Source organism: Alnus glutinosa, chromosome 7 (assembly GCF_958979055.1).
Source record: "Alnus glutinosa chromosome 7, dhAlnGlut1.1, whole genome shotgun sequence".
In the NCBI taxonomy this organism is placed as follows: domain Eukaryota; kingdom Viridiplantae; phylum Streptophyta; class Magnoliopsida; order Fagales; family Betulaceae; genus Alnus; species Alnus glutinosa.
The window spans coordinates 5,020,469-5,163,776 of NC_084892.1; the positions used below are offsets into that span (position 1 = coordinate 5,020,469).

General features: G+C 35.7%; 11 protein-coding genes and 1 long non-coding RNA gene across 17 annotated transcripts in view; 7 read left to right on the top strand and 5 right to left on the bottom strand.

Moving 5' to 3' along the window:
• The first annotated feature begins 5,371 nt into the window (after positions 1-5,371).
• On the top strand, positions 5,372-10,691 carry LOC133872235 (protein FATTY ACID EXPORT 1, chloroplastic). The gene is made up of 6 exons (XM_062309685.1): positions 5,372-5,567; positions 6,098-6,341; positions 9,739-9,906; positions 10,043-10,089; positions 10,174-10,214; positions 10,385-10,691. The coding sequence occupies exons 1-6, from the start codon at positions 5,463-5,465 to the stop codon at positions 10,479-10,481; spliced, it is 702 nt and encodes a 233-aa protein (XP_062165669.1). The 5' UTR covers positions 5,372-5,462; the 3' UTR covers positions 10,482-10,691.
• Positions 10,692-35,090: 24,399 nt separating this feature from the next.
• On the top strand, positions 35,091-37,448 carry LOC133873951 (cytokinin dehydrogenase 1). Its single transcript, XM_062311759.1, has 5 exons — positions 35,091-35,841; positions 36,142-36,269; positions 36,346-36,606; positions 36,695-36,957; positions 37,051-37,448. Exons 1-5 carry the CDS (start codon positions 35,175-35,177, stop codon positions 37,370-37,372), a joined length of 1,641 nt encoding a protein of 546 aa, XP_062167743.1. The 5' UTR covers positions 35,091-35,174; the 3' UTR covers positions 37,373-37,448.
• Positions 37,449-37,626: 178 nt separating this feature from the next.
• On the bottom strand, positions 37,627-45,699 carry LOC133873952 (uncharacterized). 4 transcript variants are annotated; one of them, XM_062311762.1, is made up of 3 exons: positions 45,508-45,699; positions 40,190-40,307; positions 37,627-38,286 (listed from the first exon to the last, which is right to left on the bottom strand). In XM_062311762.1, the coding sequence occupies exons 2-3, from the start codon at positions 40,218-40,220 to the stop codon at positions 37,892-37,894; spliced, it is 426 nt and encodes a 141-aa protein (XP_062167746.1). In that variant the 5' UTR covers positions 40,221-40,307; positions 45,508-45,699; the 3' UTR covers positions 37,627-37,891. The 4 variants fall into 4 exon arrangements, with proteins under 4 accessions (XP_062167746.1, XP_062167744.1, XP_062167745.1 ...); XM_062311760.1 differs by having other exon boundaries at positions 40,190-40,310; positions 45,508-45,698; XM_062311761.1 differs by lacking the exon at positions 45,508-45,699 and adding an exon at positions 44,837-44,978 and having other exon boundaries at positions 40,190-40,310.
• Positions 45,700-47,519: 1,820 nt separating this feature from the next.
• LOC133873861 (uncharacterized) lies at positions 47,520-50,466 on the top strand. The gene is made up of 3 exons (XR_009901174.1): positions 47,520-47,631; positions 49,474-49,532; positions 50,280-50,466. It is a non-coding gene; the product is annotated as an uncharacterized LOC133873861 (long non-coding RNA).
• Positions 50,467-55,186: 4,720 nt separating this feature from the next.
• LOC133872551 (uncharacterized) lies at positions 55,187-70,681 on the top strand. Of its 2 annotated transcripts, XR_009901056.1 has the most exons (12): positions 55,187-58,343; positions 58,552-58,791; positions 59,237-59,366; positions 61,613-61,765; positions 61,938-62,170; positions 62,289-62,358; positions 66,706-66,912; positions 68,336-68,562; positions 69,023-69,101; positions 69,201-69,341; positions 70,019-70,303; positions 70,388-70,681. XR_009901056.1 is itself a non-coding variant. In XM_062310109.1 (11 exons), exons 1-11 carry the CDS (start codon positions 55,321-55,323, stop codon positions 70,190-70,192), a joined length of 4,677 nt encoding a protein of 1,558 aa, XP_062166093.1. In that variant the 5' UTR covers positions 55,187-55,320; the 3' UTR covers positions 70,193-70,681. The 2 variants fall into 2 exon arrangements, 1 of the variants encoding a protein (XP_062166093.1); XM_062310109.1 differs by having other exon boundaries at positions 70,019-70,681.
• A 3,139-nt stretch (positions 70,682-73,820) lies between these two features.
• LOC133874104 (eukaryotic translation initiation factor 3 subunit E) lies at positions 73,821-78,115 on the bottom strand. The gene is made up of 8 exons (XM_062311935.1): positions 77,844-78,115; positions 77,579-77,733; positions 76,797-77,024; positions 76,579-76,700; positions 75,562-75,781; positions 74,932-75,074; positions 74,258-74,395; positions 73,821-74,125 (listed from the first exon to the last, which is right to left on the bottom strand). The coding sequence occupies exons 1-8, from the start codon at positions 78,049-78,051 to the stop codon at positions 74,026-74,028; spliced, it is 1,314 nt and encodes a 437-aa protein (XP_062167919.1). The 5' UTR covers positions 78,052-78,115; the 3' UTR covers positions 73,821-74,025.
• A 3,561-nt stretch (positions 78,116-81,676) lies between these two features.
• Positions 81,677-85,522, top strand: LOC133874045 (alpha carbonic anhydrase 4-like). Its single transcript, XM_062311879.1, has 7 exons — positions 81,677-81,821; positions 83,302-83,519; positions 83,831-83,937; positions 84,096-84,198; positions 84,441-84,602; positions 84,703-84,756; positions 85,317-85,522. The coding sequence occupies exons 1-7, from the start codon at positions 81,719-81,721 to the stop codon at positions 85,407-85,409; spliced, it is 840 nt and encodes a 279-aa protein (XP_062167863.1). The 5' UTR covers positions 81,677-81,718; the 3' UTR covers positions 85,410-85,522.
• A 1,608-nt stretch (positions 85,523-87,130) lies between these two features.
• On the bottom strand, positions 87,131-90,250 carry LOC133873566 (calcium-binding protein CBP-like). Its single transcript, XM_062311288.1, has 5 exons — positions 89,693-90,250; positions 88,347-88,393; positions 88,070-88,245; positions 87,899-87,917; positions 87,131-87,406 (listed from the first exon to the last, which is right to left on the bottom strand). The coding sequence occupies exons 1-5, from the start codon at positions 90,189-90,191 to the stop codon at positions 87,302-87,304; spliced, it is 846 nt and encodes a 281-aa protein (XP_062167272.1). The 5' UTR covers positions 90,192-90,250; the 3' UTR covers positions 87,131-87,301.
• A 12,826-nt stretch (positions 90,251-103,076) lies between these two features.
• Positions 103,077-116,266, top strand: LOC133872479 (chromatin-remodeling ATPase INO80). The gene is made up of 23 exons (XM_062309988.1): positions 103,077-103,453; positions 103,716-103,803; positions 104,087-104,480; positions 104,583-105,015; positions 105,256-105,456; positions 105,552-105,662; positions 106,424-106,848; positions 106,954-107,062; positions 107,224-107,304; positions 107,377-107,549; positions 108,216-108,341; positions 109,017-109,178; positions 109,279-109,336; positions 109,571-109,801; positions 109,975-110,121; positions 111,783-112,343; positions 112,451-112,711; positions 112,810-112,917; positions 113,446-113,540; positions 113,687-113,843; positions 114,159-114,356; positions 114,706-114,861; positions 115,639-116,266. The coding sequence occupies exons 1-23, from the start codon at positions 103,394-103,396 to the stop codon at positions 115,909-115,911; spliced, it is 4,608 nt and encodes a 1,535-aa protein (XP_062165972.1). The 5' UTR covers positions 103,077-103,393; the 3' UTR covers positions 115,912-116,266.
• Positions 116,267-118,161: 1,895 nt separating this feature from the next.
• LOC133872216 (S-formylglutathione hydrolase) lies at positions 118,162-123,224 on the bottom strand. Its single transcript, XM_062309664.1, has 7 exons — positions 123,021-123,224; positions 121,816-121,933; positions 120,858-120,905; positions 120,034-120,230; positions 119,673-119,771; positions 119,527-119,592; positions 118,162-118,566 (listed from the first exon to the last, which is right to left on the bottom strand). Exons 1-7 carry the CDS (start codon positions 123,165-123,167, stop codon positions 118,384-118,386), a joined length of 858 nt encoding a protein of 285 aa, XP_062165648.1. The 5' UTR covers positions 123,168-123,224; the 3' UTR covers positions 118,162-118,383.
• A 2,882-nt stretch (positions 123,225-126,106) lies between these two features.
• On the bottom strand, positions 126,107-126,727 carry LOC133872693 (uncharacterized). The gene has a single exon (XM_062310265.1). It carries the CDS (start codon positions 126,725-126,727, stop codon positions 126,107-126,109), a length of 621 nt encoding a protein of 206 aa, XP_062166249.1.
• Positions 126,728-139,766: 13,039 nt separating this feature from the next.
• Positions 139,767-143,308, top strand: part of LOC133874349 (glycerol-3-phosphate dehydrogenase [NAD(+)] GPDHC1, cytosolic) — a 5,861-nt gene continuing 2,319 nt past the window's right edge. The window contains exons 1-3 of one of the 2 annotated variants that reach the window (XM_062312246.1): positions 139,767-140,046; positions 140,197-141,277; positions 142,111-142,332. In XM_062312246.1, coding sequence (XP_062168230.1) covers positions 140,620-141,277; positions 142,111-142,332 — 880 coding nt within the window. In that variant the 5' untranslated portion in view covers positions 139,767-140,046; positions 140,197-140,619. The remainder of the gene's footprint in view (positions 140,047-140,196; positions 141,278-142,110; positions 142,333-143,308) is intronic. The other variant, XM_062312247.1, reaches the window with a different exon arrangement.

The window sequence follows — 143,308 nt, forward strand, 5'->3', positions numbered from 1 at the left end:
TCTAAAAATAAATTCCCACAACCAAAAGATGCAGTCACCTGAGAAGTCAAAAGAGCAGCAGAAGCTTCTCCAATAAGTGGATCAGAATAAGTCAACTTTTGCGTAACAGCTAGAATAATATTACCATTTTCATCACTAATAACTGATGCAGGAACAACAAAATCATCATGGACAACAACATCAAAATTTCCTTTAATACATCCAGCAAAAGGTGGAATCCAGAGAGAAGGTAAAATAGAGTCAGACCAAGCCTGACAATGCAAGCCCAAAGTATAAGAAATCTGCTTGATTGCTTTTGCAGGAGAAGGTTGAATTCCATCATGAATAAGTTTATTCCGAGCTATCCAAATGAAGTCTAAAGTGAGATAAGCAAACAATTATAATTTCCTAACTTCATATTTAGGAATAGCAAGCATCATCACGGCCTCACAAGAAAAATAATAGCAAGAATCCAATCTGATATATGTCTATAGGCGAAAGCTGAGGGAAAAAGAGGCCAACTAGAGCTCCTCCATAAAATTATAGCTAAATCACATTCAAATAAAATGTGAAATAAGGTTTCAAGAGAATTCTTACAGAAGGGACAAACCCAAGCATCCATATCCTCGGAGATAATAAAACGACCTATATTTGCACGTGAATGCAACATATCCAAAGCAATCTTCCATAAGAGATGTTTAAACCTAGCCTGGATTTTGAGACCCCAAAGGGATTTCCAGGTATCCATAGAGAAAGGAGAAACACAAACCCTTTGAACAATAGAAATCTCATGCGCATATTTCACTGAAAATTGCCCTGAAGGAGACGGAGCCCAAAACCCATTTATCAAATGAAGAGATGCGAAATATGAATACTCATGATATTCTTAACAGTAGTAGGATCAAAAAGATCCATCAACGACTGAATGTTCCACACACGATCTTCTGTAAGTAGCAGATCATTAACAGAAAAGAAGGCAACACAACCAAATTTGCATTTGGTCTAGGTCTGAAATTTGGCATTAAAGGAATCCATGGAAAGTCCCAAACATCCACATTCAAACCATTAGAAATAGAAATACATGCTCTCAATTCAACAACTTTACGATTTTTCAATAATCCTTTCCAAAGCCAAGAATAACAAGGATTATAAGAAGCCTTGAAAAAAGAGATACCATTAGTAAGATACTTATTTCTAAGACATTCTACCCACAACAGAGGTTGATTGATTGTCATCTTCCAACCAAGTTGAGCCAATAAAGAATGATTTAGAAATTCCATAGAGCGAATACCCAATCCCCCCAAGGATTTAGGCTTGCAAATACTATCACATGAAATAAAGGACATACATCTTTTCTTATCATGTGGAAAACCTGCCTAAAACTTCCGCAAACCTGCATTAAGCTCCAAACAAAAGGACTTTGGTAGAATAAAAAGAGACAGCATAAGTCGAAATTGCATTTGCTACAGACTTAATAAGAGTAGTTCTAGTCGCTTGAGACAACAATCTAGCTTTCCAACCATAAATCTTAGCAAATTTACGATCTTTAAGTTCAATATAAGAATCATTCTTTCTCCTTTTCAAGAAGAGAGGAATACCAAGATACTTAACTCTGGTAAGAATATGAGCAAGGTTCAAAATGCCATTGATAGAAACCCTTGTAGCTGGTCGGCAGTTCTTGCTAAAAAACACAACAGATTTGGCCATATTAATATGCTGACCAGACCAAGAAGAATAAGTATCAAGACAATTAATAATAACGTCAGCCTCTCTAACACTAGCTCGAGAAAAAATCATCACATCATCAACAAAAAGAAGATGAGAAATAGCAGGGCATAAACGAGACATCTTGATACCATGGAGAAGACCCCTATTTTATGCTCTCAAAATAAGTCTTGATAAAATCTCCGATCCTAAAATAAATAGGAAAGGAGAAAGAGGATCTCCTTGCCGAAGACCACGAGAAGGTAAGAATTTTCCAAAAAGAGCTCCATCAATCATAATGGAGAAAGAAGTAGTAGTAATACATTGCCTAATCCATTGAATCCAAGTAGAATTAAAACCAAGTAAAGCTAAAATCCGTAATAGAAATTCCCATTCAATTGAATCAAAAGCTTTATCCATGTCTAATTTCTTGAAGCTCTTTATTTACTGTCCAGCATAACAAATTTTTTAAGTTGATCCAATAACTAATTTTTAAAAAATTTGTATAGGGGAAAGACATAAATATGCTAAATATTCTCATCGAGCAAAAGACCTCAGCTAACTTAGCTAACAAGCCAAATACTATTGTCATTTGATATTTAGAGTATTAATGTTCTGAAAGTGCTTGGAAATAGCACACGGCCATCTCATGTGTTGAGATAACTCATCTTTACCAAACACACTAACACTCGATATCTTTGCTCCAACTCATTTTTTCTACCCACTTCCAAAGAAGCCGTGGATTTTGCACTCGCTCAACAACCCTCTCTCTCTCTTTACTTTTATAGCTTCCAACGGAAATTAATTATGGTGGATCATACGGCAATCATCTGTTGTGGGCATGCCAATACATGATTATGCTTGATTAGGAAAAAAACCTATGAATGCTGATAGTCGGATGCTCATTCACACCCCTTTATCAGTCACTTCAAATAAGAGTTACTCTTCTTTTGATTCATAATCACTCATATCTATTTTTTAATAAAATGAGATACGCATGCATTTTTAATAGTAATGACAAGATTAGAAAAAAAATAAAAATAAATAAATAAATAAAAATGCATGTGCATATCACTTGCAATGTGTCTATCTAATTTCTTCTAAAAATCATACTAAAATAAAAATAAAATGAAAAAGCTAACGTGCTTCGCCTTCTTAATGCAAAAACAGAGAATGAGAGAACAGACTTGGAAGCTTAAAATTCCAAGCTGCAAGGACTCTACTATATATAGTGTTTTGAGAGCTTTACAGAATCTACTCTAATAGGGAAGTTACAAAGTAATCGTTCCTATACATCGAATATGTGGTGCAAGGAAAGAAATACAACAGAAAAATAGGAAAAGAAGAACAGAATTAGGCAACATATAGCCGTTAGTCATATAAGGCAGTATATGACCGTTTGGGGAACACTGTCGCAGTGAATCACAAGCACGTGATTGTAGGATCGTGATACTCGGGATCAATGTAATCGTGTATATTCTGAGTAATCAAAGGGATGCTAATTCCTGGACGTGTAAGGCATGTATGGTTTGCGGATGCGTGGGCTGCAAGAGCTTGATTTGCCGAACCATCTGCGGATCCTTGGACAGCAAGGTCTCCTGTCTTAACAGCCCCCCGCAAGCTGATGGGAGGTGCAACAATCATCAGCTTGTCACGCAGGAAGAGAAACCAGGCAGAGGTGAGCCCTTTGGTGAATATGTTTGCACGTTGATCGTGAGTGAAAATGTAGCTAGTGGTAAGGTCTTTATGCAACATTTTCTCTCGGATGAAGTAGTAGTCCACTTCAACATGTTTGGTTCGAGCATGATAGATGGGGTTTGAGGCCAAGGCAATGGCACCCATGTTGTCACACCAGATGCGTGGAGGAGCTGGAAGAGGAACTTGGAATTCTCGAAATAGCATTCGGAGCCAGTAGAGTTCGGTAGTGGTCACGGCTAAGGAACGGTAATTCTGCTTTTGTGCTGGAACGTGAGACCACGGGCTGCTTCTTGGCATGCCGGGAAATCAAGCGAGAGCCAAGAAAAACGCCATAGCCACCGGTAGACCTGCGATCAGAGGGGTCCCCCGCCTAGTCCGAGTCGCGGTAGGCGTGTAGACTGAGGGATCCTTTGGTGAAGAGCAATCCAAAATCGGGGGTACCCTTCAAGTAGCATAGCACCCGTTTGGTTGCACTAAGGTGAGCAGTCATGGGGCAATGGAGAAACTGGCAAAGCTGGTTGACTGTGAAAGAAATGTCAGGCCGGGTGAGCGTGCAGTATTGAAGGGCACCAATGACATGTCGATATAGGGTGGGGTCTGGAAGTGGATCGCCATCAGAGGCTGTGAGCCGCTTTCCGGAAGTGCATGGGGCTGAGTAGGGCTTAGCTACATCCATGTTGACACGATGAAGTAGGTCCACAATATACTTGGATTGACTGAGATGCAAATGTTGAGGATCTCGGTGTACATGAATGCCGAGAAAGTATGATAGATTACCAAGGTCCATGAGATTGAATTCGGCCTGCAAACTTGAGATCAAATTGTTAATAACAGGCAAATTATTGCTTGTGACAATAATGTCGTCAACATACACAAGTAGGAAAATATGAATGGAGGAGGTATGAAGGAAAAATAAGGACGTGTCCACCTTAGAGCCAACAAACCCTCGGTCGAGAAGAGCTTCAGATAGGTGATGAAACCAGGCCCTTGGTGTTTGCTTGAGGCCATAGAGAGACTTACCTAGCTTGCACACATGGCTGGGATAGCGAGGGTGAACGAAACCTTGTGGTTGTTCCATAAACACCTGCTAAGTGAGTACTCCATGGAGGAAAGCATTGGAGACATCGAGCTGTTTAGAGGCCAGTTGAAATTGAGGGCAAGAGCTAGGAGTAGCCAAACTGTGGTAGGTTTGATTATCGAGCTGAAAGTCTCATTATAGTCGATGCCATCATGCTGTTGGAAGCCTTTTGCAATGAGCCGGGCCTTGTATCGATCAATAGTTCCATCGGCCTTGGAAGCTTAAAATTCCAAGCTGCAAGGACTCTACTATATATAGTGTTTTGAGAGCTTTATAGAATATGCTATAATAGGGAAGTTACAAAGTAATCGTTCCTATATAGCGAATATGTGGAACACAAGCAAAGAAATACAACAGAAAAATAGGAAAAGAAGAACAGAATTAGGCAACATATAGCCGTTAGTCATATAAGGCAGTATATGACCGTTTGGGGAATACTGTAGCAGTGAATCACAAGTACGTGATTGTAGGATCGTGATACTCGGGATCAACATAATTGTGTATATTCTAAGTAATCAAAGGGATGCTAATTCTTGGACGTGTAAGGCATGTATGGTTTGCGGATGCGTGGGCTGCAAGAGCTTGATTTGCGGAACCATATGCGGATCCTTGGACAGCAAGGTCTCCTGTCTTAACACTTAAGCCTAGCCCAAGCTTTGACAGGCCTTGTGTTAGGATATCCAAGTTAACCATAATTGTAACTGCAATTAATTAAGTAAGGTTATGTGAGTGTAGGAAATGGTTACTGGACAGGTGTTTGGACTGTCCGAACAAAGAGGGTTCAAGCTATTTGCACACGTGTCCGAACAGGTGAGGTCCTTCCCCTTCACTCAACACCTGCCGTTTTGCACGGATCTTAATCTATTTTGACCAAATATAGAGTAGAACAAGTGTGATATATTGAACGAAGCTTTAGACAATTTAATTACATACAACAAAACTTCATATTCAGAAGTCAGACCCCTTCTCTCTCTTTCCCTCTCTCTCTCGCGCGCGCAAAGCAATGGCCGCGACGATCTCTCAGCTCTCGTGCTTCGCTGCAGTGAACGGCGGTGTGACGCTACGTAGGAGGCTATCATTTGCAAGCCCATCGCTGCGCTGCTCCAAGGTACTCCCCTAAGCCCCCAGCACCCACAAAATCGAGCCAAATAAAATAAATAAATAAATAAAATGGAAGAAATGGGAAATATGGAAAGAGTGAAAACATGAATTTTGATTTTTGCGTGTTGCCGTGGTAATTGAGAGACCCTCGTAATTCACCATTCAATGAGCCAAATTGGGATCAATACGGCGTCGTTTGAAGGATTTTCCAAGTACTTTTCTCGTTTTCTGATACCAAACACTCGTCATTTGCTTGACTGAATTGTAAACTCAATTCAGTCAAAAAAAAAGTTGTATGTATGTATAACTGTTACTGGATTCTGATCCGCGAAGATTTTTGAAGAAATTTTATTTTGTTGATTTCTTTTTTTGGGTTGGCTTGGACTAGAATGTTAGTCTGCCTCAGAATGATATCTGCATCCGGGTCCAGAGTTTTGTATTTGGGAAAGATTGTCTGCTCAAACATGTTTGTAATTGTCAATATTTTTGCCGGTAGTGTTTGATATGGTGCTCTTTGGTTTCATTTTTGTTATCTAGTTTACAGTTTTTATGAGCCTTGAAGGGCGCCGGACAGATGCTTCCAGTTCTGACGTTAAGAGTACTCTAAGGTATACAGCGGATGCATCGGAATTGAATGTCGGAGGAACATCAAAGTCATACCCGGATTTAGAAGAAGATGCTGCTGGAAAGTTGGGAATGGATGAGCCAGTGCTAGAAAACGATATCATTCAGCCAAAAAGAGGAGCAAAAATCCATGATTTTTGTTTTGGCATTCCCTTTGGTGAGTGTGTATCGATTTGGTAAACACCTATATTGTTCACTTTGCTGCATCAGAGAGACTTGGTAGATAACACTCACTTTTATTCTTTTGAAGAATAATAATTTTCATTGAAAGAAAAACGCAAAGCCTCATACACAAAGTATACAAGAACACTCACTTTTATTATTGCCACTTAATGGGTCAAACTATTTCCAATTTAATGAATAAAACATGAAACCTATTTAAGGGTTTGTTGGGCAATGATTTTGCAGGACATGTTAAGTTGATCTACTTTTTTTTTTTTAAAAAAAAAAAAAAAGAATGGATGGATGGATTAATTTGATCCTCTCTTCCTATGCTTTAGACAAAATATGTGTTATATATTCATATGAGATCCACCCATAGTTAGTTAATCCCAATCAATAAACATATTTATGTCAATAATAAAATTCTAGATATTGGCATTCAGTTCTCTCTCTCATTTATGGTATTTGTTGACTTGATTTGTTAAGGTGCTTCAAAATTTAAGTTCAATTACTTATAAAAAAAAAAAAAAAAAATTAAGTTCTTATGCAGCCCAACTTAAGACCTTAACATGCACTTAAACACGCTAAGCACGTAAACTTGAATTGACCTTAGCTACCATGTCCTTGTAAAGTTGTAGAGATGTCAACAAAAGCATGTTAAGAGAGATATAGACTCAAAGCAAATAGGGGGTTTGGCTTCAGTATCTTTCTTGGAGTTTTTGGATCTTTGTAATTTTAAATCATATGCATAATCTTTTGTTTAGTTTTCTCTTGCGTATCTTTTGTATACTTCCCATCTGCTAGCGCTAAACCCATTTTTGTACTGAGTGAATATTGTTAGTTATAAAAAAAAAGGTGAATTAAACATCATATTTAAGTCGTAGGATAGTGGAGGGAGAAGTACTTATGCTGTGATTTATAATTTGTTTCCATCTTCCATTTTATTCCGATTTGCATATTGAGGGAATTGATTGAATTATAACACAAGGGAAATAGAAATTGCTGCTTATTTCAATTAAAAGAAAGTATTACAAATTTACAACTAAAAAGGAAACTTGGAGCGGTATAGTGAACTGCTTGTCAAGAAAACTTGGATGACCTCTTGGGAAGTCTTCGTGTTGCCCCCTCCCTTTTATTAAAAAAAAGAAGAAGCGGTGAACTGCTTAACATCTTTAATCCAGTGAAAGGACCAGAAGACAAAGCAGTGATTGTTGGGCAAAAACCTTTCAATGTATAGCTTAGTGATTTCGATTAGAATATTTCCTAAAAGTGATAGATCTTTGTAGGTAACCCTGTGGGTGTGGCATGGGGGATACAAAAGCTGTGAAATATTATGTCCTTGTTTAATTTAATTTATTTTCAACTCTGTTTAGGAAATGGTTAGCAAAATATACTTGGTCAACGTTCTCACACCCTTGTTCAAGTCATCCCAGATGTTACTATCACATATGAATGACTGAATATACTTGTGTGGAATCAAATCACTGAAAGGCAAGCCCTCAAGGTACAAGTTTTGCTAAATGTTAGGAAAAGGAACCTTGAGGTAATTGAGTTGCTATCTCGATAAATAATGCTCTGTAGGCTTTAACTTTGATTACGGAGGATGTTCGCCAAATCATGGAAATCCGTGGGATAATCGATAAAGGATGTTATTCTAGGCTTTAGATTATCAAGAAGGATTTAAGAATGTTGGAGGTTCTGTCGCGGACTAAGAAACATTTCCAGGAGTTGTTTTGGGTTCTAGATGATTTAGAAATAAGAGTTGGGTTATAGGTGTTTGATTTTGGGTTAATAAAATGGGACGGTTGACTGAATATCATGTTATTAGCGAACTTCGATCGATTGAAGTTGGAGTTTGATTGATTGGACCTGTGGCGCTAAAAGAAAGAATGATGTGGCAGATGAGCACTTATTGAGTCTGAGCAAGTCAACTCGATCGATTGAAGTAGGGTTTCGAACAATCGAAATGGAATCTACACGTGGCAGAATCACGCATGCGGGTAGGTGAGAAATGACACGCATTAAATGGGCATGACATGTTGCGATAGATCGAACCAGGTTTTAATCGTGCAAGGGAAGCTTCATAAGAAATCAAAAGACAGGAGGTTCCCCCCGGCCCCTTCAAAGATGCAGTGACAAGAGAGAGTGAGGGAGAAGGCATAGAGAGAGGGTGCGTAAGAAAGGAGGAGGGGAGTGCCAAACCTAAAAAGCTCAAATCTCTATGCGCTTTGAGTTTCATTTTGGTTATGTGGGTATGTTGTTAGTTTTGATTGTTGAGATTGAATGATTTCGTTGTTGTGATTTCGATTGTTGGAGTTTTGATTAAGGGAGAGGTTTTTGTTGCATGAGAATTTGTTGAGTTTTTGTTGTTGTGTTGGAGAAAAGTTAGCGTTATTGAGGTTTGAGTAGGAAAAGGGAGGATTTTGAGGTGGGAGGATGTTGTTTTATGTTGTTGGTTGATTGATGAAGCTTGGCGAGGTATGGAAAAGGAGAAATGTGGAGAGAGAAATTAGGTTTTGGGTGTTTTTTGAACGTAAAAAATGCCTAACAGCGTGATTCGATCAAACGAAGTTGGGTTTCGTTCGATATTGAACTTAGAACAGAATGGTTTGATCACATTTTGATTGATCGACCCAATAACAGTGTTGAAGTATGTCACGCATGTAAGTAAAACTGTGCATTATGGGTTCGATCGATTGAATGAGGGACAAAATGATTTGATTGCAATCTGATTGATCGAACCAGAAACAGAAAGGTTCGATCGATACTTCGATTGCAGTCCTATCGATCGAAGTGAAACAGAAAAGTTTAGATGGGCTTTAAATCAGTTTTAATTATGAGGACTTAATATTAGGGAGTTTAATGCAATTAATTGCAATGTAGGAAGAGGATTAAGATATTGAGGAATTAGGTTTAAACCAAATAGAGCACTTGGGGGTGTTACAGATATACTTTAATTGGTTCAGATTTCTGTTTTTTCATACGATATAATGAATGATTTTTTTTATTTTTTTTTTATTTTTTTTAAAAAAAAGAGAGAAGAAGAAGAAGAAGAAAAGAAAAGAAAAGAAAAGAAAGATTCTTAATTTACGGGTCTCCAAAACATAGTTTCTTTTGTACAATGCATTTTTAGGTCACAAACTGTTCGAGGTTGGTCCCTTGGTCAAAGCAGTCCTATAATTGCAGTTATGATTGTTATTACAGTCAAATCTGTAGGACCACTGGTCTTTGTGCAAGTTGGTTTGCACACGCTTTGCTTCTGTCCAAATTGCTAGTGATAAGTATGTTAACTGTACAAGTACATGCCCATATGTGTTTTTTTTTTCTCCAATTGATGTTGTTTTTTTCTTAAATGAAGACTGACTAGTGCAAACTTTTTTGTCTTGTTACAGGTGGACTTGTTTTAAGTGGTGGACTTCTTGGTTTTGTTTTCTCAAGAAATCCTGCAACTCTGACTACTGGTGTGCTCTACGGAGGTGCTTTGCTAGCTCTCAGCACCTTTAGCTTAAAGATCTGGAGGCAAGGAAAATCCAGTTTACCGTTCATTCTAGGACAAGCAGGTTCTGATTTAATCTCACTTGAGACATTTTGGGTCCTGCAATATCTTTTGTTATTCTTAGATTTTAGTTACGGATTTACTTCTCTTTTTGGGAGACTATCGTATACTAAGTATGTGTATACTTTCAAAATTTGCAGCACTGTCGGCGGTCCTCCTTTGGAAGAACTTTCAGGCGTATTCATTGGTAATACATCAAGCAGAAAACCCTTTTTACTCATTGGCCGATTGATTCGATCTTTCTAACTTTATAATGGTACTGTTGGTGCAGACGAAGAAAGTATTTCCAACAGGTTTTTACGCTGCTATTAGGTATTGCGTTATCTGACTGCCAATGTTTTTTTTTTCCTTTTAATTTACTTGACAAGAGAGTTAACTTTCTTTCTTTTCTTTTATTTATTTTTTATTTTTTTATTTGACAAAAGAGAGTTAACTTTCTTGAATCTGGTTTGACTCCTTTGTATTCTGTTTTTTGTCATTAGTGCTGCAATGCTTTGCTTCTATTCATATGTGCTGATTTCGGGAGGAAACCCACCACCAAAGAAGTTGAAGTCATCTCCAAGTGTTGCATCATGGTGAGAACCCACAAGGTTCTGAAATGAAAAGATATTAAAGGTTAGGACATTTTGAGATTAGATGCTGCATTGTGATTTCAAGGGTTATAGGTAAATAAGCCCTAAGTTGCTTAAATAAACAGAAAATAGGTAAACTATGAGCTGAGCAAGTGTGTATTTTTTCTTTGTATGGTGAGATACTCTATTGACAATAAGTACTATTTCTTAATGGAAACGACCGGCAAGATTTTTTTTTATTTTTTTATTTTTTTTTAAATTTATTTATTTTTATTGATAAGTAATAAAAATCAACAAGATTATGTTTCTCAGGGTATAATGCCACTAGTGAAAAATCAACTGGTTTGCTGGGTCAATATGTGACCTTGTGAATTGTGTGTGTGAGTTTTGAACCCAAAGAAGGATAAAAGGAAAAATAAGTAAATAAATTCAGTCTTTCTTAAAGAATTTGGTCAAAGGAAATTCGCAAAAGGGGAATTTCAGTGCTCATTGTAAATAACCTTTTGTTTACTTCGTGTACAGCGATTTTGTTGTAATATGGAATCCAACCTTAGAAGGTAAAGTGTCCTGTCATTGATGGATTCGGATCTTAGCAATTTATAATTTGGACTGAAAATATGAGAAAGCTTTTATATGGCTTACTTGTCCAACAAGTAAGCAAACAGTCTAACACTTGCTCGAGCAGGTAAGCCAAATTATTTTCACATTTATTGTTTGAATTATTAGCAATCTGGTCAGCAAAATCTCAATCCGCAATGTGTATTTTTAACCTGAAAATCGTCTCCTTGTAGCAGTGTTCTCTGTGAACCAGGATTTATAAGTCGTTGATATTTGCTGCATGCAACACGTGGTATTATCCGCTTGGCAAAACGTTGTTTTTCTATGCATGATTTTTGTCCCTCAATTGCAACAAGTTAACAACTTTCAAGAATGGAATTTCTATAACGTTTGTGGGTAAATATTTGGGAATTTAGAATGTGTGCGCTTATGCAAATTATGTGGGGATAATCACGGGCATTATGGTTATGTTTGTACGTGGAATGATTATTCCAATAGAAAAATGAATAATTTTTATTGAAAATTGAAGAAATTTGGCTCATGAAGGAATAATCATTCACTCGTGTGCAATGAAAGTAGCTATTCCAAGTGTTAGATCATTATTATATACTCTAACACTAAGGTTATTTTATTCTCCACCTTCATCCATTCTTAATAAAAGATATTTAATTTTTTAAATAGAATAATCATTCCACGTACCAAACAAAACTTAAAGCAATAGTTTTGAAGTGACTATTTCTTCGTATTGAAATTCCTAATACTAGGGCAACTTAAGAGAGTGGCTATAGGACTTACTTGTCTTAGGTAATTAGTAGATCCCGCATCCAACACTATCTAGGGTAAGTGGCTCATGCAACCCCCTTCTTTTAGGTAGCTCAAATTTCTATAAAATTCAAACAACCTAATAAGAGGGGATCCTCATCCCTATTTCAAGGATTAAGTCTCCCATGTGAGTATTAGGAACCCCACTTCCTGATCTATGGCTCTTATTGCAACACGATCATAGGAAAGATGCTAAGGCATGCAGCTCTTTCTTTCCTTTTTGGGTTATGTAACATAAGGAGATGAATAAAATGAAGTCTAGAAACCCAAGGTTCAAGTTCACTCAATAAGAGTGCATTAATGCAGCATGTTACGTGTAGTCATTGTTAAGTAGTAGCCGGCTCTGTTAGGAAGTATTATATGTTAGGCTATTCGATCAGTTCTTTAGTGTTTTATTGTTCTACTAGGTGGTCAGTTCATTAGTTATTTTATTAATTAGTTTACGATTTTTGTGTGGGTAGAAGTATGTCTCCTGTTTATCTTTTTATGTTGTTATTTGGGTAGAATTAGGTTTATCTCTTTTATCTTTTTTAGAATTCCTGTTAATAGCAGGTTAGGTTGTTGAGTTATAAGTGAAGTTTTATTTTATGTGGGACTCTATTTTATATTGTATTCCATTCTTTTAAATACTATTTCATCATTGAATAAAATTTAGCAATCAGGTAAATTATCAAATATTGTGTTTACGAGTTGAGAGTACCTCTAATTGCTCAACCAAAGACATCCAAAATTCCTCAAAAATCTTACCAAATCTATCTTTCTTGTTAATTTCTCATTCTACGTGACGTATGCGAGTAACACGTACATAAGTTATTTGATAAAAAAACAATGGTAATGGTAAAGTTCTCCCCCTGGTCCTATATTTTTCTTCTTAAAACTGCATTTAATTTGCAGATAGGTTCACGTTGGTGCACATATCTTTACTCACTGCTTAAGGAACATGAAACAGTTATCAGATTATTATATACACAATTTTTTTTTTTGTGTGTGAGGGGGGGTTGGAGATTAAGTGAAATAGAGAGCATTCATTTTATGGTCTAGATTAAGTTTCGTAGATCTAACGGTATATATGTTATCACATCGTGAATATGTTGCAACGTAATTTAAATTTTGAAATAGTGTAGGCTTATGTACGCAGACCGTTAGATATAACAAAATAAAATCTTGATCATAAAATAGATATTTCTATTTCATTTAAAATGAAGAGGATCGGTATGACGTATATATTAACTCGGATTCCGATCCATAAGAATTAGCTACTCAAATTATTAGAAAGTTTATGTGGGACCCAACTTTCCAAATAGGCGGCCAAGACAAGACAACACAACTAAAAATTCAAATAAAACAACCTCGTAAATTTATTAAAGAAAATCAAGCCATTTTGAATTGAGGCTTCGTTGAGATCTGTCCCAAAGAAGTTTTACTAAAAATCTCAATTGCTGTCTTTTGGCAAATCTTAAGACATTCATCTCATGGCAAAACCATAAACACAAGCAACTAATTAAATACAAAAAGAAAAACCCACCATATATTATTGCAACAAAAGAAGATTGAACTGTAGCGCACGTACGACGACGTTTGAGCCTTTTATAGTTTTCTTTGGCAAGATATTTTCTTTGGCAACGTGAGTATTCTTTTCTTTTATTTTCTTTAGGTATGACCGTACGTATGACACTTCACGGTTTTAAAATATTTTATTGAATACTATTTTAAGCAAACTTTTTATCTTCATAAATATTTAGTCAAAAAAAAAAAAAACTATATAGCCCAATTTGTGTATTAGTAAAATAAATTAACTTAATTTAATATATATTAATGTTTATAAAACTTTTAATAAAAAACATTCTTCATAAATACTTGAACCAAAAAATAAATACTAAACTCACATTTTTATTCAAAAGGGGCACTTGTTGCAATTTTAGCAAATTCTCTTGAGGCCAGGATTTCTTTTTTTTTTTTTTTTTTTTGATATATATCAGAAATTTTATTAATCAAAGGGGGAGGATGTTCTCCTCAAGAATGACGTCACTATGGATTGGAGGAGGACTCTCCTCCAAGGCTCCAACCATACACAATTAACCCTATGAGATAAAGCAAATTTTGCTAAAGTATGAGCTGCATTATAATTTGCAGTCCTACAGCGGTGCCTCACGGTGACTAAATCAAAAGCTATTATATATATATATATATATATATATATATATTGCTCTTATTGCGAGAAGAGCCGCTTGTAATTGCTTCGAAATTCCAGTCCCGATAATAATATCTTATTAATATAGTAAATGGTAAAGAGACTTGTGTGTAAGTGTTGGGGTTAGAGATATTTTTCAACGTACGGTTTAAATTTATTTATTCTGATCATATAAAACTTTAAATTATATCTAAACTAATAAAAAAAACTACAGAACGTAAGTATATATATGTTGTAGTCTCGTTACATCACCCAAGTAAAATCCCTTATTTTGCACTTGTATATATAGCTAGCCACATTGATTGTTTCTTTTTAGTTTTAGAAGATCACTTTGCTTTGCCTGGCCTCTTCTGATCATACGCATGCACACCCTTTTAAGTTTTAACAAGGGCCAACATTTCCAAGAGAGAAAAGTGGTGGGGGAGGGGGAGGGGGATAGGGGGGAATATTGCGGCTGCCACATGCAAGCTAAGAGAGAGGAGAGGCATGGGTCGTTGGATTGATCACTTTTTAACACATGGCTTTCATTGATTTAAAAGATGGGAGATAATGGGAGCTTGGAACTTCAATTGGAGGTGACTCACCTCTCCCTGAAGTGGATGACCAAATTTAACAAACTGACGCCATCACACCACCTTATTGGAGAGAGAGAGAGAGAGAGAGAGAGAGAGAGAGAGAGAGAGAGAGAGAGAGAGCTTTCAAAAACTTCGACATATTACATCGATCTCAGCATTTTTTTCTTTTCAAAATCTTTGGGAGGTCAAGGGGAAATATTTTGGACCCCCACCCCTCCCCTAGCCCTCTTGGATTCATCCCTGAATACACTAATAAATCATTATTAATTCTAAACACTTACAAAGTTGAAGCATAATGGGGATGGAACCAGCCACTTTACAATATGATTGTAGAAAGCATTAATTACAGCAGAGAATCGACCCTTCCATATATATATGTCTATTTCAAACGAAGCTTATTTGTGGAGCTAGACACATAAACTAATGATGTTTTATGTCATAAAAATCCTTGTATAGTTGTAGACAAAATGAAGACTAGCTTTTAGCTAGGGTTTCGTTTTTTGACGTTCAAAAAGGAAATATTGTTGGGGATCGAGCCAATCTATACGTTATCCCCCCCACTATATCATGTATGTGGGTGGAGTATATTGTGAGCCACCATTTTCACTTACGTGTAGCTGGCAAATATTCAAAGACAGGAGAGGGGGGTCCAAATTCTTGCTTGCCCATATATCCGGGCTGATGAACATGTGCTTCGCTAGGGTTTTGTTTTAGTGCATGATCACCAACAAACAACCCTTTGGATATTGCATGCGCTAGCTAGCTATGAAGCGACTGAATTCTACCTCATTTTTCACATGTCATCTCACCTTTAAGAAGTCCCTTCATGTTTTCTGAAAGACAATAATCGATGATCGATCAATACAGTTTGGTTTACTTCTTCTCAGTGCAATTTGGTTGGAACCTTATCAGACTCCCACACATCAATTCCTTTTCTTTTTCTACAGACATTTGGGAAGTCTTGTCAAGTTTTCAACTGATCGATGATCATGAGAGTAGTACTGTTGAACTGGCTACTTATCATGTTAATTGATGGCTGCCTTAATTCGCCTATGTGTATCTAAATTAATCTGTCATGAACAAGTTACTACTGTATATATGCCTTGTTAAGATCAATATATAGGAAAAAGAAAAAGGGCATAGAATAAGTAAGTACATGAAGTTGTGGAAAAGAGAACTTTTAGGCTAGGGTTAAACTTTGTGAGACTCTCTCATGGTGTAATCCAAAATTGTTCCAGTTTTGTTATTGTTTGATTTTGGGGTTCTTTGTCAACATTAATTCTTCGACAAAGATATCCGTCCTTAGAGCATATATGCGAGAATTATATGCTCTAAAGACAATGTTGGTTCAATATATTGAAATAATTTTTTTTTATTCAAACTCAATTACGAGAAAAACTATTTTTCTTGAACATGCTTTATTTACATTGACTTTAGATGAATAATTTTTCTGTGGTTTCCTTCACGAGAAGCTTTTTAGATTCTTAACTAATTAAATGCAGATAAAACTTTGTCTTTGTCAATAATAAAAACCTTATGCTTCCCATTAATTTAGGGTTTTGATCGCCGAAATAAGCCTTTCGCCGTTTCCTTTGTTAAATAAGCTTAGGCTGATAGGAAATAATAAATTTAATTACTTTAATTAATATTCTAATACTCCCCCTCTCACTTATGGGCTCAAATTTCACCTCTTAAGTAAGGTTTAACATGCATATATGTGAAAGATTTAATTAAAATGAGAGGTGAATAACAGAGGCAAAGTTCGAACTCATTACCTTTACTCTGATAGGATGTTAGATATCAAAAATATAAAATCAAGAAGTAAAAACAAAGAAAAGTTTCCTGAATTTATTACCTTTGCTTTTAAAAGAATTTATTCACTAAAAGAACTGTATATTTTCTTGATGTTACAATGCAATCTATTTTTTTTTTTTTTTGAAGCAGACAATGCTATCTATTTATACACAAAGGATGAGAGACAAATTACAAATCCCGTATCAACACTAATTAACACGACGAAATTGGGTATGGAAAGATTGCATTGAATATGGAATATATATATATATGTTGCCTTATCTAGCACGCGTGGTAGGCGTTTGAATATTGATTGCCGCTGTGAATTCTTTGGTTTCCTTGTTTGGCCGATTGGTGGCATATGTTTGAGTTGCCTTTTGCTTCTTTGGTTGATAGATCGATTTCCTTGTTGGTGTTGATTGCCTTCCTTAACACCCTTAATTACAAGGAAACTTTCCTTTCAATTTTTTTTTTTTCTTCTTGTCAGAACAATTAAATAATTGTTCTTTCCTTCTTTTCAATTCCCTTCATGCTTCCTTTTCTTCTAGGTTCCATCATAAAGGGTCCTATGAAGCCGATTGATCGACAAAGAAAATTCATATCAGAGACATCTCGTGCTAAATGTGACTCCCCAGAGAAAAAAGATCAGAACCCAAAAAAGATATGGCTAAGATATGCCTCCAGAAAGAATATCAAGCATTAGTGCATGCTTGTGTTTTACAACACTAAAGGCATCACTTCTTATGTGTCAAGCATGCTAGACGCTATCAGCTCTTACACCATATATGCTTTATTTCATAGTCAGGATATATAGCAATTGGCATGCATCCCAGGGCCCATTCAAAGTTTCTAGATTTATTGAAACTTCCAAGCCCTTGTAAGTTGAAAACGTTGGGCATTGGGTCTACACCTAATTAACCTCTAGGTAGCACATGGATCGATCTCCTAATGCCGAATGATGTGGCAAGAAAGTGACAAATCAATGTATACCAAACACACACATATAATGATGTCAGAGAGAGACAGCTTTTGGTGAAGATGACTGGAACAAAGTCATGATATATCATCCCAACAGCAAAGAGTTGTTGTATAGATGGAGCATGCTCTCAGAAAGACTTTCTGCTTGTACTTCAAACACTTGTGAACATCCTCCTTTCTATTCCCGGCCCATATATGTAGTTCTAATAATAATGACCTCCCTCTCTCTCACACGCACACCAAATCCATCCTCCACTAGAGAAAACCCCCTTGATGTGAAAGTAGTCCATGTTGGTTGCAGCATTTTCTTGCTTGCTTGTTTCTGTTTTGAAGTTGCCAAGAAAATGATACAAGGAAGTAGCATTTCTGTTAGAGGTAATTAATCTTTTACTAAGTGATAATGTGTACTAAGATGATGTGGAGTTTATTCATTGGTAGCCGCAGCATTTTTTTTTTTTATTAATTACTTTGATCATCTCCAATGAATAAGCTCTACATTATCTTAATTAATACCCATCTCTTAGTAAAAGATTTAGTACTCATCTCTGGCCGTAGACTAGGCTATAACATGGATATATAACCCCTATTGATGAGTCATACAAGGCATATTCTCCCTTCTTTTTTATTGGTTTATATTTTCACTAAGGCATATATATTCTCCCTTATATGGTATTAAATCACAAGTTATCTTAAGCGGATAAAAAAGAACATCTCCTCTCACGCGTGAATTCAAATTCTACTTAATAATTGATCCCAACATGTATATATTTAATTAAAATATGAGGTAAATTATGAAAATCAATGTTCGAACTCAAGACTTTTAATCCTGATATCATGTTAACTAATTAATTATAACTTATCTTAAAAGTTTAAGCTACCTAACTTCGTCATAAACTCCTGTGGGTTGCTGTTTGAATTGCTTATTGACATTCAACAGAACTAGCCAAAGAGTGAAAACCTAGCTAAAGGTACCATCCTAGCTATCATCTTTTTGACGTTCTAGCAATTTAATTATAGTACAAAAGAGATGGTTGCAAGCCACATGGGTAAATGTCAGTTCACACTTGTACTCACATAGTGTGCAAAATGTGAGAAAATAGTGGAAGCCTAGAGGAAAGGATCGAACACAAAGAGAATTTTGAGGCCATTGAGTGTACACTACCTTAGACACCTACGTCTACAAATAGAAATTGTCCTAAGACCTACATTATGCTTTTGTTACTTTATTATATTTTACAATTCAAATGACCCATATATATTTATAGGGGAAAGATGATTGGTAAAAACAATACAAATAAGGTATGATTTGATTACAATCACACCTATGGAAAACAAGCTTCTAAATGCTTAAGCTAGTAGAAAACGTAAAATTTTATCATTTAATTAATATTTTAACACACTTCCTTACATGTGGGCTCAGATTCATTCTTAATAAGCGAGGTATAACACATGAAATGTTTAATTAAAATGAAAAGTGAATAACAGAGTCAAGGTTTGAACTCAAAATTATATTAAATTATCAATTATCACAAAAGCTTAAGTTGATATAAAAAGATGAATTTAATTATTTAATTTATATTCTAACACACAGGTCACAGTACCACTGCTTGATGCTTAAGCTAGGTTACTTCAACTTTGTTTTTTGTCTTTTATTTTCTGTACGTTGTCAAGTCAAAGACGTCATTAACAAACAACTATAAACACAAATTACTTATCGAAACACAAAAACCTATTTCACCATTAAGGATCACTTCAAAACACATTTTTAAACTAAAAACAAAGAATACTCTTCAAAACATGTTAACAAAGATCTGTGTTCTTCGACTAGGTCCTTCATGACACGCGCCTCTCTATGGTGGAGATCGTTGGAGATTAGTGGTTTTGGCGGTTGTCTACTGCAGAGGGAGGTCTCTGATCGATGAAGGCTCGTGTTTACAGTTTACACGCGCTAGTGCCGATGACAGCTTTTTCCCGACGCCAGTTTCGTTTGATTTCTGTTTGGGTTTTTTGTTTGTTTTTTTGTTTACAATCTGCATTTGTAATGCTCAATTGTTACTGGACTATTTGTTGGCATAGTAGCTAGATTAGCCATCTTTTTCTTTGTTTAGATTGTGCTTAAACGTAAAGAGCGGCTCGAACGTTGTTCATGTAATGTTTGTGTGTTGTTTAGATAGCTGTTTTAAGTCAGATTATTCTGGCTTAGGGTGTATGGGGTCCTGTACCTCTATTCTCTGTAATTGCTTTCGAACGTTCTTCAGTAATATATGGTGACTCAGGTTATCTGTTCAAAAAAAAAAAACACAAATTCTATACTCCATCTTGTTTCTTTCTAACAAGCTAGAGAACTTAATTATCATATTAAGTTGGCTTTTCAGAATAGTTAGAAGAAGTTGTTTGGGATGTGAGAAACAGAATTAGGGGGTGATCGGAACAGAAAATTAAAAAGAATGATATGAATGTAGATAAGATTTGTAGCAATTAGCCATGGGGTATAGTTCAACATGTCTAGCTTGTATTGATAGAAAGACAGGTTTGTTTTGGTGTTAGATGCTTTAATTTGTTTTAGCATATGTTGCTGGAATGGGTTGTATATATATATATATAACTCATATATTCATCCAAAAAAAAAAAAAAAAAATTAAAATGGAGGATCTATAATCGCATATATGAAGATTTACAAAGGGTTTATCAAGGGCCATGGTTAATTCTCATAATAAAGATTTGTCCAAAAACTTATGATTAATTAGTGACAATTGATAATGGCATTAATTAGTACTGCGTTTTGCTTTCTTTTCAGCAGTGATGATATATACATACAATCATCATTTGCGGGAAAAAAACGTTTAGCAAATGTTGATGAATAGCATATATTATACAATGAACCACTAACCAATGACATTGACAGTTCGGGTGAGTTGGTCCAGCATATATACCAGGCCAATTGCTTAATTATTGTTTTGAAATGACTCTACAAAAGACCAAATAATTAATGGAATATATTTATATATCAACGGATTCAACTGTCTCTGTGATCTTGAATGAAACCGTTGCTCATTTTGTCAAGTGACCTAGACAGCATCATGACTCCCTTCGATCAATTCAGTGCCTCACTGCGACGGATCCGGATTCTCAGCAATTAATTGTTGTTCGAATCGTTAGCAAGTTAAACAGTAAAATTTTTAAAAATCTCTATTTCACTATAACACCGAAAATTAAGAATTGAAATTATTTATAATTGGTTGTGCATGAGAGGCTAGGGGTTCTTCTGCCGAGAGGGGGCTTACTTAATTGAGAAACCCTTCTATTCGGGCAGAGCCTCCTTTCACAGATCTCGTACAATTTTTTTTGGCCCCTCAATCCTTTCTAGGCAAGGGGATTCTAGCTAGGGGACCTGTATCCAAAAATTAGAGCCTCATCTTTTCATGCATTTCCTTTTTTGTTGGCATGATCACCCCAACCATATATGTTATTGAAGATCTTCAATGGACCCCGGCCATATATCCTATGTCTTACTTATCATGTTATTCTTTGACTTACTACACCATAGCAGAATTCTTTTTCTTGCAGGATCAAATGTCATGCTTATATATAGAACCTTAATTTGTGCTACGTTTGCTTTGGCATCTAATTTACACAATTCTAATATATAAAAGTTTTTCAGTTTACATTTATCTGAGGCATGAGCTAGCAGGCATCTCCTACCCACCATCTAGTTTATGTTATTATAAATTCTCTTTCTTTCTTTTTTCCTAGGGTATAATATTTTTTAGATGATTTAATTAAGTACCATCTACATTTCCCCCAAAATAATCAAAGTTTGAGGAGGCTACCAGCCTATGGTTAAACCTGCTTCCAATATGATGGTTATTTTTATTTTTTATTAATATACATGTGGTACAGTGGCCACGTGTATTTAGATACACGTGGCGAATTGTACAATTCGCCACAACCAGATCTACCACCCCCTGAACATGTGGTCAATTACACGTGGCAAACTGTTCGCCACGTGTACATGCTCCGTAAACGTGGCGAATTGCAAGTGGCGATTTGCTGAATTTTTTGTAGTGACATGATGGTATTTACTTGAGAATGTTTTCTAAATACTAAAAAAGAAATAAGTTTTCCTTCAAACTGGGTCAGAACAAATTTCTCAAATACAATGTATTAAATCAATATTGATTGGTTTAAAATGCATATGACTCGATCTATTAATGTTCTCTATTAGGATCACATGCCTTTTGGACATACATCATTTTAATAGGCTAAGTTGGATGAATTTCTTTCAAATCGGTTCTTCCAATTCAATTTGGAGGAAAAATTTATTCCTAATTAGAAAGAGGCATTGCAAAGTACATTATAATTTGAAGCTTTTGTGGTCTTGCTATTTGAGAATTAAGATCTAGTTAATCCAGCCAAAGGAGAGGGCATTGGGGAGTGCTAGGAGGAGAGGGAATTAAGGAGGTTCTAAGTAGCTCAATATAGAAATTATTGGATCTGTGAGTTTCAACTTTTTTCTATAATTTAGAATCGAAATATAAAATACGTACAAAATAATTTCTCATAGAAAGAATGACTTGGAGGAAAAATATTGGGAAAGAAAGGATAGCCTCTCCTTTTTTTTTTTTTTTTTGTTAATTTCTTTGCCTTTTTCCTTTTTTTTTTTTGGGGGGGGGTTTTGGTTTTGGTAATAGCCAAAATCATGTTTTTAGGATTTAATTATTTTCGTGAATGTAATTAAAAAAATCAACCCAACAGAAGTACATGGATTGAAGTAACTAGCTAGTATAAAAATATCATTAATTTTATGAGTATCAACTAGCTTAGGTGGAAGAAATTAATCTTATGGATATGATTACTTTAATCATTGCAATTTGATTAAGGACATTCTTGTTCGTTTAAAAAAGAAAATTGTTATTTTGTATTCTTCTAGCATACTTAGCTGACACGGCATGCTCAATTAACCATTAATTTTTTAATTTTTTTTAACTTAAAATTAATCTAATGATGAATTAATCATGTCACGTCAATTACGCATGCTTAAGAAAAAAAAAATTAAAAATTAAAAAAAAAAATAACTTTTTCAATATTTTATAGAGTTTGAAACCAGCCGAGTGGAAGGAGACTGACAGGGTGCCATGATAGAAATTGTAAAAAGGAACCTTGCCCTCGAATTCCATTAAGAGGCCAATAGAAACCATTTGATTATGATTTATGCAAATCATTTTAATAATTAATTCGATGATTCGCTTGTCTAGTCATTTTGATTGTTTGTAATCTTTTGAAAGCTTCAAAGATGTCCCATCTCTTCCAAGTCCAATGCATCTATTTCCCAAACATGTTTGGTACATGAATTAGGTGAATGACTTTGTTTATATGTATCTGAAAATGCATGACATTAGAATGACATTAATGGTGCGTTTAGTCTCGTAATTTTGCAGGTCAAATGTACGTTTTTAAATAAAATTATAAAAAGTATTTCATTTGGGAAGGAAATTTGAAAAGGTAGTAGTAATAGGCAATGGAATATGTTTTGAAAAACGCACGATTTTCAAAACACAATTTTAAATGCCAAATTGGAATCTACGTTTTCATTAATTGCATTTAAAAACTGTTATTTTTTTTTAAGCCATATGTTTTGAAATCGCTAAAACAAATAGACACTAATACATTAATTAGTTTACATTTTAAGAAAAACCTCTATCATGAGATTTTTTATTTATTTATTTTTAAACAAAATATCTGAGTATTTAATTGATCAAAGATCACGAACATAAAGTTCTTACACTACAAAACATAAAGCTCTGCAAAATCATAGTCACATGCTATGAGGTTACAAAGTCATAGATACAAACAAAATTCTTACAATAAAGTGTTATTTATGACTTTCATATTCTGTTATCCATGTACAAAAATAGTTAAAAAGAATATATGCTTCTAGTAGACTAGATCTAATACAATGGTAGTTAAATATCCTATAAAAATTTATTTAAACTGGTCGTGAAAGATACCCTCTCACACCTGACTAACCTGCATCCCATAGATCGTCCATGAGGGCAGACCTATGGAGAAGAAAACTCTTATTCAAAGCAAAAATTCAATCAGCAAACAGCAGCAATGGCCATGTAGGATATGAATGACACAACACGGAAGTAGATGAAATGATGCATAACGGGGATATCAAAATTGTTAATCTGGTCGGATAATACATACAAACAAAAAAACTAGAATAAGAAGGGGATGATAAGAACGGAGAGTAGAAAGGGCCAGCTGATCAGAGAGATATATGGTTCAAATTAAAACACTTATCTTCAAATCTTGGTCTATCATGGGATGTTTTAGTATGTTCTTTAATTATACTCTCATTTTCTCGTTAACAAGAATCCAGAAACAGTATTAAATTAAAACAAAGAGTGTAAGATGATGTGTTGACTATTTATTTATGAGTACCATGAATCAAGACTCAATTGCCTTACAAGACTCTATTTTATCATCAAACTGATAATCATTCATCATTTTTTATTCTCCTTCTTATCAATGAAAAGGTAGTTTTATTCTGACAAAAAATAATAAAATTAATTTTTTAACAAAATTAAATAATACGTATAAACATTAAACTGCAAACAAGAGGTCTTTAAATAGAGCCCATTGAAGCTCCGATCCTCCTTCTAGTTCTGCAAACACAGAAGGCATTAATTATTAAAGAGTGGGAAGAATTAATCATATTTACTCCTTAATATATTATTATAATTAAGTTTCTCTTTTTGTTTTTTAACAAGTAAAAAGGTATATATATATATATATATATATATATATATATATATATATATATATATATAGGCATGCATGTATATATTATCGACATGAAGAAGAAAGGGTGAAAGCAGAAGCGACAAGAAGACAAGAAAAGAATGGAATGTAATTGAAACGGGGAACACGATAAGAACACAGTAGGGGTTCATTTCTAATCTATAAAGGGCTTTGGGACATGTAGATCACCTAACCACCTGTGTATCCTAGGCATATCTCTCTCTTTTCTCCTTATTTTGCAGCATGATGTTGACCAGGAATGCAACCAAAATGACATCGTACGTGATTCATTGCCCTTTCAAGATTACTAGTCATTTCTTTGATTGTAGCCCATGGAATTTTTTAATTGAAAATGAGGATAAACGTCCTAAAAAGTCCAAGTGTATAAAAAATGATGTCTAATTAATTATCTCCATAAGAATTTATGGTTCCGTCCTTAATTTTTATCGATAGATAGAAGCCAAAGCATGAAGACTACTGAAGAGCAACTCTGCCGCATGCAGCTTAGGGCCTCGCGGCAGTACTAAAGCTTCTCTTCTTTTGTGTACTGCATGTCTGGGTTTTCTTTTTAATTTCTTTCTTTGTTGTCAAATAACAAAATATAGAAAACATTGTAGTATATATGCAATTAATTTACTTAAGACACGTCGTTAGATTGTTTGATTGTTTGGACGTACCTTAACTTACGTGTGTTGATTCACATGATAATGTGTTCCACGTACGTTGTGAAATAATTAAGACCCCATTTTGTTTTCACAAAAACTAATTATACAAATTATAAAAACATTTGGGTGTAAAGAGGCTAAGATTGGGTTTTTTTTTTTTTTTTTTTTGTCAAACTTAATATTTCGGCCTTAATTTTAAGATATATGTAACTACGAGTAATGTTACATACTACACTCCTATCTTTTCAATTTTTACTTTGTAGATGTGGCGGTACCCATTAACCATTGGTTTATTTATTTTTTAAATAATAATTTATGGACACTACCACATCAACCCAGTGAAATGTGAGTATAATATACTATATAGAAGAGGGGGAGAGAGAGGTCATGGCCCTACGAGGCTACGACCCGGCCTCCCTTGGTTTGTCTCTGTCGATGAGGTAAAATATTTTAATTGAAAATATGGAATAAACTGAAGAGTCGGGGTTCGAATTTAAGATTTTTGTTTAGATATCATATTAAATATATATATGTTTTTTTTTAAAAAAAAATTAATAAATTTAATCATTTAATTAGCACTAATAACTAATTAAAAAAAAAAAAATCTAGATATGTTGTCTCCTATGGTTGTCAGAATACCAATAATTTATACTTGGTGATAGTCTTTTTTTTCAAATAAATGAGGCTTAGGGTTACATATAATATATTATAGGCTATAGGTGTAAGATTTATAGGAATAAAAGATTCTGCTGTCGGGTGCTGAATAGAAAAAAGAAAAAGACTATGAATGTTAGACTACACTTGACCTAACTTGGTCTTTTTTCGACAAAATCGGTCTCCTTCTAGACAGCACATTTATTTTATTATCTAAGACCTCATTTTCTTGCTTCAAATTAGTTTTTTTCTTTTCTTTTTTAACTCTTAGACGAAGACTTTTTAGTGGAATTTGAAGACCAAATCATATGTCTTGGAAAATTTTACCACGTCCCCCACCCCCCCTTACACGGTAAGCAAAGCCAGAATAGGTGCTCATGAGTCATGACCACTAAATTGATGATAATTAATCAAGCTCCCCTTTATGAGAGCAAAGGGACTCCCATGATAACCGATTTGAAATATAGAAATGGAAAATGTCTAAAAGGTGTTATACTAATTTTTTATTACAATCTTTTACAAACTGACACGGTAGTTTACGTAGCATTTATCACGTCAGTTACAATCAAATTTAACTGTTTAGTGACTAACATGGTAAGTGTTCTTTGAACTGGCCATGGCACGCCAGTTTATAAGGGGGTTGTAGATAAAGTTGTAGTACCCCTAACAACGCTTTATAAAAATGAAGATTCAGAAAGTGATCGAGATAATTAAGAGTCAATTTTTGGCATCAAATGTCTATGCGCGCTATTGTGCTTTAAGAAGCACCTAATTACACGTTTTGTTTGATAACATTCTTTCTTTCTACATTTTTTTTTTTAAAATAAAAAATAAAAAAATATTAACAAACAACACAAAACATTTATAAAACGCTCAAAATTACTTTCAAATTTATGTCACATTATAACATTTTTTCACACACTCTCTAAAAAGCATTAACAAACAGAGTATAATTTCTAACTTTTACATCTGGGGGGCCGGGATGCCCTCAATGAAGCGTTGTTCTTTGTCCATATAGTTTGTGCGCAGTCTTACACATACATTTGTAATTATTTTTATGGATGGAATCAAATGCACAATAGTTACGTATTTTGGATTTTTAATCATTGTATTATGTTGCTTATCAAAATAAGTAATGTTATATTATCATATTTTTATTTCACAATATTGATGTGGCAATTACAATCAATAATTAAATTTTGTTTTTAACAAAGACTTATTCAAAAGTTGATTAAGATTGACACTATCAAAATTAGTTGAAGACAAAATTCAAGGCCTAGGTGCCCCTTGGTATCGATCAAGATAATATTGAGTCATTGACATATGCAATCAAAACTCACCCTCATTTGGATTTTCCCAACATTGGAGGGAACTATTTGATATCTTAGAAAGCAAGATTTTTCTTTTGGCTTTTAGGGGAACAAACCATTTCAGCAGTTTTTAACTTTATGTACGATTGAGAAGTAGTGTTAAAATATTAATTACATATTTAAATTTATTTATTTATTAATTTGAGCTTTTAACATCAATGATGATTTAAGATCATGATTTATCATAGCACAAAATCATGAAAGATAAACCAATAGTTTATTCCACACGTAAAATAAAGTAATAAAATATTAACTAAATCATTAAATTTACACTTTTTGATCCTTATAAGTAGACAGATTGATAACTTAAAAGAATAAGTTGTTTTTCTCGTAAGACTTTGTAATTTTAATATATAAAAAAGGAATCATTTTGCCTTGTTCGTGCTTGGATCTTGGACCCCATGGCCATTCTAGTTTTAAGATTAGCCTTTTGCCTTTAATTAATTAATTAAAGCTTTGTTTACATTTTGGTTAGCAGGGTAAAATAGTTCATGATTACCAAATTGAAAGCAAAGGTTGTCTACGTGAATGTGCTCTTCTTTTTTATTTCCACTATTTTTATTCTGTCATTTTATCCGTACGAAAAAAAAAGTAGGAATATTTGAAAGGTGGTAACCTTATGCAAGAGGGATTTCCTCTTCGGTTCAAACGAATGGGAAAGGGAGTCGGTCCTTTATATATAGAGGGTATAATACTCAAGTTGAAACCAATGGGAAAGGAGCCGGTCCTTTATATGTGAAGGGCAAAATAATTATTTTGTCCTCCACATATAAAGGACCGGCTCCTCTCCCGTTGGTTTCAACTAGAGAGAATCTGTCTCCATGTGAGAGTAATTCTTGTGTGTACCAACATTAAGAGCATTTTTATATGGGAGCAAAATGAGTCTCTCACCGATATGTTAAATACTAATAATAATAATCTTTAACATTTTATCTCTCTTCAATAAAGAATAAATAAAAAATAATATTTAAATGAAATAGTTAAAATGGCAGTACTAGTGGAGCCATGGCCCCCACAAAAGTTGATATGCGATGATATAGAAGGTAAGGGCATGTTTAGATAGCATTTTATTTTATATTATTGCATGTTTGGGTAGGTTTTTAAATTCAATTTCTACCAAATTTTATCCAACTTTTTTCAATTCTGTCACAAGTTCTCTAAACCATCCAAACATAATTTTAAAAAATAAATTTTTTCGTTATTCGTAATTTTGAATATAGTAAAATATAAAAAAAATAAAAAAATCCCACATCCAAACAAACCCTAAACGTCGTAAGATGAGTTCCTAACTTCTCCCATTCATATTTTTTATGAATTTAATTCTTTCTAGACAAACTATTTTGACACATTGCAAAGACAGACCATTGGCTTACGTTTTGTAGTTTTTCTTTGTCATTTGTTGAATTGCCTTTCATGATTTGGAAATTCACAAACTTGCATATCCTATTTCATGTTTTTTTTATTTTATCTTTTTCTTTTTTTACAAGTTTAATATATTTATCCTCTCGTTCAAATTTGAAAGAAAAATTGTTGAGAGCTTCAATTTATATATTTGATAAGTAATGATTTTAGTACTCTAAAATAGTGTAGGTTGCAATTTCAAACACTTTATTTTTGTATTTTTATTTCTTTTTATACTTATGCATACATGTTACCTTACTAATATATTATTCTTGACACATTTCTGAAGTTCAATAGATGTATTCTTTGTGATGCACATATTAGGTTATAAAAAGTTAAGTATTCATTACATTTTAATTCTACCCCTTCAAAAATGAATTCTTAACTCCGATACTAGAAAATAGATAGCTAAAATAGAGATTGAAATATATGTGCTTTTGAAAAAGTTGATGGTTAAAATATTAAAATAATAATAATAATAATAATAAATTGTTGAACCGAATGTGAATGCTCTAATCAAAATAACGACCCAAGAAATACCTAATGAAAACCAAACAGCGCCCTAACAATAATTAAAAGAATATCATATTAGCCACCAAATTCTATGGGATTGGCCTAAAACCACTAAAACTCAAAAGTTTGGATTAAAAATATTCAATTTGGACTTTACAGTTCACACATGGCCTCTTTAAGCCCCTAATTTATTATATATATAAAAATAAAAATAAAAAGTGAAAGAAAGGCCTTAAATAATAATAAAATGAGAGGAGACCATTTGACATTTTATGAGTTTAGAAAAGAAAAAAAAATTAAATAATAAAAGTGATGTAGCAGGTTTAAAATCTTATAAGATTTCAAACTAAAGCATGACCCTCTTCCCACTGTTTTTTTTTCTTATTTTCTTTCACCACTCCTAATCTTCTGTTTTTTTTCTTCAAAAAAAAAAAAAACAAAAAAACTTTTGTTTCTTGGTTATATCATTCTTTACTTTTTTTGATATTTGATATTTTATACTTACTATTAAATGTCGTTGATTTTAATCGGTCATTGTTATGAGTTCGGATCGCTTATCATAATTGTGCCACTGATTTTAATACACAATTAACTAAATCTTAATTACAATCGACTATCTTACAAGAAAGATAAAATAGATTAACTATATTATCTATTGAGAATAATATATTAACAAAACTTGAACATAAAAATTTAATTAATAATTTTACATCTTTCGATGATAATTTTAGAATTAAATTTTAATATTCAATATAAAAATTTATTTATAATAATATTTTAAATTAAAAATGCATCATTTTAACTTTTTGCCTTTTTTTTTATTTGTTCCTTAATACACACCACTCGGTTTTGTAACAAGATTCCCGCCATTTAAGTGAAATGAAAATGAGTTATTTTAGGATCAAGATTTAATGTTGTTATATGCTAACGATGTAGATAATGCCATATAATTATATTTATAACATGTCATTGTCTACTTCGTTAAAGACAACAACATTAAATCTTGATCCTTGTCCACCAATGTCACTATCCATTTTCATCTTCCATCATGCTCATTAATTGCATTTTCGCTTACTTTAGTTTTGAAAAATTATTTTATTATTTTATTTTTTTTATAGTGTGCGTTGGAAAAGATTTGTAAAAGGTTGTCTTCTCTGTGTACATGATTATAGAAGGGAGAAAGGAGAAAGGGGAGGGGGGGGAGGGGAATTGAGATGAGAATTTTGACAAAATTCTTACAAAATGAAAAGGAAACATTGTTTTACAATAGAATATAATTACTTAAACCCACTAAAATTAATGTTATATACCACTCTAATATCTCATTTTTATCTTGTAATGCTGATGTGGCAAAGTCTAGTGACCATTAGATATATATATAAATTCTGTTAATAAGGGTTGATTCAAAGGCTACTACACCCTAACACGTTAACATGATAGGGTAAAAGTGAGATATTGGTGTGATATATAACATTGTTTTTATATTACAAATATCTTATTCTACTAAGAGATGTATATTCATGAATTACATGTTAAGACACTTTTCCTTTTGCCTCGAGTAATTTCAAGAATTCAAATTTTGGAGTTATAAGGACAGGACTTGAAATGAAGAAAATACATTTTATGATTCATTTAAAATTGAGATGTGCTATATATCCTCCTAATGTCTTTTTTTTTTTTTTTTTTTTCTTACTTTTGAAAATCAACATTAGATCTGCGGGACCCCATGAAAAACCTACAGATCCAATAATGATTTTCAAAAATAAGAGGAGAAGAAAATGATTGAAGAATGAAATGAATCATTTCTTTTTAAATGACACGACATCATATATATATATATATATATATATATAGAGAGAGAGAGAGAGAGAGAGAGAGAGAGAGAGAGAGAGAGAGAGAGAGAGAGAGAGAAAGAAAGAAGGGAGAGAATGATCTAGGGCTGTATGAACAATCTATACTGAATGATTAAAGTACTATGAAGGGTATGTCCTTTAAACCCCTCCTCTGACAAACAAGCATGTATATATATATATATATAATTTATGATGGATACTCCCCAACCACCATGCTCTTAATATTAAACCAAGAGAAGGGAGAGAATGATCTAGGGCTGTATGAACAATCTGTACTGAATGATTAAAGTACTACGAAGGGTATGTCCTTTAAACCCCTCCTCTGACAAACAAGCATGTATATATATATATATATATATAATTTATGATGGATACTCCCCAACCACCATGCTCTTAATATTAAACCAAGATAAAAAATGAAAAGGGAGGTCTCAGTTTGTCTCTTTGCACTCTCATGGGATTAGGTTAGTGGAAAGTAAGCCATCAATATTGTCTAGAGTGGTAGATAAATGTGTTACAATTCGAAATGTCCCATGTGACTTTAATACAATCTTTTATTTATATATATAAACAAAAGATTGTATTATATATATACCTTTTCCTTGAAATCTAAATTTTAAGGGTGAGTTAGATTTGTATCAAAATCAAACCCTAATTTTATTTTTTATTTTATTTTAAGCAAAACCCTTGCCAAGAAATCAAGAGCTAATAAGAACCCATTTCAAGGCATGTACAATAAATTAAAAGAGTTTTGTTCTTATTAAACTCTTTTTCTTTTTCACGGCCTTTTATAATTTATAAAACAATAAAAAATATTAGACATATAACTTTTTTATAACTCGTTGACACGGATGAATATCATCTAACTCCTGGATAAGACCGGATCCAAAAGCTTATTAGGTGGAGTTACACTTATGGCCAAAAATTGCCAAGCAATTTGTATGTATCTGACCCCAATAATTGAGACAATGTCACGATGCACATGATTAAGAGAGACAAAAAAATATCAGAAAGAAACGACCAAACTTTTACAGTAATATTATGAAATATATATTACATAGGCATAAACTTTACAATAAATGACGGAACTAAGAATTTAGAGTTAACTTTACTTACCAAAAAAAAGAAAAGAAGAGAATTTAGAGTGAACGTAACTCTAAGGGGCTGGATTGCATTAAAAAATTTGAAGGGAGCCATCATAATAAGATTAAAATAAAGAAACCCTAAATATGCTAAAAAAAAAAAAATTAAAACCTTTCTTCTTCTTTTTTTTGGAAAGGGTCTGAACTGTCAAATTAATCGAGTTTGGGTCAACCCAAATTAACCCGTTTAATAAATGGGTAAATCCGCCGGTCAACGCGCTTAACCCATAAGTAACCCGCATAGCCCATATAAATTATATTAGATTAGATTTTTTTTACAAGTAAAAAACAAAAACCTAAAAGGCTAAAATTCATAACTTCATATAATTAAAATTCTTTTTCTTTCATTTTAATTCATATACATGTTCAAATCTCAAACGAGACGTATTTAGATCAATCCAACACAATATATTTATTAAATGAGTTATGTAGGTCAAGTCTTATTTAAATAAGTCATGGCAATATTGAAAAGTTTGACTCGTTTAACCAAATGGGTCAGATTAGAATTGATTAGTGAGTCAATCAAACCCGAATTACCGGCCCTAAGAGAAGCCATGGCCACTCCCAGTCCCCCTTAGCTCTGTCCCTAATAATATAAGTGCGTTTGGCCCACGATTTCTCAAGCCAAACACGTGTTTTCATAGCTAACAAACTTTTCAATATCTCTAGCTTCGATATGATGGATTTGTTGTGGATTCACATTAGAGACAAATATAAAATAAAAATAAATAAACAATGCTGAAACAGAAAGAGCTGCTGAACGAAAATGGGTGTTTTCTGGTCACCCAACTAGAAAAGCAAAAGGGGTGATAATTTGCAGCATAGTAGCTTGTTAGGCACAAAATGCAGTGCAAGAACATGCATCAAAAGGGGAATCATTTAAGGGATGCCCCACTGTTGGGATCTAAGACTCCAAGGCCAATCCAGTTCTTAGCTTTAATACCTAAACACCTTTTTGTGTTTCAACCATTCAAACTGTCTATACCTTTTTCCATTTTCCACTTCCACTTCCACTCCTTCCTTTACCATTCTTCTCCTACAGAGATCCAAGAACACCCCCCCCCCCCCCCCCCCCCCCCAGGGACCCCCACTTTCCCATTACCAGCAATGGATACTACTTCGAAGTGGAGACACTTATTTGACTCATGGATGCACAAAGCTCGATGTTTATTGGGTAAAACAGCAACAGCAGGGTAACAGAGGAACCAAAAAAGACTCTTTTTCTCACTTGGTGAAAAAAGAAGCAGATTGAATGGAAATTTCATAGCTTTAGCTTTTTCAGGTCAAAAGCCACCAACCAAGCAAGCTGTTATCTCAAAGGACCTTTTCTACAGTATAAGATTATAAAGGTCCTCTAAAGAAAGTACACAGACCTTCGCTTAATGGAATAGATGACAGGGTTTGTACCTCGGAGTCAAGGTCATGACAGTTCCCCTCCTCCACCCGGCAGCCCCCCACTTCTTCCATCCCCAACCTTATGGGGTTCACGTGCTTCAGGACCCACACCTAATATCATAATGTAAACGTCAACATGAGAACACAATCAGTCACATTTTAAAAGGTAAAAATATCAACTCCGTCACAAAGATTTACCTTTAATTTACATCACATCTCTCTAAGAATTTCAGCCAAAATAAATGCCTATCGAATCAAAGTTACCAACTTCACTCTTAAGTAGTGCTCATATAGGTTTGGAGAAAATTCTTACGATCAAGTTTAATTAACTCATATTTATCCTTAAAGCATATGATTTTCACGTACATTTTAAAAAATGAAGCAAAAATCACATGCCGTAAAGATAAATGTCCGTTTATTGGAAGAATTCTCTACATCACAAAGATTTATCTTTAATTTCCATCACATCAATCTAAGAATATCAGCCAAAATAAATGCCCATCGAAACAAAGTTACCAACTTCACTCTTAAATAGTGCTCATACAGGTTGGAGAAAATTCTTTCGATCAAGTCTAATAAACTCATATTTATCCTTAGAGCATATGATTTTCACGTGTACTTTAAAAAATGCAAGCAAAAATCACATACCATAAAGATAAATGTCCGTTTATTGGAAGAATTCTCTCCAAAACAGTTTTTTTTTTTTAAAAAAGAAAAAAAGCTTCATCATTCTCTATCTATATATTGACCGAAGCTGATAATTAGTTGATACACGCCAAAAAGGACAAAAAGTTTTTGAGGGAATTAAAAAGGAGCACCAATTTACTACTAGTAGAAAGATTTCGGGAGGTTCTTAACAGAGTTGATAACTGTTGGGAATAATCCAACTCCAAGTTGAATTGGGGTAGTAGTCTCAATCCGGGTTCAATAAGGACTCTTTGAAAAATTTGGTCAACTGTCCAACTCCCTGTTGAATAGAAATAGGACTCCAGAACAAATCAAACTCCAAGCCCTCTTAATTTAAGTGGAGATAGTAAACCTAATTCAAGTTTGACTCCACCTCTTTACCTATAAATAGGCTCATACCCCAGGTATAAACGACAGACTAATTATTTTATGCATTGAACATACTTTTTTCTCAGAAGATAATTTGAGCATTGGAGCGAGACTCCCGGAAGGGTCTCTAAATTTTAGTTGTTTTACAGTATTCTTGAAGAGTTTTAATTGTTTTACGGTATTCTTAAAGAGCGTGAAATACAAGCAGCTCACACCTTACTAGAAATTGTCCCAAACTATAACCATGAATCAAATGGTGAATTTCCTTGATACTCGAAGAGGGCAGGCATTTGAGTGTTACTTGAAATTATTGAAGGCAGCTCAAGGAGAGAAACCTAAACCACAAAACATACACTTCCCAAGAACTCCACTGCAGTGGGACCCAATAATCTGTCACACTCGGCTGTAACAGCATGCAACTTAGTAGGGGCCGGCCCGCCGATCACTCCACGATCAGAAAATTGAATCCCATTGCACTAAAACAAATGCAGGCTTGGGCATCTTTTGTGTACCATTCAATGCTTGAAATAGCAATGCCAGGCTCCAGAAATGGCAAGAAATAAAGTAGAAAATGTGGTTCTAACGAAACTGAGCAGAAAGTGGCCTTGAGACGTGAAATCTTCACTTTCATCACATCGCTTTGGAACACAAAAAAGCGAACCAAAAAGAAAAAAAATCCTAAAAACGCACAGACGTACGAATACAACATGGAATACGGTCTAATGTCTATATACAGCGTCATCACTGAATGTGTGTTTGACTATGCCGCCCAAAACCTCCCCTTTAAATTCTTTTCTCTGCCTTTCATTTCCTTAGCCTTTTCCCCACCTCTCCTTTTGCCTTGCCTCACCAAAGAGAGCAATCCTCTCTCTCTCTCTCTCTCTCCCTCTCTCTCTCTCTCTCTCTCAGCATATCCTCAGAAAAATATGAAGTTACCACCTTTGAGCTTCCTCAAGCAAAATAATGCATACCTCAAGATTATTATGATTTTATTCTTGAGCTGTACACCTGATAGAACCAATCTTTGTTCAAACCACTCTTTTGCCACCCCAACGGCTCCACAACGCTTAAACTCTACCAATACTTTGTCATCATTGGAAACACTTGGTCTAGATGGGTACTTCAGTTTTGATTATATGAACAATCACCATGCCGCCAAGGACTTTGGCAACATGTATCATTTCCTCCCATCAGCAGTCCTACATCCAAAATCAGTGCCTGATATTTCCGCCACGGTAAGGCATATTTTCGACATGGGCTCTGCTTCAGAGCTAACAGTTGCTGCTAGAGGCCATGGTCACTCCATCCAGGGTCAAGCTCAAGCCCATCAGGGCATAGTTATTAACATGGAATCACTTCAGGGACTAGAAATGCAAGTTCACAGTGGGGAGATGCCTTATGTGGACGTTTCAGGTGGTGAGTTGTGGATAAATATTCTGCATGAGACTCTTAAAAATGGGCTAGCACCAAAATCTTGGACAGATTACCTTCATCTCACTGTTGGGGGCACTCTATCAAATGCTGGAATCAGCGGCCAGGCATTCCACCATGGACCCCAGATCAACAACGTCCACCAGCTGGAGGTTGTCACAGGTATGTTTACGCAAAATTTGGCTCGTTCACAGATCACTACTAAGGGACATAGCACTGCATTTCACTGAAAGGTCAAGGGTACTCTAGTAAGTTCAGAATTTTGATTCTTGTTGGAAATTGACAATAATATCCCTTCACAGTCCACACACAATAATGAGATGCTTTCAGTCATCAACTTTTAAACCAACCACTAGAAGAGAAATATGCCCTTAGGTAAAGATGCAATAATAACTTGCCGCCAGTTTGAAATATCATAACCATGAAAGGCACAACTAATATAGACTGAGATTTTGAGTGCAGGAAAGGGAGAAGTGGTTACCTGCTCGGAGAAGCAAAATGCTGATCTCTTCTATGCTGTTCTTGGTGGGCTTGGACAATTTGGCATCATCACCCAAGCTAGAATTTCTCTTGAACCAGCACCAAAGATGGTAAGAATACATCCATTTTCTGAGAACTACTCTATAAAGGCACATTTTTTAAAACCAAATCATCTGCCCTGGACAGGTGAAATGGATTAGAGTGCTCTACTCGGAATTCTCCATATTTTCCCATGATCAAGAGCACTTGATATCATCTGAGAATTCATTTGACTACATCGAAGGGTTCGTAATAATAAATAGAACTGGCCTTCTTAATAACTGGAGATCTTCGTTCAGTCCTAAGGATCCACTTCAAGCCAATCAATTCAATTCTGATGGAAGAACTCTGTTCTGTCTTGAAATGGTCAAATACTTCAACCCAGATGAGACTAAAACTATGAATCAGGTGAGACTAAGAAATTGTACCTTAGATAAATATGTACACTGTGTGCACTTAACCAAAATTGGCTTTTAACCTTTGTATTCAAATGCAGAGCGTCCAGAACTTATTGTCACAATTGAGTTATATTCCATCCACACTCTTCCAGTCAGAAGTTTCTTATTTGGAATTTCTGGATAGAGTACACGTGTCTGAGAAAAAACTGCAAGCAAAAGGTTTATGGGAAGTTCCTCATCCGTGGCTGAATCTTCTCATCCCCAAGAGCAGAATTTCTGAGTTTGCTGAGGAGGTCTTTGGTAACATTCTTACAGACACAAGCAACGGTCCTATCCTCATCTACCCAGTCAACCAATCCAAGTACTTACTTAATAACTCTAATTATTCAAATTATTTATAGCAAACTCAGATTTCATAATCTCAACCTGAATTTCCCCTATTTATGTGTTGTAGGTGGAACAATAGAACATCTTTAGTTACCCCAGATGAAGATGTTTTCTATCTAGTGGCATTCTTATCCTCTGCAATGCCATCTTCCACAGGAAGAGATGGCTTAGAACACATTTTAATTCAAAACAAAAGGATTCTAGACTTCTGTGCCATAGCCCAACTTGGAATGAAGCAATATCTGCCCCAATACAATACACGAGAAGAGTGGCAAGCTCACTTTGGCTCTCAGTGGGAAATATTTGTACAGAGGAAATCAGCCTATGACCCTTTGGCAATTCTTGCTCCTGGACAGAGGATCTTCCAAAAGGCAATACGCATCTCATAATGCATTGACGTTGGCCTCACAAATGAGCCACATCGTACAGAAAGGGCCTCAAAAAGTAAATTATGACAAGTTATCGTATACGTTTTTGGCTTTCAATAACAATTGCACGCATAACAAGAAGGATGTGGGCCATTTGAAACCTTTGTTGGGAACTCTGGTAGGAAATTAAAAATGTAAAGAGAGCATCGCACTATGAAATAGATGTAACTCTGGTAGGAAATTAAAAAATGCAAGGAGAACATTGCACTATGAAATAGATGTAACCCATCAGCCTCACAGAGGAAGAGTTTAAGCATATGCTGCATATTAAACAGAGTATAGTAATGTCATATTGGTTCCTCATACAGATGACATCTCTTCCACGAAAATAACAGTGCGCGCTAAAAGGAAGATAAAGTGGCTCCTTAAAATTAACCCAGATCATGAACCAACATGTGGTTAACATACCTCAATATCTTATAAGCAAGTACTATGAGAAAAGTCAAGTGCAACAACTTGGGGGTGGTGGTGACAACAAAACTATTCTGCTTCTGTAGCTTCTGTCCAGCCAAGACCCGGTCTGCATATATCCCCCTGTGGTTCTTCATACTCTCGGGCATCACGGATAGTAGCTTCAAAGTCAGTAGAATCGCTAGCAACGGGAAGAAAGCTACTTATATCATCCCTTGCTCCAAAGCCTCCAGCCCATATAACATCATCAGTTGTAATGCAGGCCTCCATGTTAACTTCCCAAGAAGCCTCCATTTCTTTGGGAGGTGCATCTCTCAGAACAAGTTCTCCAACTTTCCAATCAGCCATGTCAACTTGTGCAGGATTTACTGGAGGACTTAAAACCGGATCTAGAACATCTTTGCCATCCATCTCACTCCGATTGGATTGAGATACTTCACTCCCCATAATGTTCTCATTCTCATCTGCGCACACAAACAACTTCAATTTGCCAATAAAAAATACCAGCATGTGCTTGAAAGTAATTCTATTCACAAAGAAAAGAAATGGGAACCACCAAACATACTTTATTCCACTAAACAGATATGGTCAGAAATAAGGTTTAAATTCAGTAGACTTCAGTGTCTATGGAAGTAGGATTACTATGTCATAAGTCTATAAACATATTAAACCAAAACATCTGATAGGGCCATGCTTTGACATCAATTCTAGCATAAGTAATAGTAGCTTGTTAGATTTAAAAGCAGTTCGGGTCTCTAAACAAACTGTGCACTTAACATTTTCATTAGAAAGAGTTTCAGGCAAAGAAGAGTGATTGGTAAAGTTAGATGTTAATATTCATCTTAAAACTTTGAATTATGTGTAAAAGCAGTTATAGTTTACTAGTCCAACTATGATAAGAAAGAAAACAATAACATTAACGCCTGAACTGTGCCAAAAATGGTACATGGACACTTAAAAGTGAAATCCTAGGATTCCAAGTTTTGGTTATTTTCCCTTTCAATAGATGTCTTCTACTTCTGTAACCAAATTTTCAATTTTGTAATCTCACCTTTCTTTAAGTCGGTTGTTTCTCATGTTCACTCTGTTAGAATTCATTCCACAATAATTTCTTATATTTAACTTATAAATCAAGCACTCTCTATCATACATTTGTAACATTTCTTCAATTCATACAATGGCAATATTACTTAAAATTAAAAATAAAAGTCTATTTCTGTTCTATTTTCAGATTCAAGAGGGGTTTTGAGTTGGATAAATATTTTTGACATCATAATTTCCATATGTTGGTCTTACTAGCTTGTCTACAAATTTTAAAAGCTCCTTTAACATAAAGTTACCACCAAAAAAAGTTTAACCACAAATTTTTGTTAAACATTAGATCTTTTCTTGAAATTGAAGTATACTTAGGATTTCCAAAAAGAATGGAAAAGAAAGGCAAAAGCAACTTTATTATGATTTCATGTTTTTCTATCTCACTGTATATAGAAGCTGTCATTAATGAGTTGGCTTCAATTATAAGAGCAATCTCAACGGTAATCACTAAATGGTTATCAACTTTTGGTCCATCTTTCGAATTAAATAAAACGCATATCCACTTCACTCATCATGCAATGTGGTTGTCTTTCTTCACAACATTGAGACCCCCTTAATGAGTTAATGTCTCTCTTATCGTGACAATTAAGCATGCTGTTGGTGAATGAGTCACCACATAAAAAGGTTTGTTACAATTCTTTCAAATACATTCAACTCATATGGCTTTAGACTGACTAAAATGACAATTATGAAGAGCAATGACTAAAATCTAGACTTAAGGGCAAAGAATTTTTAGCTCAAGTGCTTGTAAAAGTCAAGCACAAGATTTAAGGTACACTGATGCCTCATGAAGGACATACATAATCAAATGCTTTAAAGACAAAGAACAATGGGCATGCTAAGTATATGATCTTTTACTGATGCACTAAATTATCCAAACATAAATATTTAACAGTTTCAATCTCCTCTTTTCCAATTCTATCCATTATTTCAATCAACACAGGATTCTTCAACAATATATATACATACATGTGTGTGTGTGTGTATATATATATACATGTGTGTGTCTGTACATGTATATATACATGTGTCTATATATATATATATATATATATATATATATATATATATGTATACATGTGTATATAGATGTATGTATACATGTGTATATATATATATTAAAAAAAAAAAAAAAAAAGGTCCATGATCGCTCAATTTACAATTTAAATTCTAAAAGATCATTCAACGCAATGCAACATGCTGTGAAACAAGTTCCAATTATGACCAAAATCTTTTAAAATCAATCCCCCCCAAAAAAAAAAAAACTACTACCATGCATAGTTTCATCTGATTTGTACTCCATGAAAGATCAAAACTTGCAGAAAGAGAGTAGCAGAGTGGCTCCTGTAAGATTCTTTGCTTCCTTGGCAATATGATCGATCACAAAACCCTTCTGAATTGGTAGTAAGATACGAGATATTGTAAAATGAAACAATAATCCAGATAATGAGTATAACTTCAAAGAAGCAAAAACATACAAAATTTCCTCATAATTTTAATGCCATTAAAATGCTTACAAAAAAGACAACGCTGTCACATCAAATCGAAAGCACAAGCACAGAAGAAAAGCATTGCTAGATAAATATTAAAAATTATATTTAAACATAAAACATTTGTTGCATCCTGTTTATCTTCATTGTTTTATTTGGTCAATTGGAGGAAATTGAAAGGTTATCAAGATACTGTAAGGTTATTTCCTTTAGTTCAAAGAGGGGGATCAGAGAGCTCAAGCATGCAATTCCTCCACGAATGAAACAAACAAGAAGTTTCTGGATACAGTTCTCCAGCTGACTTCACCTCCTGCAAGTTATAAATCAAGAGATACTTGAAATGTTATTAGAACCAGCAAACCTTTGGCTCGTTTGCTTCTGGCCGCCACAGCTGTGCCAAGGCATGGCTTCATCTTGGGATGGCAATTTGACAGTAACTTTTAAGTATAGACAAGCTACAGGAGTATGGAATGATTTCAGATGGTAAATGTATTTTTGTGATGAAAACCTTGCAGATCCGGAGCACTTTTTTTCAAGATTGTTTGTCAAACAAGGATAACAATATAAGTGCAGAGAACATGACTGACAAGGAGGAAAGTTGAGGAATGGGATGCTGAATTAAGTTGAGATATTAAAAATACTGCTCCAAATTATTTTAAGCCTAATATGGTGAGATCAAATAATTTGTAGTTGGTGGAATCAAATGGCACATTTTCAATAAGAAGTGCTCAGGAAGGCATTCAGTCTCGTGTCCCTATCATCAACTGGTATAGAATTGTTAGGCATAAAAAAGTTATTTCCCATCCTGCTATAGTTCTTTTCGTTATATATTTGGGGTAGATTGAATACTCAAAACAAGTTTCATTTCTATGGTTGTGTCTTTTGAGGGCAAAACATTGAAGATCTCAACTACATTTTTATCTCCTCTCCTTGGTCCAAGAGAATATAACATTTCCTATTTAATAAATGCATTCTTCTGTAGGTCTATAGAAGCTGAGAGGAAAATATTTGCTGGATGGTCCATTGCTTCAAAAGGAAGTCCCTTTTGAGCATGATTTGGAATCTCATGCTAACTGTAGCTGTCTTCAGAATTTGGAAAGAAAGGAACTCGAGAATTTTTCAGGATAAAGTTACAAATGTCTATAACTTTTCTTATTTTAGAATTTTTAAATAAAATGTGAAGTGTAGGGCAATAAGAGAGAGGAAGAGACACGGGAATTTTGTGGAGGTTTGGCCTTAAAGACTTACGTCCACCACTAGGAAGTGTCTCGTAGAGCTACATCTTGCTCTTATTTTTTACTTGATTATATTTGTGTTATAAATGAAGTAGGGTAAGTGAAGGGAGCTAAGAAAGGTAATCAAACTTACAGAAAACATCTATGGTTAATACTAAACAAAGAAAACGACATTAACACAATATAGAAAATGTCCTATATTCAAACTTCCCCTCAAACTCTAGTGGAAGCTAAGTTTGGGAAAAAAAATTGACTTTTTTTAGAAAAAGATTGTATTTTTTTCTGAGCCGAGGCAAATCTAGTGCGCCAATGATAGAAATCTGGGCATGAGCTCGGGTCTCAAATGTCTTGATGAAGCATATCAAGATCCTATGTGGCAGAAGTGGAGATTCGGACGTGAGCTCAAAATCAGTTGTCACTTGGACTAACTCAAACCAGTTGACTAGGCAACCAGCGCGAACCAAGCAGCGGTTGTTGATGTGAAGCGGTGGTTGGAGAATGGTCTAGTACAGTGGCCAGAGAAGGTGCCAATGATTGTGGCGAACCAAGCAGCGGTTGTTGGTGTGAAGCGGTGGTTGGAGAATGGTCTAGTACAGTGGCCAGAGAAGGTGCCAATGATTGTGGCCAGAGGACGACTGGGTCAGATGGTGGCAAGAGGCTAGCGGTGAACTAGGGACGGGTAGTGGCTGGGTGGTCGGATGATGGCAGGCGATGGTGAGCCGGATGATGGTTGGCGATGACGGGGTCAGACATAGGCAACGTTGGCAAAAGCCGAGGGTGGCCAGGGACTTGGGTCGTCGATCGCCGGAAACTGAACCGCAATGGGCCATAAACTAGGTTGATTATGGGCCAATGACTGGGTCGACTTTGGGCCGGTGAACTAGGTTGACTTGAGCCAATGTATGTGCCGACTAACAGACTAATGATTTGGGAGACTAACGGGTCGATTATTAGGCCCACTTGGGCCGGTTATCGGATCGGGTAAGCCGATAATCCGATGAGTGCATGAGTGAACGTCGGTGACTAGGGGCGCATGAGCAAGTGAAAAAGACTCGCATGAGAAATCGCCGGCACGTGTGGTGCGTGAATAAACGTCAAAGGATTCTACACGTGGACGTGCGTGCAGTGTTTGCGTTGAAGAGAAGCTTCATAGATGCACCGATCTGTAGCTGGCAAACCACTTCGGTGCTTTTTTATTGCCAGAAACAGCTCTATTAGCGGTGTGTGCAGCGCATGGCTGAGCTGACAGAGACACACTGTGGTACGTGAGGGCGTGTGAGGAAGCAAATGAAGTCGGAGTTTTCAAAGATCAATATATCTGCACCTTGCAAACTAGGAGTGTAAATCTGGCCGCCCGGTTTTAGCATTTTAATATGCCAGGTTATAACCGAAAAACCGGGTATATATATATATAAATAATAAAATATTAAAAATATATATTAAAATTTAAAAAACAAAATTCCTAAATTAACCTTAGGTTTTACTTTTACACATCATTATTTTTCTTCTTTCCGCCAAATCCGCCGACACACATCCTGACCCTGAGACAAGCAGAAGGAGTCTTCAGTCTCATCTACCATCACAACCAATGATCAAACTCTCCAACGCGTGTCAACCTCTACATCGCCGTTCCGCTCTCCACCTCCGTCCGATTCTCCATCGACCATCGGAGCAGGTTGCTTGTCTCGAGGCTTGCTCATCTAAAAAGCCCCAAATGATCATGCTACTATATCATATATTAGTTTTGACCTACTTCAATCTATGCATCATTTTTTGTTCTTGATATGAACAAGAAATATGAAAAGAAAATTGATTGGAAAGGGAGAACCAGAGAAGTAAACAATATGTTCGAATGAGCACAATTAGCTTCAATAGTACATACAAACGAGGTCCCCACTCATTTTCAGAAAGCTAAAATTAATAATTTGCGTGAAGGAAGAACATATATTTCTACCATTGATATCTTACATACTTCAAAAGACCAATTTTTTCATAGAACTCAAATCACAGCCTTCTGATATAATTTGACATAGAATGTCATAAATGCAATACCAACCCATGGGTTTGGTTTTTGATATTATGCAGTTCTGTGGATTTAGGGGCTTTTTTATTCAAGGGCATTAAAAAGTAAAAACACAAATTTTAAGGGCATTTTTTTCATAAAGTTCCAATCACAACGTTCTGATATAACTTGGCATATAGTGTCATAATATGTAGAGAGTTTAGATGAACCACAGAGGAAAAGCTCTAAAATAATAATATCTAAATGTTCAAAGGCCAGTCCTGAGCTGCAAGGCAACCTTTCAGCGGTTCAATTATCCTATTAGAGCAAACAAGGTCACTGTTATCTGAATTTTATTGTCATTATTATCTATTAAAAAGGACAGCATATCTTAATGTCAACCATCAGAAACTGATGCCTACTATAACATTTTGAAATAGCGGTGGCAAGAAAAAAGCAAAATAAATAAATAAAAAAGAAGAAGAAGAAAAAGAAGCAAAACCAAGATGGACATAATGGAAATGATTACAAGGTCAATAGAAAGATGCAGAGCACACGAATTAGTAGCTCCATCAACAGCAAGAGGAAGATCGTGGAAGAAGGGGCTGCAGTTAAAAATGAGGACTTGTGAACTAATGGAGCAAAGATGATGCTGCACTGAAAAATTCTCAGCAGGCGTTCACAGTGTTGAACATGCTTGTGAACTAAGTGCCCCAGGGAAGTAGGAGAAAAGTCTTTAAAAGAAGTATCTTCAAATGATTGATGTTTTTCCAAATGCTGAAACACATTATTGTGAAACTCTCAAACCCAATTCTTTTGAATGCCACTTCTACAATTTAATAACATTTCACTATAATTTCTATTTATCCAACTTCAGTTCATATGCAGTACTTAGGAAATGAAAGAAGATTTGAACAAAAGAAGCGAGCATGTTGTGCAAGTACATTTTGACAAATGTTATGACCAATTGAGTAGATATATTATCTGCAATCATTTATAAATCACAGAAGTACACATAGCACAACTACAAGCTGAATAGTAAATGAACATAGAAGGAGCTCTCAATAGGATAACCTATTGATCGCATGGCCAAAAGAGTTTCTCAATTAGCCATGAGGGACATACAAATAACACCGGAAGTGAAAAAATATCAAGGATGACGAGAAAGATTGGGAAATAACCGCATACTCACTGATTGACTTTGCCCCAGTGACTTACATCCCAAACTGCCATTCACAAAATTTAAATTTCCGAAACCCTGGGCTTATCCTTTTTCTCTTTCTTTCTTGGGTTAATAGGCTCATCCCGACCCCCTTTCTCTTATATCCTGTACTCTAGCGTAGTTACTATAGAATATCAGATGGCATCAGGAAAAAGAGTCACTGTTGGATTGCTATAACATTTGCATTATTTAACACCCATCTCTTTGAAATGAATAATAGTAAAAATTGCAAGACATATATCACAGAAACACGCACACGTACACACACACAAAAAAAGGCCAAAGAATGTTAATTCGAAAACCCCGATTCTAAAACCTCAAACATGTAGAGTCATCCAAACGAAGCAATACCCATTTCCAGTTCCATTTTGGTTGCTGAGAACCATAGGAAAATCAAAAGAAACGCATATATAACATTATAACTGAGCCTAGTATTACTAAAAAAAGCTCTCAAAATAAAGGAACACCAAAAACCAGAGGACTCGAAACTTCAAAAAGCTTCATTTTTTTTTAAAAAAAAAAAAAAAAAACAATAATAATTTACTTATCTTGTATTTTTCCTTCGTCGTCTCGCGAACCAAACAGAGATTAGAAACAAAACATGTGCTAGGAACTTGATGGAGGGATAGTAGAGTTTGTACCTTTGAGAGGAGAAGAGCAGTTACTGTTCCTTGCTTTAGCTCTGTTTCATTTTATTTGCCACCTTTGTTTTTTGTTTGTCGTGCTCTGTTTGAATGTATGCGTGAGTGGGATTGAGTGTTCAACGTGTCCGAGACTTTGCGGGACACTTGTTCAGCAAGGTTGTTGGAAACTTCGAAGTGACTTGCGTTTGTACGACGCTGGGTGGGCAATCAAATTATTTGTCGGATTTTGAGGGCCTTGTTTGGCAACCCATATGAGGGAGATATTTTATTTTTTTAGTGGTGATAAAAAGTAATTCATATGATATAAAGTATAACAAAAAAAATTATATAGAAAAAAAAAATTGTATTGTAATAGTTTTTTTATTTAAATAGTAATAAAAAAGTATTGATGTGATATAAAAAATGAAAAAAAATTATAATTTTTTTGGATAAGTGAAAAAAAAAAAAAAAAGAGAGAGAGAGAGAGAAAAGGGAAAGGGAGGGGGTTGCCAAACAGAGCCGAGATAATTCGAGAAGGTGATTGTTATATAACACTTATGGGTCCCATCTGATCAGATAAGTGGTTATGTAGTCTAATTTTTATTTTGTCAGGTGGGTCCTATAAGTGATCTCTCACAATTACCTGCCTGAATTCTCTCAAATTCCAACAAATAATTTGAAAGGATCCTAATTCAATTTTAGGACAGTTACTTTACAAAAGGCATATATGTATAATGCTGGTGGACAATCATTAAAGGTCCTTAAATACAGCCCTACGCCCCATAGCCTCAATTTTTCATCCCTTCAATTCATAGAACCATATATAGAGAGAGAGAGGGAGATAGAGTGTGTGTGTTTCGAGAGAGAATGTGGTTTCTTATGGCTTATTCTTCAAAATATATAACTTAGTTAGCTTAACCTTATGTTTGGTAGTGTTATTAGGCTGTTATTTATTTATTGTTTGGTTTCATTTTCGTAATTTAGCCTCTTAACTTATAGATTTGAGCCTCTAGATTGACTATGCTATTATGGATGTTGGATATTACATGGAAAGATTATGTTATAGTTGAGACCTTGTTATCTCGTTCGTTTGGCATGAATAACCCCATGTTTAATACCGATATGCTATGTTAAAGTTTTAAGATAAGATTAATGATGGATTAATCATTTAATGATGATGAACTTGCTTTTGTTGTGCATGTAGGCGTTGTTGTGGTTATAATAGTGTTGTTACAAAAGAGCCTTACAACGTGTTAGATTAGGTAAAACATAACTTCTATTAGAAATAGAGGTTATGCTAAACTACTAAATGTTTGGTATTGTAACACCTCAAAAAATAAAAAAAAAATTAAAATTAGAGTAATTTTTATTATACGAGAACCCAAAGCAATTTTTATATGACTAATAAAAAAAAAAATTCAGATTAGTGTAGCCCATAAATTGTAATGGCCCTCATTTTTTTTTTTATTTATTTTTTTTTTCTGCTGACCCAATTTGTGCTAAGGCCATAAAAGGCTCATCATCTAAACCACTTATTATTTAATCACCTCCCTCTTGTCACCCTATGGACCCTATAGCCTCCTTCCGTCTGTCACGAACGCGCACACACATGACAAATGGACCTCATAAACCTTCAACGTGTCTCTCTTTGCCTTCCACCTTTCAGTTGCCCTTTTGCACGTTGCCATACTTCAGTTTCTTGACCCCACGTTGAAGCCATGCTCGAGTCCTTCAGAAACTTTGGTCCCGTTTAGTAACTCCCTCCCTTCCCCTTCCCTTCCCCTCCCCCTTATTTTCACCTTTTTCAAAAAACATCAAATTCAAAATATTATTTACTTTTTAACTTTTTATATCACATCAATAATTTTTTATTATTATTTAAATAAAAAAATTCACTACAATATAAATTTTTTCCACTTTTTCATATAAATTCTCTCTACTTTATATTACATCAATCACTTTCTATTTTCACTCACCAAAAAGATTCTCCCATAAGGAGAGGGGAGGGGAAGAGAATTACTAAACGGGGCCATAGCCTCGCTACTCATCTCCTTCCTCTTTATATAAACCACACCAAGCACCTCTCCTCCTCAACTCCTCAAGCTATCGATCGTACAAGAAAGAAATCGAAGAACCCAGCAGGTATGTATCCCTTCTTCTCTGTTTTCTTTATGAGTGTAATAGCTTTTGTGATTGTATTCGGGGGATTCGGGGTATTGTGATTTTGAGAATTTTCTGAATGAAATCAAATGAGTTGTTGTTGAGTTTGAAGCTTAAATTTTGATGATGGGTTTCGGTTGTCTTGGCTTTTGGGTACTGAATTTCTTGTAATTGTGGGTCTTGGCCGAATGATGGGTTGATTTCTTGTGTCTTCCATTGTAGCTGTGTGAGTGTTGATTTCTGTGAATTTTAATAGATTGATTTATTGTAGAAATTTATGGGTTATTTTGATGACAGAATAGTTGGTGTTTTGGATTTTCTGTTGATGGCCGAAAGAGTGCAAAACTTTTTGGAAAAATTTCAAGTTTTGGTTTGTGAAAAGTTTCATTAGGATTTTCTGCAGGGTAATGACCTTGGATATTTTTGGATTCTTTTGAATCAATTTTTGGGTTTGATTTTTTTAAAGGTTTTCGGTAGAGAAAAACAGAGTGGGTGTTATGATTTTGATGAAAATTTTGGACTTTTGGAGTGATAGCCGAATGAGTACTGTGAAAATTATTTTGGGTTGTGTTGTGGAGAATTTCCTTAGAAAACAGAATGTTTTGGATATTAATTTCTGTCGGAAAAAATCCTTGATTTCATTTGGGTATTGTGAAATCTTTGGGTTTGTTTTGTGGTATTTTAGAGAACTTGGTAATTTGCTACAACTAACGTGTAAGGGTTATTTTTGGTTCTAAAATGTTCCTTCTTTGATACCCATTAGAAAACTTTATTACCCATGAGATGAATAACCCATTCTAAGCAAAACTATTAGCTACCAATTCCATTTATCCTCATATATTATAAAAATTTGGGAGAAAACCATGAGAACCTCTTATTGCAAAAACTAACGTGTAAATGCTACTCTTGGTTCTAAAATGTTCTTTTTCCTTTAATACTTAACTAATTTATGATGCTTTATAGTTTACTCATTAAACCTTTTATATAGAATCTGAGTGGGTTTCATTTATTTGATGGGTTTGGTTATTCTCTTGTTCATTGATATCAGTTGTACAAAGTTATTGCACAACTTTATATGTTTCTCTCTTAGGTGAGTAGTACAAATAGAAACTTTAAGTGTCTGACCACCGATGATGTTATGCATTAACAGGTGTAATCTAGGATTTTGGCTTTTACTTTCACCATTCCCGTTCAACACTTGACTGCAAGATCTGAATTCAGAATTTAATATAGCACTATAAGCAAACTACCTCCAAATACTGTGTTTGCATAGGAGATATCTAGGTGGTGTAGCTATCCCAAAAGAAAGAAAGTGTTTACCGTAGACAAATTTTGTTGTATCATGGTAGTATACATATTTATTTGTTTGGTTATTAAGTGTTTGAAACTGGTGTAGGACTTGCATTCTCCAAACTATGTATTAAAACAGTCATGTGCAGCTTGTCCTCTGCATTAGTGTCTGGTTTGGAAGAGAATTCAACATTATCATCATTTATTGCAACACCCTAATTTTTTTTTTTATATATACACCCATTCTGAAGTCTTGCTATTAATATCCTCAAATAAACTTTGGATTATAGAATTGCAATAAGAAGCCTTTGGAAGTATAAGTTATTAAATTGTGTCATCATCATTGCAAATAAAAATAAAGTCAAAAGAAATAGAGACTCTATGCTATATGACATAGAAATATTATGCTAAATAGGAATAAAGTTTTATATTATTTGTATAGTTGCTGGAATTTTTTTTGTGGTATATTGATGGCATGAATTTTGATCATCTTTTGAGTGCGCTCTAAATATTTTTATGATCTAATTTATGTAGAGGTAACTAAAACTCCACTCAGAAGCATCAGGTAAGGGAAACACTACCTCAAAACCCAGGTAAAGTTTTAATAGAACATTTTCAAAAGAAAAAGTCGGAAATTTTCTAAACTCTTTCAACTCTTTTAATATTACCTGCCTTTTTATATTACCCTCATAATAATGCTCTTGTTATATGATGTGATTAGAATCTCATGTAATCATACTTAGCTTATTTTTGATACTTGTGCACCATCCAATAAAGTTAGTGAAATCATAGTTCTTACAGTTTGTGCACCATATGAATAAAGTTGATGATATCATAGTATATGTGTTACATGTGCACCATATGAGGAAAGGTTTATGATATCATAGTATATATTACATGTGCACACAGTTTTACCCCCGCGGTACCATGTCATAGATGATCCGGATCATATATGTATTATGTGTTATGTGGGTAGCATGGCAACCACACGGAAGGACAAAAGTGTGGGCTATCGGCCGGATTGCTTTCACCTAGGGAAGTTCCCAACTCGGTATAGCTCTCTCCTGTGACGACAGGATGAGCCCATAGTCGTCTTTTGAGATGAGCCAAACGTGCGCCGCTCATGGTTAAAAGCGGAATTGGGCCAAGGGAGGTTAAAACTTACACGCTATATAAATAATACTTGCATTTGATCTAATTGTATTTTATTTAACTGTTTCTTTATTTTTAGAAGTATTTGAACTTTATTCAGAATTCCTAAAAAGAAAATTACACTTTTGTTTGTTGTGTTTTCCTTACTGAGTTGTTGAACTCACAATTTTTTCCCCAAATCTTTTCAGCTGACACAGTAAGCCGGAGTCATTTCTTATAATGGCGTAGGCCTCGCTAAGAGCAATAGATCGTTGTGGACCGACTTAACTTTTATATTGTACATTATGTTTGTTTTGAAATTTCTAGAAATATTTTGTAATGACTAAAGAACTACTATGTATATATGATGAAATATATCGTGTTATTTCTTGTAAATTATATGGATAATTTTATTGTATAGCTCTAGTTCGTGTTTCCCCTTATATCCCAAAACGGGGGTGTGACAGGTATGGTTACCAAACGATCGAAGTGAAACAATAGACACAATAACCGCACATTCGATGGTCAAACATAATGGTTATTTTCTCCCTAGTGTAGGTTTAAGAGTATTTTAGCTTAGACTAAGACTAATGATAGACCCTTCCACATATTTGAAGGTTCGAGAATATCAAGGGAATTTTTCAAAGAACTCACTATGGAAGTGGATAGAAACTTTATCCCCATTATATTGCAAATGAATACCATGGATTCTCTTAAAATAGTGAAAATATTTATCAAAAGCTATGGAAATAATATATATGTATATATATGTGTGTGTGTGTGTGTGTGTGTGTGTGTGTGTGTGTGTGTGTGTGTGTGTGTGTGTGTGTGTGTGTGTGTGTGTGTGTGTGTGTGTGTGTGTGTGTGTGTGTGTGTGTGTGTGTGTGTGTGTGTGTGTGTGTGTGTGTGTGTGTGTGTGTGTGTGTAGGGCTGAGCAAAACCCGCAGAAACCCGCCCCGCCCCGCAGAAACCGCCCCAACCCTCCCCGCAGAGCCCAAAACCCGCACCCATGGGGTGGGTTTTGGGGCTATTTTTGGCCCCCCCGTGCGGTGCGGGGCGGGTTGCGGGGGGGACCCTTGAATTTTCTCGGGTCCCCGCCCCGCCCCGCATGTCTTGAAAAAAAAAAAAAAAAAAAAAAGAAAGAAAGAAAAGGGGAAAAGAAAGACGAAGTTGACTCTTCAACTTCGTCTTTCAGAAAGACTCTTTCTTTTCCCCTTTTCTTTCTTTCTTCTCACTTCTCACTTCTCAGTTCTCTTTCACTTCAGTGTCTTCAACTCTTCACCTTCGGTCTTCAGTGAACGGCGCCCAGCTACAGAGCTGCCCACGCCACGACGCCCACGCGGCCACGCCCAGCTGCCCACGCCGCACCCCACCGCCCACATCCGGCCGGATTTCTCTTTCTCTCACCCCGACTCAATCCCGACCACCTGCGACAGATCCGGCCGAAATCTCTCTTTCTCTCACCTCGACAGAGAGATCCGGCCGGTGTGCTCATTTTTTCGGTCAGATCTCGTTTTAGCTGGGGATTTTGTTGTGAATCTTCTGAAGAAAATGTTGTGCTTCATCCCCGCGGGGATCCCCGCCCCGTTCATCCCCACCCCGAGCCCAACCGCCCCGCACGGTTGCTGGGATTTTTTCGCGGGGCGCGGGTTCCCTTTGGGGAACTCGCACGCCTGTGGGGCGGGGGCAAAAAAAGCCAATCCCCGCCCCCCCCCCCCCGCCCCATGCTCACCCCTATGTGTGTGTGTGTGTGTGTGTGTGTGTGTTAATCTTTAATAGGGACCTGCTATGTTATGTTAATCTCAACTATACGCGAGTCAATATACATGCATGTTACGCTATCCTGTGGCGATAGTATCAGTATGTTATGATAAATATGATAAAATAATGATTTGGTGATAACTGGTAGTCAACTCGACTACGTGGATTTTAAATTTATAAGTTTACCACTCGCAATAGTACGAATCGGTTGTACTATAGTAAGGGTGATCGAACCACAGAGAAATATTGGTTGTTTTGCATAATAGGATATGAGAAGAGCGTATCTAACTTAATTTATCAACAAAAGTAAAAACAAAAGTTGTAGAATTGAAGCTACAACGATAAGGTGAACGAAATGGAAACGGAAATGAAATTAACTTAAAAGAAATCTTAGGGTGTTGATCCTATCCAATCCTCAACCTATGCAATGCTTAAAGTCTATATAGATCTTCCTAACATGCTTGATATGAGCGCGTAATGGGCGTCAACCACTACGACGACCTCGACATGAAAATACTTTCGTTAAGACGTAATCATAAAGCACCTAGATTTACATTAATCAACTCCACATAAAGATTAAACTATAATTGAAAACATTTTACTCTACCAAAGGTGTGGAGTGATTAAGGTGCCCTAGCTTACTACTCTATAACACATCCTAATAAGTATACACAATACATGAACAACCCTATTTAGGCCACAATGATAAGATATCTAGTTTCACACCCAATCATTCCACATAAAGTTAAACTACAATTGAAATACAATTAGACTACCAAAGGGGTGAAATGATTGGTGTTCCCTAGCATACCCTATAAGGTGACTCTAATGAGAAATCATACATCATGTCAAATAGCACCATTGAAAAAGACATCGTTCTTGTTTCCAAGAACGTTGGTTTTACTCAAGACTTCAAGGAAAACTCATAGACAAGTTAAACTCTTTTTCATGAATAAATTTGATTGGAATCTTGATACCAAAACCTTTTAGCATGGGTTTTGATATCCTCTAGCCCTCAACAATCATCAAACATCTAAAGAAAATCCTAAGAACATCAAGAACACTACATGGTCTTTGGATTGGATTTTGAATCAAACCCTAAGGACTAAATTAGCTAGACATGAATTGAATCTAAGTTAAGCATAAATTTAAAGGAAAGCAGTAAAGAAACACGAAAGAAAGGAATTAAAAACAACTAGATTAAACTTAAATAAATTAGGATTACAAAAAAGGAAGAAAATTAAGAACAAGCTAAGCTAGAACTTGAAATTAAAGAAAGGAGACAAGCTCTCTGGAACTAAGCCCAGAAAACGTGCACTAAAGGAAACTAAAAACACAAGGAATTGAAGTGATACATCTGAGCAAATCCGAAATCTCAAAAGATGCATGATCTAACCTATAACCCTAATCTCATATATATAGAGAATTGGATTTACAAAAGATCATAAAGAGTGAATCTCAGCCGCACAAACAGAGCTGGTCGACGTTCATTTCTGTCCACAAAATCCAACTTTAAATTTGGATCGCACAAACAATACAAAGATCTGAGAATATCTGAACTTTCTGGAAGACACGATTTCGCTCGATCGAATTTATGTCGATCGATCGAGAAGTCGATCGATCGAATTATTGCTGTACAAATAATCGATCGATCGAAATGCCTTGGACAATTTTTCATTTTCTCAGGATCAGTTTCGAGCTCTGGAAATGACCAAAATACCCTTGATGTATTTTCAGGTCTAATTCAAGTATTTTGAATTAGATTTCAACTAAGACCTGAAAATAAGAGAAAACACTAAAACATAACAAAACGTTATATATACAACACGAATTAGGTATAACAAATGTAAATTAAGGGGTCTTGAATTGAATAATTCAAGACTTATCAATAACCATGATAAAATAATGATTTGGTGAAGAATATGTGAAACATTGTTTTCTTTAAGCTCTTGCAACGACCCCTCTTAGATCCAAGCACTTAGCTTCGATGAAAACTTCCCTCCGACCACACGAATTTTCTCGGGAAAAACTAGGGTTTTATGGACAAAGAAAACACTATGGCGCCTAAGCCTAAAACAACAAGATTTCCAAGAGTCGGTCTCCAGAATCGGCTACCTACAAAACCGAGAACTCCAATTCCTAGCCACAATCAAACACCACCCTATCGACCATCAACAAAGAACTCAAGTTCTCGCCAAAATCGGCCATCAACAGAGAACTCAAGTTCTCACCAGAATCGGTCAAAACATGGCAAATCCTAAAGCCTTAAACAGAAACCCAATATACCAAGAATCATCCAATCAACAAAACATCACAAATAGAAATCCAAACCACAACTCAACAACCAATTGAAACCCACAATTTCAAACCCTAAATCAATTGAAAACAAAGAATGAAACTCACGTTTGGGAAGAGAAATTCGGAGCTACAGCCTCAACGGCTACGCCTCTCTCCTCCTTTGTCGCACGTTGGTTGGAGTAGCGATGTGGTGGTGCACGACCTTCAACCGCCAAATACCCAACACTCTCTAGGCGTTTCATTCTCTCTCAGCGCCCTCTGAGAAGAAATCCCACAAAGCTCACGCTAACAGTGATGAAGAAGGCGCTAGAGAGAAATGAACCAAGATGCAAAAGTCGAAAGGCGCGAAGGAAAAGTGAAGAAGTGGGAAGTGAAATAAAGTGATATTTTAGTGAATGGCGTAAGAGCAAATGTGGGTTAAATTTTGAAAGAGTTTTTTACGTGAGTTGGTTTGGGGAAATAATAAAGAGCTCAATGCAAGAGAGTTTTTGAGAACTTTCTATAATATTTGGTAAAAAGTTTAAAATGGAGAGTTTGATACAAATGCTCTAAGTCCAATTAAGTGACGTTCAGCCAATGGGCCAACTCTTATATCGCAGATGTTGTAGGTTCTCTAACTACAGGGACACACCCACGTGACTTACCCACCGGGCCATCGGGACTTGTACATCAAAACCGTAATAATGTTGAGACATGTTTAATGAGAAATGTTAGAGATAAAAAATCTTTGACCAAGAGATATGTACTAAAATGATGTGAAACTTATTCATTGGTATCTGAAGCGTTTATTTTTATTAATTGTTTTGATCGTCTCTAATGAATAAGCTTTACGTCATCTTGATACTCATTTCTTAGTAAAAGATCATAGTATTTCTCATGTTTAATTAAGGAACTACACCAAAATCAAGTTTGAAAAAAAAAGAAAAGAAAAAGAAATATTCTAAAGCCCGCCACGTCACCGAATTTAAATTCCATGGTTTTTTTCCCCGGTGAAAACCCCCACGAGCTAAACGAGGAGCGAATTTATATAAAACCCCCTGTACTTGTAACCCCAACGTTCACGTGCTCTTCTGTTACTTCCAAGCCAAGTAAGCCCCAATAATTCAAAAACCCAATAAGTATTCATATTTACAGAGAGCGAAAGTACTATATCCAAAAACCCTAATTTTCAGCTTCCATCGTCGCCGGAGAATGGCGCCGGCGGCAGTGGAAGTGCGGTCTCCAGTCGCCTCCGCACAGCCGACACCCTCCTCGTCGGTTCCCCAGAACCCTAGTTCCGATTATCCGGTCACTTTCGGTGCGATTGCTTCGAGCGATTTCTCGGAGGATCAGGGAAGTTCGAGCTCTTCGAGTTTAGATGCCGCAGCAAAGTGCGATCGCGGTTCTGGTTTTACTACAAATGTGCCTCGGACGGGCTCTAGGGTGCGGCCGAGGCTGGTGAAGATAAGGAGGCAGCTGGGGAGTCCGCATACGAGGTCGAGGTCACCGGCGAACGAGGTCGTTTCGGGTTCCAATCCGCTCGGGTCGGATTCAGCTCGAGTGGGCGATGGGGCTAGCACGTCGAATGGGGTTTCGGAGAGTTCCGATGGGGTAAGTAATGTTAATAGTGCTTGTAAGAGTTTTAGCTTTTCGATTGGTGATGCTAAGTCTGTGAAATTTGAGAGTGTGGGTTTTGTGTTTGGTGCTAATCGAAGCGCTTTCGATGCAAATTTGGAGTCTGTGGTGGGAGGGTCCGGTGAAAGTGTAGGAAATTCGGGCAGTGGAGAGGGGGGCACGATGAAAGTTGGGAGTGGAAGAGAGTCTGGGAAGATTGAGAATCTGGGTTTTGTGTTTGGTGCCAAGCAGAGTGGTTTTGCGTCGAATTCGTACGAGGAAAAGAGACTGTCCGGTGGAAACGTGGGAAAATCGGTGGTTGGTGATGAGGGGAATGTGGAAGCAGAGTCTGAGTTAGAGCATGGAAAGTTTAGTGATCTTGGTTTTATGTTTGGTGCTGCTCAGAGTAACATGGCTTCAAATTCAAACACAGAAAAGAGAGAATATGGTGAACGGGTAGATAAATTGGGCTCTGAGGATGCTGGGAAAACGAAGGTGGAGATTGAAACTGAGTTTGGGAAGCACGATAATGTGGGTTATGTGTTTGGTGTTAGTCAGAGTGATCTGCGATCAAATTTGAATTTGGGAAAAGGAGGTTCTAGTGGGAATTCAGAAAAGCCTGAAACAGTGACTGAGAAATGTGCTGATCAGAGTGAATTGGGCTCGACTTCAATCTCTAGAAAGAGAGAATGTAGTAGAAGTGTGAGTATATTGGACAGTGAAAATGGTGGCATGTTGAAAGCTGGGAATGAAGCTGAGTTCGGAAAGCATGTTGATATGGCCCACATGGGTTTTGTTTTTGGCAGTAGTTGGTTTAATTCGGCGTCAAAGAACTTGGAAAAGAGGGAGTCTGCTAAATTTTTTGGAAAATTGGATACTGAGGATGGGGGTAAGGTGAAAGTGGAGAGTGGAGCAGAGTCCGGTAAAGTGAAAGCTACTGTTGTTAACTTCGATAGTGATGCTGATAGGCGCTCAAATAATAATTGTGAGAAGGAAGTTTTTGTCTTTGGAAGTGGCAGTAAGAAAAAATCCAGTTTCAATGAATACATGGCAGCTAAGTGCCCAAGTGAAATTGAGTTGAATTGTAAGATTTTTGGAAATTGCCAAAGCATTGAGACTCAGATCGGTGATTTGGGTTCTGATGTTGAAGGCAAGGGAAAATCTGTATTGGGAAGTACTAGTAATGTGGCAAGCTTCTCTAGCACGAGTCCCTTATTTGAACTTCCAGATGAGATGAGGAAAATGAAAATTGATGATTCTGAGAATGTTGATGGTACTCACAAGACTGAAAATTTAGATAAGAACTCATGTGCCAATCATGGGGCTGCTTCCATGTTTCAAAGAAGCGAAAAGGCTTCTGACTCGTTTAACAGAAGTACAGCAACTGGTGCTTCTATTGGAATTTCTAGTTCCAAAGAGTTTTCATTTCAGGCAGGACTCAGTAAGGATTTTGATATGGGCCAATTTCCTCAAGGTCAAATAAATGATGATACACAATGGAATGCATCTGCTGCACCATCTTCATTCTCATCAATTGGTATTGACTGCCAACCAAAGGGTAGTGTTTCTGAAATACCTTATATAGGTGGACTTGAAAATAAGGATGGGAATTATTTTACAAGCATTCCAGATGGACCAGGGGTGTCCTTTACGGCCTTCAGCCAACCAAAATGGGATCCTTCTTTCTTTAAAGGAAATCTGTTTCCTGAAGTAAACAAAAAAGCGGAATTTGCAGTGAAGGGTCGGTCTATCAAGGATAAAAGATTAAAGAAAATGAGGGGAAAATTAAAGCCAGCTTCCTTAAGTAAGCAAAAGCTGGGGCAAGATCATGTGCTAAAGGAATTCAGTTCCCAAGAAAACCCAGACTCACCTGGATGCTGCTCACCCATGGATTTTTCTCCATATCAGGAAACTGCTGCAGCTAATCCACATACAAGGGAAGCTTCCGTGACTTCAGAAGAGTTCTCCTACCTAGATACTGATTTTGCACCTTCTGCTCTGCATTCAACTGTTCTAAATGACGTGAAAGATGAAGATTTGGCTGCTGCAGAAGGATTAGATATCAATATAAGTGGTCAGAAAGCTAGGGAGCAAAACCAGGAGAAGTTTTGTTATCACGATGGAAGGTCTTTTGTTTGTGATTGCCCTTTAAAAGGGTTCTTTTCTGGAGCTGAAACAACCTGCTCTAGTTCTAATACTCAGAAATTCTGCAGCAGCGGTGGTGCTGGTGTTACGTCAACAGAAGTTAGGCATGATTTTACCTCAAACATGGAGAGGCAAGAAAATAATTGTGGAACACAGTTTCATTTTGCTTCAAGTGTGGAAGATATGAAGGAGAATTTTTTTACATTTTCTTCGTCATCCTCTGCACAAGGTAGTTTACCAGCAACCAAGCGTCAACATAGAAAGAAAAGTAGGGGTAAAGTTGGCCGGCATTCATCTGTCATAACTCCAAGTACAAATGTTAACACTCAGCCGTCTTCGGTCCAATTGTCACCCCTTACTAGCACTTCTTCACCAATTGATACAGAGGATAAATCTAGAGCACATGAACAGTTCAAGCAAGGGCATGGCACTTTCTCTGCTGCCATTCAAGAAATCTGTGAGAAGTTTCGACTCAGGTGCTTCTTGCATCATGAATAAGTAACCAGTTTTTGCTTCACTATAACGAACCAGTCTTTGAATATATTTCTGATAAGATTTTATTGATAATTGGTTATGCTGCTTTGATCTGTACTAATTTATTTATTTATTTATTTTGTTTTTTTCTTTTTTCGCCTTATAGAATATTCATTTGTTATTCATGTGCAAGTATTTCATTTGCATCAGGGGAAACCAGGCTTATGATAATCGGGAGCTGTCTAAAGCAGATGATTTATACACACAGGGAATAATTTCTGTCCCATCTAGAGAAAGATCGGGATGCTGCCTTAAGCCACTTTTGTTGTGCTATAGCAATCGTGCAGCTACACGAATGCGTCTTGGAAGAATAAGGGAAGCTTTAGGGGACTGTCTGATGGCTATTGCACTAGATCCCAACTTTCTCAAAGTTCGAATGAGAGCTGCAAAGTAAGACTTTGATTTGTATAATTTCAAATTGTGAGTACAATTTGAATAGCTCTGGATCCATACAGCAAACTTTACTTATTACTTTGGAGGAAATTTTTTTTCAATTGAATAATATGCCATAGCAAAATGTACCACAGGGATTAACAAGACTATATTTGGTGACTCTTCTTTTAGGCCATAGTCATTTTTTTTTGTACTAAAATTTTAGGAGTGGGGTTTATTTACAATTTTGGGTTAGAATTAGTCCTTTGGATCTTGTTTGAACCATGTAGAAACAAATTAGATACGAAATAACGATTGATGAAACTAGCCATACATAAGAACATTGAATTTGGTAATAGAATGGTGGACGTAAGGGCTGAATTTTTGTACCCCTTTCTGCTTTCTTCATTTTTTAAGAGGGCATTGTATATACCCTCTAAATATGTGTTTTTTGTTCCCATAGTTGTCACCTTGCGCTTGGAGAAGTGGAAGATGCACTACAGTGTTTTAATACATGCTTGGAATCAGGGCCTGGTGTTTGCTTGGATCGTAAATTTATAATAGAGGCTGCTGATGGTCTTCAAAAAGCTCAGGTACCGCATTTCTTTCCTGTTATGAATAATAAATTCTAGTTCAAATTACACTTCCTCCCCCCATAAGAGTGGGATGGGGCTAAGGTTGTGAGTTCAAGAACCATTGAGTGTCTGTGTAACTTACCTTTTTAAAAGAGAGTTTGATGATCACATTTTGAGAAGGTTTCCCCCCCCCACCAAAAAAAAAGAAAAAAGTTTCTGATATTCTGCAGATCAATCTTTAACAGTGTTTTAATAAGATGTATTTGGTCTTGCCTTTTGACTTAAGTTTGGCAATATTTTCTCCGTAATGGATTTAAAATTCCTGCCAGATTATCACATACTTTTTGTGTAGGGCTAAAAGCAGGAATTTCCATCATTTGCATATTAGATTTTACAACATTATCTTACAGATAATATGAATCATATCATAGTACTTTTTTCAGTTTTGGAGTAGCCATTTTTTTATTTGTTTTTAATCATAAGCAGGCTGCTCATGGCAATATTCTTATGCTTTTTACCCTATTTGTCTTATATGTAAATAGGATGAGTTCTTTAAGGCCTAGAGATAAGACTTGCATAATTTAGAGCCTCCAGCTTGTTCATAGACACAAAATTGAAGGATAATATTAACATCTTGAAGGATTGGAGAGATAGAAGATTTAGTATGGACATCCCTCTTGTGGATGGAAAATTCATGTGGTCCAATAGTCGTGACGATCAATGTTGGTCTATTGATAGGTTTTTACTATCTCCTGATTGGGAAGAACAGTTTCCTGATGTAGTTTAGAGGAGACTTCGTAGACTCTTGTCAGATCACTTCCCATTGATGCTCAATTGTGGGGTTTCGAGTTGGAGTCGGTATTTTAAGTTTGAGAATATGTGGTTGAAGTCAGAGGGCTTTGTGGATCAAGTGAAAACATGGTGGAAATCATACAATTTTCAGGGTTTTCCTAGTTTTGTGTTGGCATGCAATTAAAAGCTTTGAAAAAGGATTTGAAAAAATGGAATGACGAGATCTTTAGCAATGTTGGGAAGCGGAAAAAGGATTTAGTGGATGGCATTCGAGAGCTTGATATCATTGCAAAAGGTAGACCCTTAATTGAGGATGAAAGGTTGAGAAAAGAAAAAATTTCTAGGGATTTGGAGAGGTTGATTCTTTATGGAGAAGTGAGCTGGAGGCAGAAGTTTAGGGCTCTTTCGTTGAGAGAGGGAGATAAAAACACAATTTCTTCATCAGGTGGCAAATTCAAATAGAAGAAATATACCGTGGATTCTTTAGTTGTTAATGGGTCCTTATCTTCATATTCTACAGAAATAAGGGAGCACATAGTGCAGTTTTGTACTCAACTCTACTCTGAACAGTTCAGTTGGAGGCCAAAGCTGGATGGCCTTTCTTTCAGTTCCATTGGTGGAGGGTTCTTGGTTGGAAAGAAAATTTGAGGAGAGTTAGGTATATGAGGTGGTGAGAACCTTGAATGGTGATATGTCCCCGAGCCCTTATGGGTTCTCATTGGCTTTTTTCTAGACTTGCTGGGAGGTTGTTAAAGAGGATATTATGTCAGTTTTTAGGGAATTTCATGGTCAAGGGAACTTTGAGAAGAGCATTAATGCAACTTTTATTTCTCTTATCCCAAATAAAGCTGGTGCCATGGATGTTAAGGACTTCCATTATATTAGTCTAGTGGGTGAGAAAATCATATCTACGGTACTAGCAAGCAGGTTGAAAAAGGTGTTGGAGAAGATCATCTCAAGTCCCAAAATGCATTTATCAGGAGGAGATAGATACTTGATTCAGTTTTGGTTGCCACTGAATGTCTGGATAGTTGAATTCAATTAGGCGACCCTGGTTTGTTGTGTAAATTGGACTTAGAGAAGGCCTACGATCCTGTGAATTGGGAGTTGTTGTATATGTTGGAGAGAAGTGGTTTTGGGGAGAAATGGTGAGCTTGGATAGCTCATTGTATTTCTACAGTGTGGTTTTTTCATTCTTATTAACGGTGTTCCCTGTGGATTCTTACTGGTTCTCGTGGCTTGAAACAAGGATTCATGATCTATGCAGTACTCAGTGGTAGATTTTAAAGGAATGCTTTGTATTTCATGGATTATGTTACTATGCATTACACTTCCTCTCTGAAATGATTAATCCTTTGTTAATCTTATTTTGTTACAGATATGCTATGTTTTTCTTCTCGGAATTTTTCTGCATTTCTGTGCCTAATGGTTCAATAGTGCGCTGACTAATTATGTGTGTTTGTTACCTGCAGAAAATTGCCGAGTATACAAATCGTTCTGCCAAACTTTTGGAACAGAGAACTTCTGATGCTGCTCTTAGTGCTTTAGAAATAATTGCTGAGGCCTTGTCAATCAGTTTATACTCGGAAAAATTACTTGAAATGAAAGCGGAAGCTCTGTTTATGGTCTGTATGGCTCAATTACTTTTGCACTCATTTATTATTGTTATCAAGTTACTCAGTCATTTGATTATACAATGGTTGATAACTGCTCTTTGCACTCATTTAAGTGTTTATTTTTTATAAGCCTCAAGTTCTGGTCTCAGCATTGGCTATGTTATTTGGTGGCATTTTGCAGTTGCGGAAGTATGAAGAGGCAATTCAGCTGTGTGAACAGAGTCTTTCTTTTGCTGAAAAGAATTTTGCTTCCCCGAGCACTGTATATGTGGATGGTTCTGGATGTGAGAGTTACTCAGCGGTCAGGCTTTGGAGGTGGTACCTGATATCCAAGTGCTACTTTCATTTGGGTAGACTTGAGGCAGCTCTTGATTTACTTCAGAAGCTAGAACAAGTGGGATCTATTAAAGACAAGTAATGAACAATCTTTATGAAGCAGATTTTATCAAAAAATTTCCATTTGCCAATTTAATCAATGCCTTTCTTTCTTTTACTGGCTTTGTGGTTTCTGATACTTATTTAAATTATGTAGGTATGGAATTAAGAATTTGGAATCGTCAATTTCATTAGCTGTCACTATACGTGAACTTTTACGCTGCAAGGTATTCCATCTCTCTATATGTTCATTTTCTCACTTAGATGCTGAATTCCTTTAATTTGACTTCATAGTTACTATTTCATCATTATTGTGTGTTGCATGACTGTTGCTATATAAATCATGAAGCATGAGATTTAAACAATTGCTGTGCTCAATGAAACTGATGAAGGAAACTCTATTAATTAGAACTATTTTTTTTTTTTCTTTTTTTGGGTTTTCCTTTTGTTCTTTTTCTTTTTCCAGTGGAACACAAGAACCGTATCATGTAAAATTAATAATTAGCTCATCCAAACAAAAGACTCGTGAGTACATGCTTTTATAATCCCTCATCAAATAAATTGTTTCATATTTGAAACAATATATTGGGTCCTAGCCCTTGAAGGAATTAAGCATTAGAAAAAAAACATTCAGAATGTTTCTTCCCCCCGCGCCCCCGCAGTTGGTGTCAAGGTGGTGGTTATGATGCAGAACAGTCATTAGCAAAATACAAGCAACAGTTTTCTAGTTGGTGATGGTCTATTTGCTTATGATATATTCCTTTGTTTTGTTGAGGTCAGGGACTTGAGTCGTGGGGCAATTTTTATCTGTTTATTCAATGATGTTATAAATGATAGGGCTTCGAGAACTCACAGCAAATGAGAAGTCATTTTTGTGGCCTGTCTAATGAGTTGCAATCCTTGTAAATCAGAAGCTTATAGTGCAGATTGTGGTCTGGTGAGCTCGATGAGTAATACTAGTGCTTTTGCTGATTTATGTATCACCTGAGTTTTTTTTACTGGTGATTTGTGTCGAATTAACGCTTCAGTCCCCATAGACTACTGAGCAAGGCAGACTGCCCTTATGGACCCCCCCCCCCCCCCCCCCCCCCCCGCCCCGCCCCGCCAATTCTAAGTCTATAGTTCAGACTGCTGAAGCTTGTCCCAAAAAAAAAGTTTACACTTCACACTGCAGAAGGCTGTTTATGATCAAAGAGTCAATAATCAGCTACTCTGAATATATTTATGAGAGAGAAAAAAAGAGGTAGAGCTTCTATGAATTTTTTTTTTTTATAGGAACCATTCTCCAAACATCTATGCAACGGTGGCTACACACTTGTCCGTCCAACTAGCCAACAATTCCACCACCCGTTGAGTTATGACCCACTCTACCCCAAAAAGATTGAACACTGATACCCAACAATTTCTAGGTACATGCAATACCAATCTATCACATTGACATGGCTCGTCCCCAGGTTATGCAGGGTCAAAATCTTTTCTATTGCTGCTGTCCAAACAAAGAAAGCCACTCTTGGAGGGGCATTGTTTCTCCAAATGCTCTTTCAAGAAAAAGGAGAGCTTGCGAGGGGGCTAAGCGCAAGATAAAAAGAACTAAATGTTGTATATGTGGAGGGATAGATTTATTTCTATGCAGGAATGTTCCTATTGTGAATTTTTAGATAGTTGTTCTCTTTCCCCCCTACCTTAGGGGTCCCTTGTATACTTCCTGTGTACTTTGGGTTGCGCCCCTTTGCGCCTTTTCTATAAATTTTACTTATCAAAAAAAAAAAAAGAACTAACCTTGAACGATCACCTTTTGGAAGGGGTCCAATAGATTCTAGCCTCACCACCTTGACTCATCCTGAATGAGTACAATAGATTGAAGAAGGAAAATACCATCTCCACCCACCAATCATGCACTAGTTTGATGAAGGTGATATTCCATTGAAATGAATCATTAGAAAATAACACATGGTCTGCCATAAAAAACTCCTTAAAATGAGCTATATATTAAACAACACTGGGAAAGATGCCTTCAAGGTCTGATCACCCTACCAAACACTTGCCAACATCTGATCTTAGAATTATCTCCCACCTCAAGTATCACAAATCTAGAGAAGTCCCCCCACCTCCTCCTAATGTTTTTCCACACCCAAACCTCGTAGGGTAAGTACAACAGAGTAAAGAAGGAAAATACCATCTCCACCTACCAATCATGCACTGGTTTGATGAAGGTGATATTCCATTGAAATGAATCATTAGAAAACAACATATGGTCTGCCATCAAAAACTCCTTAAAATGAGCTATATATTAAACAACACTGGGAAAGATGCCTTCAAGTTCTGATCACCCTGGTTTGATGAAGGTGATATTCCATTGAAATGAATCATTAGAAAACAACATATGGTCTGCCATCAAAAACTCCTTAAAATGAGCTATATATTAAACAACACTGGGAAAGATGCCTTCAAGTTCTGATCACCCTACCAAACATCTTGTCAAAATCTGATCTTAGAACCATCTCCCACCTCAAGTATCGCAAATCTAGAGAAGTCCCCCCACCTCCTCCTAATGTTTTTCCACACCCAAACCTTGTAGGGTTCAAAAACCTCATTGGAATACCTTTCTCCCCACATGCTCCCAAATTTAGCTCGACCACCGATCGCCACAAGGCTTACCAATCTGCGGCATGACGCCATAACCATGTTTCCAAGAGAGCGCGGTTAAACTACAACATGTTTCTAATCCCAAAACTTCCTGAAGACAATGGGGTACAAATCTTTTTCCAACTGATTAGGTGGAATTTAAACTCATCACAACTCCACCCCACAAGGCAAGTCCCTTTGAAGTTTCTCAATACGGTTAGCAACTCCAATCGGGATGGAGAAAATGGACAAGAAATAATTTGGCAAATTGGATGAAGTACTTTTAATCAACGTGATCCTACCACCCTTTAATAAATAAAGTCGCTTCTAACCTGCTAAACGACCTTTCATCTTTTCAATTGTACCATTCCAGATAGATTTTTCCTTAAACGAAGCCCCCAATGGAAAAACTAGGTACTTCATAGGCAAAGAGGGCATCCTACTTACCAAGGATACTAGCCAAGCTTCCAACATCTTCCACGGCTCCAACAAAGACTAATTTTGATTTAGCCAGATTAATTTTCAACCCCAAGATAGCTTCAAAGCATAAGAAGAGGTAACGATAGATGAAGGAGCTCAAGATGTAGGGTGTGTTTAGGATTGTGATTCCATAGGCAAAAAGTGCGATTTTAAACCAAATCGCAGAAAATAAATCGTTTGGGAATTGTGTTTTTAAAAAATTGCAATTTGAAAACGCAGAAACTGCCTTTTCAAATTGCAAGCAATGAGATTTTTTTTGAAAACGCAGAATTTTAAAGGCTAATATGCGATTTTAAAAGCCAAACTTCGATTTTGCCAAACACTTAGCTACATTTTTAAAAATCACTTTTTTCAAATCGCACATTTTAAAATCGCTATTTTGAAAACATACTTTTTGAATCGCAAACCCAAACAGACCCGTAAACTCTCAATTTTGGCTTTTAGTTCAAAGATAAGGGATTCTAGAGTAGAGGGTTTATGAGAAACCTTCTCTGTCAAGGACTTTTGGTTCTTCTCAATTCTTTGTAGGGACCTATTCTGGGCGGCAGTGTTTTCAGCCTGCCAGTTTAAAGCAGCCTCTGCAGCAAACACCTGTTGCTTTGGAATTCCATCGGCGTCCAGACAGCATTGTTATTATAAACAAAATCAAGTGAATTTAATCTAAAACACCAAATAGTAAAATGCCAATGGCTGTCCAGGAATTTCTACTATGAGTTTACCACTTTCCAGCAAATTTTGTCCATCAAATTTGATCCGATTTTGTTCTTTGCTGCATATAAGGAAACCCATAATTTAAATATTCATTTTTTATATAATTACTATGAATTCGCCTCATTTGAGTGGGTCAAGTCAACTTAATTGTGCAATCCCTAAATGATTCTTTTTTTTCTTTTTTCTTTTTTTTCAGATTAAGGTAATAGATTGGGCAAAGCTAGTTAATCTTGTGCCAATCATCAATTATTACCTTTTCTTTTTCTTTTTTCCTTTTTCCTTTTTGATTGTGTGATTCCCATCATAAGTAATGTTTTTTTTATTAAAGTGATAAAGTGGGTCAAGATAATGCGAAGATTAACTTTTAATCTTCTTAAATTCTCTTTTAAATTAAGCTGCTAGAGTGACTCCATGGTGAAACCACAATAATACCCCTATTTGAAGAATTGACTCTTTCGCTATCAACTAGGGTATTTTTGTCAATCAATCTTCGCATTAAGGAGTTCATGCTTTTATATATAATGTATGTATATACTTATCAAAAAAAATATATAATGTATGTATAGGATTGAATGGATTACTATCTTCCCTTATGTGTTATGTGGCTCTTGATTTGCTCAGATGTTTTATTGTTAAATGAATTTAATATCATATTGATAAATTATTTATGAATTTGCGTTCTTCCTGCTGAATTTATTCATTTGCTTGAGAATTCTGAGACTAATATTCATTCATTTTGCGATTCTTGAAACTAACAGAATGCCGGGAATGAAGCATTTCGATCCAGGAAGTATACTGAGGCAGTAGAGCACTATACCATTGCTTTATCTAGCAATGTCGAATCACGTCCTTTTGCTGCAATCTGTCTCTGCAATCGTGCTGCAGCACACCAAGCTTTGGGCCAAACTGCTGATGCTATCGCAGATTGCAGTCTTGCCATAGCGCTTGATGGAAATTATGCTAAGGTATGCCTTTGAATGTGTATTCTGTGGCAGGCTAGCACATGTATGATTATTAACTCTCTTTTTTTTCCTTTTTTTTTTAATACTTTCTTTAATGAAATGAAAAAAAATCCAGGACTGCATCTTTTTTATTTAGTTGTCCATTAAAGATAGGGCTAACTTGTGATAAAAAGCTTTTTGTTTATTTATGTTTGTCGTTTTCTACTACTGATTAATAATATTAGCTGTAGGCCCTAGTACATTACAGACACCTGTACAATAGAGAGAGGAGCTTAATAATCATTTATGTTCCTTTCCTTCCCCTCTTCATTTTAATATTCCGTTCTTTTCCATTCCTTTGTGAACTCTCAAACACACTTTTAGAGGATTGCGCAATGAAACCACATTTGACTCTTTTTGTTTGATATAGCACTCATTGTTGATGTTCTATAACTTCTCTCTTTATATTTTGCCCATATGAGAAAGCGATGTCTGGCTAAAAGGGTAGTCTTAGGGCCTCGGGCCTGGACTGATTTCAAGGAAATCCATAACCTTCATAGTGCTTCTGTGTCATTTGTTTTTATCTTATTGTGACATTTTCTACGGACTCTGACTTCTCTGTTAAATTTTACCCTCTATCCATTGCAATATTAGTTCATCTTTTTAATTAAAAGCAAAAAAAAGAAAGTAATACGTGAAACAGGAAGTTATTATTTTGAAGTTGTATGAGATAATACTTCATTCTTTTATCCTGTTAAACGGCACATTTGTGTTGTTTGTGTCGTGTCTTGACTTCTGTTTGCACCCAATCTTAATTCAGCATCAAATTGTAGATGTGAAGTGCAGGTCATGTCCCATACCCATCCTAGGTTACACTGCCCTGGACACAGCTACAGTTCTATGTAAAACATCTTAATATATTAGACTTTACATCCTCTTATATTTATGGTAATCAGCCTATTATGAAGTGGTTCTTTAAAAGAAGTTTCTTGAGTGCATATCTAACTATGATGAATGTGCTTACCTTTTGCCATATATTGGATATGGTATTTCCCTCTTCTTTTTTTCTTTTTCTTTTTTGACTTTTATGCACAAGTTGAACAGAGGATGAAGAGGCTGTTTTATGGCCTTCCATTTGTTGGTTTTTGTTTTCTCTTCTTATTAATAGCCCTTTGTCACTAGTGTTCAATTTTATTGTAAATGCTTCAGAATGAGAAGCAAAGTATGTATTATTTGTTTGCTCTAATTTTGCCAAGACATGAAAGAAGAAAGCATGTAACATTCTTTTCTAAGTGGTCACACTTTCCTACTTAATTTTAACGATTGTACCATATTTGTGTTTTCTGTTTCTTATATAAGTTAGTCCATAACTATATTGTCAAATAGTTTTGCACATTAATTAGTTCTTTGTCATTATTTTTGTGCCTGAGCTCCTGCTGTTATGCAGGCTGTTTCTAGAAGAGCCACCCTACATGAGATGATCCGAGATTACAGACAAGCAGCTAGTGACCTCCAGCGACTACTATCCATTCTTGAAAATCAATCAAATGAGAAAGCCAAACAGTCTGGCACACCAGGTAGCAGCATAAGAGAATTAAGGCAAGCTCAACGGCATCTGCCTTCGATGGAAGAAGAAGCTAAAAAGGAAATTCCCTTGGATTTCTATCTGATTTTGTAAGTTTTTCATTTCAGTTGGAGCCTTCAGAATTTAGTTTTTTTTTTTGTTTTTTTAGTTCTGCATAAGACATTTTGTGTTGAAGTCTATAGTTATTATTTAGTAAAAAGCAGAAATTCTTGGTGATGGTGCCTGAAAATGTGTTTTGTAGTTGTTTCTTGTGAAAGGGAGAAGGGGGGGTGGGGGAAGCGGTTGTGTGTGGCGGTTATGGGCACTTTGGCTTAACACACTGATAAGGGATAATAATGTGAGAGGAACCCCTTATTTTACCCAGTTTTCTATGGTTATCTTCTGTTAAGTTCTATGGTGGAAGTAGCTGTTACTGTGATTGCTGTGTTTAATAGGGTACATGGTACTGTCACTTTGAAGTTGTTGAAGCTATTTTTATGTGACTTTTGTGTAGTAATGGCATATTTCACGCTTCTACGTTATTTATTACTTGAAAATCTCAAATGCCAGGGGAATTAAACCATCTGACACAGCATCTGATATCAAAAAGGCATACCGTAAGGCAGCTCTCAAACATCATCCAGACAAGGTTTAAAGCTTTTTGTGCTCTTCATTTAGTTTAATCATTATTTGAATTCCATACTTTTTACTCATCTTAGGATTGGATTATATTTTTGGTGGGTTTTAGGCTGGTCAGTTCCTAGCAAGAAGTGAAAGTGGAGATGAGGGGCAACTCTGGAAGCAAATCTCCCAGGAGGTTAACAAGGATGCTGATAGGCTTTTTAAAATGATTGGAGAGGCATATGCAGTACTTTCAGACCCCACTAAGGTTTGCCACCCACATGATGATCAAAACTTGAGAAGTTTTTATGCTTTATTGCACCATATATTTCCGGCATTATTTCTATTCAGCACTTGTTACATGTTTTACTTGACATGTGTGTGCGTGTTTGTATATTTATGTATTCTTTCATGTTCTATTAAAAATTAAGGAAAGACATTAATATGACCGCTTAAACCTCAATTCAAATCTACCTTGGGCACATGTAAATGGGACCCATTTATTCCTGGTGACATGTAAACTAGTACTTTCGAAGTAGAAGCTTTTGAATAATAGGACAGTTAGTACCATCTTGTGTTTTTTTAAAGCAGATATAAATTTTTGTCAATTAGTGATTGGGAAAATTTTCATGTCTGAGGGGCCAAAATCATTTGATCAGTGTGATTATGACACCAAAAATCTCTTCTTTTGGACATACATGGTGATGGACATTGGTAAATTTATCTTGTCTGGTGACAAATCATAGGAATTTTCACAGCATTAAGGCAATATAGACAAGGTCCATCATTATAGGGAGTCTAGTTTTTTTTTTTTTGTGTGTGTGTGTTGACTGGTCTACCCCCTCAAGATCTGTCATCCCTTATTTTTGCATTAGTTTTCTTCTTATTTTTATTGTTGTATTGACCAACTTTCTACTTTGTCTCGACGAACCATTCTGTGAACAGCGCTCAGAATATGATCTTGAAGAGGATATGAGGAAAGCCCCAAAGGAAAGCCACAGAAGCGGCAACTATAGAAGAACTTCAGATACTCAGAGCTCTCCATTTCAAAGAAGCTCCAACAGACGAAACTGGCAGGAGAATTGGAAGACTTATGGCAATTCAAATTTTCGATGGTGAGAACTAACTGAAAGAGGCATATATTTTTGAAGTGACTGGGTCATGGCAGTTTATAGCTGGCCCAAGTTCCACAAAAGATCTATGGAAATGACTGGGTACTGATCTAGTCAGGTAATTTACAGATGAATAATGCACTTTGTTAGAAGTGACTGTGCCTATTGGTCTAAGGGAGAGTGCTATGTGCATATATTGCAGTTTTGAACTGGAGGATTCTATATGATCTAAAGAGTCGTTAAGGAATAATTGGAAAGCACAGGGAGTTTTGGTCCCGATATGCCGGCGACATTCATACATGTAATCTATTACTTTGAAAAGGAAAATGGCCTTGACACTACATCAAAGCCCTTCAACCAGTGCTAATTATGGAGGAAGAAGAGCTGGGGTTATTTGGTATTCTTCAATTTTGACACAAATTGTAATCTTTGTATCGTTCTTACAGATGTTACAGATGCTTATTTATAGAAGAAGATGAATACTTGATTGTTGTAACCTTGAAGCTTTGCATCTTTTGGCGTTATTTTTTTTATTAATCTAATGGAAAGATGATCTAATAAAATGTTGCCACAAAGAACCCGGAAAAGATCTGAGTTGGCTAATAAATTGATGAAATAGTTCTAATTCATTAGGCAAGATCCCTGTAAAATGGCCAGGTGCCGGAAGGCAAGCTCGGCCAGCGGAGTAAGTGATAGGAAGAAAAGAAGAGGTGGTGATCCGATGAAGTTTGTTTTGAAGTAATTTAGGCAGCACATTATAAGAAAGTTCATATGGGATTCACCTGCTCAAATAAATTTTGGGTTGTTTGGCCACCTATTCGAGCAGGTGAGTGTTATATTGTTACGTGGATTTTTATATGTGCCGTTCAAATTGCTAGAAATTCTTATTCTCTTTCAATTTGACTATTCGAATTACGTAAGAGGAGGCCGGAGGATTCACTTGCTTGAAACAGGTAGGTCTTGTGACTTTCTTTTTATTAGAGTTATCCGAATTACAGGCAATCCGGACAACAAATTCTAGGAAATTTAGATGTCAAAAACCTCTTGCCAAGAAGCAGTCAAACCTATCAATGACAAAATTTGGGGCCAAATTATACACCCATTGACGAAAAGCAATTTTTAAGAGTAAGGGGAAAGCCACTTGCGATAAATAGCATAGTTTTGACCCCTGGGAGGATCGTTGGTGGTCAACAAGTGTTGGCTATGTAGCCTTAGCAGTTTGCAGTTTTGCATTATTTCTCCTATGGCGTTGGAATCTATATTAGAGGAAATTTCTCGAACTCGCTCTATTTTAAGGACAAATGTCAGTTTAATAGTGGGTTGGAAGAAATTTTGAGAAAAAACTGTTATTTTCTCACTCTCCTGATGATATGAGAAAATTGAGATAGCCTTAGAGAGCATTTGGAATTGCGATTTCTCATGCCAAAAGTGTGATTTTAAATTAAATCGCACAAAATATACCGCTTGAGAGTCCGTTTTTAAAAATATTGCTATTTAAAAAAGTAAATTAAAAAAAATAAAAAATACGTTTTTAAATTGCAGGCAAGGGAGTGCGTTTTTAAAAACACACTATTTTATAAGCTAAACTGCAATTTTAAAGATCAAATCGTGATTTCACCAAACGCTTAAATGAATTTTGAAAAATTATGTTTTAAAATCACAAGTTTTAAAGTCACTATTTCTTAATCGCACTTTTGCAACTACAAATCCAAAAGACCCTTAAGACACGAAGTTCTTAAGCTAAGCTGAAAGCCTGGATGAAGGTGTTCTTTCCTTGTATAAACCAAAAATGTTGTGAAGCAATTGACGTTTTCAGGATCAAAGTTCACCCAGGATAAACGGCGAGTAGCAGTCATGACAAGAAAATTTGGTTAGACTATCGAGAAGCATTGAGGCCATGGATTGGCTGGTCTCCAAAGTCTATTACTACTGCATGAACATTGTAAATTTGTAGGAAGCTTTACTTTCTAGTCTAAACTGATGGCTTTCCACCACCAAGTTTTTTAAGTAGATAACAAAAGGAAAATTATGACTAAGAATAACAAATTAGGGCTTGGAAATCCAACAAGAAGCACCAGAGAAAATATAAATTAAAAGGGAATACTTCAAAGGAATGACGCGGTCCTATTGATTCTTGGCATAAAGACCAAAAACCGAAGCCGTCAATTAAGGCAATTAAGCATGGTGCGGATAATGGCATGATCATCACAAGATTCTTCAACCCTACGTAAACCTCTCAAGAAAGAGACTCAAATAGGGGCATGACCCTTGCAATACCTTTCAACCCTACACAAACACTTGCAGGGTAACAACTACAGAGCACAAAAAGAAAATACAAAAAAACAAAAACAACATAATAACCACAAAAAAGCCCAAAAAAAATAGAGATAGCACAACAAAACCACCATAGAAAATCGGCAACAACATAGGAAGGCAAAGTGGAGAAAAGGAAGCAACGCATGAGGCTGACAATTAGAGGCACGTGAAGGAACAGCGCCTGCAGAAGAGGCCAACAGAGCGAGTGCCACCGCAAACAACCGACAACAGTAGCGGTGGAAGGAGAGGGGGAGAGACATAGCCGCCATGCGCCAGCGAGTGAGATTCACTCGCTGGCGCGTGCAAGACACGCTCTAGAGTGTGGAGGTCCGAAGGAGGCACGACTGGAATCGGCAGAGGCGGAAGATGACGGAAAACACGATAGAGTGGCTCGAGTTGCGCAGGATATTGTGGAGGAATGCAGATCTAGCTTCAAAAAATTTAATTTAAGATCCTTGACAAAACCGACAGTAGACACGATGAAAGAGGGGGATGACCGATGCAAACTGTGATGGTAGTAAGGAAAAGAGAAACAAAAACTCCAAAGACGTAGACAGAGCCTTCGAAAAGGTAGATAGGAACTCCGCCCATCTCATATTATTTTTGGAGATTCACTATGTCATGAGATCAACTTCTCTCAAGCTCTTTGTAAGGTTCCAAAACCAAATTATCATTAAAAAAAATAAAATCAAACAAACAAACAAACGAAAAGACAAAAAACAAGTAATTTTGTGAAACATTACCTTAGACCAATGTAATTTTCCCTATTATCTGTTCATTATAACAAAATGGGAACTAACCATAGATTCCTATCCGAGCGAATTAATCATAGATTACGGTTGACATAATACCGAACTTACTTTCATTTGGATAATAATCAGACAACTAGCTGACCACATTCTCAACAAAGCATTCTGACTCAAGTCCATTTCATGATCCAGATGTAATTTCACAGATCTAATGGTCTATATATTATTATATCATTTAATTTTTTTTTTTAATTATCCTGGCCAAAAGTGGGGTGCCAAAGCGAGTGCAAACCAATTCAGGTTCATTATGTAAATCAAGAGAAATTGTAACTTTTTTAGATTCATTATGGGAATCGAGAGAATTTATAACGTTTCTAAACAAGATGAGATTTTACAAATCTAATGGTCTATATATTATCACGTCATTTAAATGTTTTTTTTTTTTTTTTTATCTTTCTTTGGTAACATTCACCTGGCCAGAAGTGGGGTGCCAAAGCGAGTGCAACCCGATTTTGGTTCATTTTGTGAATTGACATAATTTATAACGCAAAAGATAGTGCGGGCAGAAAATTGAGTCAGGCAGTTCTCCATTGTCATAACTGTAGAAAGTAAAGAAAAAGAGCAACATCTCTTCAAATCTGAACAAGTTAACAGCAAAGCCTGGGGAACAAAAAACATAATTATCTTTGCCAGAATTGATTATCTAGTCGCTAACACTGGGAATTTTCAAAGGAAATAAATTCTGAATGACTTCTTAGAAACTTCACTACCAAACTTAACGTGCAGGCTGTGCCTGTGCATGTTCCAGAAGTTGACTGACTAACTTGTAAGTACGTCCTGAAAGTGCCTTGGTGTGGTCTATTAGCTGCTCATACCTGAGAAGTGAAAATTAATTTAAGAGGCAGGTCAAGAAAAGAATGATGAGGGAACAAATTTGAGTAGAAAAATCTGAGAAAATGCTACATTAAACGATAGTTGTGTATAAATTTGAAATATATAGCACTTACACGTTGGGATGATTGGGTTCCATAATAACCGTTCCTAAGTGTGAATCAATCTTGGCATCAAGCTTTGAGCCCCGGATAAGATTCACAATCCATCTCTCAGCCTCCTCATAATTCAAATTCAACTTCTCAGCAAGAACTCTGCCACAAAAGCAAATCTCAATTCAAATTCAACCCAATTGATATGCTCTTGATGATGGATTCGGTAATCCCACAAAATGAAAGAAAAGTGACAATTTCAGACATCTTTGCAAAGTAAGCCAAAACCTTAAACACCTTAATCAAATATACTTTTAACAACTTAAACAGAGCTTCAATGGTCATAAGCCATTAATGTCGCAATTCTAATATGAGATCCAAACAAATACATATCTAGCAAATTCTACAGTCAAAGTTCATTTTAGAGTCATCTCAAAAGAGGTGCTCAACGTAGATTTGATGTGTTTCAGTTAAATAACTCATTACTCACATTATATATATTCTCATTTCTTGAAATCTAATTTGGAAGTGAACTTTTTAACATAGAATTAGTGTTTCAGTTAAGGAAGAAGCAAGATCGCTGGGATATATTTCAACCCCCTTCCCCAAAAACAACGAAAAATATTTTTATTATGTAAAAAAGTTCATATTTCCACATATGATACTCCAAAATACAATATCAAAGAGCAGGTACATACCCCATGTCAATGCGCTGATGTATTCGGCAGTAGGTCTCAAAGATAAATAGGCGAGCATTTTCAAGGAACTCATCTCGTAGTGGTACAGTAGAAAAGTTTCCTTCTTCAACTCGTTTGCCGAGGAAGGGATCATTCAATATTACCTACATCGTCATAATGGGTTAGCATAATTTAAAACGTAGGCTATACCTAAAATTTTACAAAGTAGCGTTATTCAAGGAAGGGATACGAGATGCCATTCTTGAATCTTGGTATTACTACTAGAGTAATGCTATTCTTGCAAACTTTTTGATTATGAAAAATCGATTCAGAAGTCAAAATGCAATCTGACAGTATAAATGAGATCAAATTTGAGAAATGTTTGAGGATTTGCAAGACTAGCATTAGTCTTACAAATAACTGCTTTTAAGCAGCAATGCAGGTACACTGAAAAGAAGATTTTAACCCAACATACTTCCAAGGGACACCTTCAAAAAATTAAAAATATCCAAAAAAAAAAAAGGCCGGAAGTCCCAAATAAACACCAGAAAACAAAATTTTGATTCTTACATTCTCATTGGGCAAACCCAACCACTCAAGGTATGGGAAATACTTTTTTTTTTGTGGAAAATTAAGGTATAGGAAACTTACTTCTTCACACTCCTTCATCTTCTTTTGAGCCCCATCAAAGTCATAATTTACATACACACATGCTAAAAATTCCGTAATGGGATCTTTGTAGGAGTGTTGCTCTTGCTGAACAACCTTTATAAATTCTTTGAATTGAGGTCTCCTCCTTTTGTTGACAATGAATGCAGTGGCTAAGTAGCGTAAAAGATGGGGAGCACTTGTTTGAATGGCATTAAGATACCTGATATAAGAATATCCCATATTCTTAGATTGGGCTTGATGAAAAAAATCTGATTTAAGCAGATACACAACAAAAGAAGTCTCCAAATATGCAAAGGGTGGAATAGAATCTGAAAATCAAACCAAAAGCATATAAGCTCTTAAGCATTAGTCGATGCAAAATGTGCATGTTGGTTATCCCTGACCAACAGTGCAACATCCTAGGTGAAATCATATCTGTTGGTTCTCCACTTATGACTGTCAAGCCATGTGAACCAAAAGAAAAATAGCAAGGTACTTATAGTGTGGTCCAACTGCTCAAACTCCATATTTTTCATAAGTTAATATTCCATTATAAACTAGTCATGTTTTAAGGAGGAAGTAAAAATGTCAAATAACACAATTTCATCATCATAAGATAGAAGAAACGATTGAAAAGAAACAACCATATTCTAAATCAAAGCCAGTACTTTGCTTTTTTCTCTTTCAATCATTGTGATCCCAAGTTGTCTAACTGGAAAAAAAAAAAAAAACCTAGCAAATTCAAAAGAAAGACTAGAGAAAAGTGAAGATAACAAACAAAATTACATATACTTGTTTTATGAAAATGAAAAGGATTGAGAAAAGAATAGGCTATTACATTTACAAAGGGCCAGAGTGATGACTGAATTATTACAGCCATATGAACAATCTTCAAAGTTAAAGTTTGGGGGACTGGCAGGGGGAGTATTTAACAAGATTAGACTCAGGTACTATGAAGCAAGCAAATTTTCAAAACAAGCTAAATAGAATAGAAACTGACAAGTCCAGAAGGCATACTTATCCTGATTAAACAGATCAATGATCTGCGTTCTTCCATTGTCATGGTTGAAAAAGATGAATAGACTCCAATGCATTAACCATATTCTATTTTGCACTTGATTCATTGGTGATGCAAAATTCTGCAACAAAATTACCATTGCTAAACATATCTTCACTGAAACATTAAAAAAGCTGAGTGCATAACATGAACAAGTGGAATATGAAAAAGAAAATACCTTTGAGTCAATAATTTCTTTCAACCGATTAAGCTCTTCAAGAGCAATGTCCCAGTTTTGCATTAAAATCTCAGCTGCAAGCTTTCCCCACAATGCACTCAGACTCCTCTCACTATTTGTGCATAAGGCCCTATACTGATACAGATAGTCAGCAGCGCCAGAGTAGTTTCCACATTCAAACTGAAATTTGGCATACTGATACAAGGCCTCTATCTGGTCTGTTCCGATCTGGTACGAAAGAATCATCATACATAGGTTAAAATTCAAGTAGAAGAAAGGGATAGAATTAAGACTATGCATGAATGTTCCTATTTTGAATTCTTAGATAGTTGTTCTCTTTCTTCCTTACTTTAGGGGTTCCTTGTATACATCCTGTGTACTTTGGGTTGCGCCCCTTTGCGCCTTTTTCAATACATTTTACTTATCAAAAAAAAAAGAAAGGGAATGTTCAATGTTCTAGGTGTCAAACTTAACATACAACGCATCTAAACGAACTTTGGTCATTTTCACAACAGTTCACCGCTATCTCTCATTGCATTTTGCGCATAAATTTCTAAGATTCCAACATACACAACGCATCTGTAACGCCCCGGATATCGGAGTGTTACAACATCACTTGGCAACTCGCTTCAATGACACAAAATCAAAATTTTCAATCAGACCCAAATACTAATACCAAGACCACATATAACTAAACATCCCATCGAATCCAAACTACTAAGAACGTTAAACCCACAACCAAAACCTCCTACGAAAATAAATAAACAACAAATCAATCATACCTGGTATCGTTCACTGAGCATTTGGAGATTGTACTGCTTGTCAGATCTTAGCTCCTGCACGGCATTTGGGTTCTGCAAAAAAGCGACGAGCGGTGCCGCCGCCTCCTCCAGCGCCTTGAGCCTCCCCACCACCTCCGCCCTCCTATCCACCATATCTACGCATATTGAAATCACACCCACAAACGAAAACTTATAAGAACCGCATGCCCATATACGCATACAGACAGATACAAATAAATTATTATAGAGAAAGACAGGAAGAGACCTTGGGGGACCTCTTCGGCGTGATAGAGACTCTTGTGGATATCCATGGCGTAATCGACCATGTTGGTCTTGTTGAGAAGCTCGATCTTCGACTTGAGGATCTGCTCGTCCTCATGGAGCCGGCGCTCCTGGAGAAACTCCAGAATTGGGAAGACCAGGTGCCGGTCCAGGTGCGGCGCTATGCGCGGAGTGAGGTCGTAGCTCGCCATGCCTCTCAACTCTCTTGCTAAGGATTTACAAACCGATTCTGCGTTTTAGGTTTACAAGTTCCCCAGGGTTTTGTATATATACCACTCTTCTCCAATGTGTTTTTGTATCGGGTGTTTTCTTAGGCCTTTATACGGGATAATTGTACCGTCGGTCCTTAGAATTGGCCATAATTATTTTTTATTCCCTGTATTTTGAAAAGTTTATGAAAAGTCAGCGTGTTAAACCATAATTACAAATCAATTCCTAAACATATTTTTCATCTAAAAGCTAACAAATTCCGTTAATTAGTCACATAATACCTAATAAAAAGTTAACATGTGTCCATTACACCCCTAACCTCTGGGGGTGGAGCGGCGAGGGGTGGCCGAATCCAAATGATTTTAGGGGTGGCAAGCCACCCCCTTGTGTTTATTTTATAAAAAAACAAATATTTATATTTTATTTATTTATATTTTTATTTAATTTTTATATTTTTTGATTGTAATGAACACGTGTCGGTTTGCTATTAGGTGTGACATGGCTGACTAACGGAATCTGTTAACCTAGTAGATAAAAAATTAGTCCAGGAAATGATTCGTAATTATTGTTTATCACGATGACCTTCCATGAACTTTTTGAACTACAGGAAGTGAAAAATAATTATGGTCAACTCTAGAAACCAACGGTGCAATTATTCCTATATATATTACTTATTTTATTATTTTTCGTATTAAATTTAATGGCCTAATTACTTTTTATTTTTTTAACCAACTGAAGATTTATTTTTATTTTTATTCTATGTTGCTTTCTCAATTGAGTCAATTATATCATATATCAATTTATTTAATATTTTCTTATTCTTTTCTTGAGATAGACAATTGGAAGAATTTTCAAATTTTAGGAATAACGTACATAGAGAGGACTATAATCGAAGTCGAATTGAAATAAACTTCAGATGGTTGTTCGAATTAAAATAAGTTAAAGTAGTTGCACTGATTTGTAATTAGCTTAATGGTAAAAAAACAATTTTTTGTAGGAAGAAAAAAAAATAAAAATAAAAAGTCTATACATCCAACTTCCGTCCATTTTTTTTACGAAAATTGTCAAATGTCATGTTAACACCAATCATATTTGACACATGTCACCCATAATAAAAATATAATATATATATTAAAAAATAAAAATAAAAACATGTGATGATCAAGCCACACCCCCTTTGGCTAAATGGAGGGAAGCCTAATTTTTTTAAAAAATAAAATATTATAGTTATGTATTTATATTTTTTATTTTATTTTGGGTGATTGGTTGAATAATATAGTGCAAGCTTTATGAAAATGAGGAAACTTGTGGGTGGGAGTTGATACAGTCAATTGATCGAGGATACTCAAGCTAAGTTAAATAGTTTTCAATCATGGTATATAAGGCATATCAAAAGGATGACAAGCAAAGCAGCCCACCATTTGGCAAAAGCAGCTCTCCATTAATCTCTAAACCAAGTATGGATGGAGAATGATTCAAATTTTATTCAAAATATTGTATTTGCTGAGCAAAAAGTTTCCATTGACTTTTAATGAAAGAATGACATTTCATCTTCTTCTTTTTTTAATAATAATTAAAAAAAAAATCATATTTTGAACCAAACCCTAAGGTATGGTATATAAGTGTGTTTGGAATAAATGGCAGGGATGTTTTTGTTGGATACTTGGATGATTGAGATTAATGAGGTGGATTATATTGATAAATAGAATACGAGGCATCGGATGGTGCTTATGTCATCGGAGTGCATGTATATAGACTCTTTCAATTTATTTATTTTTTTATTTTTTTTATTTTTTTGAGGAACTTTTTCAACCTTTTGATTACGTACAGTTGTGCCCTCTTGTTGATGTGCACTTAGTTATATTTTTTTGCCATGTCAAGAGAAAACTATTTTAGAATAATGATCATTATAATACTATGAGAAGCAAAACTACAAATTGAATTAATTATTTTTCTTATTAAAATATAGAATCATTTAATCCCATAAATCATACCCTAAAAATATTTTTAACCTTATTCCTCCATCTTCATTATAAATATTAGAAGCATTATTAAACTATAAAATTACTTCCTAAGAAAAATAGTCGAAAGAAGTAACAATCAAAAAAGATTAGTAGAAAGCATTCAACTTAGAAACAAGAATAAATTATATTTTACCCTCTAAAATTATCATTCCAATTGCACATCTTCCTCTTTGTTCACTGCTCTTTTTTTTTTAACATAATTTTACCTGTTAATTTTGCTGACACGGCACTAAATTTAGTGACGCACCATTTTTTATTTTTTTTGGCACGATACTAAATTCATGTCAAATTTTAAAACGTCACTAAATCCCTATTAGTGACACATTGATTAATGATGTTGGACACACGCCACTAACTCCGTCACTAAAAACCAGATTTTTAGTATCATATCAACTACTTAGTATAACTACTGCCATTTGATATGGAATCAATCACTCATACTCACGTATGTATATTTCAATAGTAAGTAAGGGACCAATTGAGTCATGCTTGGGCAATGAAATACCAATGTTCACTTAATGACTAATGAGCATGTTAACATGCTTTCTAATCACATTTTGCATGCCTTTCACATAATGACTATGGACTAGTTTATATGAAAGGAAGAAATCAAGAAAGAAAAAGAAAAGTAAGGGATTTTCCAATGAACAATTTATCAATTTTAATTGGGAATGTATATGATATTAAAGAAAATTTTATGACATCCTATGTTTGGTTGCTTATATATTTTATTGCTATCCAAAACTTGAAGTAGGGCTCCATCCCATATTTTATTTAATTTATTTATTTTTTTGTTGGAAAACTAAAAATGTTATTTTTCTCAGTGCCAAAATAATAGTGACACGTATGCCTTGCATATGAGAATCACATATTTTTTTAGTTGCATGTATTTTTTTCACATATTTTTAAATAGGACTGAAAGGACATAATGCGAATCAATTAATACAAAACACAGGAAAAATGATAGATTGGCTCGTTCAAGGGAACCGTAACCTTCAATGGCTAATTCAAGAAAACCTGATCTAAAAAAAAAAAAAAAACAATAAATTGTATTCCACAAAACAATAATCAACATACTTATTATTCATTAATAATCCCCTTTAAATAGAGAAGCAATATTTATCGGTTAAAAAGATAACTATTATTCAAAATAGAACTCTTAAACTATCTAACTGATCCACTACGATTAAGATAGACTCTGTTAATTACTCTATTAAGAATTTGACTTAATCTTAAACTAGAAGATATAATTTCTCTTATTGAACTCTAACACGAATCAAGACCAAATAATAATAATCATATTAGGACACATGTGGCTTTTAAAAATTAGTTTGTATGAACTAGGAAATTTATGTCCGATTAAGTTAATGACCATCCGATTTTTTGGAATAAAGATATTAATAACATTAAATTTAGTGCAATACAGAACGCGCCATTTTAGAGCGTGGGGAAAGCCATGCACATGTAGGCTGTAGCTGACACTGTCATTAAGGAGAGACATAAGAGACAAGAAAACATAGGCAATTGAAAGTTTTTCAAACATCAAAATAGTCACCAACATTTAAACATCGATCACCACCTCCTTAATACACAGAGTAGGCAAAAAGAGCAGCAAGCTAGCACCATGATTTTCTTCTTCCAGACCAATCCCACCGCCATCTCTGTCTTTCTCACTTCTCTTATTCTCTCATCCCACCACTTCTCTACAGCTCTCGAGTCTGAACTGGGTATTCTCTTATTCTCTTTCCTTCTCTTGCTGCCTTTTGTTCTGGTTTTCTTTCTTTTTTTCCTGGGTGATGAGGAAACACATGCACCATTGTTGTTATAGTCTATCTTCGATCAAGATCATTGATGAGGATTTTGTTTGGTTTTCTTAGTTTTGGTGACATGAAAGAATGGTTTCCTTAATATACAGACAAAAACACCCACTTTTTTTTTTTTTTTGGAAGTTCTTTCTCTGGTCAGATCGCATTTGGAGAGATTTTGTTTTGTAAACAATGATGGGACAATGGTAAACACATTAGAACAACTGCATGCCAGATTACATTATACTCTCACTCTTTCTATTTCTCTATGTGTGTTCTTGATGTTGCCGTGATTTAGATTTTTTTTTTTTTTTTTTCTCTTTTAATTCAAAAATATTCTTTGCTTTTTCTTTTTTCTTTTTTTCGCCAGACACTGTAATAAACATTATACGTTACCAAATAAAGCCGTTCTTTATGAGTTATTTATGTTATTTAAATAAGTGCCAAGATCTCATTTTGAAGATTTAATAGGTTAATTTCAGCACTTACTTTCGGAAAGAGACAACCTTTTCATCTGTTTCTTTGTTCTTTCACTTGTCTTTTCATAGGATTGCCAAGTCATCTTCTCTTTATGTTTGAGAAAAGAGGAGATTCTCTCTCTCTCTCTCTCTCTGAAAATTCTCTCTGATTTTTTTTTAATCATTAAAAAAAAAAAGAATTTTTTTTTTTTTTTGATAATGCTTATCTTCTAAGAAAATGAATGAATTTGGGCTTGAATAACATAAAAAAGTAATGTCACATTGTGTCTCACCTAACAATGATAACGAGTCCATTGTAGTCCTAATTGTTAAATTATCATTTATTTTAAAAGCTTAAGCCGATAGAAAGGGAGAGATGAATTTGTCATTTATTTTATATTTTAATACTCTCTCTCATGTGCGGGCTCAAACTCTCATTTAATTATTAAGGCTCAACACATGAAACATTTAATTGAAATGGGAGGTGAATGACGGAGTCAAGGTTCGAACTCCGGACTTTTGGCTCTAATACCATATTAAATCATAACTTATTCCAAAAGTTTAAGTCGATAGAAAGAGGTGAATTTAATCATTTATTTTATATTCTAATACTAATATCCTTGCAAATGGTCTGCTAGGGACCTAGCTATACTTTCTGGTTGTGCTTAAAATTTAAAAAATGACATTGCTTTACATTTTTATCTCATTTGTGGTGATGAATTCTTTCTCAAGGGGTGGATTCTACCGTTAAGTGGTATATGGAGAGTGTTATGCATAACCATGGAAAGACTACACACTTTTAATATGGAGAGTGTCATGCAGTGGTTTAAGTTCCTCATATACAAAAGCACCATCACTTTTATCTCTTGCATTTGAAATATTGCTTCATGCCGCACATATTAACATGTATCTAATTTGTACTTCTTTTCCTTTATTTTGGACAGATGATGAATTTCCATTTACTTACACTGAAGGAACTGGTAAAGGGCCAATGAAGTGGGGCCAAATCGATCCACATTGGAAAGTCTGTGGTAATGGAAAAATGCAGTCCCCTATTGATCTTTTGGACAAAAGGGTGCAGGTTTTTCCGTCTCTAGGAAAATTAAAAAGGGGTTACAAACCAGCTCCTGCTGTGGTGATGAACAGGGGACACGACATTGCAGTAAGCTGCTGCTTCAGTCTATATTTTGTTATCCTTTTATGTAGTCGTGTTTTTATTATATGTCAATTCAGATAATGTTTGCAACTTCAATCCCATGAATGCATGAATGGCATGGACACTAACCCTGATCATTCAGTCAGGACAAGTCAATTGTTTGATGATCAATCTAAATCAGGATATCGAAACGCTCATCACTAGATCCTTTTATAAGATCTTTCTAAGCTATGAGTCCTTAAAAGATGTGATAAGATATATATTACCAGTCAGTTGATATTGATTCAGTTTACAATTAAAATTGAATGTTTCACCAGGTGAGGTGGAAACAGGATGCAGGAAAAATTAACATAAATGGGACTAATTACAAGCTGCGGCAGTGTCATTGGCATTCACCCTCTGAGCACACATTCAATGGATCAAGGTCCTTTGTTTGCCCCTTTGTTTTTTTAACCTTCAGTTTTCATTGAAAGACCTTCCATGCTAACTAATATACATACACCCACTCAACACATTTTCTTTCCATACAAAACAAGAAACTAATGGCTGTTCACATCTATTTTCTGCAAATTCTGTGTTCAGGTATGACTTGGAGCTTCATGCAGTTCATGAAAGCTCCAGTGGAAAGATATCTGTTGTTGGAATTGTTTACAAATATGGCCACCCTGATCCCTTCCTTTCGAAGGTATTTAAATGGCTCTCTCTTTATGGATAGGAAATGATTAAACATCCTTTAGGATATCTTAATGGATTCAATTAAAATGCTTTGGAATGCAAAAGTAATAGCATACTTTTGACATTCATGCATCAGAAGAGTAATATGCAGTATGAATGAATCAAGTCTAGTTTGAGAACTTGTAATTTTTTTTTTCCTGCAGCTTGTCTACTTGTTTATTGATTTTCTTTATTCCTCTTCCCCCCCTCCAGCTGTTCCACCACATAAAATCAGTTGGGAGAGAACAAGAGAGAGATTTGGGGATTATTAACCCAGGAGTTATTAAGTTTGGGAGCAGAAAGTATTACAGATACATTGGTTCTCTTACAGTTCCTCCATGCACTGAGGGCGTCATTTGGACAATAGTCAAGAAGGTCCTTTACAAAAAGCACAATTTCGATGTTGGTTCTTTTACCTTTATCTTTTCTCCATAGATGCACTTCTATTGACACGTAACTTCAATTCTCTTTATAGGTGAGGACAGTTTCAAGGGAGCAAGTGCATGCCTTAAGGGATGCCGTTCATGATGTTAGTGTTTCTGAATAAATATTCATCTTTTTTATTATATACTTTAAACAAATCAAGGGTGTGTGGAAGTAACCTCAAGAAAGAGTGAATTTAGAAAGATAAAGTTACTGATGGCGGGTATAGATTTTTGCCATTTCGTGGTCAGGATTTAAAGTTGTTGTATCTAATTATACATATAAAATCAATGTTGGCACGTTTTAAAAAAAATATAAATACTGTAAAATCACGTATACCGTTAGATAAATCAACTTTAAATCCTGACTATAAAAATTAAAATGGATACTATCCATTTCACTTGAAATTGAGAGGGCCCTCAATTTGGGATACTTAATGCGAGAACCGGCAAATAAATTAGTCATAAAGATAAAGCGGATAAAAACTAGCGAAAGATGTGGCTTGGTGCAAAAACTATGTTATTGCTCACTTTTTCTTGTTCACTTTAAGCCCATGTTTTTGATTTGTATTGCCAAGGGATTGAAGCTAATTCCATGCAGAAATATGTTGTCATGGTACATCTTCCCTGATGTTGAAACTTGACTGCTGGTTTGCTCTTTTTGCAGGGATTTGAAGCAAATGCAAGGCCAACTCAACAATCAGGTGGAATAACAACAGTTGAGTTGTATACTCCAAGGGAAAATGGAGGTTCTACTTAGTGTTCCATAATTTGAAAAGGGACTTAACATTTATAGAACCATATAACTGCATTATCTCCTATTATATATTTAATACATCTCATATCGCTTGAGCTTGAGTATCTGTCCTTTGTTAATTTAAAAATTTTAAGCGTATAAAAAATAGTTAATTTAATCATTTAATTAATATTTTAACAAAGCATAAGTTATTAGAAAATAATGAATTTAATTATTTCATTAATATTTTAACAAAGCTCTTGTGAGGAGGATTGATGAGCCATTTTTCTAGGTTTTGTTGGTTGGCAAAGGGATTTTTAGTTTTGAAGTTGGACCACGATCATAGACAAAAAAGTGTACAGTCAATCAATTACATCACTCTAATAGACCGTATAAAGAAAAAGACCAAAATAAAGTTCTTTAAAAAACATAATTACTAATTTGGACACCAAATTTTTTTAGGATGAATCTAAAATTTAGATGATTTTTCAAGAACAATATACATACTTTAACCCTAATTGGTACCTATGTTGTTGCACGTTTGAAATTACCACCAACACATACAATGTGTGGGTAATAAGAGCTATGTTACATGTTATACCATCAAATCTCACTGAACTAAACTGACGTGGTAGTACCCATTAATTTTTTGATCAGTCATTGTTAAAAAAAATCAAAATCAAAATCAAAGAGCTAGAGAACACTATCCATTTGACACATCAATCCAATAGGATGAAAATAAGAGATTAGGGGAGTAATATTTAACATTTCTCAAGGCAATATATATATATATAAAATTGAATAAGGAAAAAGGGTTACAGGGGAAGATCTTTTCCACTTCTGATCCAAAAGGAAAAATAAGTGAACGATCTTATTAATGAAAAATGGGTGAGCTCCCCAACAGTAGACCCAAACCAAACTAAATCAGCGCTAAAATAATTACAAATGGTAAAAAAATTGGTCAAACAAATGACCCAGTCCTCTCAATGGGCAGCGCAATGCGGTTATAAAAGCTAAAAGAGAACAGATTCGGACAAGCCTATCTGCACCCCCACTTGAAAACAACAACCCCCACTTGAAAACAACAACCACCAAAAGATGGTTGAAATCGAGCAATAATTTAAAGTTAGTTTTAGGGTGCGTTTGGGATTGCGATTTCGTACTCAATAAGTGCAATTTTAAACCAAATTACAGAACATAAATCGTTTGAAAATTACTTTTTAAAAATTGCAATTTGAAAACACAGAAAATCTGATTTTTCAAATCATAGGCGAGTTTTTTTTGAAAACGCATAATTTTAAAAGTTAAACCGCAATTTTACCAAACGCGCAAATGCGTTTCTAAAAATCACTTTTTCAAATCACATGTTAAAATCATTATTTAAAATCGCACTTTTTAAAATCGCAAACTCAAACAAACCCTTAACCTTCTTTGAGCTATTGTAGTATATGTTTTAGCCCAAAAATGATCACACAAATAATAACCTGCAAAATATAAGCTCGAAGAGGAGATAACCAAACTAGAAAGGGCAAAAGTAAATAAGTAAAGCTAGAAACCACACTTTTATTTTAGCACTACCTCACTTTGCTGACGTAATTTTGCCATTCAATTCTTAATTTTATTTATTTCTTTAACAAAGACCGATTCAAAAGGTTAATTAACACTACTACGTCAACAAAATCAAATAGTTGTGAGATTAAAATGTAGTTTTTAGCATTACTGGGCATAAGAAAAAAAAGCATGGATTGAGAAATTTGCCAGCAAATTACATAGCATAGAAACACTTATACAAGAGTTTTAAAATTGAACAAGAACATGCATGCACAATAACACAGAGCTCTCACTAAAGCTGGAATATAAGGTTGCATCATTTACGGAAAAACACTCCAAACCAGAATCCAAAGAGCATTAACATCCTATGCAACAAGGAACGGCAGAACAGTCAGCATGAAGGCCTCATAAGTGAAAGTTGCTGAACCAGAGTACGATTTATCCTTCTCCTTGAATTTCTCAGTTAGTCCCTGCAAGAGGCATAATTAACAACCTCATAAACCAAATATTGAATAGGTGAAATCTCTTGGTCAACCTTTTTCAAAACCCACCATCAGCAGCTTCACACTTGAAAAATTATGAGAACAGTTCAATTTCTTCAAGCACTTGAAAGCTCGGACTCGAGATTTGTTGAAACATAATTCACATATGAAAGTTATGCAACAACACTAAAAGAAGGAAAATAAATTCTAGCAATTGGGTGCTGTTCTGAATATTTTATAGATTCGTGCATAACTTAGAGAACTGTCAGTGGTATTGAAATAATGTTAAGTGATAAAACCAATTTTAGAAGCTTAAATATAAGTTAAAAGGGGGAAGAAGAAATCCCCTCTTCCACTATAACCAAGTACCAAGGGCAGAAATGCCTTTGCTAGAGCCGACCTAATTAGTGCATTAGGCACCCAAGAGTAGAGACAATGTTTTAATGATGATGCTGATAATGAAAATTACAAGGAACTTACCTTAACTGTAAGACAGCACCTGCATTACAAATTGGTAAAAAAAAGTCAGCCAAAACATAAAATTATATTTCAATTTGCAAGTATATATCAATCAAATGAAATAAAAGGGCACTAGAGACTAGAGTCTCCAACCAACCGAACAAAAAAAGTGAAACAGTAAACAGAACATACTCGATGAAATTATCATATTCAATGGCCTTGTTTTTGCCTCCAGTTTTATCAAACTTAGACACAAGCAGATCCAAAACCACCGGTGAGACAGAGAATCCCAGACTCAAAAGTGCATCTCGCAACTCATTTGAATCAATTTTGCCACTCCTGTCCCTATCAAATCTCTCGAAAATGTCCTGAAGCAATTTCAATAGAGTAGCAGACAATTAGGAAACACATTTAGATTTGAAAAGAGAAAATGTATTGTTTGTCAATGATAATTAAAACTCATACTCACCCTCCAACTCTGAAGACTGTAAAATAATGCAGCGAATTCCTTAGGTCCTACATTAAAATTACAAATAAAAAGAAGAAAAAAAAATCAATAAACCTTGGTACGATGAAAATGACTAGATTCTTCAAAGGAAGCAAACCCAAACTTGCTTTTGCAATTTCAAAACACAATGAATTGTTTTTTTCTTTGAAATGGACTCAAATGGACTCAAGCTCGAAGAATGCCTAACTCCATTTGGAATCAAGTTATTCTATATGTACATTAAGTGTCTATCATGTGTCTATAAAAAAATGAGGTAGTTTTTAAAATCATCATTGGGCGTGTGATTAATCAAATGGTGATTTTAAAAGCCACCTCATTTTTTTTATGAACCCTTCATAGACATTTAATGTACTAATAGAATTGCTCTTTGAAATCACTACTTTTATGTCATTATTAGCTTATCACTTCAAAAAAGAATTTACAAAAGGACTGAAATTTCCAACCAACTGGTTTGTACATATGAAACTGATAAGAACCAGCTTTTAAAAGCGACATTTAAATAATAAAAAAAAAATTATAAAAGAAGTTATCGTGAAGTTTATTTAAATAAATAAGAAAAATAGTTTTGATTCCCGGAACATGAAACAAGCAGCTCATTCCTTGAAACCTAAACGTGAGGCGTAAAGGTTTACCAAGTAAATATAATTATATAGGAGTGGGTGACCTAATTAAACACCATAGTCCATCCATAGTCTCCATAATAAGAAAAAAAAAAAAAAAAAAAAACAGAGAAATGATAACCGGCCCCTTCCCCTTACAATAAAAAATGCAATTGTATTGAAAAAGAAAAAACAAAACAATCAAAAAGTCCACTTCTTTTTTTTTTCTTTTTTTTTTTTTGAATAAATTTACATTTTTTTTTGTTGTAAAGGGGGAGGGGGGACACCATTTCTCTAAAAAAAAACAAATGATCGGCCACGGGGCCCGCGAACTACGGCCACCGAACACGGCATGTGGAATCACGTGACTTTTAATCCGAAACGCGTTACGGATTGCCTTGTACGCGGCGTATCAGCATTTAGGTCAAATCGGGAAAAAAAGAAGAAAAAAGAGGGCATTGCGGACATTTCATCGAATTCTTCTTTCTAATCTGGAATCCCTCTGGTCGTGCCACGAGTCAAACACCGTGTGCAACGCTCGTCTGCCAGCCAGACCGGACTCATTTCCCCAATCAGAGAACCTCCAATCCGGCGCAATTTAGCACGGTACGCCGGGATTTTGCTCGGCCAAGCGAAATTGAGACCACAACACAACACCAATAAAACAAAACCAGAGATATATATTTATAGAGAGAGAGAGAATCTAACCGATTTTCCTGGAGTTGGAATTGGTGAAGAGATACATGAGAAGATGGACGGTCCTCAAGCTGAAGCTCTGATTGTAAGAAGAGAGAGCCCTCTGCAGCTCCTTATCGTCGATGAGGCCACTGCCATCCTGGTCGGCAATCTGGAAGCAGGCGATGACATTGGGATCGGTGCCGGGCGGGAAGGCGGAGGGCACCAGCGCGGCGAACGGGGAGTAGCCCTGCGCCGATGGGGGGTAGGCGGTTGCTACAGAGGACTGGTCCTTAGGGGGCTTGTGGTCGTAGGGCGGGGCGGAGGGCGCGGCGCCGTAGGGCTGGGCCCCGTATGGCGACTGCCCGTGCGGCTGTGGTGGCGGTGGCGCGCCGTACGGGGTGGCGTAACCCTGTGGTGGTGGAGGTGCACCGTAAGGGGCCGAGCCGTAGGGCTGACTTCCATGCTGCTGCGAAGGCGGCGGCGGCGCTCCGTAGCCGTAGCCGGGAGGATGGTGTGGGTAGCCTGACATTTTGCGTAGAGAGAGTGAGAGGGTTACGAATTTTGATCAGATTTTAGGATTGAGTTCGTCTACGGTCTATCCGGCTCACCTTTATTAGTCCCCTTTTTTGGCACGTGGCATTTCTTTTTTAACAAAAAAAAAAAAAAAACAACGGACCTGTTTGGTAAGTTGTGGAAAATGAGATGTTTTATTTGAATAGTAGTAATAAATGATTGATGTGATATAGAATTTGAGAATGTTTTATAGAAAAGTGAAAAAATTTTGTTTTGTAGTGAGTTTTTTTATTTGAATAGTAATAAAAAATTATTGATGTGATGTAAAAAGTGTAAAAAAGTTGGAATGTTTTTGATTTGATTTTTTTGGGAGAAGTGAAATGAAAATTGAAATGGTTTGGATTGGTTACCAAACAGCTCCAACAGCGTTTGTTAAACACACGATTTCCCCAAAATTTTCAAAAAAGCTTTCTTCCCGCAAAAACTTTCCCCCAATTTTTTCCCTCCTCCCTCGTCCCACCGACAGCCATCCCCCGCCACCCATCAGAGCACCGCCCACGACAGATCGCCTTCTCACCGCCGACCAGGAGCGCCGGCCACCTTATTCTCTCTCTACGGTCGGTCACTGTTGATGGCCGAAGGAGGGTGTTTGATTGTGTGATTTTGGGTTGTTTTGGGGCTTTCGGCCGGAGACTAGCCGACCACCGCCGTCCCGATCGCTCTCTCTCTCCTGCGATTTCTACTCCCCCCATCGATCTCTCTCTCCCCCTGCATCTGGCATTTTTTTCCCCATTTTCCGGCGTGCTCTCCCTTTCTCCGGCGTTTTTTCTCGTTTTTCGGCCGGCCATCCTTCACCGGCGCCGGCCCGCATCTCTCTCGTTCGTTCTTCACCGCCGGTTCTGGACCAACCCCTCTCTCCATCTCCGTCCATCACCCTCTCTCTCTCTCTCTCTCTCTGTTTTGGAGGCCTTCGGGTTTAGAATGCAAAATTTTGGGTTGCAATCGAGTTTGATTGTGTTGGTGGGGTAATGGTTGTGTATCATATTCCGAGACAAAAGCGACAAGAAGAAGAAAATGAACAGCATATGAGAAGTAGAGTAGATAAACAAAACAGAGAAGACGAAATTGGAAGACTGGGAAAACGTGCCTTTCAGAGATTAGATAAGGATGACATTGAATCTTCGAGAGTTTCTTCTTTTAGGGTTCCTATCTCTCATTTCAGAAACCTTCGTCTCCCAAAGTTAACGTACCCAATAACACTTCTTCTTCTTTTTTCAAAATTTCATGAACCGGGATTATCCAGTTCTGGTGTGACTTTAGCCAATAATTATTATAATTAATTACAAATGCATTTAATTTCCTTACATTGCCTTGCTGTTCGATCATAACAAATATCAATGCATATGGTCAGTTTTTTTTTTATTTCTTTTTCTTTTTCTTTTTTGGATGAATTCCTTATTTTTCTTTTTTGTTGTTGGTAACTGATCCTGGTTGAACGGATGTAAATGGGTTTCTATAACGCTTTCTATGGTTACAATCGGTCTCTGTTTTTTTGTTTTTCTTTTTTTCCTTGTTGTTTATCCTTTTTCTTCTTAAGCTCTTCTTTCCTAGTTTTTTCTTTTCCTCTGATATTTAAACCATCAGGAGGTTGGAGGTTAGTATCTTCGGATCGATGTTTGAGTTGTTGTGTTTGTTAAGGTTAGTATCCTTCAGATAGAGAAGGAAAATCTTAGTTATGGAATATATATATATATATATATATATATATATATATATATATATATATATATATATATATGTTGATCTTGTGTTTTTTATGTAATAAATAAATTTGATTCGAAGAATTCCTTTTTTAGTCTGGTCTGAGGCTTGTAACACAAATTAACCAGAAGCAATAAGTCAAAAAACTACATTCTATATATTACCAGTTTCTCAAGTAAATCCAGTTGCTCATAATCATAATAAAACATGTTGAAAATTATATATTTGGTCCCTAGATGGCCCCATACTGGAATCATGATGTCCCATCTAATGGAGATGGATCACTGCCAGAATCACATAGTTGTATAATTATATTGACATTTTCTTTTTTGCTAGCATTAGTTAAATTTGCTCTAATATTTTTTTCTAATCCTTGGATACTTGATAATTATCTTCTTTGTAGGACACATTCACACAAAAGTAAATAGTTGGAAGTCACTTTTGCCTATAGCAGATTAAGGAAACCCTGAGAGGTGTAGGTTTTGTGATGGATCAAGGCACTTTGAATTGCAGCTAATGTATATACTTATTGTATATAACGGGATTGGATGACACTTATTGTATATACTTATTCCAATGTGAATGCATTTTGATATAACTAATTGTATATACTTGTTCCAATGTGAATTCATTTTGATGTAATTAATAATTATGATTGAACATTTTGGGTTGAGGAATTCCCCTTTATTTTTTCATTTAGTCCATGTATATTACTTATTATGTCTTGAGTCTCTTCATGTGCAAGTATGACTTTAAATTTACTTCCTGTTAGTTTTAGATTTTTATGCATTACTTGCAAAGGTTGATATTCCATTGTTGCTATTGTCTAAGGTGTCCTTAAATGTTATTTTAGGTGATATTTTATTGCTTGAACTTGGTACCGTATGTTGAAATAGGGATGAAAGTGAATATTGCTTGTTACTTAAGAAAAAAGAAAGTGAATATTGCTTGTTGAATTATGCGTAAGATATTGGAATGTTCTTGGTTTTGTAAAATTTGTCATTGAGTTGGAATATATGGTGGAGGGAGGTTATAGGGTGTTGAAAATTGGATTGTGTAGGTGGTGTATATTTGGGAATTACCTTACATGAAATATTCGTGTAATGGATTTTGTGGCATTTATACAGTGAAGCTTACATCCAAAATCAGTTATATGTCCTTCCATTTCTTCCTGGGGCTTCAAGAGTTCGCCTTTGATGGGAAAGATCTGCAAAGGCAATTACTAAGTCTCCAAGATGCAGAGTAAAACTTGTAATGGGCACAACACAAGCCAGTCTTCTTACCTTATGTCTTGTAAAGCTTGGAACTTTTTCAAGAATAATTTCATCTGTACTCGGTTCATCAAGACTCCCAATGTGCTTAAATAAGGCTGTCAAAGAAGCTGCATCAACAAGAAGATTTAAGTCCACCAAGAATGAAAACTGAAAATATGCATGTTATAAAAGTAACACCGAACAGGCAAAATGATGGATATATTGCATTAAAAGGACAGTTTATGAAATTTTCATGCAATTACAACATTAAGAAGCAATGAGCCACATGCATGTTAGTTCAATACAAATCTATCAATTCCGGTGTTTAGTGTACATATTTTAGTGCAGTCTTTGTTCATTACATAAACAAACTTCTGCCCACAAACTTCACAATCATGTAGAACGAACTTTGAGATAAAATCAAAAAATAAATATGAACTATTTTCGATCTGGTTCAAACAAAACTCAAGTTGAAAATCGAGATAGCCACCATGCCCCAACAATTATATATTAACTTTTAGCATTTCATCACCAATATGACTCTATTGAGAAACACTATATCCTTTTGAAATGCTTGTTTTTGTATGAACAAGGTCGTTCTCATTATTCAAACACCCACAACATTTGATTTTACAATGAACAGAATTTCATATGTTATCTGTTTATCTAATGATTCCCAATAGCAATTGTTCCTAATATGTGTCTCTATGCAGCTCCAGCAAAAGGTTGAATGCTTCGGATCTGCTAATGCTTGTAAAGCAGACACATGTGAATTTCCGTTTTTAGCTCTTTGATTCCTTAATCTCAGGGTTTCCTACACCTCTCAGGGTTTCCTTAATCTGCTGTAGCCAAAAGTGACTTCTAACTATTCACTTTTGTGTGAATGTGTCCTACAAAGAAGATAATTATCAAGTATCCAAGGATTAGAAAAAAAAATATTAGAGCAAATTTAACTAATGCTAGCAAAAAAGAAAATGGCATATAATTATACAACTAAGTGATTCTGGCAGTGATCCATCTCCATTAGAAATCAGGATAGTGATATGTACCACAAGACTGCTCCTATGTACCACACAAAAAAATAAATATTAATGATAAGAAAAGAGAGGAAATTTCTTATTGTAAAATAGAGATGGTTATTTCATTCCCCGAGAAGACAGGTTGGTTTGAGTTTATGTTGGTAGAAAGGGAAGGGGACATCCTGATTCCAGGATGGGGCCATTTAGGGACCAAATATATAATTTTCAACATGTTTTATTATGATTATGAGCAACTGGATTTACTTGAGAAACTGGTAATATATAGAATGTAGTTTTTTGACTTATTGTTTTTGGTTAATTTGTGTTACAAACCTCAGACCAGACTAAAAAAGGAATTCTTCGAATTAAATTTATTTACTACATAAAAAACACAAGATCAACATCTTCTTAGATTAGAATCTTTATGTACAGTAATTACAAACATTCATTAAAAGCTCTATTTTCAACGCAATCTCAAACATGTTTCAAGGGTTTTAAAGATTTTGTCATTTCAAAAGGGAAGCGTGTTTCAATTGAAGTTGGAGAAACTATTGGCGCACAAAGTTGGGCAGCCAAAAACCGTTTCTCTACATTTATGTAATGCACCACTTCCCCAACAGGTGTGTTGGAAAGTTATTTCACAATGTTACTCCACATGGAATAACGATTATATAGAAACGGTATTATATATAAACAATGCAATGTGTCAGTTATACATACATAGAGAATACCAACGAAAAAAATAGTGAAAAATCAAGAGAAAGAAAGAGAAAAATTTCTCTGCGGTAAAACTGTCTGGCAGTATGCGAATGTATTTGCATATCCATTTCTCTCGATTTCTGAAATCTGTGAAAGGCACTTAGACTATGAATTGTATGGGTATTACTCTAGTAGTATGCTCTATCATCGAGAAAAGAATTCAAGAACAAAGCATGTAAAACAACTACGTAAGATCAAATTCTTTTTAGTATAGCAAAGGTATCGAATTATTTATCCAGCAATGTATGTTTAAATTTATAACAGTGGTATCAGAGCTAGTGTTAATTGTTTCTGTGTTTTTCTTGAGTTCGAAAAATATGCGCAAAACTGCCAGTACAGTTTTGTGCAAGTGGCGGCACCACCACCAGAGAAGTGGTACTGCTGCCACACATAGTGTCAAAGCCGCTAGTGCTCAGCCGCAGAGGGCGGCAGTACCGCTCACACGTGGTGGTTGCAAGGCCGCACTAGCAAGGCAGCGACGTGCAATCCGCGCGCCGCTGGGTGGCGGCCACAGCGCGAGGCCGCGGCTAGATTCGGATCTGACCACTGCACACGGCCAGATCAGGTCGCTGCGCGCCGCCAGACCCGGCCGGCCAACGCGCAGCCAGATCTGGCAGCAGCTCGGGGTGCCGATGGCGTCTTTGCTGTCGTGGTGTCCGGCGACGGGCTGCGGTGGAGATGGCGGCTCACCGTGGTGTCTGGCGGAGGCTGAGATTGGTAGGCAGCGACTGTATTTTAATTAAAAAGAAAGAAAAAGAGGAAAAAAAAAAAAGGGTCCAAATATCAGATGAATCGGGTAGGGTTTATCCGGTTCGGTTCAAACCAAACCCGATGGTTGTGCCCAACGGGTCAAACCAACCTAGACCCGCGGGCTGACCCAAATTCGAATAAAAAAATAAAAAAGGAGAGTGCTGATGGGTGAGGCGCTTGTATGGTGACTCGATCCATTCCATTTTCGTTCAAAATATAACTCTTGGACCGCTGAGCTACTTCACTTTGTACGTTAGTTTTTGTTACTAGTTTAATTTATTATGAATAAATTACTATATTTGGCAATGTAAATTTTGAATAGAATTTTCTGCATGATTATTCTATTAAAATTTTCTGTAGATTTTATAATTGAAATTTTTTATTCCATGTAGAACATGCATAAATGGATGGCATATTTAAAATTATTGGATTTTTTATTTGTTAAATCCAATGTGTTTTAAAAATAATATTTTTCAAGAAATATTGAAATATGCCGTTATATGTATTTTTGAAATACATGTTATAATCTATGTAATTCCATATGAGATATGTGGCATGACTTTAGTGAGATTATTTATAAGATACGAGTTGAGAGTATTGTAATGCCAAACGCCTTAGAGGCGTAGATGGAAGTTATAGCGAAGTCTAACTAGGTATGACTTAGTCTAAACCTATTGCTCGTGTTTGCACTTATGCAATAAAAGGTTAAGATTGAGATAATGTTATCGCTAGAATTTTTTTTTTTTTTTTTCTTAATCCTTTCTAAGTGGATTGTAGAAAGTAAAATAATTGGGTGAGCGAGAAACATCGCTAGTTATTAGAGAGCGGTTGAAAAGTAACAAGGGAGTGAATATATTGCACACAGTAAAGATGTTACATTTTCAAAACGCTTTACATATAACGACATTAATGAAGTTGATACCCAAGTTGGTTAAAAACTTATTGAAAGTAATGGTGTCAGTAAGTCTCCCAAGAGGTTTAGAATTTGGATGGTTATTGGTACCCAAGTTGCTAATTATGCCACGAGGGATATGATGATGGGTTAGAAAGCTTGAGAAATTAAAAGTGTTCTCGCTCATAAGAACTCTCTTTTTTATTTAGCAAAGTCAGAAAGCAGCAAGAACATCTTCTACAATTAATCTATTCCTATGTTTGCGCCTTAATGAAGCTAAGGACATGATATTAGAAATTGTCTCTTCATCTTAATGCGAGAAGGTTAAAATTAATTTTCTCACAAATTCTCAATATTTTTTTGGAATTTGTTGAAAAAAATCAGAAGAAAAATATTTTTCCAGAAAAAATATACATTTTAAATTACTTTATTTTTTAATCGCATTAGTGAAAAAGTATAAGTTTTCTAACAACTTATATGATGAGAACAATGAACTCGCAGTACTGTGACTTGTTGAGAACATGATGTTAGGTTAACAATGGCACAAAATATCAGTTACATCACATTTGGGTAGATGAAATATGAGTTTGCTGCCTCAGTCCTAACAAATTGTCCGTAGAATGATTTTTATTCGCCTATCTATTAAGAATAAGTGCACATGAAATTAGTTGGCGCAATTTAAATTCAATATCAGTGATTTCTAAACTGGATAAATTAAGGATCTAATTATTCTGTTTTTTGGTTGAGTCAAGATTCTTATTCCTATTCTCGGCGAGGGTGGAGATTGTGGGTTTTTTTACATATTTAATGTGAAATGTTTATATTAGTTTGTGTTAAAAACGTTTTATCTCACCCTAATCATATTTTTTTTAAAAAAAATATTGTTATTTATCTGAAATGTCGCCGAGAATAGTGGGAGTAAACCACTAGATTAATGTTTTTGTCTAGTGAGAATGTACCATTGAGTGGAAGTATGCCACTAGTGGAATGACTCTCAGATTTTTTTTTTTTTTTTGGTTGCTAAAATAGAAGATCTTTAATGAGTAGTGTGGTAGCAATATAAAATTTGTTCTCTCGCCACTTAGTGATAGAAAGAGAATTTTTTATAGATGTATTGAATTCACAAGATAGGAGTGTATAGTATAGAATATAAGATTTTATTCCACTTAAGTGATCCGACCTGGAGTTGTTGATCTAATGCTGGTAAAGTGGAATTGAAAAAGTGTATAGATCCATCTCGTGGCATTGAATAAGTTGCCTTGGTATAACCATCGGTCACACATCTTGAAACTTTTATGTAAGGAGTTGATTCTCAAGGGAGAATTAGATGGTCGATATTTGTAATGTTTGAGGCGCAAAGTATAAAGAGTGTAGAGATTGCAGTTCGTAAATTTTCACACGGTCTATAACGACCATCTATCTTTGAGTGCAATCAACCACACTTGAAAAGTATCTTCTTAAGTGAGTGAATGTTGCAAACGACCTGGTTATCTTGGATTGAAAATTGTCGCCTAAGGAATAGTTGTCCTTAATATAAGATAATGTCCATGGGTGTATGAAATATAGCTCGAGCTATGAGTCTTGTGAAACTGTTTTTTGAGTAGAATGGTTTCTAATAGCTTATATTCAAAATCCACAGACAACTAATGAGATGGAGAATACCAAAGAATCTATATTCTGTACTTGATAGTTGAGATGGTTCGTACCATTTTGTGTTACATGTTCTCATGCCTTTACTGGTAATGGTTAGACTATTGTAATTGTTCTTAAGGAACACAGTCCTGATTGCTTACTCTAAATGAATTGAAAAGTTGGTTATCTCACATGCTGCTACTATATAAGTGATTCCTTTAATGCCTTGAAGTCGCAATAAGGAATGCTGACTGAACTTTAAAGTCACATTGAGAATGTCTTAAAGTCACAATAGGATTTGCTGACTAAAACCAAAAGTCATCTTATGAGTTTGACCGGAAATGATAAGTCGCGATAGAGTCATTGACTTAATGGTGATTTGTTGAGATATAAAAGGCATTTTATGAATGAAAATAGAATCTCTTGAATTTTAGTAGCCCTTTTTTTTTAAAAAAAATCACTACATGTGTAAGTTGCGCATTGAAATAAATGGTCCTAAAACACTACTGGGTTGTTTTGTTGTTTGTAGTTGACCATATGAGATGATTTCTCTCCTAAATGATGGTATTGCTCGCGTGCACATGATAATGGTGTGTTCTATAATCATTGTGGCATGAATGTGAGTATTTGGAGAGCACACACACTTATCCACCATGTGTTTGGTATCATGGTGAAAGGGTATGTCAATAAGCTTATAGATTGGCTCACTCACACGAGCAATCGCCTCTAACACTGTGGTAGTGGGTAGAGATGAGACATTGTGTCATTTGGCGCTGCTATAGCGAGCAAAGTTAATGTTTGAAACCTTCAGTATTTTACTTAAAGCGAATAAGTGACACATTTATAGATATGTCGCCTTAATTGGTACTAAGATGAGGTCCATAATAAGTTAGGACCGCACATGGATATCTCACAATCCATGTAGCCTGAGATTAGCCAGATGCGAGACCTTAATTTGACGTTTAAGGTGGCGAGCAAATGGAGGATTTGAGTTAGGCGCTTAGATAGTGACTAGACTAGAATCTGTACGATGTATTGAGTTTAGACATACGCTCTTTTTTGAAAGAGAACTCCATCGTAGCATGTATTTCATACTACATGTGCTTATGCGACCGATGGTTGAGGTGAGTGAATCGATCCCTGTTTCCTCGCCGTGTGAGTCACATAGGTCATTATTAATTGCCTTATTTATGCCCTATGAGTCCTCTTGACTATGTCAGAATGTTGAGGTTTTAGTATTTGCTACTTTGGTATGTTGCCTATGACCATGAATGATGCGGTCTAAAGAGGCATTGCTGGGAAAGCGGCTGGACTGCAATTGATTGACATGAGGGCAAAAGGAAGGCTATTTGATAACACATTAGTTTTATGTTTGTATATTCACTGCTAGCAAGTTATGTTGCTTCTTGGAGGTTGTGACATAACTGTGGGTACATAATATTTTGTGAAGGTTAAGCGTTGCTATGAGGTATTGGACTTTAGAGGGATTAGAGATGCTTAATCTGATGTAATCAATTGAGTCGGGGTATAATGAGACACTAATAGGGATGTTCTATGCTGGTCCTTATAAGATTTGGTATAGTGCTCATAACCTTTCTTCCAGGTGTGCTCGGTGGTCGTACAGTCTATTTGCCAGTATGAACACGATTAAAAACAGATAGATGCATGCATGGTTATATTGTTGTGCCCATTGTGTGCGAGTGGGAGATGTATAAACTATTGGCGCACAAAGTTGGGCAGCCAAAAACCGTTTCTCTACATGTGTGTAATGCACCACTTCCCCATCAGGTGTGTTGGGAAGTTATTCCACAATGTTACTCCACATGGAATAACGGTTATATACAAACGGTATTATATATAAACAATGCAATGTTTCAGTTATACATACACAAAGAAGACCAAAAAAAAAAAAAAAAAGACCGTGAAAAATCAAGAGAAAGAAAGAAAAATTTATTTGTGGTAAAACTGTCTGGCAGTATGCGAATGTATTTGCATATCCATCTCTCTCGATTTCTGAAATCTGTGAAAGGCACTTAGACTGTGAATTGTATGGATATTACTCTAGTAGTATGCTCTATCACCGAGAAAATAATTCAAGAACAAAGCACGTGAAACAACTACGTAAGATCAAATTATTTTCGGTACAGTAAAGGTATCAAATTATTTATTCCGCAATGTATGTTTATATTTTTAACAGAAGTTTTACGGTTTGAAAAGTAATTATTGGAAGACTCTTAAAGAGGAACAGTTGAACGAGAAGTTGGATTTATTCAAAGAGACGTGCTATATATCGTTTTTAGGTACTTCTCCTATATTTTCACTTTTCAAAATTACCATTAGATATGTGAGCCCACACATGAGACCTGCACATGAGCCGACCCATATGAGCCCCTAAAATCTAATAGTAATTTTGAAAAAAAATGAGAAGATGAAAGAAAAACAAGAAAGAAGAAAGAAATCATTTCCCTTTTTTAAACCTGGTGGCCATGAACAATAGTTTATGTTAGGGCTAGCAAAACAAGTACTCGACACGATCCGTTTAAGCTAGACCCAAACACGATCCGTTTATGTAAATGGGTCGGGACTCTAGACACGACACGACACGGCTATTTCACGGGTCACCCGACACGACCTGTGAAACCCGTTTAGCATAATGGGTCGTATCAGGTCGACACGACCCGTTTATAAGACTAAAACTATGATCAAGAATCATCAAGCAACAAAACCAAAATCAAACACTCTTCCAACTTCCAAGTACTAAAACCAAAAAGAAAGGAAAGTAAAAACAAGGAAACTAGATGAGATTGAAGGTGACCGATAGTTTTTCCTCATTGCTTCAGCTCATCCATTAATTACACTAATAAGTAACAACACCACTGAGACTTGATAAGCCATTTCCCAAAACAAATCAAAGATTCAAAATGCTATAAAAATGGAAATCAACTAATAACATACCGGCGGAAGAGAGAGAGAGAGAGCGGCAGAGAGATGGGGAGAGCGTTGACAGTCGGCAGCGAGTGCCGAGCGTTGGCAGTCGGCAATGATCGGAGAGCCGGAGAGGCTGGAGAGCAGAGACTAGAGAGATTGAGAGAGAGAGCGTTGACTCGAGCGAGTCCAGGCGTCCAGCGGGACTGCAGGAGGAAGAAGAAGGGGCCGCGGCGGTGCGGCGTGGAGCGGAATAAGAAGAGAAGGGCGGCGGAACTGTCGAAGTGATTCAGCTGAAAGAAAAAGTTAGGGCTTGAATTTGATAGTTTTGATTTTTGAACTTTTGTGTTCTCACTTTTCATTGTTTTGTGACTTTTGTCACTTTGTGTTTTCACTGTTTTCGGCTAAAAGCTTAAAACATAAAATCAGAAATAAGTTAAATGCCCATTCCCGAATTTCCCGAAAAAGAAAAAAGAAAAAAAAAAGAGAAAAAAAAGAAGAAGGTTAATCGTGTCACGGGTGACCCGCCAGACTAAGTTAAACAGGTCGACCCGTTTATGACCAAAACCTGTTTAAGGTAGACCCAAACCCGCTAATTTCGTGTCGTGTTCGTGTCGGGTTATCGGATCGTGTCAAAATTGCCAGCCCTAGTTTGTATTGCCTTCTTACTCCTCTCCCCATTCTTCACAAGCATTAATGCCTTCCAAATAAAGCTTTTGTCATTCGGTCTTGCAACTAAAAGTTCAAGATGTATAGAACGCTGGTGGATTTGTACAAACATTCCATAAAAGTGATTTCAAGATGTTTTTGGAAGGGTTCACAGTGACGTTTGGGATATCGAGAACTAGTGTATAGTGTTAAATCACAATTTATTTAAAAAATTTAAGTTAAATTTAAGCATTTAGTTAATACTTTAATACTCTCCCTCACGTATGGGCTCAGATTTCCTTTTAATAGATGAGGCACAACACGTAGAATATTTAATTGAAATGGAAAGTAAATGACGGAATTAAGGTTCGAAATCAGGATCTTTGACTTTGATACCATATTAAATAACTTTTTATCCCAAAAGCTTAAGTTGATAGAAAGAAATAAATTTAATCATTTAGTCAATATTTTTATAGAAAGTTCATAGATTTTTAGTCCATTTTGGTTTTACCATTTTGTAAATTAGAAGTGTATTTTTAAATAAAATCGCAAAAAATATGTATTACATATTATATAGCTCGTTTACAACATTTGACATGTGTCATCATTTGGTTAGAGAAAAAAATTATAAGTATTTAACACCTTCTAACGTCCTCTAATTATATGGTAATACTCATCAATTGTTAAAAAAAAAAAAAACTTATAAAAGAATTATATGTCTACTATTTTCCAATCTACTAAGTAGAATACTTAAGAATTTTAAAAAAATATTAGATGTACAACTATTTTACAACATGTTAACGCGTATCACTATGTAATTAAAATGTGTTAATTGTTTTTAGTAACCGACGTCGCTTTAAGTAAACATTTTAACACGTCAATTGTTGGGTCTTAATTCGTGGCACCTGAGTCGGGTTTAAAACAATCTTAGTTAATGAGCTATAAGCCCGGCCCAAGGAATTTTTTGCCCGTATGAGGGCCCATGGGTTGTCGGAAATCCGGTGATCAATAAGTATCTTCTCCTTTAAAGTTCCTTCAAAATCTACTGAAACAACAGCCATCCAAAATGATCAGCCTGGTCAATCTGCCACGTGTAAGGCAAAAGCCAATCCTGAGGAAGAACACCCGCCGACACACTTATCAAAGCCCTCCCGCTCCATCCCGAGCCTTTACGGATCCTCGTTTACCGCTTTTACTCCGGAGACAGAACACCGAACACTCTTTTCGAACACCGCTTCGTGGCTGGCCAACAGAGTTGAAAAAAAAAGTGAAATAGAATTTAAAAAGAAAAGGAAAAAAGAAAAAGAAAATTAGAAACCTCAAAGCAGCGCAAGTTAGCAAATGACACCCATCCGGCGCACGTTAGCGACGCCCAATGCTTCCTACATCGCCTGTGACTACTCTTCCCCACCTTATTCTACGCACCCCCGCAGTCTGTTGCTTTCGTTCCAGGACTCGTCCAGGGTTAGGGCTTGTTATTCTCTTTCTCTCTATTCTGGGCATTTATTCTCCATGCTCTTCGGAGAGCTAGGGCTTCGTCTCCTAGGGTTAGCTTCGGAGCCTATTCGCGCCAAAGCACATGGACAGCAGGAGGCAATCCAAGGACTCGCTCTCCTACTCCAATCTCTTCAATCTTGAGGTTTGTCATATGGGTTTTCGCTCTTCGCAAATGGGTTTTCTTTGTTTTCTTAAATTATTGCCTCCTTTGTTCTTGTTGAATTTGATTTATTTGTGGAGAATTTAGGTTATTTTTATCAATCTTGCGTTGCCTTTTGCGCTTTTTTTTGTGTCTCATTGTTGAAAATTTTATTTGGTTACTTAACTTGAGATGCTTCTTTACATTGAGTATTTTATTGTGTTTTTAATATTTTGTTTTTCTTTTTGTTGGTTTTGTATTGTAGTCTTTGATGAACTTTCAACTTCCACAACAAGGTGATGATTTTGATTATTATGGGAATAGTAGTCAGGATGAGAGCAGAGGTAGCCAAGGTAGGCTTTGTTCTTAACTTTTGGACTTGAAATCACAATGACCCGTTTGGATTTGATGCTAGTCATTTTGATGCTTGTCATTGCAATTTAATTGTGAAGATTATGCTCTCTCTCTCTCTCTCTCTATATATATATATATATATATATTTTATTTTTTATTTTTTTTATATATATATAGTTAGATATAGAAACTCAGCTTAAGGGTGACTTGGAATAGTGGGTTATGAATTTATGTATGTATGAATGCTCTGTGCTTTTGTGTTTTGGTTGGTTATACAAACAGGTGGAGCGGTTGGGAAACATGGTAATGGGACTATGCGTGAAAGGGAACTGAGTTTGTTAAAGAAAAGGAGGCAGTCTGAAAACAGTGACGACGAGGACGAGGACAGTTATAACGGGAGACGCATTACTGAGGAGAGGTATCGATCAATGCTTGGAGAACACATACAAAAGTATAAGAGGAGGCTCAAGGATTCCTCAGCAACTCCTGCACCAACCAGGATGGGGATTCCAGTTCCAAAGAGTAATTTGAGTTTGAAAGCTAGGAAACTGGGGAATGAGCACCAAGGAGGATTTCAGGAAGTGGAAACCATGCCCGACTGGTTCAATGATAGTAATCCTCAAAAACAAGGGATGCATCGTGAAGCAGATTTTGCACCACTCAATGGCAGTGAAAGGTTTTGTCATCTTCTCTGGTTTTTCACAAGCTTCTTGTTTTTTTGAAACATCCACTACTTTTTTGTTTGAGTGATATATTTTCATTTATATACTCTTTGCAGAACAACATATGAACCCGCTTTTTTAGATATTGGGGATGGTATCACATATAAGATTCCTCCAACTTATGATAAGCTAGCAGCAGCACTGAACTTGCCAAGCTTCTCAGATATTGAGGTGGAGGAATTTTACTTAAAGGGTACATTGGATTTGGGGTCCCTAGCGGCAATGATGGCAAGTAATAAAAGGTTTGGTCCTAGAAGCCGGGCAGGAATGGGAGAGCCTCAGCCCCAGTGGGAATCGCTTCATGCGAGATTGAAGGCCTTGTCAGCATCTAAATCACCCCAGATGTTCGGTCTAAAAATATCTGATATTGGGTTGAATTCCTCCATCCCAGAGGGGGCAGCTGGAAACATAAAGCGATCTATTTTGTCTGAGGGTGGTGTTTTGCAGGTTTACTATGTGAAGGTTTTGGAGAAAGGAGACACATATGAGGTTCATATTTTACTTGTGATTGTTCAATGAAATATGTTGTTTTTTGGTACAAAAAGAGTGGGGATGGGGTGGGAGAGGGATTACAATAGGTTCTTTTTATTTTTCGTGTACACTAGATTTTCTCCTTCTAATAAATTTTCATTCATTCATTCATCAAAAAAACATTAGGTTCTTTTTATTTTCTACATTGAAAAACTTATGGTATCTTTTCATTCAGCTTTGGTTTTTTCTTTGTTGCAGATCATTGAACGGGCTCTACCCAAGAAACCAAAGATAAAAAAAGACCCTTCTGTGATTGAGGAGGAGGAAAAGGAGAAGATTGGAAAAATTTGGGTAAACATTGTAAGAAGAGACATACCAAAGCATCATAGAGTTTTTACAGCCTTTCATCGAAAGCAACTAATTGATGCCAAGCGGTTCTCAGAGAACTGTCAAAGAGAGGCAAGTCCACAAACTTGAGCAGTGGTTGATTTCCTTCATTCAACCTTTCTTGTTTTATATCCTGAAGCTATGGTGTCAGCTGCTTCTTTTATCAGGTGAAAATGAAGGTGAGTAGATCACTTAAATTGATGAGGGGTGCTGCAATCCGCACAAGGAAATTAGCTAGAGACATGCTGCTATATTGGAAGCGAGTGGATAAAGAGATGGTATCTTTCAATTTTTTCCCTTTATATTAACTAGACTAAAGAAGATAATACCTGTCAGAGAAGTAATTTTATCTGTGACTCAATGGAGGCACAGGGTAGCATTATTCCCCACATGCACAAACACAGAAACACATGCTCACTCTCTCTCTCTCATGTATAATTATGTCTTGAGAATTTTATGACTTGTATGCAAGCTTGAACCCCAAAATATATGCTTGTTCATCTGATAGGCCTTAGGTTTTTCATCTTCGATAATGGTACATGTCCTGAATCTGTCATTTAGACAAAATTACACCCTAGGTACTGTAATTATGCTGCCAAAGCATAACTTTGTAGACTAGATTTGCCAATATCTCAGACCATTTATAGGTCATCTTATCTTAACCATTAAGCTGGAGTGGCATCTCAATAGTCCTTGACTAAAAAAAAGAAGAAATAGGTTGACGGTTGGGAATAGAAATCCTTAGATGTCTTCTAGGTAGGTCATTTAGATATATCTGATACTTAACAGACTAGTCTGGTATTGTGGCACTGCATTCTAGTAAATTTTTATGACTGAAAATAACTTTTTTCATCGCCTATTGTCTATCGACCAAGTGGCATCTCCTAACCACAAATAAGGGGTGGAGTTGCTTATGATGTTTGAGTTTTATTATCTATCAAATAAAGGGAAAAATAAGAATAACTCTTTCATGACGTGAAAATTATCGTGTTTGTGTGATTTTAATTTTAAATTGATACTTATTACTCTTTGTTTGCAGGCAGAAATAAGAAAAAGAGAGGAGAGAGAAGCTGCTGAAGCTTTGAGGCGTGAACAGGAGCTTCGGGAAGCAAAGAGACAACAGCAGAGGCTCAATTTTCTTATACAACAAACAGAACTTTACAGTCATTTTATGCAAAACAAGTCAAATTCACAGCCCTCTGAAGCTTTGCCTGTCGGAGATGAAAAATTAAATGATCAAGAAGTGCTTCTGAGCTCTTCAGATGCTGAGCCTGATGAGGAAGAAGATCCTGAGGAGGCTGAATTGAAGAAGGAGGCCTTGAGAGCTGCTCAAGATGCAGTTTCTAAGCAGAAAAAGTTAACAAGTGCATTTGATAGTGAATGTTTGAGGCTGCGACAGGCTGCTGAATTTGAGGGCCTTCCACCTGAGGTTGCAGGAGCTAGTAACATAGATCTACATAACCCGTAAGTTTTTCCTCTCTCTCTCTCTCTCTCTCTCTCTCTCTTATTAAGCAGTTGGGGACTGCTTTTCTTGTCAATTAACACAATTTCTATTCTTTATATTTACAGTTCCACCATGCCTGTAACATCAACAGTTCAGACACCCCGGATGTTTAAAGGTTTCCTTAAAGAGTATCAGCTAAAAGGCCTTCAGTGGCTGGTTAATTGTTACGAGCAGGTTCTTAGCCAATCCCTGGATTAATAACTCAATATCCTTCCCATGGTTCTATCTTGATTTGTTTATTTACGAGGTCCCTTAACCTTGGAAAATTGTTAATTCCGACTGTCAGGTTGTAAACAAGAGTTCATTTCTTTTGGCCTTTTTTTTTTTTTTCACAGGGTTTAAATGGCATACTTGCTGATGAGATGGGCCTTGGAAAGACCATCCAGGCCATGGCATTTTTGGGTCATTTGGCTGAAGTAAGTATTCAGCTTGGTGTTTTGTACTTGCAGATTTTCTTTATGGTAACTTTGGTTGCTTATCTCATTCAGGAGAAAAATATATGGGGTCCTTTTTTGGTTGTTGCACCTGCTTCTGTATTGAACAACTGGAATGATGAAGTTAATCGTTTCTGCCCTGACTTGAAAACTCTTCCATATTGGGGTGGGCTTCAAGATCGAACCATACTTAGAAAAAGGATCAAACCCAAGGATCTGTACCGCAGGTAGATGTTCCTTTTCACAGCTGTTCTTTTTATTTTCCCACGATCAGATGACAATGATATACTGGTCATTGGAGGCATTTTAGCCCTTTAGATGGTGCCATGTTTCAATTAATTTTATATTTTTGTGGAGAAATGTGTTAAAATAGATCTTGGAGATATGCACACTGGATTCTTTGTTTCTGACATGAGTAAGCTTACAAGGAAAATTTAGGTAACATGGGTGTTGATATGGAAAATGGTGTCCAACATTAGTATTAGTTGATATGTCTGGTATGTTTGAGAAAGCAAATATTATGAAAGTAAGCGTCTTCTAAATTATCTGCCTTTCCAAATGTTTCAGTTGGACTGTTAACAACTGGTGAATAAAAACAATTTGTTTAAGCACATAGTTTAACAACTAAAAATATGCATGTTTTTAACATACCTCATGCCATCTTCAAAAGCCACATCAATACATTAGAGGTAAACAGATGGTAAGTCTTCAAGAGTATACGGACTGTTCGTTTTGCCTTGAATCAGCTCGTAATGCTCCTTATACAAAGATTTGGGCAGTCAAAAACTTATTTTGCCTTTGTTTAATTTTTCAAATAATTCATTAACCTGAACATTTGATCAATGAAGTGCCCTATATTGTCTATCTTAATATGAGCTTCTTTTTCTTGTTAGGGAAGCTGGATTTCACATTCTCATTACCAGCTACCAGCTGCTAGTGTCTGATGAGAAGTATTTTCGGCGTGTGAAATGGCAATACATGGTGTTAGATGAAGCCCAGGCAATTAAAAGTTCGAACAGGTTCTAACATAATCTTTGTTGTTGTAGTGGCTTGAGTTTGTTAGATATTTTTATTAGTTGTTTTGTAGTTTCTCACATCCCACTGAAGAATCAACCATGGGGAGTTACTTCAGTTTGCTTGTCCTTGTGTGTAATAAAATTGACATGTAATGGGGAGAAAGTAGTACCATTTTTCATAAAACCTGAAACAACCAATAAATTACTGAAATGGGTCCGAGGTTTACCTGACAATGGTGGGTACACGAAGTGGCCTTGCCTTGGAGGGGTTCCTCGTCATAAAAAAAAAAAAAAAAAAAATTACTGAAATGATCTATTCATTGCTTTTGAAATATGTAGTTGCATAAACTAGTTCCCTCTTGCGCACCTGATCTTTTGTTTCACCAACCACACTTTTTTTTTTTTTTTTTTAATAAGTAAACGTAATCTATTAAAAAGCGCAGCAGGCGCAACCCAAGTACACCAACCACACTTTTATTTGTTTTGATAAATTGATATCTGTTGGTTTTTGTTTCTTTCTTTTCTTATTAGTTCCATGGTTTTAATGATGATGATGATGATACTAAAAAATTTCTTTTATAAGAATATTGTTGTTTTTATATTATCATCATACTGTTGTTGTTGGAGTTCTAATCCTTTATATTCTCATCTTATCTCATTGGATACTTGATTTGACAGTATAAGATGGAAGACACTGCTCAGCTTCAATTGTCGGAACCGCTTGCTGCTGACTGGTACACCTATCCAGAATAATATGGCAGAGTTGTGGGCCCTTTTACATTTCATTATGCCGACCTTATTTGACAGCCATGAACAGTTCAATGAGTGGTTTTCAAAAGGGTAAGTATTTGTTTATGCAAATAAGTTCATTTCAGTAAATTTTGCTGCAGGTTAGAGACTTAGAATGTTTTCCCATTAATGATCCTTTATTGCATATCAGAATTGAGAGCCACGCAGAGCATGGGGGTACTTTGAACGAGCACCAGCTTAACAGATTGGTGAGTTATCCTCTTCCAGTGCTTGAGAATAATCAATAAAATTTGTGTTCTGGTGGCCATATACCATCTTTGGCATATATGTATACTATTTAAAATAACTATGATAATTCTTAGCTCTTTTAATGCCATGATCTTTGCTGCCTTCAGTTTTGACCTCTTATATGAAATTAATTGTTTTGAACATTTTCAATAGATCTTTCTGACTAAATTTTTGGTTGCTTTCCCCCCTTGCAGCATTCAATTTTAAAACCTTTTATGCTGCGAAGAGTTAAATCAGATGTGATTTCTGAGCTGACCAGTAAAACTGAGGTTACAGTGCATTGCAAGTTGAGTTCTCGACAACAAGCCTTTTATCAGGCTATTAAGAACAAGATATCTCTTGCTGAGTTGTTTGACAGCAATCGTGGGCATCTTAATGAGAAGAAAATTCTGAATTTAATGAATATTGTCATTCAGCTGAGAAAGGTATGTTGTCAATTCTATTGGAGTTTTCTTTTGTTCCACTACATTTGAAAAGTATGATTTTGATACTTTTGTGGTTCAAGAAATATAGATCTTCGTGAGTTTTGTGTCTGCAATATGAAATGTTTCTTTACTAGCAATTGCCTGTAACATGTTTTACATTTGTGTAATGGTAGGTGTGTAATCATCCAGAGTTGTTTGAGAGGAATGAGGGAAGCACATACCTCCACTTTGGGGATGTCCCAAATTCTCTTCTGCCTGCTCCCTTTGGGGAATTGGAGGACGTACACTATGCAGGAGGTCACAATCCTATAATATATAAGGTACTTTCTTAAACTTTTTTTTTTTTTTTGGTACTTATCAAAAAAACTTTCTTAAACCTTTTTCTACCCCTGAAATTAAATATTTCTTCATATATGTACTACCAGAACTGTAAGCATTGCTGTAATTAGAAATGTCATCCTTACTAAATAATTAATTTTTTTGGCTTCTCTTGTGGTTTTAAAGTGAGAAAGTTGCTTTGCTTTTCTTCTTAACACGTCCATTTTACCATATTTCAACCATTTCCTTTCTCTCTCCCTAAATTTCAAGCACCCTATTTCTTTATGAGTAAGAAGCAAATACAAAACTAGCTGTTTGATTATATGTGCATTGTTTGTGTAGCATCCTAGTGTGCAGATTTAATATCACAAAGAAGCATATAACATATTGCACAGAGTTCTTTTTTTTTTTTTTTTTTTTTTTTATCTCACTTAGTTGAATGCTTTGTCTACTTTTGTGCCCATATTACCTGCTGTGTCTGGTTGTCCCAATTGGTGAAACCTATAGTAGTAATACCTATATGCTGCTTAAACAAGTTAATGGGCCATAGTATTGAGAGCCTAGACCATAGGCATAGACACCTAAAAAAGGAAAGCGTCCTAATTAGACATGTTCTAATTGTTCACTATTTTAGGATCTATGATATTATGCATGAGTTTAGAAATTAAAATGCAGCAATTGCATGATTGTGGGGCCATCTTACACAAGGAATCTATAAAGATTTTGATCGTCTAGGAACACAGATAAAGAGCTTGATGCTTCATTGGTGTTCGTTTATAGATGGGGAAAGTGAGTCCAGTTGGTAGGGATGAGTTTCAATTGATTTGTATATATGAGACGGATCATAAAACATTGGTTCTGAAATCTCCAATTGCAAGTTTCTCAGGCCATGTACTGAAATTTACATAATATCCAACAATGATGGTTTAAAGGAAGATATGGAATCAATCTGTTATCTTTAGTTTAATTTAACTTTTTACCTGGCAAATTATTAGGTGAGCATCGCAAGACTTAGTTGTTGGGTCCTAACCCACTGTCTTCCAGCCAGATTTGTACTTAAGTGTGGTTTATGGGGTTAAATTCTTTCTGCAATTAGCGATTGGCTCTTATAAGGCCAAGGATGGTTTTTGAGCAATGAAGTCGAAAATTGACATAGATATTTAGGGGTGGCGCAGTTTCCATTCAATAATGCGATTTTATAAAAATTTTAAATAAGGAATGCAGAAGGTGTGACTAATTTTTGTTAGGATCCTATGCATTTTTAAGCCATGTATACAGTGATTGTTTATAATACAGTTTACTCTTGATGTGCTTATTATTTTGTGGTAACACTGTTCTTAGCAATCGCGTGTGTTTGAATAATTAGACATTTTTGTACATGTTTGATGTGACCAATTATCTAGTGGTACTAGCAAATGCTATATGGGTTGTAAATAATAATGCACAAAGCACATGCATTGTGTGTGCACCTTGGCTTTGCTTTTAATAGATCTGGCCTTTCATTCAGAATTAATTGTGATGAGGATGAGCAGGGCTTAAATTTTGGGAAAATGTGTGCGTACGTGTGAATGCACACTGGGTCTTAATTTGTCTGCTTTAGTTTTTCAGTAATTGAGTGACTTCAGCTCATTCTGTTATGTTCTAATTTTCCCCTATCTTCCAGATACCAAAACTAATTCATCAAGAAATTGTCCATAGTTCTGAAACTCTTTGCTCAGCAGTTGGACGTGGTGTCTGCAGAGAATCTTATCAGAAACACTTCAATATGTTCTCCCCAGAAAATGTTTATCGATCTATATTCCTGCAAGAGGATAATTCAGATGGATTATCTGTGGGAAGTAGAACTTTTGGTTTTACACGTTTGATGGATCTATCCCCATCAGAGGTTACATTTCTGGCTGCTGGTTCTTTTATGGAGCGACTGCTGTTTTCTGTACCGAGATGGGACCGACAATTCCTGGATGGAATTTTAGACTCACTCATGGAAGCCATGGATGATGACACTGAATGCAGTTACCTTGAGAGGGGGAAAGTAAGAGCTGTTACGCGGATGTTACTGATGCCATCAAGATCTGAGACTAACTTACTTCGAAGCAAATGTGCAACGGGGCCTGGAGATGCTCCATTTGAGGCTTTAGTTGTCCCTCATCAGGACAGGATTCTATCCAATATTAGGCTTCTTCACTCAGCATACAAATTTATCCCACGAATTAGAGCTCCTCCTGTATGTTTTCCATTTACTGATTTATCAATACTTTTCTAAAAGAATAAATAAATTGTCATTTATCCTTGCCAAAACTTTATCATCTCCAATTTTTATCTTCTCTATAGATTGGTGCCCGCTGCTCAGATAGAAACTTCACTTACAAAATGACTGAAGAACTACATGACCCCTGGCTAAAGAGGTTGTTTATTGGGTTTGCACGCACGTCTGAATGTAATGGACCCAGAAAGCCACATCGTCCTCCTCATCATTTAATTCAAGAGATTGATTCTGAACTACCAGCTTCACAGCCTGCTCTTCACTTGACATACAAGATTTTTGGGTCTTCTCCGCCAATGCAAAGCTTTGACCCAGCGAAGTTGCTCACAGTAAGTTATTTATTTCCTTTTGTCCTTTTTATTCTTCAGAAACCATATTGGTTTCTTTCTTCTTAAGCTTATGTTTTAACTTTGTGATGTCTAACTAGGACTCTGGAAAGCTTCAAACACTTGATATATTATTGAAACGTTTGCGGCCAGAAAATCACCGTGTTCTCTTGTTTGCCCAAATGACGAAGATGCTGAATATTCTGGAGGTATTTTTAATTTTTATATTTTTGAACCTTCTTGTGCCATTAACATGGAGCTATCCAAGTTCAGTTGAATCAGTACTTTTTGATCAATCTTAACACCATGAGTTTTAGATTTTGTCGCAATCATAGTACTGGCAGGTCCTAATACAAATTGGTTGGTGATATGGATGAGTCTTTGCATGTGTTGTGGTGCACACTTTAGATGTGATACAAAGATGAAATAATTCAATTTAATTTTTTTTTTGTTGATAAATGATATAATTCAATGGTGCCATATGCTAGTGGGAGCCTGGGTTTGAGTTCCCTTAGTTTGCTATTGGTTGGTTGAAAGAAATAATCTTTATAGAGGCCCTTAATTGAGAAACAAAATTCAAATCAGTCTCAAGTCAATGAGTTGATTTTGCAAGCTAAGTGACAGATTGGAAATTTTACTGCAATAGCACTGTACTAATTCATTTGTCATTTCTAATGGCTTAGCCACTTTATCTGGTTAATTGTTTTGCTGTTCACAACTCTTTCATACACGTGCAGGATTACATGAACTATAGGAAATATAAATATCTTAGACTTGATGGATCCTCCACTATAACTGATCGGCGAGACATGGTCAGAGACTTCCAGCATCGGTAGGAGTTCATAGACATGCAGTGATTTTTTGAACAGAATTTTACAATTGAAGTACACTTTTTGTTTTCCTTGTTTCTTACCCTCTATGATAAACATGTGAATTGTAAAGAGTCAGTTACCAAGATTTATGTTTTCGTTATTGCAGGAGTGATATTTTTGTGTTTTTGTTGAGTACAAGAGCTGGTGGGCTGGGAATTAACTTGACAGCTGCTGATACTGTCATATTTTATGAAAGCGATTGGAATCCAACTTTGGATTTACAAGCAATGGATAGAGCTCACCGCTTGGGTCAGACAAAAGATGTTAGTTTCTTTTATCACTTCAAGTCTGATTTTTTATTTTTGGAAGGCTACAGGCATTTTGGTGGTTTGAGAGTCTCCAAGGAAATCCTTTTTTTTCTTGGCTCTCCGGAGATATCTTGCTTTCTTATGTGGCATCTCTATCTAACTCTCTCTCCCTCTCTCTCTCTCTCTCTACACACACTCACAGACACCCCACACGGCCACACCTACTAGAACATGCAAGCCTTTTGATTTTGTAAAATATTTAGGTTTCTCTAAATTGAAGTTTTTTTGGATTCTTCAATTTTAACTGCAATGCTTTGTTCCATGGTGTAGGTTACTGTCTACCGACTTATTTGTAAAGAGACAGTTGAAGAGAAGATTCTTCAGAGAGCAAGTCAGAAAAGTACTGTGCAGCAGCTTGTTATGACGGGTGGTCATGTTCAGGGTGATCTCTTGGCCCCTGAAGATGTTGTGTCTTTACTTCTGGATGATGCCCAGTTGGAGCAGAAATTGAGAGAAATTCCATCACAGGTCAGGTTATCTATCCATTGTTTCAAAGTGAAGTTCAATTTCCAAGAGATTAACTTCTTTCTTGATTTTTTTTATTACAAGCTCACTCTCTTCCTCAACACTCCCCCCCCCCCCCCCCCCCCCCAAAAAAAAGAAAAAAGTAAATAAAGAACATTATTTTGATTTTCCCTGAGAATTGGCTATTCTGAAAATATTTTTCGGAAAATAGTTTCCAATATATGTTAGAAGACATGTTTTCACATTCTTCTGTTTCCTGACTCTTAGAATAGAAGATTGATTCTGGAGAACAAAATCAAACTGGTACTTAAACTGTTTTCAGTACTTTCTAATTATCAATTTGTTCTACCAGGCTAAGGATAGACAAAAGAAAAGACAATCGACAAAGGGTATACGGGTAGATGCAGAAGGCGATGCATCTTTGGAAGATCTAACAAACGCTGGATCTCAGGGTACAGGAAATGAGCCGCCTGCTGATCTGGAGAAAGCAAAATCTAGTAGCAAAAAGGTACTGAATTTCTTTGGGAGTTATTGTTGCTGAAAATGGGATCTTGATATTTTTTACTAGTTTCATGATAAGAAACCTTTTGGAAGCAGTTTGAAATTCTGAGGATCTACATATTTTGCTACTAGAAAGATCCCATGTAAGTTTCCGGGCAGAATTGTACCAGTGAAGGATAACACTCGTCAACATTGTAGTTTGGATTTTTAAAGTGAACCCAGTTTTTTTTAGTAAGTAATTGGAGTTCATTTCAAACCAAAGGGCGTACCTAAGTACACAAGAAGTACAAGTACACCAAATACATTTTTAACTAACTAGTATTACTTATTCTTATGCTATCTACAATCAAAATATAAGGAATCAAAGTTAGTAGAGATCTTTGTGTACCGGAGTGGTTTGCGAATGCCTGTATTGTTTCCCGTGTTGTGGGTTTGACAATAAGAAAAAGTTCCTGCATTCAATTCTTAACCCTTACAACATTCCATCAAACCTTATTGAAGGAACAAAAATGAGATATAGCCAGGTATGGGCAGTCTCATAGTATCTGTTCCACAAATTGATGATAAATAAAGATTTGCAGGTCTGACTCACCCCACATGTAGGAAGATTATGCACCTAGGTCATTAATATTAATCTCATGAGTTGCATTATGAACTTCAGTTCCTCAGATTATTCTTGATTCATTTTGACACCTTGGGGTATACTTAAGGCAAGTTTTTTTTTTTTTTTTTTTCCTCTAGACTTGGTGCTTTTCAGTTTTGTTTATGATAACGTTATGTGCAGAGGAAGGCTGCTCCTGACAAACAGGCTCCCCCAAAGCAAAGGAATCCTCAAAAGATGGCTTCACCGATGGACTACGAGTTGGACGATTCCCTTCAAAATTCTGATTCACAAGCACAAAGGCCGAAGAGGCCAAAGAGGCCAACGAAGAGTGTAAATGAAAATCTTGAACCGGCATATACCGGCACCCTCGCAGCTTCTCCGGAGCAGGCACATTATCTTCCTCTGACTGAGTTAGGCTCTGCTGGTTTTGGAGCAGAAGCACTTGATAGTTGAATAAAAGTATACAAGATTTACAGTGATTGATCAAGCTGTGGGGCTGTTAGATGGATATAATTGCAATCCAGCAATGAGGATTCTTTTTTCCTGGCCCTGTTATGGCTGCCAGACAATCGGAAAGCAAGTGGAGCCACACGATAGTTTGTATATATTGTACGGAATTAGTTTCTAGATCTACTGCCTGTCCTCAAGAGGATTTGGGTATGTACTGTACAGATGAGCTCTCTCTCTCACACTCACATTATTTTGGCTGCAGCAGCTATATATTCTTGATTTTGTAGTCGGCCCCATTACAAAATGTTGTAGATTGGTAACTTGTTTTGATGACCGAAATCTCATTGCCTTCTCTCTCTCTCTCTCTCTCTCTCTCTCTCTCTCTTCCTAACTGGGACCATATGTCATTACTGATGGGCCAATTCCTAAATTCAGTAAATTGTATGTAAAGGGGATACAGGACATGAGCTTTCCCATATGCCCTTATGTATTGTACTTGCTTCGTCTCTTTTCTTTATCGTCTCTTTTTAATAAAGGTAATAACATATTAAGTTGAGATTAAGCCTGATTTGTTTCAGCGTAAAATATTTTTAGTTAAAGACATTTTTTGGCTTTTAGGTCGTACGAAAAATTATCAAATATTTTTTATATTTTTGTTTAATCATATTAACTTATAAATATCAACTTTTATTCAAAACATGATAATATTAATATAAAACAACTAAAAAAATAAATCTAAAAATTATGTATAATTAAAATGCACACATTGACTAATAATGAAGATATATTTTCATGTAATACGAGGAGTTGCGAAAAAGAGAGACGGTGAAGAAGAGTTGCGGATGAAAAGAGTGAGAATAGAGGGCATTTAGATGTAGGATTGATATTTAGTGTAATTGTTTGCAAGACAATTATGAGAGGACTCTTTGTGAGGCTCACTTGCCTGAGTAGATAGATGTTCAAGCATTTCAAGACTTAGTTGGGCAGGTAAGTTCTATAAAAACTCATCTCACAATTGCCTACACGAGAGTGTGGGAGAGCGTCATAAAATAATTTACGTAGATGAGAAGCGTAAACTATTTTACGTATTGTGAATATTATTTTTCTTTGTTAACTGAAAACATTTTACATTGCGTCAACATACAAATAAATAAATAAATAAAAAAGATAAAAAAACTCTTTTTACACTTTTTTTTTCCCTAATTCATAGAGGGGAAGGGAAAATATTTATGCTGAAACAAATGGGGCTAATGTTTCATAGAATTAACACAAGAAAAAAATATAGGTTTTTTTTTTTTTTTTAACATGTTCACACAAGAGGAAAGTGATTTGAACTAGTGACATTCGCTTCATGAGACGTGATTTTCAGTCAATTAAGCTACCATTTGGGGACTAAAAGACAAACTTATTGAATTACGCTCTCTCCGGCAAGATAAGAGTAGTCTATAGGTTTTGTTACTATAATAAAAGGAAGATCTCCATATAAAAATTTAAAATTAAAAAAAGAAAAAAGAAATAAAAAAAAAATCTCCACGCTTCAGTTTAACACAATTTCATCTCCACAATTTTATTTGTTCCCGATTCTCCAGTCGCAACAACAGTACTAAAACTCTTTTAGGAAAAACTCAAATCTTTTAGCACCCTTGTTTTCCATGAGAAATAAAAATTACAGGGCTGTGCTATTTGCCATACCCCCATTCTATTGGGTTGAAGCGGTAGTGCTTTTTTTTCCTATCACATCAACCCTTGTTTAAAAAATAATAATAATAATAATAATAAAAGACCAAAAATAAGCACTATCACATGTGGGATGTGAATGGAGATATAACAAATAGAATTTATCGAAAGTAAAATATAAGAGATGTTATTTAGCATACCTCATCCCACTGAGTTAATGTAATAGTGCCCAATTAGCTCTTTTTAAAACAAGGGCTAACATGACAAAACTGATTGAGCACTGCTGCATCAATCCAGTCTATTAAACTGACATGTCTAAAATGCATGTGATTGTTTAATAGATTGGATATGAGAAAATTTCTTCAACCTAATTTGGAAAAAATCTTTGTCCTAGACTCCAATAATAAATTGTACGGGGTTGAATCCCTTTCTCTGGATATTGATCATTTCGCCATAAGTATTATTTTTAAGGCAGTCACTCCAAGTCTAGCACACAAGTAGACATCTTTTTTTTTTAATATATAATTAAGAGTAATATCATTAAAAAACGCAAAGCGCAATCAAGTACACAGAGAATATATAAGATACACGGCCAAGAAGAAGAAGAAAACAATACAAGGAAAACATTAAAACTAAGCACACAAGTAGACATCTTTAACTGCCAGCATGTTTAGTATTGTATGCATTCTGAACATAATATTCACACGGGAAAACCAAAATTATTTAAACAAAAGCACAAGTGGCCTATAGTTTACGATGGCAATTTCTAGGGTTTTAGATTCTCGAAAAGCATAACCTTCATGGAAGGTTAAGAGCTTGAGCATGGTGGCGGATGTGATCATCAATGAAGGTGGCAATAAAATAGTAAGAGTGATCATAACCAGGCTGCAATCTCAGAAGGAGTGGAACATTAGCATTTTTGCATGCCTCTTCGAACTTGTGGGGCAGCAGCTGGTCATGCAAAAATTTATCATCCACCCCCTGTACAAATTTGGCAGTAAATTAGAAGAGGACAAAGGACAAACTTGGAGCATCGAATTCCTAAAGAACTTCAATGAGATCCTAACTTGTCGATGGTCCATTTCTAAATTTCTTACATAATTTTAAAATCCCTTCCTTGTAGGTAGCAATCTTTTTTACAAATTACAAATGAAAAAAGACAAAAATAAAAATAAAAATAAAAATTACTCTAATCTTTTTCTAAGACACTTTACAATCTTTATTTTTTAGGAACCAAGAGCTTCATCCCATTATAGTTCAAATCTGGAATTTCCCCACATCTCGGGTCTGCTGAATAGTAGGCAAATTTAAAACTACACTTCCATTGACCAAAGAAATCTCAAGCCATAAAGTTATAAAAATCAAACCCTCCTCACCAATTCAAGATTTAGATTAGAATGTTAAGAGCATTATCGATGAGACCCATGAGACATGACAAAGAAATAGATCAATAATAATTATAGACAGCATTTATTTATCCTATAGCATAAATTGCCCAAGTGCCAGTTACCTCAAATTGTTACTTACTATTTTTTCTACGCTTAGAAATATATGGAATCAAACTCAGATGAAGTTCTTTTCATCACCCAGGCTTTAGTCAAGTCCTGAATGAGAAAACTGAAACTTACATTACATAGAAGGCACCTGCCAGAAACCATCCTCTAATTCATGAAATCAAAGTAAGCTACAATGCATAAGTGACCCACACCACACTAAAATATTGTCGCCTTAAAAGAGAAACTTTTGCTTATTATTCTCATCTAGTGATAAACATCACCTGTTGCAATCACCTAGTATTTTGATTTGTCAACTTAACATGTGAATTTATAATAATAATAATAATAATAATAAATAAAAAAAGAAGAAGAAGAAGAAGAAGAGAAGAAAGAAATAAAAAACATACATGACTGGAGAAAATAATTTAAGGATATAACCTTTTACCTGATCAATCAGAATGGTAGCAGACACATCATGAAACTTCGATATCAGGCAAGTTGCATCATATTCCTACATTTTTGTAAATTGATTTGTTATGACTAATTAAGGTTATAACTAACAGTGATTTCAGTAAATTGCTTAGAAACTACCTCCCAATCAGCTTTGTTGCCACCTAGATAATTTGTGAAAGCCTTCTGACCCCAGGCACAGTTTATAGGATTCACAATGGGTGAAAAAGCGGATACTGACTGAAAAATGAGTGGAGAAGGAAAGTTATTAAGAGCCAAAGTAATAACAGGAGTTCCTATGGTGAAAGAGAACTGCCTATGATTGTGTTAAAACACAGAAAAGATATAAATATCCCAAGAGTTCCTAAGCATTTCATAAAACATTGGATAGATTTCCATAGAAGGCAAGAGTTCAGATTTACAAAACAAATTCAGTAACTCAGGTTATTTGTTGAAATATTACACCTTCAAGTGCATAGGAAGTAAAATTTGTCATCATTACCTTATACTTGTCCAGGTTCTTAAGGTAGATTGTTAAAGCACCATGCCCACCCATGGAATGACCAGATATAGATGCCCTTGAAATATCAAGCTGTGGAAAATTTTCACTTAGAAGTTTTGGCAATTCCTTGACAACATAGTCATACATACGCCAGTTCTTCCACTTCTCTTGTGTAGCATTCAGATAAAATCCAGCACCTGTTCAAAACAAAATACATTATCAAAACCATACCAAGCTGTCCTCAAGAACATGAATGAACAATAATTATAATAACAACACCAGTAACAACAATATTGATTCCTAGAGGGATGCTAAGGCATGCATATTGTTCACAAGTATGGTACAATAAACAAAATTTCTCACATCCTTGAAGAACAATAGTTGCAGCACATTATTCAAGTATATATGCATAAAGAGAAACAAAAATAATTGCACTATTATGAACAGAAAAATTAAAAGTAGTTATACAGTGATTTGTTCTATTTATTACACATGAAAACCAAAGTATTGAGTAGTTAAAGAATAGTAGGAAACAGTACATGCCACGAAACTAGGAGCAATTAAAGCATAGTTGTCATACTATTACTTATTACAATACTTTATTAGATAGAAGATATTAAGAAACTAATCATCTCTGCTATTGCATCAAGATAGAGGACTTCCCTAATCACCAAGGCATAAGAACTATCCTGCAGTTCAAAATATGGTACTAGAAAATTGCATATTCACACTGAGCTCAAACCCATAGCACTCTGACAATTAAGATGGTAAAATAGATCAGAAGCTCTTGACAAAACAAAACTTAATGGTCCAATGTTGCATACCTACACCAAAATCCCAGCTGTCTGCCTCTCCTTCCACATTCAGGCCTCCTGTAAAGAAATTTCATTCAAGAGATAATCAGCATTTAACATCCTGGAACACAAGTTAAATATAAGGAAGTTTGGAATCATAATTCATATGTATGATGACATCTTAACAATAAGAAAGTCAGGGATGTATTGAAGACGCATATGTCAAAGAGAGTTCACCCCCTCACACAGATGACACCACCAATGGAGAGTTTCCTAATCCCAATACTCATATTCAAAGCAATCAAGTTTGAGGTAATGTTAAATAGATTCTATTTTTGGTTAGGAAACATCTGAAGCAACAAAACATTAAGTCAACCCAACTTTATTCACAAACAAAACTAATATGATATGTCCTTGGCCTCAAGTTTTGGTTTTATCATCTAGAAATATATCCTTAGGTACTGAAGTATATATTTTTTTTATCATTATCCATAGCATGCTAACGAGTTCACAAGCTTTCCCTGTTCTGCCCCAGCAAAGAAGAGAATAATGGAAGATAGAGCCTAAGGTGAGCTGGCATGATAAGCCAAAAACACAACAAAATTGAGCTATTCTGGATAAAAATGGTAACATTTTTTTTTTTTGAGCGGATAAAAATGGTAACATAATCCTGAATGTTGGTATTGCATAGCTATATTACCCAAAAAAAAAAAAAAACAGATACAATCATCTTTATAGATTCAACTCGACAGTCGTGAAATGATAAAAAAATATATCTTGTAACGATAATGTAAAACACAGTTTCACTACTTGACAAAGCATACGCTTAGCCCACTCTGGTTTTTTAAATTGGTCTTTACTTAGTTGCATGTGACTTCCATGGCATCAATCTAAACAAATACTACATTGGTATAAATTCTACTTGTGTAGTTAAACTGACATGTAAGAGTTAAAACTTCAAAATTAATGCTAGATTTGCCCGACTTACTTGGAGATGTATCAAGGGCAATCAAAGCAACACCTTCACTCGAAGCAGCACGTTGAGCTCCTGACTTGGTTATAAAGTTCTCATCTGTGCAGGTAAGGCCAGAGAGCCAGTAAAGTACCTGCTCATTGATGAAATCAAGACCTCTGAACTATGATCATCATGCATTCTAGTGCACCAAATACTACGCTAATATATTGGAGTAATAAAACTGATAAATCAGTTAATGAATATGTTTAGGTGCAGTAGTTTAGTGTTTTGAAACTCTTTTTTTAAAAAAATTATGTTATGTAACAGTGCAATGACACACCTAAAGATTGTTTGATATTTGCTGGCATGAATTTTGGCAATTGAAACTAAAGCAGGCACATTCCCCTTTTTTCCTGTGGAGCTCTCATATTTGGCATTGAAATTACAATGCAGTGATTGGAGAACTTTTTTGCTTTCTTCATCCATCTCACATAACTTTCACATTTCATTGCAAGGCATCCTACCACAATTTTAAATTTCTTGTCAAGAATAACCCTTTGAGAGATGACCGACAATGCAAACAGAATAGTGTATAAGGCGTTATCAGAGGCCAAATCACGGTTGTTCTGGATTTCGAAACTGGTTACTCTGATCGAAGATTTGGGCACACGCCCCAGTTGAATTGAGGTAAATATGATCATATCAGTTTTTTTTTTTTAACAATCTGTTTTAATTATTTATCTTTTTTCTAAATCATAAAGTCCCTAAAAGTTGGCCAGAAGTTTAGCAACTCGACTGACATTGGGTTCAGGCTGGGGAAGATATTCACTGATTAATTTTGCAACCAAAACAATAATTTCAGTTCCATAGGTCATCAATTAGCACGTAAATAAATTTAATGATATATTCCATCATCAGAAGTAAGAGAAAACCCTAGCCAAAATCTAAAAAGACGATAACCCAAGTTATATATATATATATAAAAATTGATTATCAACTAGCAATCTCTTTTTATGCAATATAATTCTCACCCAGATAAAATCGCGAACCATTTGACACGTACAATTTACTACACACAAAAATCTCATCACATAATACAATGCAACATTTGTACGAACATTAAAACCCCAGGAAATGAAGATTATATGAGACTAGCGGGAAAACCCAACTGCTGATGTTGGGTAAACAAATTTCTGTAAAGGAAAATGGAAATGGAGAAAAAGATGATCAGGACTTACAGGGAATTTGTGGGGAGGGGAAGGAGAAGGAGGGAAGTAGATATGGAAGGTCATGGAGCAGCCGAGCGTGGGGCTGAAATGCTTGTACCTCTTGTTGTACCCTCCAAACATCTTTGAGCTACTGATCTCTGTTGGTTTGGTCTCCATCTTCCTTGCAGTGGTGTCTCTCTCTCTCTCTCTGGGTATCTCAGCAAGTTTTCAGTGAGCTCTACAAAGCTTTTATAGCTCCTCCCATCATGAATTCTGAGATGGTAAAAAATATATTGCAATTTTGACAGCCAGTAAAATAGGTAAAATTGAGAGAATTTATTTTCCGCTGATTTTAATATTATATTTTATTGTATTTAATGGTATACGTAGAAATATATTATTTAAAAATAAATAAATAATGTGACAATATGTTTATTATGTAAAAATATTTACATCATTATATCTATAAAATATAATCTTTATCATAAAATAAATTATCTCAATTTTAAATAACAAAGCAAAATTAAGTCTAGACAATAAAACCACACTCTGTCACACACGCGGTAAATAATTCCTAAATCTATTTGTGGATTAGAGTGTGCGCGTAGGGCTGTTAAATGAGTTAAGCCGCTCGAGAGATCAGCTTAGCTTAATAGCTTGGCTCGTAAAAAAATTGATTCGGTCTCGATTCGATAAATAAATAAGTTATTCATGAACACAAAAATTTGCTCAAATATTAAATGATACATACTCGTATAAATTCGGCCCGATTCATATAACTTTATTTTTACAACTTTTTTTTAGTATTATTTTAATTTTATAATAAGAATATCTTAAGTAAAATGATTTTTTTTTTGTAATATAATAAATATAATTTGAATTATTGTTACAATGAGTTTAGTTTTAGAGATATGTGTGTTTGTGTATATGTATAGAAATGAGTGTGTGTGCGCATAATAAATTTATATACATACATATAACTCGAAATTTGATTATTTAAAATTCAAATTAACTTATTTAATTAACTCAAATCATAAAATTTAACAATAATTAATAGTATGTATTTATGAAAAAATAAATAAATTAACAACCATAATATTTATTTTATATAAAAAAATAAATAAGTTAATAAAGCAGTTCATGAATAAGTACAAATTTGTTCAAAAAATAAATGAGTGAAATTTAAACATTCAATATTTAATTTGACTTTGCTACGTTATACCCTTATGTGATAAGATTGTGTGCCGAAAGACGTGACGTGTTTAAAATAATTCTTCATATAAATCACTTAAAACAATAAAAAAGTATAAATCATTTAAAATGCACCATGTCTATCAATAATAATAATAATAATAATAATAATACGCATGATTTATAGCTCTTAAGTTTTTTTTTTTTTTTTTTTGTAATTATTATTATTATGAATAGCTCTTAAGTTGGTGTCAATTATTGCAGTCGTGAATTTTAATGTTGATCCACAAATGTGTGGACAGTCTTTCGCCTTGATATGTCGTTATCCCCTTTAGGTGAATAGGTATTCTTGTCTCTTGGGGCATGGATACTATTAAAAAATAAATAAATAATTAGTCCCTATACTTTTAATTTGAACAATTTAATGGATTTTTCCATTTATGAGATAAACACAACAATGTTGCTCATAATGAACAAGTGGAGATCTATAAGCAAAAACAAGACAAGCTATAGATGATGAAGAATAAAAATCTTGAAATATTGGAATTATAATGGGAAGGATGGTATGGTCAGTCGAGTGAGTGAGAAGAAAGAGCAGAAAGAATGAATTAATATGAATTAGAAAGGTAAGGAATAAATAATGTCATTCGGAGAACTTCGTTTCTAATTCTTGATTTTTTATTATTTTTAAAATTAAGTACTCAAACTTTAAAACGTGTTAATTTAAGGTATTCATCTTCTAATTTCAATTATTCGTTGGAATTTTCGTTTAAACTTGTCAAAATTTTTAAAATACCATCTTTTTTTTTTTAATAAAAAAAAAAAAGAGAAAAAAAATTGAAAGGATAAATATGGTCAAAATTTTCAAAATACCCCTATTTTTTTAGGAGAAATGATCCATACACTCATTTCTCACAACAGCCCCACAACAAGCTGACGTGGCTGGTAATATTTTATTATTTTTTTTGTTTTCTTTTCTTTTCTTTTTGTAAAAAATATTAAAATATTACCAGCCACGTCAGCTTGTTGTGGGGCTGTTGTGAGAAATGAGTGTAGGGATCATTTCTCTTTTTTTAGAAAGAAATTGCAAGGATTTAGGTGTTGGTCAGAATTTAACGGAATTTGCAAAAATACTCATATTTGAATATCTAAATTGTTTTTTTTAAAAAAAAAACAAAACATAAGAGTATTTTGAAAATTTTGATAGGATTTAATAAAAATTTCTAAAAGATGGCCCATATGAATATCTTAACTTGATACGTTTTAAAGTTTGGATACATTATTTCAAAAAGTTTGAATACATTATTTCAAAAAGTGATGAAATATTAAGAATTATAAGTGAAGTTTTTTCTAATGTCATTTCACTTTTATTTATACAATGAAAATCATATATATATCTGATATGATACCTGTTAAATTTAACATAAAATTTTAATAGAATGTTTGATTTGTCATAAATGCAATGTACAATGACTAAATTGTTTAAATTGAAAATGTATAGGATAAATTGACATTTACATTGGTGATAATTATATATTTTTTTTCGGTAAAGTATGCTTAATAAATGACAGCATAGAGAAAATGGTTTTTTTTATTTATTTTTTTTATTGATAGACCAGTAGAATTTAAACAAAGTATCCAATCAATTATTCTCTTCATCTCATATTGTTAAAGGATTTTTTTACTGCATTATTTGAACATGGTAATGTTTTAAGTATGACTCATATTTCATTTTTATCCTAAAAGATGATTTTTTTTTTCTTTTTTCTTTTTTTTTTTTAACGGAATAATCATCATCACTTTCATTACTCAAGAGAACAAAAATTGATCCTATCAAACAAAGGATCTAGGGACACAATGATTCCCTAAAAACAATATCACTAACACTCCTTGGAGTCTCTTCTAACCAACATAAATCTACATTCTTACCTTGAGGCCTCCTTAGCTAAAACATGGGCTGCAGCATTACATTCACGTGGAGTATAAGAAAATCTCACCGACCGGAAATATCCCTTCTCAAGATGGATATTTTCTAAAAAATGGCCCACTCGTGAAACATATGGAGGCACAGAATTTATCTCTTTGACTACTTGAACTGCATCACCTTCAAAGATTACATCTAAAAAGCCCATTTCTTTGCTGAAATGCATTGCAAATAAAGCCGTCATAACCTCAGTTGTCTTGGGGTCTACCTTCATTTGCTTTGTCACACTCCTAGCCCCCAAGCAGACTCCATTACAATCTCTAACATTCACCCCAAGCCCAATACATCCTTTTTTCAAACCCAATGAGGCATCCCAATTTACTTTGAAAATACCACTGGGAGGTGGAATCCAGGAAGAAGGTCTAGATATGGGCTCCGTTCCCCTTGGTGAAAGTTCAATGCTTTCCTTCTCGTTGCATCTTTTGAATTCATTCAATGAGTTTGCCCCTTCTTTGTACACAGTATCAGGATGGGCAAAAGTTCCCTCAAACACCAATGTGTTCCTCCGAAGCCATATCCTTTGGGCTAGAACTGCCATAAGACCGAGATCCTCCCTGCTCATTTTCCCCATACAATACTCAACTAAAGACCGAAACGTAATACCTTTACAGTAGCATTTTTGGAAACAGGAAAGATGGCTTCCCCGAACATCCCTAGCAGCAGGGCAGGCCCAAGGAGTATGAAAGGTAGTCTCATCTTCTATAGTGCAACATGTACACCTCTTAGCTTCTACTACCTTTTGTTTAAATAAATTGGCCTTGGTTGGCAAAAGGTCATTACAGGCCTTCCACATAAAAAGCTTCACCGCATTTACGACTTTCAAAGACCAAATTCAATAATAATTTTAAAAGTCAAGTCACTTGTGAGGTAAAAGATAAATATGAGTCCTATGTATAGCATTACCCTATTTTTCAACAAAATATATAAAAAAATTCCAAAAACTAACATCCTTAATTTACCCCCACATAAAGTAAATGAAAAAATAAAAAATAAAGTATTAAATTTTCTGCTCACTTTTAAAGACAACTTCTTCTGTTTTTTTTTTTTAACCAAAAAGCAAAAGCATTAATCTCTAAACATAAAAATACTTATAAAAAAAATAAAAAAACTTATAAATTTTTTTTTCTGCCAAACAACCAAAAACTAGAAAACACATGATCATGATCATTATAGATGCTATTTAGATTTATCTTCTGGTTTCCTAAAAATAATTATGCAACCTATTTAGTATTTACTCCGCTCTTAGCTTGCTAGAGATAGATAAAATATTGATTATTTATTTGTAAGTTTGTTTAAGGTGTTGACGATGTGTTTTAACTTTTAACAAAATCACTGGTGTCAAATTGGTCTTCTATCTAGAGGTCGATCTAACCAAAACCAACCATATAAATTTTAGAGTACGTTTGGCTCTGTTATATTTTTAAGACCAAATATATATATATATATATATATATAGGATTCTATCTCAGATGAATTCTCAGAAGACTCAGGGATTGTAGCAACAGACACGGTATTGGAAGGACCGGGCTGTTCTTGCTTGGCCTTAACTAGTTCCTTAAGCATTTCCTCTATTTTCTCAACTGACTTATTCTTGTTAACCTTTAAACTACTTCCCAGTTTTAACTCTGGAATTTTGATTAAAGATTTCTCTTGCTTAATAGGCTTATTATTTTGCTTATTATCGAGTTTTTCTTCAATCTTGTCCAACAAGTTACCTATGGAGTTTAGGTATTGGTTGGTGTAGTTGTTTTGCTCGATGACTTTCTTTACATCCATATTCTCAGATGAAACCTTAAAGGGTGAGGCTTTCACTGTTGTGGTACGATGCTTAAACACTATGGTTTCTTGTGGAGGGTAGCTTGAAGAAACAACTGTGTTATCTTCTTTTACCCAATTTTCCTTAGAGATAGTTTGTACCTTGTTTTCTACAGGGTAAAACTCATCAACAAAATCAAAATAGAATATTTATGTTTCGATTTGACTTATGTATTTCTTGAAGTGACTCAAGAATAAATTCTTTCGCTCAAGGTTGAACATTTCGCGATAAACTTTTCTTCTTTCAAGATTTGCTTCAGACTCAATATCTTCATTAAGCCTTTTCCGATCTATCTTGAAAGGTTTCCTTAGGGTACATAGTTGGGAATCTACGGCTGTTTCAACTATAAAATCAAATTCCGTAGGAGAAGCATTTCCTCCTTGGGATTCTTCATCTTCTAGTTGGTTGTCGGCCGTATAACATGGATGACTTACTTGAGAGCTTGTTTGAACACCTTTTAACTTAAGGTTTCTCAAGTCTCTTTCCAGGTCTAGATCTCTTCGTCTTAGTTCTTCCGATGTGGTTGAACCAGCAAACGAATGTCTAGCCGGCGTCTTATCCTTAGAAAGTCTAGATGAATATATATATCATCTGGGTGTGTTACAAAAAAAAGAAAAAAAAAAGATTGTTAGAGAAATTATAATTCTCAAAGCCCACTACTGGGCCTATGAGCCCATCCGGTCCGTCAAGCCTAGCAAGAAGTCATATTTCGTCAAAGGCCCATGAATATTCGGATAGTCATAAATGCCTCAGATTGTGGACACCTCGGATACTCCTTACTTAGAGAACTTATGAATATTCCTCAATTGCCAGGATCGGGAATAAACACAGTTGATGAGTCTCGGGGACATCATTGTTCCGGGAACACGAAAAGAATCCATACGGAATGCCCATATCCAAATGGTTCCGGGACCGGATTTCTTGGGATCACCATAAGGTGATTGGGATGAAATATGATGGGATCCTTATCCCGAGATTATTGCAGGGAGTTATGAGAATATTTGATCCATAATCCATGGAAAGGTGCTGGAAGATCTCAATCCCGGGTCCTCCAGGATTACCTCTTATCCCACGCGATACGGGATAAGACTATAAGAGCATCTGTATCAAGCTCTCCAAAATTTTCTCCAAATTTAACCCAAACAATCTACTTTTTTGATTTTATCTCTCACTTTTAAAAAAACTTCCTACATCAAACTCTCTAAATATTTCTCTATTTTAATTATATATTATTTTTTATTAGTTTTGAAACCAACCAATTTAACTGTATGAATATCAAATTTTCCTACCAAAAACAATCCCACCACAATCAGCCAAACATCAACACAATACCGCCCAATTTGCAGAAGTGAAAAGAGACACAAAATCAAAATTACAGATAAAAAATTGTGCCCAAAACTCTCAAATTATCACCTACCCACTTTTAAGTTCCACAAATCAGACCAAATCCCACCAGACCCACGAATTTTTTCCCAGTAAAATCTCCAATTTCCTTTAATCCAAGTCCCGATTCTTCCCAAAAATGAACACCCCACAAACAAAACATCCAAAACCACGAAACACCCAATCGAAATTACTTCTTCACCGATTTTTTTTTTTTCAGCTACTTTTAATTTTTCTTTCATTCTTTTTTAATAAACAAACACACAGAACCTTCTGCCTCCATCAGAGAGAGGAACTAGATATAAAGGAACAGAGAGAGCAACTTTACCTTGTGATCTGACTTAGAGGCGAACGCAGAGGATAGAAGGAGGAAGAGGAAGGTGAGAAGGGGGAGGGATAGGACGGTAGAGGACATGGAGACCGCCAACGAACGTCCGGATCTATACAGTCCAGATCCAGATTTTCACAAGGTCCTCCCAGACTTTCTTTGAGCAAATGGGGGAGGAAGTGAAGACGGAAGGCGCTAGAGAGAAATGGAAGGGAAGACGGAAGGTGAGAAAAAGTGCGGGAAGCAGAATAAAATGATATTTTTTATTGAATGGCGTAAGAATTGTGAGGGTTAAATTTAGAGAGGTTTTCTGACATGAGGTAGTTTGGAGAAAGGATAGAGAGTTCAATACAGAGGTGTTTTTGACAACTTTCTCTAATATTTGGTGAAAAATTCAAATTAGAGAGTTCAATACTGATGCTCTAAGAGACTTGTTGGAACTCAACTAAATAGTAGTCCTAACCGAACAAGACTCCCCAAGGGATAAGCTCTAATCCCACACGATCTGGGATTAGAGTCCTAATTAAATTCTAATAAGAACATTCCAATATACCAAAACTACATGCCTATAAATATGCCACTAACCCAGGTATCAAATCTCTCTGATTTTCTTGTACTCTCACATTCCCCATATTTTGTATATGACGATTTGAAAACATGGAAAAAAAAAAGTCACATTTTCAAACTGCAGGTAAGAATGTGCGTTTTTAAAAACATACTATTATAAAGGTCTATTCGTAATTATATCAAATAAGCACTTTACTGTATTTTTAAAAATAATATTTTCATTAACTGTGTTTCAAAATCAGTAATTTTTTTTTATTATTATTTTTTCTTCAAATCATACATTTTTAACCCGCTAAACGTAACCGACCCTTGGTGGCTTGGGTATGGTGGTGAATAGTACGTATAGGCCATGGGATGCGGATTGTGGTGATTGATTACACAAGCTATTTTTAATTTTAAGTCAAATGAATAGATATTGTTGATTATTCAAAATTACTGATAACAATTTTGTTAGAGTTACATGCTTTGTCTGATCAATTATCCAATAAAATATTACATAGGATGCATAATCTTGTCGGATCAATTACCCAAATAGATATGGTTTGAGGTGTAAGATATGGCTTAGGGTACATGATCTTGTCTAATCAATTGCCAAATCATATATAATACAAGGTAAATGGTCTTCTAAGCCAAATCCACGAAAATAAATGAGAACCAAAAATCCTCTAAATGGCAATTTCTTCATTTTAGACACATGTATTTATATTTTTAAATGATAAAAATTGGAAAAAAAAGAAAAGAAAAAGAAAAAAAAAAAAAGAAAAAAAAGAAAAAAAAAAGGTTTAGTTTTAGTTATTTAGCATTGTTAGTACAATTTTCAGTATGGCCTTGATAGCACGCCCTTTCTTATTATTCTCATCTCTAGATCGCTGCAAAACAAACAATGCCAAGAAAACACGCTAGGGGTTAACCGGCATTCCTCCTGACTTCCAATGCCTAAGTCAGTGTTTAAGTGATAAGTATGCCAAAGCTTAATAAATTCAATATTGTTTTCATACATGAGGTTTAGGCTTATTTATATGTTGAATGATGATAGCCTTTATTGCATTAGGGTATCGTATTCCTTCCGTTGTGACCTATGAGCGCCGCCATAGTTCCTTATTGACTTGGAATCCTTTACCTTTTAGACTAAGATTCTTTTCTTAATAGTCTTAAAGCGAGATTCCTGTCAACAAATCTAGAATTAGCGTTAATATGAATTTCTAGGGGCTGGGCGCAATTCCGATATATTTAAGATCACGTGCAGCAGATCTCCAGTCTGTTACGCTGGCCCTGGAACAATATCTTTTCGGGACTCTTGGGTATTTGTACTTGCAAATTCATATCTGGTGGGCCATGAGCCCATAATCACATGCAAGCCAATGTAGATTCAGAGGCTTGTAATTTTTGAAATTGACCAAACCGAGCAGGATTATTCCCAACAAGCATAGTTCATCGAATTATTCGTGTCCTCCTTGAACCATAAGCATCCTTATGTGAGACTAATTCATAATGTCAACTTCACTTTACAAATTACCTAAAAAAAAAAATTAAACATCACTATACAAATCAATGTGAAAATTAATAGAATAATAATCAATGGGATGGGGGGTAAGGTAGATATTGAAAATTAATGTCACCAAACAAATCAGTACACCATACCATTCCATTGTCCACTCATATACTAATTTTGATTTTGATTTGGATGTTGGAGGCGATTATATTGATTATATAAATTTGTAATTTGAATGAGACATTCTAAAGGAATCTGTATAATTTATGGTAGATCGATAACTATAATTAACTATGAAACATACATTAATTGTTCAAGTTATTTGGTGAGGAAGTGAAATTAAATACATTAATAAGAGAAACTCAATAGAGCTATGCTAAGACTGCTACAATCTTTTACAAGTTGAGATAACTTTACAAAAGAGTATCAAAGTATCGACTGTTTTGAAAAAATGATACTGAACTTTTAAACGTTTTAAATTAGGGTATCAAAGTTTCCAAACGTCTTAATAAATGGTAATTCATTAGGATTTGCTGTTAAATCTTACCAAAATTTTCAAAATACCTTATGTTTATTTTAAAAGAATTTGTTATAAAAAGTTTCAAAGATTCAAGCATGTGTATTTTTACAAATTTTGTTAAATTCTGACCAACACTTAAATCCTATCAATTTTTTTTTCCTAAAAAAAAGAGTGGTATTTTGAAAATTTTGGCAGGATTTAACAGCAAATCTTAACGGATTACCTTTTAGTGAGACGTTTAGAAATTTAGATACCCTAGTTTGATATGTTTAGAAGTTTAGTACCATTTTTTCAAAACGGCCAATACTTCGATACCTTTTTGTGAAGTTATACCTTATAAGTTTTTTACAAACAAACATAATATTCTACCCCACTTACTATGTCAATTACTAAATAATTAATTTTCTTTTTTATGAGCAATACATAGAAAGGGGAAAAAATGATACTAAATAATTAAATATATTTAAAAAATGGATAACTTCACAAAAAGGTATCGAACTATACCACGTTTTTACAGAAGGGTACTGAATTATCATTCCTCTCGAACCCGGAGTTTTAACTATTAAAATGAATCCCAGAAGGGCATTCCGTCTGTTCTCGGCGTTAAAACGCAACGGAAGTCGATTCACGTGACTTCCACGTGACTTTTTTAATGGGTTTGGTCTTCTTTGCCCCTTACTTCAACGGATACATCAAGTCTAAAACCTCCTTCACAAAACACTTATCTCATATACATTGATACACTCTCAGCTCATACATACACTCTCAGCTTCGGCTTACCTCCATCAACGCGTGAAAGGTAGGTTTTTTTGCATGAGTTAATTTCTTCCCTTCTTCATGTGGAAGCAATCATAACCTATGTCCGACAGTGAATCGAGCTCGGCAACCTCTACTAGTCCACTGTGTAAATGTGGATTGAAAGCATGTTCGTGGACATCCTTCACCATGAAAAATTTTGGTAGAAGGTTTTATTCTTGTGTAAATTACAAGGTAAATAATTTCTTCCCCCAAATTTTTTCCCCTTAGGGTTCCATCTTTGTTTTTAATTTTTTTTTTCCCCCTTTAGGGTTCCATCTCTGTTTTCCCAATTTTTTTTTTCCTTAGGGTTCCACAAGTGTTGATTGATGGGATTTTCCGATTATGCACCAAGAAGCTGTGAAATGTGATTATTTTTTATGGCGTGATCCTAAAATGTGTGTATACGGTCTAAGAGTTGTGTCGAGGTTGAGAAAGTGGCACGAGAGTTTGAAGCTTGAACGGGAATTGAGTGGAACCCAGGTCTCGGATGAAGCAGATAAATATAAGTCTGAAGCTGAGAGAAATAAGAATGAAGCTGATAAATGCAGGGAAGAAGCTGAGAAATACAAGTCGAAACTAGAGAGACAGAAGATGAAGCTTCGGTCAGTAGAGAGGAAGTACAAATTTGCCTTTGTTTGTTCATGGGTGATATTTGTGTTGTTGCTTGTATATCCTCAATCTCACAGCCAGTGCAATGCATTGAGGATAATGTTGGCATGAAACTTTTTTGTAATGATGTAATGCCTTGTAATGTTTTGAGTGTTGGTCGGCTTGTGTTCAAGGGTGGTAACTGGTTTGTAATTGTTAGCCGGATTATGAATTTCCCTTAATAAGTGTATTGTAGTTGTTATCTTTAAAATATTGTTGTTCATGGTTGATATCAATTGCTATGTTGGTTCCAAAGAACTTGTAAATGACCAATATGGTATGTCTTTGTAAATTTGTTACTATAATTTGTTACCAATTGTCATTTTGGGTTCAAAATTGGTACCAAAATTGGATGAATGTTATTGGTCATTCAATTGGTCTATTTGTTAACAAGAAGTTCACAGAGTTATAAACAACATTTGGTACCAACAAATTAAGGAAATAATACCAATAACAGACAATACCAGAAATAGCATCATAAACAATTTGGTTTCAAAATGGTACATGTTATCATTGGGTGATATTCTGTAATGCTGTGTTGGTTCCAAAGAACTTGTAAATGACCAATTTGGTATGTCTCTGTAAACTTGTTGTTACCATTTGTTACCAATTATTGTTTTTGGTCCAAAATTGGTACCAACAGATTAAGGCAATAACAGACAATACCAAAATGTCATCATAAACCACTTGGTTTCAAAATGGTTTATATATATATGTGTTCCTGTAAACCTATTGGTATAAAAAACCTGAATAGAAAAGCTAGACTCATCCAATCACAAACCAAACAAATTCCTCCAATCATTACACAAAAGTCAAATGATATAAAAAACAAACCAATGCATAACAATTCCTTAACCTTCCATTACTCAAATAACATCAAAACACATCAAATGTAGCTACTGAAATTACAAATTAAACCCTTCCAAAAAATAGTACCATAAGTTAAATAATATAAGTTACAAATCATAACCATGCTGTTAAATATCATGAGTTAAATTAATACATCCTGAAAACCATGCTGTCCATGCCCTTCCAAAATACACAACACAAACTGAAAATATACATCATAACCATGTTGTTCATGCCCTTCCAAGATGTACAACACATATCCAAAAATACACATCAGACTTGCCAAATCTTCTTATTTCCTTTATCCTTTTTGCCTACAGGTGGAGGAATGTCAGAACTTGTTGCTTTTGTCTTGTTTATGTCAAAGTCAGGGGGAGTTAGTCTGAAAGTTATGCCACCTGCAACCTTCGGAGGACCCCATGAGCATGCAGGTCCACCTCCTGGAACCTTGGGTGGTCCAGAAGGGTTCCCAGTGAGGTCAAGCATCACCTTTCCTCGAGTGTTTGGGTTAGTTTGTGTAGGATGTGCTCTCAATCTTCCACCAACTCTGCTTTTAGTTGCCAAACTGGTACTGGCCTTCTTCCTAGTATATCTTATACTTGCACCCGTTCCTCTAGTGCTCTTCTCACCCCTACTTGGTGCAGTAGATGTAGTGCTTGTACCCTCTCCTTTTGCTCTTACCCTCTTTTGACCCCGACCTCTTGTTGGTACAGTAAGATTGTCAATAGTTGGGGTAGTAGATGTTGGTGCACTGGAATGGCCCATAGATGGTGCATTGGAGGATTCACCCAACTAAAAAGAACACATCAAATGTCAGAAACCATCACAAAATAACACAAACATATTAAACTCACAGTATAAAGAAACATATGTCTTTATGTACTAAATGTATGCTAAACAATCACAAAGAAGAAACATTACCCTGTCAAGATTGCAGTCAATATCTGTAGCATGTTCTCTGTAGGAAGTTCTCCTACATTGTTGTCTTTCAACATGCCTCATCCTAACAGTGCATGTTCTTGTATTGTGACTATATTTCTTGCACATCCCACATTGGTTCTTCTTGCCACCCTTTCTAACTGAGTATGGATTTGATGTCTCATTAGCACTTCTATTTCTAACTTTCTTAGGTCTACCTATAGTTACTCTTGACTTAGGTGGTTCAATCTTCGGTTGATTTGTCCTAACCCATTGCTCCTCACTTGGTACAAGGTAAATGATGGGTGCATATGCATTTAAGTACATCTCCTTTCCAAAGTAATGACTCAAATAATCATCTGGGTTGCCTCAACCATGCCATATTGCCGAGATGGCATGACAACATGGGATGCCAGAGACATCCCATTTTCTACATCCACATGTTATCTGGCACAAATTGACCACATACTTCCTACCTTTGCAATCAACCTCAAATAAACCATTACCAGCAAAACTTGGTGTACAATGGCTGGCCTCATCTTCCTCTATCTCCAACTTTTCTTTAATTTTTGGCCCCACATTCCCCTCCATGGCCCTTATAGCATCTCTCTTCCTTTGGTACATTCTCATTAAGTTGCCCCTGATTCCTTCCAACATTGTCAAGATGGTCTTATCCCGAAACTTAAGGATCCAGCTATTGAAGCAAAAGCCAAGTTGTTGTGCAGAAGGTCACACTTTGTGCTTGTGTTGAACCATCCTCTACACCAGGTTCTAGGGTCAACCTTTTCTAGGTACTCATGTGCTTTAGGGTTTAGTCCTTTGAGCTCCTCCATTGCAGCATAAAATCCAGTCTATGTGCAAGATGAAGTAGCTCTCCACAGCAGGTCCTTCAATAACACCCCCCTATGACCATCGTCTTTGAAATTGGCATATAAGTGCCGCACACATGTTCGATGTTCAGCATGAGGACACACCTTATGTAGGCTTGGTACCAATCCCTGCACACATGAAAACAATATCTCTATCAAATTCATTAGATTTAACATACCAAATCACATACAAGACATGTAAATCATAAAAAAAGATATATTTAATATTTACCTTTTGTCTATCTAAAATGAAAGTCCACCCATGTGGACCCCTAGGGCCAAGATCTGCTAATAAGGCCTCGAGAACCCATGTCCAGCTGTCCTTAGTCTCTGCCTCCACCACAGCTATAACAATTGGATACATGTTATCATTGGCATCCCTTCCAATAGCTGCCATTAACTATCCCTTGTAAACTCCATTTAAGAAACATGCATCAAGGCCTATGATAGGCCTACACCCATTTCTGAATCCATTTTTCATGGCTGCCAATGACATGTACATCCTCTGGAATCTACAAGGCACTTTGGGGATAGGTCTCTCAACCATCATAATAACACAACTCCCAACATTTGTGCTTCTAATTGCTGCACAGTAGTCCCATAATCGATAGTATTGCTCACCCAACTTTCCATAAATAGTCTGTTGTGCCTTCTTCCTAGCCCTCTATAAGGAGCTATCGTGGATTTCAACATTCCACTTCTTCTTCACCTTTTTCTTCAGGGCATCTATAGGCATGTTCGGCTGATCCCTAAAATAGTCCATGCACTCCTCGGCAACCCAATTCGAAGTGATCAAGTGATTCTTGTACCTCCTAGGGCATGTATGTCTAGGCCTAATTGAAATTAGCATGACCGTGGACTCATCTTTCAACTGCCTCCCATAAACTCTGTACTTACAATTCTTGTCTGCACACACTGCAATACATTTAGTCCTGGAATTCTTTTCGTAAGTCAAGTCATTCCCTTTCAATACAGAGGCCTGCTTAATGACTTTTCTAAACTCATACACATCCCGAAAAGTGTTACCTCGCTGCAAAATCGGATCTTTCAAATCATCCTTACTAAATGGAACCCTCTTGGTGACACAAGGCCGTCTTGAAGACTCAGCCTCAGCCGCACCCTCTTCATCACTAGCAATAGGTGAGATCAGTCCATCACTACTGGAAATATCTGAATAACCCTGACCCTGACCCCCCCCCCCCCCCCCCCCCCCCGGCACCTTCACCTTCACCCTCACCCTCTTCTGCTTCACCAACTGCTGCTTCTACTCCAACCTCCTGATCCACAACATCTTATGGTTGTAGTCCAAACCCTTCATCTACTCCAACATCATCATATTCTAATCCCACCTCTGCATCTAAATCATAAGCATCAGAGTCATCAGTTAGAACCTGATCCCAGAATGGGTCACTTCTGTCTACAGACACTCTCTCATATTCTTCTTCCTCTTCCTCATCAGCAATACCCTCTTCTCCATGTGCTTCTACTTCTACATCTACATCTACTACACCAAAGGCAACCAAATATAACTCTACAATTCCATGCTCCCTATGGTGCTCCACCATTTGAATGACATCATGGTCAGAAGAAATAAGTCGTAGCCCTTCATCTAGACTCTTGGTAGGTAGATTATAGTAAATTAGGTCACCAGGACCATACCCATAAGTCCTAACTACCCTCTCTATCTCAATAAATGACAACTCATCTCTATCATATGGGTCAGGGTAATGTGATATGTCCCCACCAACATATGTGACCCTATGCTCCCTATTAAATCGGCCACCATGGTGCACCTCAAACATTAGCAATTCTGGATACATTACGTGTCCTACAAATAGACAAGTTGACAAAACAATGACACGTCCTAGTGAGCAGACAAAAAAAAAAAAAAAGTAAAGGCATTTGGGTCCACAAGCAGAGTAAAGGAATTCTGCATACAGCATGTATAATAAAGGCATCAGTCAGCAAAGTCACCCCATAATGGCAAACACATCAAGACCCACTAACCACAACAAATAGTGTTAAAAAAATCAAACTTTTCTGCAACCTTAAGCAACAAACCCGAAATGGGACCACAAACCAAAAAAAAAAAAAGGAAAAGGGAACAACAAACCTGAAATAAGATAATGACAGGAACAAATGGGACCACAAACCCGAACAAATGGGACCACAAACCCAAACAAAATAGGACCACAAACCAAAGAATATATAAAATACACCATCTCAGCAACTTCAATAAGACCTAGATATTGCTGATGACCAAACGCATGGTCCCATAACAACCTAAACCCTAAACAACGGGAAAAGTGTCCCTAAACCCCAAATAACGCCCAACATTTCGGAAATAAAACAAGTAATCCGCAAATAAACAAATATGGTTAAATAAATATTCATTTACACTGAAAAAAAAAGAGTAAAAAAGTTCATTACCTTTAATCAAAATCAGCCTTTGATGCTTGATTCTTGTGTATACTGCCGAAACAAGCCACAGTGTAACAGCACGGTTAGGGTTCTTAGCACACGAGTACGGATTGGGAGCTCTAGGGTTTCCAGATACTTACAAAGCAATTTGGAGGAAAATAGGAAAATATGATAAGATGGCGGAATTTTAAGTTCGAAATTGTATCCGTTGAAGTCAGGGGCAAAGAAGACCAAACCCATTAAAAAAGTCACGTGGAAGTCACGTGAATCGACTTCCGTTGCGTTTTAACGCCGAGAATAGACGGAATGCCCTTTTGGGATTTATTTTGATAGTCGAAACCCCGGGTTTGAGAGGAATGATAATTCAGTACCCTTCTGTAAAAATGCGGTATAGTTCGATACCTTTTTGTGAAGTTATCCCTTTAAAAAATTATACTAAATAATTAAATATATTTTTTAAATTAAATTTTAAATTTTTTTTTATTCATATTATATCACGAGATGGATTGAGATCTCGAGCAATTAATTACCAAAATTACTAGTAATTTGGACAATATATTGTGAGAGAACCCATATAAAACCCATCTGTCCAAATAAACGTTGGGCTGCCCGGCCAACTACTTGAACCGGTGAATCTCATATGGACTTGTTTGGTAAAGAATTTTGTTATAAATTTTTTGTTTGAATAATAATTAGGAGTTATTGATGTGATATAAAAGTGAAAATGAATTTTAATTTTCTAAGGCACCCATACATAATTGTTTTTTTGTTTTTGTTTTTTTCGTAAGATTGTTGACGACAAAGAAATATAACGGCGAGGTGGCTTAACATTATTGGCCCAGAATAGAAGACAGAGAATACTGCGGGATTACGTGAATAGTTTCCCCAAAAAGAAAGTCATCTGATATTAATGACCGTTGGGGAAGTTGGCAACGCCCAAAAACTATTAATGAAACTCCCAACTGCACCCCATCAATGCCTGCCTCTCTCTCCCACTCGTCCTGAACACGGCAAATGTAAACCGAGAGACAGCTAGCGAGCTGTGGTTTCACCATTTCCTCGCCTACATGCCCTTTTCGATCACGCAGTTTTGGCTTTGTCTTATGTGCGGCATGTTTTGCTTTTCTAAATAAGCTATTCCTTCCAACAATGCCGGCTCTGAGAGTTAAAGCGTCTGTGGTGGGTCTGGACTGATAGCCGATAGGAATTCAAGTGAACGACCCCCCCTCTTCATTCTAGCCTAAGCTTTGTAGTTACCGACACGTATGAAAGGTTTGACTTTTTTTACTTTGAATCTTTAAAGCTTTACTTTTTCTTTCTTCTTTGCTGTTTGTAGTTTTGGTAGATGAACTAACTCGGACGGAGAAAACAAAGCTGTATTTGAATTGTATGCGTATTTCGTTTTTATTATGGGCTGTCTAGAAACTCTCGAGGAAATAAACAGACTGGTCCTTTTCTTGGGTTGTTCTATTTCTGCTGAATTTGGGGTAGAAGAAAAAATCTTGATTGGTAGAACTGAATATCTGAGTGGGAATGTTTTGGTGAAAGAAATCTACCAATAAGTTTGTTTCTTTCGATGCTTACGGATCTTACGGTAACTTGGGAATTGGGATTTGCCGTTTCAGGTAAGCTAGGATATATGAACAGTGGGGCTGGGAGATAAAAAAAAAGAGATGAAAATTTGAGTTGGGTTGTCCTTATAATTCTGGAAGAGTTGAGAAAGTTCTATCATCAATCGGAATTCGGAGCTTCAAATCAAAGAGAACTCAGAAAAGGGATTTGGGTCTTCTATGCTGGTGTTCATTTACTGATTTCTTGGTGTATGTTGATTTTGCCGTGAAGAAGATGGTGGGAAACATTGAGACAATGGGTGGCAATTTATACTCAAACGGGTCTATTCAGAACGGTAATGGCTTGGAAGAGAAGCTTGATGAGTTTCGCCGCCTTCTTGGCAAGGCTGATGGCGATCCATTGAGGATTGTTGGTGTTGGGGCAGGTGCTTGGGGGAGTGTTTTTGCGGCATTGCTTCAAGATAATTATGGTCAATATAGAGAGAAGGTACAAATCAGGATATGGAGAAGGCCTGGAAGAGCTGTCGACAGAGCCACAGCTGAACATCTTTTTGAAGTGATCAATTCGAGGGAGGATGTATTGAGGAGGTTGATCCGGCGGTGTGCATATTTGAAGTATGTCGAGGCGAGGCTAGGTGATCGGACTCTGTATGCGGATGAGATTTTGAAAGATGGGTTTTGCTTGAACATGATTGATACACCACTTTGTCCTTTGAAGGTTGTGACTAATCTGCAGGAGGCTGTTTGGGATGCCGATATTGTGGTGAATGGCTTGCCTTCCACTGAAACTCGTGAGGTGTTTGAAGAGATTAGTAATTATTGGAAGGAGAGAATCACGGTGCCTATCATCATCTCTTTGGCAAAGGGAATAGAGGCTGCATTGGATCCTGTTCCCCACATAATAACTCCCACGCAAATGATTAAACGGGCAAGTAAGAATTCTCTCTCTCTCTCTCTCTCTGCTTTAATTTGCAAGTCTTCTTTGTATGATACTTCTTACCTTTATCTGCTTATTATAGATAAAAGTGAGCAGATCTTTTGGTATCTTTTTGCAAGGAAAGAAAAAGATCTTACATGCAGTGGTGATCAGCGTTGATTTTTTATTTTTTTTATTTTTTTTGAAAGAGCACGATCTTTTGAAGTTGTATCACTAACATAAACAATTATTTTTCATGAAACTAAGTACATCAAGAACTACCGTTTTTGAATAGAAAATGGTATGAATCAGTTAGTATACTAGTGATAGGAGCTCCAGGAGTTCGTAGGCTCGATGGGAGTGAAAAGCAGGATCTCTTAGTTTGTTAGGGAGTAAAGTTGAAGGGAGGAAGACTACAAACTAAAAGGTATTCAGAACTCTTGGTGGATGTCGAGCAGTGGAATTGGCATGCTTGAAAACACGAAGTTTCTCTAGTTTTGAGTTTTAACAATTTTGGAAGGATAATGAACACCTCACAAAACTCGCTCTCTGATCAATAACAGCAAAAATTTGGTGTGGTCTGAGAAATTTGTGGAGCTTCATCCCCCTTCAGGTTTTCTGTTTTTTTACTTTTTTTTTCCCCTATTCTCTGGGTGTGCTATAAGATACTTATAATATATGTTGTTCATATATGGTGATGCTAATTCTATATTACTATTTACCTTTCTTCTTCTTTTTCAATGTTGTTCTTGTACTTTTTTTACTTGCGGTTATCTTTCTCCTTTTCAATTTGACTTGGTCAGACAATGTTTCCTCTCATTCCCTAATCTTGAGTTATATACCTGGCAGTTGGAATACCTATGGAGAATATACTTTATCTTGGTGGGCCAAATATTGCGTCAGAAATTTACCATAAGGAATATGCTAATGCTCGAATTTGTGGAGCTGAGAAGTGGAGGAAACCTCTTGCAAAATTTTTAAGGCAACCCCATTTTACTGTATGGGATAACAGTGATCTTGTCACACATGAAGTCATGGGTGGCCTGAAGAACGTTTATGCCATTGGAGCTGGTAAATTTCAGAATCTTTTTAGGGTAAACTAGAACTTCTATGCCAATTTTGATAAAACGATTTTTGATTACCTCTTGGGGTGATTTTCCTATTCCCTTGATCAGTTTTTTGCCTTATCTTTTTTAGACATTGAATAAGGTTGTGATGTTCTCCTGTCAATTTTGCTGACTGTGACGTGTACTCTTTAATTGGAGAGTAGTGGAAATGCTGACAGTTTAATTGATAAATGTCCCCCTACTGCATCTATTGTATGGAACATATTCAACCGTATGCTCCCCTCCGAAACTTTCTGATAGTGAAACACTGGATACCTATAACAATATTCTTTTGAAGAACCCTTTGTTTCCCACTCTTTTGTGTACCTATCAACTAAATTCTTCCTTCATTTGAGAATTTGGTTTCATGTTTCATCAATAAAGGATTACAAGTTAATGGACGGTAGAACAATCAAATTTGTTAAGTTATGTTTTCAGGGCCTATTCTGGAATATAGTAGTGCCTAAACCCTCATAGCTGTTACTGCTGGCCTTGGGGAAAATAAAAGTTCCTACATAAGCAGCGACGGTGAACGGAGGGTTCAACAATTGTCCACCCTGACTCCCAAAGAAAAACTGAACCGTCCAGTAAAAAGGTGAAGTTAAAAAACATTTGCCTCCAACCCCAATAATAACAGAAAGATTGCCTACACGAGTAACTAAAATTGAAAATAAGAAGAAGAAGAAAAAAATCCTTGAGTGAACAAAATTTGCCTCCACCTTTTAGGTGGTTGCAATTCATAAAAAAAGAAAAGGGAATTGATTGAACCCAAACATTTGTAAAATAATTGATTTTATATTAGATTAGCCATGAACTAAGTAGATCATAGACATATATATAAAATTTGTCTGTATATATATATACATACATATACATCGTACAAGCATCACACAAATGACAAGGTTATATCAACAGATAGTGCATGTTGACATTTCTTTAGT

Bases quoted from the DNA above. Each gene is read 5' to 3' on its own strand.
- LOC133872235 (XM_062309685.1), top strand. From the start codon at position 5,463: ATGGCCGCGACGATCTCTCAGCTCTCGTGCTTCGCTGCAGTGAACGGC. The intron at 6,342-9,738 runs GTGAGTGTGTAT...GTCTTGTTACAG, and splicing joins TTGTTTTGGCATTCCCTTTG to GTGGACTTGTTTTAAGTGGT. The intron at 10,090-10,173 runs GTAATACATCAA...CTGTTGGTGCAG, and splicing joins ACTTTCAGGCGTATTCATTG to ACGAAGAAAGTATTTCCAAC.
- LOC133873951 (XM_062311759.1), top strand. From the start codon at position 35,175: ATGAAGTTACCACCTTTGAGCTTCCTCAAGCAAAATAATGCATACCTC. The intron at 35,842-36,141 runs GTATGTTTACGC...TTTTGAGTGCAG, and splicing joins CCAGCTGGAGGTTGTCACAG to GAAAGGGAGAAGTGGTTACC. The intron at 36,958-37,050 runs GTACTTACTTAA...TATGTGTTGTAG, and splicing joins TACCCAGTCAACCAATCCAA to GTGGAACAATAGAACATCTT.
- LOC133873952 (XM_062311762.1), bottom strand. From the start codon at position 40,220: ATGGAGTACAAATCAGATGAAACTATGCATG. The intron at 38,287-40,189 runs GTAGTAGTTTTT...TTGTGTGCGCAG, and splicing joins ATCAGATGAAACTATGCATG to ATGAGAATGAGAACATTATG.
- LOC133872551 (XM_062310109.1), top strand. From the start codon at position 55,321: ATGGCGCCGGCGGCAGTGGAAGTGCGGTCTCCAGTCGCCTCCGCACAG. The intron at 58,344-58,551 runs GTGCTTCTTGCA...CATTTGCATCAG, and splicing joins TGTGAGAAGTTTCGACTCAG to GGGAAACCAGGCTTATGATA. The intron at 58,792-59,236 runs GTAAGACTTTGA...TTGTTCCCATAG, and splicing joins GTTCGAATGAGAGCTGCAAA to TTGTCACCTTGCGCTTGGAG.
- LOC133874104 (XM_062311935.1), bottom strand. From the start codon at position 78,051: ATGGCGAGCTACGACCTCACTCCGCGCATAGCGCCGCACCTGGACCGG. The intron at 77,734-77,843 runs GTCTCTTCCTGT...CAATATGCGTAG, and splicing joins CGCCGAAGAGGTCCCCCAAG to ATATGGTGGATAGGAGGGCG. The intron at 77,025-77,578 runs GTATGATTGATT...CTTTCGTACCAG, and splicing joins TGCTCAGTGAACGATACCAG to ATCGGAACAGACCAGATAGA.
- LOC133874045 (XM_062311879.1), top strand. From the start codon at position 81,719: ATGATTTTCTTCTTCCAGACCAATCCCACCGCCATCTCTGTCTTTCTC. The intron at 81,822-83,301 runs GTATTCTCTTAT...TATTTTGGACAG, and splicing joins AGCTCTCGAGTCTGAACTGG to ATGATGAATTTCCATTTACT. The intron at 83,520-83,830 runs GTAAGCTGCTGC...ATGTTTCACCAG, and splicing joins ACAGGGGACACGACATTGCA to GTGAGGTGGAAACAGGATGC.
- LOC133873566 (XM_062311288.1), bottom strand. From the start codon at position 90,191: ATGTCAGGCTACCCACACCATCCTCCCGGCTACGGCTACGGAGCGCCG. The intron at 88,394-89,692 runs GTTAGATTCTCT...ATTTTAATGTAG, and splicing joins TTCCAACTCCAGGAAAATCG to GACCTAAGGAATTCGCTGCA. The intron at 88,246-88,346 runs GTGAGTATGAGT...AAATTGCTTCAG, and splicing joins ACAGTCTTCAGAGTTGGAGG to GACATTTTCGAGAGATTTGA.
- LOC133872479 (XM_062309988.1), top strand. From the start codon at position 103,394: ATGGACAGCAGGAGGCAATCCAAGGACTCGCTCTCCTACTCCAATCTC. The intron at 106,849-106,953 runs GTAAGTTTTTCC...TTATATTTACAG, and splicing joins AACATAGATCTACATAACCC to TTCCACCATGCCTGTAACAT. The intron at 107,305-107,376 runs GTAAGTATTCAG...TATCTCATTCAG, and splicing joins TTTTGGGTCATTTGGCTGAA to GAGAAAAATATATGGGGTCC.
- LOC133872216 (XM_062309664.1), bottom strand. From the start codon at position 123,167: ATGGAGACCAAACCAACAGAGATCAGTAGCTCAAAGATGTTTGGAGGG. The intron at 119,772-120,033 runs GTAATGATGACA...CTCATTTTTCAG, and splicing joins AGAACCTGGACAAGTATAAG to TCAGTATCCGCTTTTTCACC. The intron at 119,593-119,672 runs GTAGTTTCTAAG...ACAAAAATGTAG, and splicing joins GCAACAAAGCTGATTGGGAG to GAATATGATGCAACTTGCCT.
- LOC133872693 (XM_062310265.1), bottom strand. From the start codon at position 126,727: ATGAGCAGGGAGGATCTCGGTCTTATGGCAGTTCTAGCCCAAAGGATA.